The sequence below is a fragment of the Chiloscyllium plagiosum genome, unplaced genomic scaffold, assembly GCF_037043375.1.
Source record: "Chiloscyllium plagiosum isolate Xiang-an unplaced genomic scaffold, Cpla_swu_hap1 HiC_scaffold_10, whole genome shotgun sequence".
Lineage (NCBI taxonomy): Eukaryota > Metazoa > Chordata > Chondrichthyes > Orectolobiformes > Hemiscylliidae > Chiloscyllium > Chiloscyllium plagiosum.
In genome coordinates, this window is record NW_028270148.1 from 45,966,436 (window position 1) to 46,110,614 (window position 144,179).

The 144,179-nt window shown below is 40.4% G+C and overlaps 1 protein-coding gene across 2 annotated transcripts; it reads right to left on the minus strand.

Moving 5' to 3' along the window:
- Positions 1 to 28,240: 28,240 nt before the first annotated feature.
- Positions 28,241 to 91,942, minus strand: lyplal1 (lysophospholipase like 1). 2 transcript variants are annotated; one of them, XM_043695787.2, is made up of 5 exons: positions 91,810 to 91,942; positions 82,713 to 82,812; positions 80,513 to 80,682; positions 62,827 to 62,942; positions 28,241 to 28,567 (listed from the first exon to the last, which is right to left on the minus strand). In XM_043695787.2, exons 1-5 carry the CDS (start codon positions 91,886 to 91,888, stop codon positions 28,385 to 28,387), a joined length of 648 nt encoding a protein of 215 aa, XP_043551722.2. In that variant the 5' UTR covers positions 91,889 to 91,942; the 3' UTR covers positions 28,241 to 28,384. The 2 variants fall into 2 exon arrangements, with proteins under 2 accessions (XP_043551722.2, XP_043551721.2); XM_043695786.2 differs by lacking the exon at positions 28,241 to 28,567 and adding an exon at positions 61,296 to 61,739.
- Between the last annotated feature and the right edge of the window lie 52,237 nt (positions 91,943 to 144,179).

Genomic DNA, 144,179 nt, shown 5'->3' on the forward strand with positions numbered 1-144,179 from the left:
ATGTTTGCGGGAAGTTTTCCAACTGACTCCATGTTAAGCTTTTCTAGTTGACTTGCTGCTTGGTGCTGAAATTATACTATATAGACCCACTAAATGCTTTTATTGCAAGTTGTACTACAACTCATAGTCAGTATGTCAATATATAGTTAAGAGGTACAGTATGTCCACATATCTTTAATATGCACATGATATCGTTACTGAATCATAACCTGTGATCTGATGACATAAAGATTTCAGACTCCATCTTAACTTGGATCACATGTGAATGGAAGCACACTGTTCTTTGTAACCAAATAGTTTAACATGAAACCAGAAACTGATGTGCTATAAATGTACCATTGATGTACATTTTTAGCTGTGATAAATGTCTGTTAGATTGTTCAATACCATTTTATCCTTACCTGGTTTCTTATGTTATTACAACATAAGGAATGTAAAAATATTCTGCTGGAGGCACAACCTGCATCACATTTCACTTGCAAAAGAGCTTACATTCAAATGCAAAAGAAAAATCCCAAAATACTATTTTAAAGTTCTCTAGTCACTTTTCAGTTAAAGTAAGATGCACTAACTTCTGTTCTAGAGTGGGCATATGTCAAGTGAAATATTGGGGAGTTGCTAGACTTGGCCGGGAATATTGATGTCCTCACAAGGAAGACAGATAATTTAGTGGCTTACCCAACAAAAGTTGCAACAGGTGTGGGTCTGGGGTTACGCCCGAAGCGTCAACTTCTGCACCTCCTGATGCTGCGTGGCTTGTTGTGTTCTGCTAGCCTTCTGCCTGTCTAGTGTGGGTCTGCAACAAGTCAAGGCTGAGGAGATGGGAAGCCCTGTGTGAGGAAAGGGGAAGAAGTGCTAGCAGAGGAAGTAGGGAAGACACATCTAAGACTGCTTCACCCTGGGTTCATCTGTGAACATGTGAGTTCATCTTAAAACAGACTGTCGGAGAGGACAGTCTCATGGAGCTCAGTCGAGGAAGAGAAGAGACGTTTGGTTGCTTTTTTGTAAACAAAGCAGCTGATTAGTGAGTAGGATTGGGAGTATTCCTAGTCTTTAAATCAAAATAAGATCTTCAGTTTATGTTTAGGTCTCTCATCATTTTTCTCTCTTTTTCTTAAAAATAGCCTCTTCATTATGAGGTTGACACTGGTACAAAAGGAAAATAAGCACAATGAAGTCTAAAAGGTGGGAATTTTTCAAGTGGACAGAGTAAGGACTCTAGAATGATTAATTCATAACAAATAACATATGCTCAGAGATGGCAGGTTCGGTGATGCATTCCAGCTGCAGCATATGGGAGCAGCTGGACATCAATGTTACCCTGTGTGAATGAATCTGTAGCAACTGTTTGTAGTTCAAGTAATGGTTAAGGAATTGCAGAGCAAGATTTACCTGGATACTTTACTCTAGAAAGAGGTCACATGCCTTAGATTAGCTAATTCAAACATGGTTTGTGAAGAAGGGCGTGAGGGTGTGATATGGGTGAGGCAGGCATGGAGACCCAAGATATTGCTCTCAAGGAGCCTCTTTCAATGCAATTGTCTAACAGTTATGAGATTCTTGCAAACTGTGGATGAGAGTGAGAAATGCCAGGAGGATGTCAGAACCGACTACAAAACTTGGAGGTAGGGGCATTCAAGTAAGGCCGGGTGGAGGAAATAGGAATGTAGTAGTGGTAGAGGACAGTATAATTCAAGGGATAGATACTGATCCCAGCAACCCTGCGCATGAGTCCTGAAAGCTGTGTTGCTCACATGGGGTCAAGTTTAAAGTCATCTAATGAACTAATAGCACAAATAGATTAATGGGTATGATCTTAAGCAATATACAGATATGGTCATGAGGTGATCATGGCAGGGATATGTGATTTTTTTTTAAAGGACAGGCAGAAAATGGAGTTTGGTGGACCAGCTTTGTTATAGATTAGATTAGATTAGATTATTTACAGTGTGGAAACAGGCCCTTCGGCCCAACAAGTCCACACCGACCCGCCGAAGCGCAATCCACCCAGACCCATTCCCCTACATTTACCCCTTCACCTAACACTACGGGCAATTTAGCATGGCCAATTGACCTAACCTGCACATTTTTGGACTGAGAGAGGAAACCGGAGCACCTGGAGGAAATCCACGCAGACATGGGGAGAATGTGTAATAATGTATAATGTATAATAAATGGATCAGATGATTTTGAATTGTGCAATTGGAAGTCAAAAATAACAAGGGAGAAAAGACCCAGGTTAGGACAGAGTTAGTTGGAGTGGACTGAGAAAGGAGTTTAGCCGTAAAGATCATTGAGGGAAAATAGAACATGTTTAAGAAAAGATGTCATGCCTAATACAAAGAAAATGAAGAAGAATGATTCTAGGAAGCAGGTAAACCAACCATGGTTAATGAAGGAGGCTAAGGATAATATCAAACTGAAAGAAAAAAAAATACAATGTGACAAAGATTAGTGGTAAACCAGAGGATTGGACAAGTTATGAGTCAACACATGATAACCAAAGAAAAGATAGAAAATAAACTGTAAGACAGGGTTAACAAACAATATAGATACGGACAATAAGAGCTTCTTTAAACACATAAAAAAAGAAGAACAAGGCCAAAATGAACATCGGTCCCTTCGAGAATGAAGCTAAGCAAATAATAATGGCATACCAGAAAGTGGCAGAAGTTCTGAATAAATACTTTGTGTATCAGTTTTCATGGTAGAAGACACTAATAGCATTCCAAAAATACTTTAAAATTAAAGTTCAAAGTGAGGAATGGTGGAAACAAATACAAGAGGTATCATTAGAGAAAAATGACAAGAGACACGAATGGGGCTACAGGCTGAAGGGTTCCCAAGGAATTGCATCCTAAGGTTTTATAGGAAGTAGCTCCTCAGATAGTGGGCAGTAATCTTGCAAGAAAACTTAGATGCTGGAAAAGTCCCAGAGGAATGGAAAACCGTCAATGTATCACCTTTACGCAAGATGGGAGGGAGACAAAAATGGGTAATAGCAGAACATTTAAAATACAGAATATAGTCAAGCTGAGTCAGCATGCCTAACGAAAGAGAAATCAAGTCTGACAAAATTTAAAGAGATACAAATCAGGTATTAAAGGGAACCAGTAGGTGTAAATGTTCTGCATTTCTAAAAGGTGTTCAGTAAGATACCACCATACATAAGGTCATTTAATAACATCAGTGCCCATGATGTTGGGGTTAGTACATTAACAAACATAGAGAATTGGCTAATTAATAAAAGACAGAGAATTGTGATGGGGGCATTTTTAATTTTGCAGCCTGTAAGTAGCGGAGTGCTGCAGAGCTAGATTCTGGGGCCACAATTATTTACAACATGTGATTTAGATGAAGGAAGTGAATATACTATTGGCAAGTTTACAGAGGACACAAAAAATGTGTAGGAAGTCAATTGATGAGTGCTGACACAAAGAGTCTATTGAGAAATATGGACAGATTAAGTGAATGGACAAAAACATGGCAAATGGAATACTGTATGAAAAAAAATGTAAGTTTATGATCTTTGGCAGGAAGAATAGAAGAGTTGAATATTAGTTAAATGTAGAGAGACTGCAGAAAGCTGCAACACAACTAGAAATGAAAGTGAATTATTCACCTCTGTACATTTCCTCATGATTTCTCTTCCAGGTACCATTGCTTGTCCTAATGCTCCTATCTCAGTGGATGTAGCATGGCTGGTAAAAGGAAGGCAAAAGGAATTCCTGATGAAGAGCTTTTGCATGAAATGTTGATTTTCTTGCTCCTCAGATGCTGCCTGACCTATTGTGCTTTTCCAGCACCACTCTGATCTAAACTCTGGTTTCCAGCATCTGTAGTCCTCACTTTTGCCTGGTAAAAGGATAGTCAAGTCCACCAGAGAGACAACAGATGGCCATGTAGAATGACTTAAACTGTGGGCCATACGGATGTGGCAGTAGTAGGAGGACAAATGCTGCAATCCTGAAAGAGCACAGCAGGTTATGCTGCATGAAATCCCAGCCAGTTTCTGGGGATGTGCCTTAGCAATCTTCACAAGGGGTAAGAGCGTAAAATGTTGGACTGTGACATGAGTCTTCAAATACCTCGCATGAAGCAAGTGTGGCAGCAAGAATCAACGACTTCTGTCTGAAGTTTCTTTTTAGCCGTCAGAGATTGTGGTCCCTTTTGACTGCATGTATCAGCTTCCATTGCAACCCATTGCATTGTAGTTTAATTTAGATACATGCAAGGTATGCATTTTGGTAGTCAAACTAGGGCAGGACTCACACGGTCAATGGTAGGGCCTTGGGGAGTGTTATAGAACAAAGAGAGCTAGGATAGAGGTTCATAGTTCCTTGAAAGTGGAGTCACAGATAGACAGGATGGTGAAGAAGTTTTTCGGCATTCTTTCTTTCATCAGTTCAAGCAATGAGTATCGGACTTGGGACATCTTGTTGCAGCTATATAAGACATTGGTGAGGCCATTTTTGGAGTACTGCACGCAGTTCTGGTCACCCTCCTATAGAAAGGATATTATTAAACTAGAAAGAATGCAGAAAAGATTTACTAGAATGATACCTGGACTGGAAGGTTTGAGTTATATGAAGAGGCTGGATAGAGCCATAGTGTCATACTGCACAGAAACAGACCCTTTAGTCCAAGCAGTCCACGCTGAACATAATCCCAAACTGCCTGACGGGTGACTTTATAGAGGTTTAGAAAACCATGAGAGGCACAAATAACATAGAAAGCCAACAGCATTTCCCATGGTAGGGGAGTCTAAAACCAGAGGGCATTGGTGCAAGGTGAGAGGGGAGAGATACTAAAAGGTCCAGAGGAGCAATTTGTTTGCACAGAGGGCAGTGAATGTCTGGAACCAGTTGCCAGAGGTAGTGGTGGAGGCAAGTACAGTTTTGTCATTGAAGAAACATTTGGACAGGTATGTGGATTGGATAGACATGAATGGATATGGACTAAACATAGGCAAATGGGATGAGTTTAATTGTGAAAACTGGGTAGCATGGATAAGTTGGGCTGAAAGGCCTGTTTCCATGCTGTAAACCTCCATGACTCTATGACTCAGTCAGAATTGCAGTTGGATCAGTAAGTGATCTCACAGAGTTAGCCCAAGAGTCACAGTCCAAAGCATAAGCTCCAAGTCCTGTCTGCTGCCATGTGCCACATAAGACCTGGACACTTGCATGCTTTGTGACAGTGACAAAGGGTTTGTGTGCAGGTCTGCCAGTGCACCAACTATCTCAGTACACATAACCATCAATGATTTTCTCTATATCAATGTTGGCATATGAGTCACTTGTAGCAGAATCATACAAATATGCTGGAATAGACACTATCCTTTTCCATTGAGGTGCCTGCAGCCCACTGGGCTTGGGTCTCACCAAGTGCATATTCCTGATTCTATACTCATCTGGAAAATTCATATAGTACCGTAACTAATTAATGAATGGAAGGAATTGAAACAGAAACAGCTCATAAAGGCCCTTGAGCCTTCTCTGCTGTTCAATAATATCATGGTTGATCCAAACTTGGCTTCAGGTCTACTTGCCTGCTCATTCCTTGTACTCCTCTGTAGTTCAAAAATTTATCTTATCCTTAAATACGTTCAATGACTCAGCTTCCGCATTTCACTGGAATAGAGAATTCCAAAGATTTATGACCTTCTGACAGGAGCAACTCAGGAACTGATTGCTGCCTCCATGGATGATGTCTTATTTTGAAACTCTGCCCTCCAGTTCCTTCCAAAACAGGAAACAACCTCTCAGCATGTAACCTTCAATCCTCTTGTGAGTTTCCCTAAGATTACCTCTCATTTATTTGAAATCCAATCAGTATAGGCACAACCTACTCAACCTTTTTTTATAAGGCAACTCTTTCGATCCAAGAATTAAACTAGTGAACCTTTCCTGGATGCCTCAAATGCAAATATATCTATCCTTATATAAGAAGACAAAAACAATATAAATATTCTAGGCATGGTCTTACCCACATTATATACAGTTGTAACAAGACTTTCCCACTTGTATACTCCATCTACCTTGTAATCAAGGTCAGAATTTTATTTACCTTCCTACTTACTTGCTGCACCTGTATCTTAACTTTTGATGTTTTACAAATGAGGACACCCAGATATCTTTATTTGAATAATAGCCTGCATTTCCATTCTTTTTACTACACTTCACATTGTTCCGATTAATTTCATCTGCCAACCTGTGGAAATTTACAACCCATGCATCCACAACTTTTCTGCTATCCTTTTAAGACTTAGGGATGGAGGCCATCAGGTCCAATAGCTGAGCTGATGTTTACAAGTGTCAGATCAAGTGATGGTGCTTCTGCACTGGAGGAGTGCTACACCTCTCTCTCCCTAACCCCTGTGCTACTATAACCAGTGAAATGGCAGCTCTTAGGTTTCTAAAAGCGTGAATTCAGAAGGGAGGGGTTCATATGAGGGAGGGGTGTAGGATTGGAAAGCAATTGGTTCATGGCCACACCATCAATAGTTTACATATCATGCCAGCTGGCAAGATGAGGATGAGTGGGAGCTTAGAAGGCCAATAAGGAGTAACATATACTGAATGCTCTCCATGACAAAGTCTTTCCCCTGGGGTCGGGGAGTCCAGAACTAGAGGGCATTGGTTTAGGATGAGAGGGGAAAGATATAAAAGAGACCTAAGGGGCAACTTTTTCACACAGAGGGTGGTACGTGTATGGAATGAGCTGCCAGAGGATGTGGTGGAGGCTGGTACAAATGCAATATTTAAGAGGCATTTGGATGGGTATATGAATAGGAAGGGTTTGGAGGGATATGGGCTGGGTGCTGGCAGATGGGACTAGATGGGTTGGGATATCTGGTCGACGTGGACAGGTTGGACCGAAGGATCTGTTTCCATACTGTACATCTCTATGACTCTATGACATTGGGAGCTTTGATACAGCTGGGTCTTATCAGATGCAGCATCAACTCCTCTGTCAAGTCCAGGCGATGAAAGTTGTCCACATTGCACTTTTATTTCTTCTCATGTTTAGTAACTAATAAACACAGTCTTTTTGATAATTTAAGATAGTCTGGTTACTTTGGTAACTTTTAAGCATGAGTTAATTTCAGTCTGGGAGAAAGGTACTCACAAGAGTAACAGTTCATCTATCCTCATCTGGGAACTTCATGGTTTGAGATATTCCACCTGGAACAGTACAAAAGATGAAACATTTCCCAGGTTCTAACAATGGATGACTGGTCAAGAGGAATCCAAGGACAAGATTTGCTTTCAGGCTTCAGCCTTCTTATCACACTTTTTAAAAAATATGTTCAGCTTAAATACCATAATAGATAGCATTCAGGAATATACCACCACTCATCTTACCTTACTGAAAATCTGTACCATAAACTCTACTGCCAAATGCTAGTCAGTCTACTCTATATACTTCTCTGCATGTATTTCTAGCATGCCCACATGGCAAGATTTCAGGCTTCAGCTTAGCTTTCTGTGTGTTTCTCTCTCCCCTTGTAAGATTGCTCATGCTGTGCTATTTATGCTGAAGGAAGAGCAGCTCCACGATATCATTACAAGGTTGCTCCAGGGTCCTAGACAATATGCCCAAGGCTGCCATCTTTGGAAATTATGTGAGGCTGAGGTGAAGCATTTGATAGCCAGACCTGAGTCCTGATTGCTAATGGGTGAATGATGGATGCATTGAACAATCTGAATAACTGGTTGTATGGTGGGTAAGAGATGTCTTTTTAAGGTGCATTCATAAGCTTTGATCACCTACGTAAGATTGAATGATTGAAGTTGGATGAGGGGGATACCATAAGGACTGGGGAGGGAGTTAATGATGCACGTGTGGCAACATGTGGGAAACAAACTCACTGGGCTTGGTGAAGAGAAGCCCTCCGTGAACCACAATGAAATTGACATTTTACCAAAAAATATGTAAGATTCTGCCCTTAGTCTTCTTTCCATTGAATTTCAGTTTCTCTTCCCATCTGACAATAACGTATAACTAACCTAAGTTCTGTGGGCATACTCTTCACCAAAATGGCTCTAACTTGCAGAACCTGGTCAACTCCATAGTGGCACAGTGACTCAGTGGTTAGCACTGCTGCCTCACAGTGGCAGGGACCTGAGTTTGATTCTAGCCACAGTTGAATGTCTGTGTAGAGTTTGCTCATTGTCCTTGTGTCTGTGTGGGTTTGTTCTGATTCCCTCCCACAATTCAAAGATGTGCAAGTTAAGTGGATTGGCCATGTTAAATTGTCCAGGGACTTGCAGGCTAGGTGGATTAGCCATGGAGAATGCACGGTTTTAGGGATGGGATGCTCTTTGGAGGGTCAGTGTGGACTCATTGGCGGAATGGCCTGCTTTCACACTGGAGGGATTCTCTTTATGAGTAGTGGATCGTTTGATATTGCAATTTTGTCATCAAGTTCTGGAAACAGTTGCATCAACTGCATATTTGCCTATTTCCAGTTCTTGGAGCTCACCTTCATCTCTCTTAGTCTGCCTATACTGCATCACTGGGATCATCATCTGATTACTGATACCTCTTAATAACTTTTCATATGGTTTCAAGTTTCAGTCTCTCCAGAAGTTTTGGTTTCCAATCGAAATTTCAGTCTTAATTTCCTTAAAGCCTGGAAGGGCATCAGTTTCTCTTTCCAATTAGTGCTTGTCTCAAAAAAAATACAAGCTTTAAAACCACAGATTTAATCATACACTTTTCTCAGACTTTATGCAGACAAATACACAACTGACTAGTACTTTAACAAGAGAAATTATTTGATTGTAAAAGAGGATTGCTCCTTTTCCACTTTCTGATGACTGATCTTAGGGTTCTGGAAATGACTAGTTCAATATTCTGTCAAAAATATGTGAATTGTGAGGTTTGCTGGAGGATCAATTGCAAATTAATACTTGTTTTTCTCATCTATTAGAATCCAAGGAAACAACAACAGCTCTGGACAATATCATTGTTAAGTGCATGGCCTCAACTCAGCACCTCTCATAGTCACAAGGTTAAGATTGGGAATGTAATAGCCGAAGGAAGTCATGTGTCTCAGCCTTCATAGGACTGCATGATGCTGTTTCAACATATTACCATACAACTGTAATCTTCACTTGTGGGGATGGGGAGGTTGGAGTTACTCAAAGCATTATCAAATACAGATAAATGCTTTTGGCTCTCCCTCTTCCTTTCAACGAACTAGAAAGAGTGGAGAGCTTGCAGGTTAAAAGTCAAAATTTGAGCTCTACACATGTGTAGCAGTGAAAAACAACAGAAAGAAAAGCATTGGGTTGCATTATCCTCTATTTTATCTACTATATTCATACAAGTCAGTTTAAGCTGCTGGGAATCCTCAACATTTTGCATTTCAGCTTAGAAAGAAAACAATTTGAGTCGCCTCCCAGTATTGGAATTTGCTCTCAAATTGACCCAAATTCACAGTCCAAATGTTGGTCAAAACAACTGAGCATTGCATGACTCTGGGTGTGCCATAAAAAAATGTTTTTTTGCTGAAAATGTGAGTAGGCAAGGTCTGGGAAGTTGGCTGAAGTCCAACGTTTGTATTTGATATGGGCTCTGCTTTTCTCCGTGGCATTGATTCCACTGGCAGGCCCTTCCTCTAGCTTTGATGAAGTTACGACTATTTGGTTCACATATTTGGCAGGAAGATTTTGAGAGGTTTGTTCAGTAAGTTGTCCCACTTCATGTCGCACAACGTTCTGTGGTTAACTGACAAATATCACAAACAGGCAAACATTTGGTTAAGAGTTCAGTAATTAAAGCCAAATGCTATGATGTTATAATCAGCTGATAATGATTTAACATAAAGTGCAGCAGCAGTAGGCTGGGTAAATGGTATTGGCAAACCTCACTGCTTAGGCAGCAACTTTCAGATGTTCCTTTTTAAAATCTTTTGTTTGCTTAACTTCATTTGCATTTTTGCATTATTTTGGCATGTTTCTCATGGAGCTCTTGATAACACAAACACTGCTTGTAAAGTGAACATGATGGCTGTGAAACAAGAGAAAAAATCTAAACACGACTTATTTTTAAAATATATACAGATTAGTTAACTAATTCCAACATTCCCAATGAATTATTTCTTGTTTTTCCAATAACTTATGCACTTGGATGTGATACAAACAGTAACAGACTGATGACAAAAAAATTTGTGAGAATAGGAAAAGTGAAATAAATACAGATACATGTTTTCAAAACCAGATGTTTTAGAATGTGTCTTGCATCATTTATTTTAATCTTATTCAATGGAAATGAACTTACCTGGTCAATTCAATTCAGAGCTATATGGTGCTGGATTTGTATCTGTTTTGTTGCTTGCACACTGTTCTATTCCCATGCGTTTTGTATTCCACCCATCCCAGATTGGTCTTGAACAACCCAGGATAAGACATACAAGGCCATGGAATATTAGGGTCAGGGCCAAATTGTAACAGAATAGATAATTTTTTATTAGGGGTGGACAAAGAAAACTGCAGAGCTGGAATCCAAAGTAGATAAACAGGAGGCTGGAAGAATATAGCGAGCCAGGCAGCATCAGGAGATGGAGAAGTCAACATTTCAGATATAACCCCCCTTGAAGAAGGGTTATACCTGAAATGTTGACCTCTCCACCTCCACCTCCACCTCCTGATGTTGCTTGACTTGCTGTGTACTTCCAGGTGGTTGTTTGTGACTGTGCAGACTTCATGAGCAGAAGTGCCTTGCTCTGTGCAGCAGACCTCTATGATTCTATGACCTAAAGTGCCTGGGCCGAAATCCATCAATATAAATAAAATCCAACGAAGCTTCGGTTCTGGATTGCCGGTTTTGAGATGGTGTACCAGAAGATTGTTAATCAGATCAGTTAGCGTCTAAGGAAAATCAAAGCTGCAAGTGCCCTTGTGAAGGGCCAGTCCATAGCTTTAAACTATCTTTTTGTGCTACTTTGCTAGATTACACGCTGGTAAATGACTGAAAAAAGTAATCTACCTCATTGGCAAAGTAAACATATGTTAAACTGCAAAAGAAACTGATGCTCTAATATTGTGTAAATCAATTTTGGAGGAGAAAAAACTCAGAGTCAATTGGATGATGAAGGGTTGAGTGGGGCTTTTCGTAAGGCTTGCAATCACATTGAAATAAAGTTTCCAAAGGCAACCTCCCCCTTGTGAACAGTGGAAAATCGGTGGAAAGTCCAAGAAAACAGCATTAGTAACTATCTATACCATTTGATGCATACCCCACATCCTTCTCCAAGCTGGGCTTGCGGGAAGGGGAAGGATAGCATGTGAGTGAGAGGGAAGCTACAAGGTATGTCCTCCCAACTCCTATACTCAATGCTCTGACCAATAAAGGAAAGCATACTAAACACCTCCTACCTACATGCGATTCTCTTTCAAGGAGCAATGAACCTGCACTCCAAGGTCTCTTGTTCTGCAGCACTCCCTAGGACCTTACCATTAAGTGTACAAGTCCTGCTCTGATTTGCTTTTCCTAAATGCAGCACCTCGCATTTATCTAAATTAAACTCCATCTGCCACTCTTCAGCCCATTGGCCCATCTGATCAAACTCCTGTTGTAATCTGAGGTAACTTTCTTGGCTGTCCACTACACCTCCAATTTTGGTGTCAGCTACTAACTTACTATCTATACCTCCTATGTTCACATCCAAATCATTTATATAAATGATTCACCCTTTGTGTGAAAAACTTGCTTTGCACATCTCTTTTAAACTTCTTCCTTCGCACATTGAACCTGTGTTCCCTAGTAATTGACACTCCACCTGGGAAAAAGCCTCATGCTTTCCACTCTGTCCATGACATTCACAATCTTATAAATTTCCATTATGTGGCACCTCAACCTCCTGCATTCCAGTGAGAACAAACCTAGTCTAGCTAACCTTTCTTCATCGCTAAAACCCATCATACCAGCCAACATCCTGGTAAACCTTTTCTGTACCCTCTCCAAAGCATCTGCATCCTTCAGGTAATGTGGTGATCAGAACTATAAGCAATATTCCAAGTATGGCCTAACTAAAGTTCTATAAAGCTACAGCATAATTTGTCTTTCCTTATACTCAATGCTTTTTCCAATGAACATAGAATGTTATAGTGCAATATAGGTCCTTTGGCCCTCGATTAAGGCAAGCAGGCCATAAATCTGTTTTACTACCTTATCTACCTTCACTGTCACCTTCAGTGGTCTATGGAGCTGCACACCCAGATTCCTCTGAATATCAATACTCCTGAGGGTTCTGCAATTCACTGTATAAATTCCACCCATACTTGACCTTCCAAAATGCGCCATCTCACATTTGTCGGCATTAACTCTATCTGCCATTTTTCTCCCCAGTCCTCCAACTTAACTATATCTTGCTGTATCCTCTGATGATCCTCCTCACTTTCTGCAAATCCAATAATCTTTGTATCATCTGCAAAGTTACTAACTAGACCGGCAATGTTTTCCTCCAAATCATTTATATCGATCACAAACTGATCACTGTGGAGCACCATTAGTCACAATCCTCTACTCCATTAAGCATCCTGCCACTGCTACCCTCTGTCTGCTATGACTAAACCAGTTCTGTAACCATCTTGCCAGCTCATACCTGATACCATGTGACTTCATCTTTTGTACCAGTTTGCTTTGAGGGACTTTGTCAAAGGCTATACTGAAGTCCATGTAGACCATGTCAACCACTTTCCCCTCATCAAAAATCTTTGTCACCTCCACAAAAAATTCAATCAAGTTAGTGAAGGATGACCTCCCCTGCACAAACCATGCTGTTGCATTTCTATCAAGAAAGCAAAGCATTCACAACAATTAAAAAGTAAATCAATGTAACCTGTTGTTAGCAAGTTCTGTTGGATAAAGTAGTCCACGTTACAAAGTTAATTTTTTTATATGCCAAGTGGCACTTCTGAGCGTGGGGCTCCTTCATTCTGTCCGCTATTCTTTTTGTTTCTTTTCTCTCTTACCTTGTTTTTTTCTCTTCTGTTTTATTTTACACATCTTTTGGTGAAGAGCTCAATCACGATGTAGTGAGTGGGCCCAGCAATGTGGACTTGAGTGGGACTAGCAATGTGGGCCCGAGTGGGCCCAGCAATGTGGACTCAAGTGGGCCCAGCAACGTAGACCCAAGTGATCCCAGTAACGTGGATTAGAGTGGGCCCAGCTACATGAACTCGAGTGGGCCCAATAACGTGAACTCAAGTGGACCCAACAATGTGGACTTGAGTGGGCCCAGCAACGTGGGCTCGAGTGGGCCCAGCAATGTGGACTCGAGTAGGCTCAGCAGCGTAGACTCAAGTAGGCCCAGCAACGTCGACTCAAGTAGGCCCAGCAATGTGGACACAAGTGGGCCCAGCAACGTGGACTCGAATAGGCCCAGCAACATTGACTTGAGTGGGCCCAGCAACGTGGACTCGAGTAGGCCCAGCAGTGTGGACCTGTGCACAGGTGTCGGAAGCGAGTTTGAGTTTCCGGTGGCATCTGCTTCCAGCATAGATTCATGGAAGTGAGTTTGGGTCCAGTATGAGACCCGGTGACATCAGCAGCAGCTGCATTGGCGAGGTGGGCCTGAAGGGGAATCATCATGGCAGTGGAGCAGAGTTGGATCGGTTCAGTGGCTGGCAGCATTGGTGGTGTCAGAGAGTGGTGACACTATACAACACTTTTTACTGTATTTTGTAACAAGATCCAAGTGACAGGAAATCAAATCAAGGCTTGGTTTGTACTTTATTCGATGTGAATGTGTAATTATTCAGAAGCAGTAGAATCCTGATGATTTGTTACTGAGAGATAAAATGAGCATTACAAAACACAGCCAGGAGCTTTTGAATTGTAGAGAAGTATAAATTTTGTTTGAAAAGCTCAGAAGAGACAGGTTAATAGTCCAGTGAGAATCGATTGTGTTGATTTAAAACTCAGTTAGAAAGGATTACTTTAGTTCTTGGATTTGCAACTGTCACTATTTTGTCTACTAGATGAATTAGATAATGATATTCTACAGTAACAATATGTAACAATATTACATCACTGCAAGATTATCCACTTTTTGTTCATCGATTCAATTCACTATTTTACATTCCAAATGTGACACAATATAACATTATGCTTTCAAAACAAAACAAGGTGAAATGGAAACTCATCACATGAATGCAACATAAAACATTCTGGAAAGCGCAGATCATTTGCCCCTTTTAAGAATACTCCACCATTCAATAAGAACAGGGCCGGTTTGATTGTTGCTTTCACTCCACTTTCCTGTCTGTCTCCCATAACTCCCTATTGAACAAACGTCTGTAAAACCCAGTCTTGAATATTCAATGATTCAGCCTCCATTGCCTTCCATGACAGCAAATCACAAAATTGAATAACCCTCTAAGAGAACAAATTCCTACTGATCTCCAAATTAAATGGGCTGACCCTTTAATCTGAACTCCCTGGGAGGAGTCATTTACCCTGTCAACTTCCCTCAGAATCTGAAATGTTCCTCTTCCTCTAACTCCAATCACTAGAAGTCCATCCTTCTCAACCTTCCTCATAAAACAACTGTTTCATTCCAGGCATCAATCTAGGGAATACCCTCTGAACTACCTCCAATATAAGTATATCCTTCCTTAAATAAAGGGACCCAAGTTCTGTAAAGAAATCTGGGCCTGGGCTCATCAATGCCCTCTACAGTGTCAGTAAAACTTCCTTACTTCTATACTCTGTGACTAACTGACATATGTTCAGGTAACTGGTCTACATATTCCTGTTGTCTGTTTCCCTTCTTTCTTGAAAGGAAGAGTTATGTTAGCCATTTTCCAATTCACTGGCACCTTTCCAGTATCTAGGGAATTTTGAAAAATTACATTGATTGCATCCACTGTCTCTGCTGCCACTTCTTTTTTAGATCTTAGGATGTAGACCACAAGGTCCAGGGGACATGTTAACCTTTCTCATATACATACTTTCAAAAGTATGCAAGATGGGACTCCCCCAAATTACAACAGACAAAATAATCTAAAATACGATGTTTGAAAACCATCCCACAGCATAGCTTACTCTCTTTCTTTATTGAAGTTTTTGAAAGTGGCCACTTCATGCCTGTGTGTGCGCATGTGCATGTGTGTGTACACCTCATGGTAGAAATCATATGACTACAGCAAGCCATTTGTACGAGGTTGGCATTTCAATCCAAACACTGGTGTCATTGTGAAAGAAGGGTGGTAAGGACAAGCCAGGGTACTATAGACCAGCGAGTCTGACGTCGGTGGTGGGCAAGTTGTTGGAGGGAATCCCGAGGGAGAGGATGTACATGTATTTGGAAAGGCAAGGACTGATTAGGGATAGTCAACATGGCTTTGAGCCTTGGAAATCATGTCTCACAAACTTGATTGAGTTTGTTGAAGAAGTAACAAAGAGGATTGATGAGGGCAGAGTGGTAGATGTGATCTATATGGACTTCAGTAAGGCGTTCGACTAGGTTCCCCATGGGAGACTGGTTAGCAAGGTTAGGTCTCACAGAATAAAGGGAGAACTAGCCATTTGGATACATAACTGGCTTAAAGGTAGAGGCCAGACAGTGGTGATGGAGGGTTGTTTTTCAGACTGGAAGACTCTGACCAGTGGAGTGCCACAAGGATCTGTGCTGGGTCCTCTACTTTTTGTCATTTACATAAATAATTTGGATGCGAGCATAAGAGGTACAGTTAGTAAGTTTGCAGATGACACCAAAATTGGAGGTGTAGTGGACAGGGAAGAGAGTTATCTCAGATTACATCAGGATCTTGACCAGATGGGCCAATGGGCTGAGAAGTGACAGATGGAGGTTAACTCAGATAAATGCGAGGTGCTGCATTTTGGGAAAGCAAATCTTAGCAGGACTTATACACTTAATGGTAAGGTCCTAGGGAGTGTTGCTGAACAAAAAGACCTTGAAGTGCAGGTTCATAGCTTCTTAAAAGTGGAGTTGCAGGATAGTGAAGGTGGCATTTGGTATGTTTTCCTTTATTGGTCAGAGTATTGTGTACAGGAGTTGGGAGGTCATGTTGTGGCTGTACAGGACATTGGTTAGGCCACTGTTGGAATATTGCATGCAATTCTGGTCTCCTTTCTATTGGAAAAATGTTGTGAAACTTGAAAGCGTTCAGAAAAGATTTACAAGGATGTTGCCAGGGTTGGAGGATTTGAGCTATTGGGAGAGGCTGAATAGGCTGGGGCTGTTTTCCCTGGAGTGTCGGAGGCTGAGGGTTGACCTTATAAAAGTTTACAAAATTATGAGGGGAATGAATAGGATAAACAGGCAAAGTCTTTTCCCTAGGGTCAGGGAGTCCACAACTGGAGGGCATAGGTTTAGGGTGAGAGGGGAAAGATATAAAAGTGACCTAACGGGCTAAGTTTTCATGCAGAGGGTGGTATGGGTATGGAGTGAGCTGCCAGAGGAAGTGGTGGAGGCTAGTACAATTGCAACATTTAAAAGGCACCTGGATGGGTATATGAATAGGAAAGGTTTGGAGGGATATGGGCCAGGTGCTGGCAGGTGGGACTAGATTGGGTTGGGATATCTGGTCGGCATGGACGAGTTGGATCGAAGGGTCTGTTTCCGTGCTGTACATCTCTATGACTCTATGTAAACTCTCCCTAAACTCCCACATCTGACAAGAAGAGCATATCACTTTACTAAGAGCCATTTTTGCTTCTTCCAATCTGCAAACCCAGAAAATAGCACTGTCTTATTCCTCTACAAAACACTGCTCCAGGCTAACTTAATACTTATGGCTTATATTTTTAAGCTTAATCAAGAGATATATCTCAATAAGGTATAGAATCAAGAAAGAACCCACTCTACTCACTATTGTAGATTTACAGAAGGCTATACTTAAAACTATTTACTTATCTGTTTCTGTGCTATAACCTCTCCCAAATTGTTCCCTCTCAAAACATTTGTGAATTTCACTGTTTGTTAAGTTTTCCTAGACACACTCTGATGTCCAGCAATACATGAATTCAAACAGCAAAGGCAGTAACTGCGCAGATTCACTGCTGTGTCAGTTAGCAGTGTGGGTTTCTCTCTCTCTCTCTCTCTCCCCCCTCCTCCTCTCCCTCTCCCTCTCTCTCTCTCCTGCACTGACCTGACTATGTGCTGCCTATATTCTGTCTCTTTCCCTTTTAAAAGTGACGTTGTTTTGAATTTTTTTCTCTAAAGTTCCAAAGCAATGCAACAGCATTAAAAAAAAATTCTGCTCTTGGAATTCAAGGAAATCACCTCCAACACCAAAATACCTCAAAAAAGGAGCAGCCTGTTACAGCCAGAAATTTTTCCCATCCTCCATCTTGGATTACCCAGCATCCCTAGTTCACAGAAGTCTTAAGTATTGAAGTCAGATTGTGAAAATTGAATATTTATAGCTTATTTCACAATCAGAATAAGTTACAAGCATGCATTCTGAAGATTTTCCATGCAGCAATCTCACATTAGAAGAAGTGGATATGGGATCCTAGTGTGGAGGGTGTGGCCAAATGATTTGATTTATTTTGGATACTTTTGAGCGTCTTCAGTGTTGTTGCAACAGTGGCCATCCAGGTGAATAGTGGATATTCCACTACACTCTTCATTGAACTTTGAATAAAAACGTTGCATGGGGTAGAAGCTTCTGCTTGTTCTTATTGCCACTTTGTTCACAGCTGGTTCAGTCAAGATTCTGGTCAATGATGGAGAAAACTACTGCAGATAGGAAGGTGTACCGAAAGCAAAAAATCTAGAAACCAAAGTAGGTCTGTCAGCATCTGTGGAGAGAGAACAAGCTAACATTTCGAGTCTCGATGACTCTTCATCAGATTCTGTCTGTTAGCTTGCTATCTATCTGTGGGTGCTGCCTGACCCACTGTGATTGCCAGCAATTTTTGTTTTCAGTTCTGGTCAATGATGACTCTTTCAGACAATGCTTCATAAACAATTTCACAATATGACCCCATATTGAAATTGTAATCCCTTGGTAAACGTTTTGAGCTGAGTGCAGGGGCCTATGCGCTGAGAGAGCAGAGTTATGACCCCTCTTGCAGTCCCATCCCCTACATTGGGAAAGTCTGTCTAAGAATTTAGTAGAGGTTTAAATGTTAGTGGTGGTGTTGCTGGAGGTCAGTGGGAGATGGTTAGACTTTGTCTTGTTCAAGATGACAATTGTGCGAAATTTACATTGTGTGAAAGTTAGCAACAACTCGTCAGCATGAACCTTGATTGTTTTCACATGCACGAGCATGAATTAGCTAATTATCAATCCAATATACATTCTGTCCGTACTAAGACTACTGAGGCCAAAAAGGCAACATTTTTGTCACAGATGTTCCAAGTTAAGAAGTCTCAAAGATATTATTCAGGTAGGGTCTGGTAAGGAACATTACAGAAGTTCCCATGCATTTACTTACATGTAATACACAGGATATATGGTGATGAATTGTGCGGTTGAATTTATAATCCATGAAAGGGTTGATCTGGTCAGAGCAAAATCATGATTGACTCATGACTACACAATTGGCAAGTTATTAATTTTGATGCAGCACAATATTTATTGTAAATTGTGAACTTCATATAATAGATTACACATACCAGATTGTAAACATATACAAACAAAAGCAAAGTTCTGCAGATTAGACTAGATTAGACTAAATTCCCTACAGTGTGGAAACAGGCCCTTTGGCCCAACCCGTCCACACTGACCCTCCAAAGAGTAACCCACCCAGACCCATTTCCCTCTGACTAATGCACCTAAAACTATGGGCAATTTAGCATGGCCAATTCACCTGACGTGCACATCTTTGGACTGTGGAAGGAAACCGGAGCACCCAATGCTAGAGATCAGGAATAAAAATAAAAATAAAATAGAAGGTGTTGGGGAAACTTGGCAGTTCTGGCAGCATTTGTGAAAAAAGAAACAGAATTAACATTTCGTGTCCTATAACACTTCTTACAAAGAGTTTTGTTCTGACTCATTAGAAAAAAAAGTTGCCGTGTAAGGAGGAATACAGTTCTGAATTTTGAGCAGAAACATGTTGATAGGCTGTGGCTTTTCTTTGCATCTAACCATGTTTGACTTCATCTGCTACTGACGCTGAATTTCCCCCAACAAGGTAATATGCCTCCCTCTAGCAAACAATATTCAACCTTTTAATGAATGCAAATACTGTTTAGTGCATCAGATATTTTTCTGCATGGTAATGTTTGTCCAGACTTGTGAGTAATCTTCACAAAACAGGTGCAACATCTAATGCAGTATGCTGGGATGTGTAATATAAAGATTGTCAAAGTATGATCATTCCGGAGTATAAATGTGGGTATATTGTGGTAGAGAGCAAACTATTTCAAAACATACAAGCACAGACAGTGAAGAGAAGTTCTTAGCTAGGAACATGATGAATTGTTAGCTGCTTGTGTTTCCTAGTTGATAAAAGCTTCAAAAATTTTAGTCTCAACACAACTGAGTTTATCATATTACTTGGGTCGAATAAATATAAAACTAAAGATTAAATTAATTTTCTCAGAATGAGGGGATTAAAAACCACCTATCACTAAATAGGGCAGCAGACAGTAATCTTGGTGAACATTTATGATAACCTGCATCAAAACTAAGACGGTATAGTTGAGATAACTCTACAATCACATCATTACCAATTATGATTATGCCATGTAAGCTTAAATATAGACTGCTAAACTAGTTTTGTGTCACTTAACAGCCCTAACTCTTTTCGCAACAGCAATTTTTTATTGAACTACCCTTCAATCACATTGGTTGAAATTTAGTTGAAGGTGAAAATGAAATGTTGGCCCAAAGCAGATGGAAAACTTTCAAACACGAAGGAATAAGAACAGGAAAGGAAAACTGACGCCCTGAAAATACTGCAGCTTATTACTTTTACATATTGAAGACATTTGCATAAGCATTTTTTTTGTGCTCCAGAAAGACATACTATTGGTTGCTGAATTGCTATTTTTGTTGCAGTGACAGAGCTGGACCTAATGAATTGCATTTTTGTCATTTACTTCAAGTAGGAATAAACTACATTAACCTTGATATTCTTTTATGTGGAGAATATATTTTCTGGGGTTGAAATAACATATTTAAATGGTTTGAACATAAATTTGTGTTACTCTGCTAAATTCTGTTTATAACACATTCATTAGGTTCACAGGTACCGGAGTAGGTAATCCAGTCACTGAAGCCTACATGACCACTCAATGAGATCTTGACTGATTGGTATCATATCTCCATTCATTCAACCTGGTTCTGTAATATTTTGTTTAACAAAAATCTATTAATCTCAAACCAACATTTGTCAATTGCTCCAGCCTTAACAGCCTTCTGAGGAAAACATTTCAGCTTTTCTCTGTTAAACATCAGAAGAGGTTCTTCCTGCTGTCACCCCTGGACAGCCTCATCTAAAAATAGTGTTTTGTTGCAAACTGAGTAAAAATGCTTCATCTTTGCTTGAGGATATTTCTATGTGACATCCACACCATGGAACAACTCCCCAGGAATAGTCCCTGACCACATTTTGCCGAAATGGTTTTTGTTCTAAAATTCTGACTTTTTTTTGTCAGAGGAAAGAGTGAATGTTGCTGCTTATCAAAGTAAGGGATGTCACTGTTGTGGAAAATAGCATTTTTATAGTTTTGGCAGGCGTTTTCAGCATCAAACATTGCTGGAGCGAGATATATTGCAGGCTTGCTGTAAAGTAAAGGTCCCTCTATTCTGTGCCAACAATAAACTGTGATTTAACCCCAAACTCAGCACAGCACCTCTGACTGGCTGCAATGTGATGTTTCTATTTCCCAGAGCAGCCACCCCATGGCCTCTTTTTGAGTGACAATTGCCAATTTCATGGAAATCATCAGTAATTATTGGCTGTGACCTGACACCCAGCAAGGACTCGACTGAGAATGCCCAGACTAATTTCCCCTGAGCTCCTTCCCACTAAAGGACACTTTTATCCTAAAGGTCTGAGCTGGAATAAATCCTAATGCTATATGTAAAAAGAATGTTCCCTTATGCTGTGGCACCAATTCCGAATGCAGCCAAGGGTTCAGTCAGAGTTGTCCTGTCTGCTTTTTGTTTCCACAGGTTTTGAGTACTGGTGTGAGAATTGAAACAAAAATCCACATATATTTACTGACAGTCCTATTCAGCTCCTTGAATAGCTGTAAGTTTGGCATCAACCAATAGCCCCAATTAGATCGAATTTCGGGCGACTGTGTTAATATCCTCATTGTGTTTGCACCAAAAGTACAGGCCAATGCTGCCAGTTAGAGTTTAGCAAGATTAGCTTGACAAATAGTGACATTAAATCCTGATTGGTCACGGTAAATTCCAGTCACTGCCACTAAGCAACACTTAGACTCAAAGAGTGTGTCAAACAGCATCATTCTTTTTAAATACTCATGGAGAACCTTTACATAATATAGGAGATTTTTCTTTTACTTTCTGCTTTTGTGGCCTTTATCATGTTGTTTTCAGCAGCACAGTGCCTCAATGGTTGGCACTGCTGCCTCACAGGGCTAGGGACCCAGGTTCAATTCCAGCCTTGGGTGATGCGTGGGTTCTCTCCATGCCTGTGTGGGTTTCAGTCCAAAATCCAAAGATACGCAGGTGAGGGGGATTGGCCACGCTGAAATTGTCTGTAGTGTTCAGGGGTATGTAGGCTAGGTAGATTTGCAATGGTAAATGTGGCGTTATGGAGATGTGGTAAGAGTCTGGGTTGGGATGCTCTTTGTTGTGTTGGTGCAGTCACGATGGACCAAATGGTCTCCTTCTGCACTGTAGGGGTTTTATGATTCTATTAATACAGTAGGTACAACTGTTTAAGAGAATTCTGGAAATGCCAATCTTTTCCTTCCTTCCTTTCTCAGTTGAATTGTTATTCTTTTACTTTAACACCTGTTATTATTCTGTCACTCTCCTTTATTCAGAATTCCTGCTTTTTATCTTGTGATATGCAATGTTCCATTTGTTGAATACCATTCTTTTATTTAAGGGTGATCTCTGGCATTGTTAATGAACGATTTTTCAAGTTTCATGCCGTTTCCAACATGAATCTTTGTTAAAGATGTTAACTGCCATGCCTGATGTACCTGAACAATGCTTTGGATACTATACCACTGCAGTAAGCGCATTGTTAGCCTTATGTTTTCTCAGAGAACAAGCAGTGGCATCCAGACTCCAGAGAAATCTCACACTACACCATGAACACTCACGCTAGTTCCTGATCAACTGGCAATAATTGTAAAGGACAGAGCCATGTATTTCTCCAGTCTAATGGGTCATCACCAGGGAACACTCACAGAGAATGGTGGGAGTAGGATGTCCCCTGCCTGAAAATACATTGCAGAGGTCAGTGTGATTGCACAGAGACCCTCGAGTTAAATCCAACAAAGAACCATGAGCCACAGGAACAGGCCCCTCAGCCCTCCAAGACTGTGTTGATACATAATGCCTTTCTAAATAAAAACCTTTCAACTCCATATAGTCCATATCCCTCCATTCCCTGTCTATTCATATATCTATCAAGATCCCTCTTCAACATTGCTATTGTATTCACCTCCAGTGGGAGCACATTCCAAGCACTTAACACCCTCTATGCAAAAGATTGCCTCTAATATTTCCTTTAAACTTACCCCCTTTTACTTTAAACCTATCTCCGCTAGAGGACATTGACTATCAATTCTATGTGTGCCTCTCATAATTTTGTTAACTTCTATAAGGTCGCATTCTCCCGCACCCCACCCCCCACCCCACCGCAGCCAGATCCTTCAACATACAAGTGAAAACAAACCAAATTTGTCCAATCTCTCCTCACAGCTAATACCCTCTAAACCAGCCACCACCTTGGTATTTCTCTACCCTCTCCAAAGCCTCCACATTCTTCAGGTTGTGTGGGGACCAGAACTGTATACAATATTCCAAATGTGGCCCAAGAAAAGTTCCATACAGATGCAACATGACTTGCCAGTTTTTAACTCTATGCCCTAGCTGATGACGGCAAGCATGACACGCGCTTTCTTGACCACCTTATCCTCTGGTGTTGCCATTTTCAGGGAAAATGTGGACCTCTACATCTAGATGCCTCTGCATGTTGATGCTACTAAGGACTCTGCCAATTACTGCATACTTCCATCCTGCATTAGATCATCCGAAACGCATCACCTCGCATTTGTCTGAATATAAACTCCATCTGCCAAAGTCTCCAACCGATCCATATCTTACTGTATCCTCTGGCAATCCTCCTTTAAATCTGCAGACCTCCCAATCTCTGTGTCATTTTCAAATTTACTAATCAAGCCACCTACACCACTGGTCATAGATCTCCAGTCAGAAAAACACCCTTCCACCTCTACTCTCTGTCTTCTTAGATGATGTGGAGGTGCCAGTGTTGGACTTGGGTGGACAAAGTTAAAAATCCCACAACACCAGGTGATAGTCCAACAGGTTTATTTGGAAGTACAAGCTTCCGAAGCATCGCTCCGTCGTCAGGTAGCTCGTGAAGACTTCTTCGAACTGAGGGTACTGAAATATTTGCATTGTGTTCTCAAAATGGTAGAAGGGTTGAAAACCTTAGAGGTCTCTAAACCAAATGCATCAAACTTTGTTTTAACCAGCACCTTATGAATTGCCTGTCTTGATAAACCAGCCAAAGTTACATACCTGCAATACTAGAAGTTTACTGTATTATTGCAATCTCTGCAATGTCCGAGCAGTTATTAAGGGTGCAAAAGGGAAGGCTATCTGCTGGTAAGTTTATTTGATTTGATTTATTGTTGTCACATATATCTAAGTATTGTTTCGTGTGCAGTGTAGGCAGATCATAACATACAAGGGCATAGGGTGATTCGAACAGAATAAGGCATACAAGGTTGTGGTTGCTCAGGAGGTATACAAAAACAAGATCGACATTAAATTTGACATTAGAGAAGTCCATTCAGCAGTCTAACAACAGCAGGGAAGAAACTGCTCTTGAACCTGTTGGTGCGTGTGTTGAGCTGCCTGACAGGAGAGGTTGGAAGAGATTATAACTGTGATGGAAGGAGTCTTTGATGTGGTTGGCTGTTTATCTGCGGCAACAAGAAGTGTAGATGGAGTCAATGGATGGAAGGTTGACTTGCATGATGGACTGGGCTGTGTTCACAACTTTTCATAGTTTCTTGTGGTCCTGGGCAGAACAGTTGCCATACCAATCCATGATGCACCCAGATAGAATGCTTTCTATGGTGCATCTGTAAACATTGGTGAGGGTCCTTATAGACATACTGAATTTTCTTAGCCTCCTGAGGAAGAAGAGGCATTGTTGTGCCTTCTTGACCATCTCATTGACATGGGAAGTCCAAGATAGATCATTGGTGATCATCACTCCCAGGAATTTGATGCTCTCAACCCTCTCCATCTCAGCTCCATTTTTGCAGATAGCGGTGTGTCCTCCTCCTTTATTCCTAAAGTCAATGATCAGCTCTTTAATTTTGCTGACATTGAAGGAGAGATTGTTATCTTTGCACCATAACACCAAGCATTCTATCCTCTTTTTGTATACTGTCTCATCATTCTTTGATATCCGGCCTACAACGGTGTCATAATCAGTGAACTTGTAGATGCTGTTTGGATGAAATTTGGCCATCAGTCATGAGGATACAGGGAGTACAGTAGGGGGCTGAGTACACTTCCTTGCAGGGCACTGGTGTTGAGGATTATTGTGGAGGATGTGTTGTTTAAAGCAAAGTTGCATTATTATTTAAGAGATTTGTGCTGTAAGTAAAGTATGACAGTGACGTGTATATCCTCACATTATGTTTCGATTACTTGTATGGTTTTACATTGATTATGTGGACCTCTTTATCAACCGGAATATTTGATCAACTCACACGTTAATATAAAGTTTGCTGTACTTTCATCTCAGACAGAGTACCTCAATTTCTGACATCCATAATGTTTTGCGCCATAAAGGACTTGAAAGAGAAATGTTTTAAAACGGAATTTGAGCACTTGTCAAATTCCTATCAGTGGGCAGCACGGTGGCACGGTGGTTAGCACTGCTGACTCACAGTGCCAGAGACCCGGGTTCAATTCCCGCCTCAGGCGACTGACTGTGTGGAGTTTGCACGTTCTCCCCGTGTCTGCGTGGGTTTCCTCCGGGTGCTCCAGTTTCCTCCCACCATCCAAAAAAAATGTGCAGGGTTAGGTGAATTGGCCATACTAAATTGCCCGTAGTGTTAAGTAAGGAGTAAATTGTAGGAGTATGGGTGGGTTTCGCCCCGACCGAGTCGGTGTGGACTTGTTGGGCCGAAGGGCCTGTTTCCACACTGTAATCTAATCTAATCTAATCTAATCTAATCTAATCACTACATGGCAGTGTGGCCCAATGCTCTGTTACTCTTGTTATGTGAACTGCTGGAGAAGTCAAATGTTTCTGATTCAGCTTGAAGAAATAATACAGTTAAACAAAAGAGAGAAATGTTCATGTCCTCCCACTGTCAGATCAGGTAAAGCCCGGAGAAATTATTCATAACTTACATAAAGCTCCCCACTAGAGGGCGGTATCCTTGATGTCATGAAGATCTGACCGCATTGTTCCTCGGGTCCCTTTAGAAGAGAAGGGTCACTCTGTTATTGTGCAGTCAGGTCCCTTGTTGATCCCTTCACTATCCTCAAGATGATCTCAAGGTCCACAATCATGATAGTCATCATTTCTACTCATGATAGTGCTGTCACACAGGTACATAAACAACTATAACCCAGCCCCGAATGATTAGTACGGTACATCTATATTGAAAAACATATAAATATAAAACAGAGTCTGAATGGAGACACACTACTTGCATATAAAATATTATCAGCTTACTTGTTTGATTTTCATTATTGATTAGACAACTGTTAATTTAACATTGAGAACAGTTATTATAACCAAAGAAAAAGACATGCTTAGTTGGAGCTGGAGAATTATTGTGCCCTATATGTAAGCCCTTTATAAAAATGTGTGCTAACTGGACATTTTACAATATCTGTGAGTTTTCAAACTCTAGCATAATTATTCCTCAGTGGTAGAAAACTTGTACTAAAGCAGCATTTTTCAAGACTCCACACTTCCAAAATAGTACCGTTGGTTGTGTTGTTTCATCAAAGAAGCTGTGTTCCCCTTGCAATAATTAATGTGAGATGAGTTGCTCATTCAAAGAATGTCTCTATCTTCTTGTAGTTGTCAAAGTGGCAGCACAGAAACATTTGCATATTTATTTATATTTTCCAAACTTATTTTAGTATTTTGTATTACTATTCTTTCCTCATCTGATGCATCTATCTCACTTTTCCTGCTATGACTTTTCCTAATGTTATTAAAATGATGTTTTATATTTATGATGAGGTAGTTTTTGGTGTTCAATGATACTTCTATAAATTAAAAATATTGCAGTTATGAGGTTTACATGATTACTATGTTTGGGACTGTGAGCAGGATTTTTTAGTCCGAGAGGTGGTGAGAAGAACGGCAAGTGGATCACATTCTCACCCTTGAGTTAAATTTTAATAATTCTGGTCTTCCACCCCCCTCAGCTGGTACATTAACTTGCTCACAAGCTTCATTGTAGATGCATATTAACATCTCACTAGCAGCACAATTCATTGGAATTGACTTCACTTCCTCAACTATTATCTGCCCAATCCCCAATCATTGCATCAGAAACCTGACGATAAACAGTAGGCATATCCACGGTGATTGTCATTTCTTTGTCAACTTTGCAGTAATTTTACAGTACAGTGTTTTTCTGTTAATGATACAGTTGTAAATGATGCTGGCAGTCAAGTATAGGCAATAGGTCTGAGTGGAGCAAAATTGCCTGTCTCTCTGGAGGGGTCATCTCCAAACACAACTGGCACATGGCAAACAGAGGAGGCAGATTCGGTTGGAAGTCAGACTTCCATACACAGCAAAGGGGTGTTGCTGGCTGAAGGGTGTGGAATTGAGAGAGCAGTAAACAGGGAGTGGCAGTGTCTGCCTTGTAAAGAACTAGGGGAGTGGTACTAGAGAGGGTGACTGTGGCTGAAGGGCATGGATCCAGGAAAGTAGTGAAGGGAAGGAGGAATAATTTAGGCAAGGGTGTGCTCCAGTCAGCGCAGGGGGTCTTCGCCTGCAGTTACTCCAGAAGTGGTGAAGGGCAGTATCCAGGCTGAGGCCAATTAATATCTGTGGATCAGTCGGGGTATCTTGTGAAAGGGTGAGAACAGTCATAGGAATGAGGGACATTTGGATGAGGTAGGATTGAAATTGAAGGCTAATGGTCAGGGAGTGTATGGTCTTGTAGTGGGGATTATTGAGGAATGTAAGGGTACAGTTTTCTTAAATCAGCAGAGGGGTGAATCTCAACGGGGGCAGCGGGACCTTGATTGTGAGGGGCACCAACAGAGGATTGTGGACCTTGATTGTTACAATGACGGGCACCATAGAATGGGATGTATGAGGTGCTGGAGAAAGATGCAGTGAGATTCATAAGGCCAACAAGGATCATAAACCAGTGAGAATGGAAGGCAATGTGGAGAGAGGGAGAATGGTGGGTGACAGAGCAGTGTTGATCCAACTCACTGACTGAATCTCACCAAAACAGCCAAATGAAAGATCATTCAATCTGGCTCAAAGTTGCTCAGAGCCTGAAATCCTTCTGTATGAAAAGTACCTTGAACTTCTGTCTGCATCAAGACTGACAGCTGTGCATGAACACACACTAGAATGTTCAGGTTCCGTGATGTGAAGCTTGAAAATGGCTTTCTTGCCCTGCTTAGCCAATAATATGCTCCTCCTAAAGGTTAACCAGGGATTAATTGGAAGTCAGTAGGTTCCTAATTCCTTCTTCACCCCTCCACACCATCCTCACCTTGAAGATTACAGCGCCACCCAGAGGCACCAGGATACTGACAAACCATTTGAAGTACAGTGCTACATTCCAGGCATGGTAACTTTTGTTTCAGTTCCTAATGACCATACAAAACACTGGTCATGGTTTCGAGCAGGAGTCACTGGAGAATAACCAGAATGGAAATCCTGGCTGATTTGTCCCCTTCCTAGGTCATGGAAACCAGGGTCAACTGAAGGCACCCATCTTCAGCTGAGCTAGAAGTGGGAAATGTCAACTAAGGCAAGACTGATTAAGGATGATATCTGTATTTTTTTCTAAGTTACATGGCTTTAAACAATACTGGGTAACATAGAATAGTTTAGAATAGAAATTTATTGTCATGTGTAATTTAACATGAAAAATGCAATGAAAAGTTTTATAAGTCGCCCCATCACGGCTCCTACATCAGTGACAGAAGTCATACATAATAATTAAAAAAAAAATTGAGACAAAGTTCATCACAACTCAGTTAATGGCTCCTGGGCTCGGGGCAAGCCGATTAAGGAAAGATGGAATACGCTGAAGATGTAGCCGGGATAAGACCATCATGCCAGGCTGCTGGAATAGTGGGCCAGAAGCCTCTGCCAAAGAAGATTTCCATTCTGGGCTGAGACCACAACTCCTGGATGAGACCACCATGCTGGGCTGCTGGAATATAGTATTTCACTAAATATCATTTCATTAAATTTGAAAGAATTAGAAGTAAGAAATGGTTCCAGGCTTTTTGTGACTTAGGAATCCTTAGGTTGAACTTGGATTTTAAACTGTAAGTATACACATTCATATTGTTTCAAAAATGATAATTATGGATTATCAAATTTTAACTTCCATCATTTGATTGTTATAACTAAGACCTTTCAAGGATTAAAGTGGTTTTTACAAAGAAATAAATATTGACCTAAAATGGCTGCAGTATACACTTCATAATAGACCGAGGTAGGTCTTGTGAAATCCTTGAGGAATAAACTAAATGACCAGCACTGAAATTCTCATTTTTGTCTTCAGACATCTAAGCCAAGCAACTGAGTCAGCATCAAAAAAATTGCATCTCCAGTTTAATTCACGTGTCTATGATTAAAAACTCACTTGCTAGTTAAACAGTTTGGAAAGAAAATGGAGCCATACTTCAGAGTACATGTTGAGCTATATTGCAACAGCTGCATTTGCACAGTACAGGAGAGAGAAGGAAAAATGAATTGGTAACAAGAGCTGGAACCCTTTCTCTCCCTGGACAATACATTTGCTGAATGAAAATTTGCAGATATACTAGCCCTTTTTATCAATTATCCAATGACAGCTTCAACATTAATGAAGTGGAGTTTGCGCTTATTTAGGCAGTGCTTAACTCCTCACTATTCAAGTATGTCCAAGCTGTAAGTGACTTCATCATCTTCTATGGGTCCTCTAATGAATGATGCAATATTCCCCAGGATGTCCACTGAAGTGGCTGCTCACATTGTCATTGTTGGTGCTTGGGGGAGCTTCTGCAGCAGCATGCTTCCTCTGGGAATTTGGCAGTTAAATAAACCACCATAGCAAACAACAATGAATTTGAGATGGTTGCATAAACAGGGAATGAGAAAATGTCAACCATACAGATTAAGCTCTGCAAGGCAACATAAGGAGATTCAGCAGTTAGCAAAAAATATAAGATTTAATGCAAAAAGTCACACTGCAGGTTTTAGTTCATCTAAATATAACTTGTGAATTATTAGAACTGATGGAAGTGACTAATATGGCAAACAATACAAAAAGCAATTTAGTAGAGATCTGATCTTTATAAATATTTTTAAGTGAAAGTGAAGACTGCAGATGCGGGAGATCAGAGTTGAAAATGTGTTGCTGGAAAAGCGCAGCAGGTCAGGCAGCATCCAAGGAGCAGGAGAGTCGAAGTTTCAGGCATGAGCCCTTCTTCAGGAATGAGAAAAGTGTGCCAAGCAGGCTAAGATAAAAGATAGGGAGGAGGGACTTGGGGGAAGGGCGTTGGAAATGAGATTGGTGGAAGGAGGTTAAGGTGAGGGTGATAAGGTGAGGGTGATAGGCCGGAGTGGGGGTGGGGGCGGAGAGGTCAGGAAGAAGATTGCAGGTTAGGAAGGTGGTGCTGAGTTCGAGGGTTGGGACTGAGACAGGTGGGGGGAGGGGAAATGAGGAAACTGGAGAAGTCTGAGTTCATCCCTTGTGGTTGGAGGGTTCCTAGGCGGAAGATGAGGCGCTCTTCCTCCAGCCGTTGTGTTGCTATGGTCTGGCGATGGAGGAGTCCAAGGACCTGCATGTCCTTCGTGGAGTGGAAGGGGGAGTTGAAGTGTTGAGCCACGGGGTGGTTGAGTTGGTTGGTCCAGGTGTCCCAGAGGTGTTCTCTGAAACGTTCCGCAAGTAGACAGCCTATCTCCCCAATATAGAGGAGGCCACATCAGGTCAGTGGATGCAGTAAATGATGTGTGTGGAGGTGCAGGTGAATTTGTGGTGGATATGGAAGGATCCCTTGGGGCCTTGGAGGGAAGTAAGGGGGAGGTGTGGGCGCAAGTTTTGCATTTCTTGCGGTTGCAGGGGAAGGTGCCGGGAGTGGAGGTTGGGTTGGTGGGGGGTGTGGACCTGATGAGGGAGTCACGAAGGGAGTGGTCTTTTCGGAATGCTGATGGGGAGGGGAGGGAAATATATCCCTGGTGGTGGGGTCCGTTTGGAGGTGGCTGAAATGACGACGGATGATATGATGTATATGGAGGTTGGTGGAGTGGTAGGTGAGGACCAGTGGGGTTCTGTCCTGGTGGCGATTGGAGGGGTGGGGCTCAATGGCGGAGGAGTGGTAAGTGGAGGAGATGCGGTGGAGAGCATCGTCGACCACGTCTGGGGGGAAATTGCGGTCTTTGAAGAAAGAGGCCATCTGGGTTGTTCAGTATTGGAACTGGTCCTCCTGGGAGCAGACAGCCTGATTTAAAAAGACACTTTCAATGCCTGAAGAATATAATTTGCATAAAAAATGACAACACAGTAACGCTTAATTTCATGAATGTAAGATTGCAAATAACACACAGTACTGTACTTGGAGATAAATAAATACATTTGCTCCTGATTAACTTAGTTTGTATGCAAACAGTATCCATTGTAAGCAAATATAAGAAGGAAATATCAGTACATGTAACAATATGCTTCATCATTAAACAATAAGGTTAAATAATAGGTGTCAAAAATGCTTGCAATCTAGTAGTGACACAAGTGCATATTTTATTTATTAATAGTTTGCCAGATATTGCAATGGAACAAAAATCTGACAGTAAGACTGATGAAATTACCTCATATTGCACCATATTGTGATTACTATAACTTATTTGAATGCTGTAAAGTTAAAAATACACTGAGTAGTGGAAATTTGAAGTATTTACTTGTGGAGATGGAGGGGGTTAGAATATGGGGGAAATTGGACCTTTAATTTAACACCCGAGGTCAGGCCTTAAGCATCTGTAGGAATTCTTCCTGGAAACTAATGATCATTGGAAACTGGCAGTCAAAACTAATTTATATTGCTCTTCCAGAGTGAAATTCCTTCCATCTTAGGAGTGCATTTCAAGAGATTATCACTTTGCAGAACCAACATCAGTGTGACACAAAAACAAAGAATATTACTATATTTAAACACGTTAAACAGTGTTTACATATTACATTGTTTAAAACTTCTGTCAACACTTGCTCATAATCAACACATACACAGAGACACAGAGATACATACGTGCATACGCACACATACATGGAGTATTAACAATATTTTGAGTCATCTTTCTGGTACAGTGCCATCCATTATGTGCTGGAGTTTTTACAAGGAAGGTAATACTTTTAAGAGTGGAAACAGAAAACAGTTCAGTTTCCAATTGTGAGCTAATGCCTAGGTCACCATCAAAAGCTGAAAAGGGAGTTGATCCAAAATAAACAATGGCTGCACTTTTTTTTATATAAAAAAAGCTCTCTTTGATGGCTTCCAGTTATGTGCAAAAGAATGTAATGGTATTGACCTAAATGCTTAACAAAGAACTTACTACCCGAACATTACTCCTTCAAATGATGATAATTCCCATATCGCATTCGGCCTTGGTAATTCGTACATTTTACATGAGAGTAGGGAAGCTGTCTGTACAGCAAGTTAACTAAATAGAAAGACACAAAATACATAAAACCTTAGAATTAAACCAAACCTTTTAATCTTTCAATTTAATGTTAACATAATAAAAATGCACATCTCATAATTTTTTCCACTAAAATACTGAGTAGCCTAATGGTTCAAATCAAGCAACAAAAGCAACACAGTTGTGTGGAAATGTATTAAAACCTTTGAATCATCTGAAGATTTAAGAATACAAGCAGTCTAAACGGTAGAGATTATAATTTTATCACTTAATCAGTCATCAGTATTCCTGTGTGATGAACAATTTCTTCTGTCATGTTAAATTATATCAATTCAGACTGAGTTCAATCTCTTTGCACCTTTACACCTAAAGCAGAAATCAGAAATGTAAAGAGAACAGGAGTAGTGTTGTAGATGTACAGAAATACATGCAGTTTACAATCCTGAGTTTACATTGTTATAAGTAAAACTGGATGAATGGACCATTGCTCTCATTCCACTATCCCACAGGTCACAGGATAAAATAAATGTAATGTTTCCAGTTATCATAATGGTCAACTAAACACCTTTTCTATATTAGGTTTTAAATTTTTAAAAAGTCTGACAAAGAGGTTTCTTTATAAACACTAGTATTTGTTCATTATCAAAAGAAAACGTATTCAATTAAGATACAATAATGGATTAACACTCATGGTTAGTAATAAAGAAGCATAAATACTTATCCCTCTAAATATTTCCAAAACACATACACACACACACACTTCAGCAAAGATTGAAAACAATCAGATTCCTCTGCAAAGATTGGCTTTTTGGAAAAAAACTTTGATGATCAGCTATTCTTGAAGGTAAAAGCATAGAATGTTCTTAAATCTGTTGTTCTGGAGTTTTTTGTTCACGTGGCAAAGTTCTGGTTGTATCTGCAGTCTTCATGCACAGCTTGCTACAGGAAATGCAATATTGAAATGTTTTCTCAATCATTCTTTCAGAAGAACACATAGGATCCATCATGAAACGAGAGAGTTACTTTTATGAATAGGAGAGATTGGCTGGGCAGCTCTTCCTTCCAGGCTTTTTGTTTCCCAGCTGAGACCAGATAAATACAAGAAACTCTCCAAGTCAGTCATTGGTCAAATATCCCCAATCGGGGTCTTTAGCAAAGCAAGCAGTGATTTTTCCTTAAACTTGTCTAAAAAAATCTCCAGTGTCCACAGTGACCTTTCAATCACTGCTTTCAAAGAACACACTCCAAATAATTCAACAATACTTAAATGAATCAATTTTACGCATTCATTCAAAAATTAAGTGATACAAAAATATTAGATATGAAGCATGTTTGTAAAACCTCTAAACTTGGAAATGTTAAACATCATTTTTAAATTCAAAACGGTTTTCGACTTATCAAAGGATGCCTCCCGTTCCCTGATCACAGGTTTGATCAGATCTCCCTCAGCAATCCACATTGAGTGAAAACCGGGTTAACCTCTCAACCACCATTTTAGCAGGAATTGTTCTCAAGATCATGGCAGCTGTGAATATAAAGATATAGTGGTGTTTTGCTTTTGGTTAAGGGCCCACTAAATCTACCAATATCGTACTAAATGATCCCTCAAAAAAGAATTAAAGGTGCTTGCATCTTGTGAAGTATCTTTCGAAGGCCTGACCAGTAAATCTGTTGACCGCTATGTTTTAGATTGTCTGAATTCCCACATACCCTGGTATACAGTTTTCATGGGCCATCCTGAATATTTCTTGATGTACAGGTGGCATGGTGGCTCAGTGGTTAGCACTACTGCCTCACGTCAGGGTTCCAGGTTTGATTCCAGCCTTCGGCAACTGTCTGTGTGGAGTTTGCACATTCTCCCTGTACTCCGGTTTCCTCCCACATTCCAAAGATGTGCAGGTGAATTGGCTATGCTAAATTGTCCATAATGTTAGGTGCATTAGTCAGAGGGGGGATGGGTTACTCTTTGGAGGGTCGGTGTGGACTTGTTGGGCTGAAGGGCCTGTTTCCACACTGTAGGAAATCTAGTCTAACCAATTTGGGTGTTACCACCATCCAAAGAAGCGGCTTTCACAGGTCTGTGAGGAGGTCTCCACTTCTGCACTATCTTCCCACATTTCACATTGTAACATTCCCAACTCCCTTGGCTTCAACTTCAGTTTGAGTCAATTGGGCTATTTAACCCTGGGTTGACTTTCTGGGCCTTCTTGAATGCTTCCTTCAGAATATCTAAATCACCAAATAATGTTTTAGATAACCATCTGGCCACGGCACCAGTTTGACATTCAATTATGGACTTTATTTAACCAGTCACTTGGTCACTACACATAAAGGAAATATTCTTGGAAGCTTCTCTACTGCTTGACCTCACTGACTTTTCTGTGATGAGTGGAGAATCTAGTACCTTCTCAACTACCAAATCCTTCCCTTGGAGTAGGTGCACTCTGTCTTTGAGTAAACAATGGACAACCCCTACAGTTACTATTTAAAATATTAGATCACAGTTTAGGTCTATAGATATCAAGGTACAGGTAGATACTACTCACTAACATGGTTTGATAAAATCTTGGCATTGATGTCACTCTCTAGGGGAAAGCTATGGCTTTTCCCAACAAAAGAACTTGAGAGGCTCCTGTATCTTTAAGTATGACAACAGCTTTACTTGCCTCAGTGAAACATTAATGAATTCCTTTTCCTTTTTGACAAGTATTCCCTGTAAATCTCAAATATCTTGTTTACTTCCCCTGTGTTTACAGCACTGTTTAGACTTGATCAGCTGCCATTAGAGTAACAAACCAGTCTGTTGCACTTCAGTCAGGGCTCCTTTCATTACATTGATCCTGTGCAACATGATAGCCCACAACTTCCAGCAATCTGCACGAAGACATCCAACCCTGTGATAATGGAAACGATTAGGCCTGCCAACATTAATTCCACCTTCAGCAAATTCTGAAGGTTGTGGGGCAATCCCAGCTGTTCCTTCTCATCTTAGGCAAGTTGCTTTTCTTTCAACTTCCAACCTTATGACCTAACTGGATTCATGGGTCTGTGAAAAGAAAACATGTGGATTGTGGACTAGCTCATAATTATCAAGCATTTCTAATGCTTGTCTTGCAGTTGCAACGTTTTGGTTTTCTATATGAGTTCTTATTAATGTAGGGAGCGAATTTTTAAATTCTTCCAAGAGAATTGTTACCCTAAGTGCACCACACATAGCTTCTATTTTTAATGTACATAGTATATGTTCCCATTCATCCCTCCATTAAGATCAATGGAGAACTCTTTCCCACCATGGACCATTTCCCCTGCCTGGGAAGCTACCTCTCATCTAAGGCTGACATCATTGTGGAAATTCAAAATCATATCCAGAACTTTTCAGTAATGTGCGAGATCCACTGGGCAGCACTTCCTCATTGACTTCTTGTTCCCCAACTGAAAGACCAGATAAAAGCAATGTCCAGGGCTGTGCTGTTCAAACAGCCTTAACAGATGCACAGCAAAACGAACAGTCATCACCAATAATGTGATTTCTAGGAAGACTTGTTAAAAAAATTTCCAATATCCAAAATGACCTTCCAACTTTCTCTCTTCAAGGAGGTCCTTTACTCCAGGTACTTCTACACATCTTAAAAGAAACTGATTTTGTCACAATCCTTCAAAGTTTAAGGACTCCAAGTAATGTTAAATATAAAGCATCTGTATAAGAGCAACAGAACTGATTTTGAACAAATATCTGAAGAAGGAACCTTATTCTGAAGGATAACATTGCAGTAAATAAAAATTATACCACTTACAAATAAAAATGGAGAGCCATTATTACGTAGGGGTTACAGAATCAAGTAATAATCGTAGGATAATGATAGTCTAGATGGTCAGAGGCATTATCACTTTCATTAAGTTATTCAGCTGAGGGGCAACTTGTGCTCTGAGCAGAACCAAGTGTGATAACTCAACAGCATGGAAACAGACCTTTTGGTCCAACTTGTCCATGCCAACCAGATGTCCCAACTCAATCTAGTCCCACTTGCCAACACCTGGCCCATATCGCTCCAAACCTTTCCTATTCATAAACCCATTCAGATGCTTTTTAAATGTTGCAATTGTACTAGCCTCCACCACTTCCTCTGGCAGCCAATTCCACACATGCACCACCCTCCGCGTGAAAGAATTGTCCCTTAGGTCTCTTTTATCTCTTCCCCTCTGACTCTAAATCTATGTTCTCTAGTTCTGGACTCCCCCACCCCAGGTCAAAGACCTTGTCTACTTACCCTAGCCATGTCCCTCATGATTTTATAAACCTCTATAAGGTCACCCCTCAGCCTCCGATGCTCCAGGTCTTGAGAAATGCCAGGGGCTGCTGTTCCATAGAGGTTCCTTCACATCTTTACAGTAGAGTAAGTTGTTGAAATGGAGGAAATAGAGGTAAAATATAGTGTCCATCTCATTCATGTAAATGGAAAATGTTTGCGGAATTCCCAAGCCACCCTAAGGACTCTGATACTCAATATTACTTCTCCAACACATTGTTTGATGGAACAACCACTTCTACTCATCTGATATCAAATCTCTTATGAAACAAGTAGTTAAAGTCATTATTTTCAGAGCCCTGCATAAAAATAACTGTTCTTCTAATTACTTGAAACCTGTGACATCTTGCTTGGTAAATGCACTATGCAAGTTGTTTTAATTGATTTTTATTTTCTATTTATCTGTTTGTTTTTAATGTGATTTAATTCTCTGTGAAGGGTATGATGTAATTATAAAAACAGCCATTTACTACACTAGCTGGCGAATGTCCCTGATACTCAGCAGAATACTGGAAACTGTTACCTTTACTTTTAAATAAAGTGCGAGTGAGGCAAACAAGTGAAAATTGTAATGCCCAATGTTTCAATTTGAAATTATTTGTTCCATGATAACAAAAAAATTGCAACACCAGGCACGCTGGATTTCTATTGTGATAGTTTTCATAGAATTATTGATTTACAGCTTGCTGTTTTCTTCATTTGCCCTCCGTTTTTCAATACTGTTGTGGTAGAAGCTGCTTTTGTTGAGAATCTCGCACAAACACCTATGCAGAGGTCTTACTGATCATTTAGAGTAGTGCATTACATCATTTTGGCTAGCAGCCTGTCAGTGAGGCATTGCCAGCACTCTGGGCCTGTGCAAAAGGTGTGTGTGTGTGTGTGTGTGTGTGTGTATATACATTATGTAAACCAGTACTAAGAGGAAGCTGTAGCAAATGTAACTTTAGTGAAAACTGCACAGAGCCTGTTAGCCTTATACATGTGCATGTTATAGAAGCATCTTTCTGTCACCAGTGCTTTAAAAATACTTAAGAAGTCAGGTTTATTGTAACAACAGTGTCTATTTATTTCTGTTGGAACTTTGAATGTTTTTGTTTGAACTGTGAGAGCTGAAATACATCATTGGAAATTGACTGAGAGAAGATGTTGAACTCCAATGCATTAGGAACTTGAATCAATAGACAATGCTTAAGTTGCAGAAATGCCAGAAGATAATGATTACGTTGTATCTCCCATAGATTTTAATACATCTATTAAGATCAGTAACTCCACCTAACCAGTTTTAAATGAAGTAATCAGATATCAAAGTCTGCTTTGTTTCTTTTCATAAGTAATAGTGGATCTCCTATGGCTTTGATTACAGGTTGTCTGGCATCTGGAGCACAGATGTGTTGTTTGGCTATTAACCTGATCTGTACCTTTAAGATCATTGCTTAGGCATTTTGTCGGGATGTCTGATAAACGCACCTCAACATCTATCAGAATTTAACCATTGTCTGGAGAGAGAGAGATTACAGGTTGTCAGGTGCTTACAAGTGTCCAACTCAAGGTCAGAATTAATGTATATTTCTTTTTAAAATACACTTTTCAGGTTTTGAAACGTGATGGTTGAAAAGCCATGCTTGGAACATGACAGGCATTCATTCACAAAGAGTATATCTGTTGATCTCTCAGGATGTTGCACGTGGAGAATCAAGATCTAGATAGTGTTGAAACATTTTATATCAATATTCTAAAATAAAATGATGAGAGAACATGATAGAACAAAAGAGTACTGAAACCTGTAACAGCATGGATCTTTTTTATAAATGGAGAGATAAGACAAAAGATGTGTTTTAATTCTTGACACAACATAACTGTAGTAAGAATAATCAGTTAGGTACTTGCTGTGTTTTAGCTAATTGCACACTTGCACTTAAAATAGTAAATCTAAGTCAGATTCTCAGTGGTACTTATAGGATCTGTTTCTCAAAGAGATGTCGCTCTCTCAGGTAGTTGTAAACTATCCCATTTCTATTTCAAAGAAGAATAAGAAGCCCTCATCGTTAGTATGATGCACACAATCATGGAATTGGATGTGTTCAAGTCATGAAAGGTGCTATATGGATGCAAGTCTGTCCTTTCAGCTCTGAAATAACAGCAGAAATGACATGCATCTTAACTCACACAATTAATCACAATAAATATTGAAGTACAATTAAAAAGGGGCCAATGATCAACTCCAGAACTATCTAAGCTCCGGGCCAAGGTGTTCCAGAACAGCTGGAACATCTGCAAATTGGTCAGCTATGTCCTATGCGTACAAAATAGAACATTGCATCAACAAACATTTCACGTCTGACCTTGTGATGGAAGGAAGTTTATTGACGAAGCAGTTAAAGATAGTTTCTCAGGGAACTACCCTGAGAAACTCCTACAGTGACATAGAAGGCTGTCCTCTGACGACCACAATCATCTACATGCTGGATTTGGCTCTAACTTCCAGAGCGCTTTTCCTGATATTTGTTGACTACAATTTTTCTAGGACTCTTTGATGGTACATTTAGTCAAATCTGGCTTTGATACCAAGGACAGTCACTCTCCCTTCACCTCTGGGAGTCAGCTGTTTTGTTCCCTGCTTGGACTAAGGCTGTAAGTGATGACAAGTGAACCTGGCAGAAACCAGGCAGAGTATCAGTGAGAAGATTATTGCTGTGCAAATGCCACTTCATAGCAGTACTGAATGACTCTCTTCATCACTTTACTGATGATGAAATGTAGACTGACAGGACAATAATTGGCCAGGTTGGATTTGTCCTGACGTTTTGTGTACAGGGCTAACGTGAGCAATTTTACATTGTCGGGTTGACGCCAGTGTTGTAGCTGTATAGGAACAGCTTGGCCAGATGCACAGATGGCCCAGAAGCACAGGATTTCAGTAGTATTGCCAGTAGTAGTACTACCTGCATTATTAGGCATTTCAGAACCATTCATAACTCCACAGATACTGAAGCAGTTATGTCCATTCGCAGCAAGTTCGAGGCAACATCCAGGTTTAGCTCAATAATGGCATTTAACACTGATGCCCCACAAATGCCAGGCAATGATCATCTCCGACAAGAATCCAACCATCTCCCTATGATGTTCAATAACATTAGCAGCACTGAAGCCTGACTATTAACGTCCTATGGATCACCATTGACCAGAAACTTACCTGGACCAGCTAAATGCAAAAGCAGGTCAAAAACTGTGAACTCTGCAGTGGGTAACCCACCTCTTGGCTCCCTTAAGCCTGTCAACCAGCCACAAGGCACAAGTCTGGAGTATGTTGGAATACTAGCCTGGATGAGTTTAATCTAACAAAACTCATGATTTGGAAATATATTGTGGTTCCTTCACTGTCATTATGTAAAATAAAACCTGGGACTCCGTTCCCCACAACGGGTGGATCTACAAGAGATTGAACGCAGCAGTTCAAAAAAGAGGCTTTCTATAACCTTTCCAAGAGCAATTACAGTTAGGGAACAATTGTTGACCATTCCGGTGATGCTCACATCCCAGAAAATAATATTTTGAAAAAATAAGCTAATACAATTAATAACAACAAATTCAGAAGTGACATACCTTTTAGATCAATAAATTATTAAGCAGCAGGTGTGATTGAACTAACAGCAGAGGGAACAGCAACAAATCTATCAACTAATAGAGCTACAGGAACAATTGATGAGTACATTCAAAAGCCAGTGGGCATGGCAATATATCAATTGATAATGAATATGATAATAGATAATGTAGCTTGTAGCTCCATTAATAGATAATGATTACCAGTGAATTATTAAACTCAAGAGAGAATAGACAAATACAAATCAATACATTAATGTATAGGGGTACCTGGAACAGTAAACATTGGCAAATTCATAAATCAGCTCAGAATAAGAGATTGGTCAAATAAAATTTCTCCCTTCAAAGCATTGTAAGTCTTTAGAATTTCAACCCCAGGGAAACCCCAATGACTCTCAGTCATTGATGAAATGCACAACAGACACAGATGGATACTGAGAGAATCAAATGAAATGAGGACAAGATAGGAAAGTGAAATTGAGATAGATTCGTCACATTTGCATTGAATGGCAGAGTAATTTTGAAGGGTTGAAGGGCTGAACGACTTACATCAGACTCGGATGCATTTGTAATGCATTTTAATTCACTTTGAAAAGCAATGCAATGATTAAAACTTTAAAAAAATATATTTTATTGCACCTTTTGTTGAGGATTACTATTGATTTCTTTCCTTTAATTTGCAGTCAAAGAAAATCTCCAGGAGTTTTTCCCCTTTTCAGCTTTGACTTATTCTGAATATCAGTCCATACTCACAGGCTGTTTAATGAAAAATACATTTACCATTGACTCAACTTCAGATGCAAGTCTGGCTATATCACTCAATTTCAAAGGAGCTAAAAGCTACATAAGACCCAAAGCTGACATGGTCTCTTAGCTGCTTCATTCAACGATTCTCATCTATAGGCTATGTGCTAACTAAGTCACAGAGTTAAATGCAACAATAAATAATCTCATCAGACTCCACTCATTTCTCTGGCACTGTGACGCTCGTGGCTTGTTCCCAGGTAGAAAAACAAATTAACTATCTTTTTATTTCTAAAGCTTTCTTTAATTTTGGAGAACTACACAAATAATTTATCATATACTAGAATAACTGCAAATTTCATATCTTCTATTCTTTAGCGAAGTAAGCTCACCTGCTGTTTCATGATCTTACTTTTCAAGCTGGTAAACTCTCAAGTCAACACAAACCCAAATGTTTAAGTGTACAAAACTCCAACCTTGTCTGAATTACATTTCCTTCCACATTTCTTGATAGGATTTTCCATTAATATTACATTGGATACTTTAACATCCAAACTAAAAGTTCTATGCCTAAATAGCACAGTTAAATTCTGATACACATGAATCAATGAAATTGATATTAGTAAAAATATTGTGTCATATTTCAGGTTCTTTTCATTGTTTTTCCACAATAAGGTGTAATGAACTTATTTTTTACTTTTGTGACTTTAATAAACTGTGGACTGTAAAGCGAAATAACTTTTTTCCCCCAGAAAACAGGGATTTACTATGATGGCTACATAACTTCACAGCAAGGAATTTGATACCTAATGTGAACTTTTCTTTGTAGCTATGGGCTGCTGCAATTTGCAACAATCAGGAGCTGAGAAGTTGTTTACAGGTGAAGCTGATTGGTTCTCACCTAACTGAGCAATTTGGAACTGGAAACAAGTTATAAAGGCACAGACACATAACAGCGAATAGGACACAGAAGAATGTGCTGTTGTTTAGAATGTGACCTTGTATTCTAAAGGCATAGAGTACAAATGTCAGTCATCGAACAAAAGTCTACTTTTTGCAAGAATGTCAGTTGAGGTAAATCGGTCCCAAGAGAAAAGGCCTCAAAAGTCATGGTGCCACAAAATTGATCAGCTTGTGTGAGGAGAGATGATCCACAGATAGTTAGCACCTTTATTACTTTTCTGTTTATAAAAGAGGGTTACAATACATTTCTCCCAAGGTGTTCACAGGAAGAGTGGGGACAGGGGAAGGCCCAAAATAACCAAAGATTTCCAAAGTGTTTGGTTAATCATATGATTAAAAACATTAACAGGGTTTTTTTTAACATTAATAATCCCATTTTGTGAATCAAAATTACTTAATTTCTGTAATTTTATGATTATTTGTCATTAAATTCTCAACTAATGAAGAAAGAAATGAATAATAGAACCATTTTAAAGATAAACTTGTATCATGTGATTGTTCCATTTATAATAGTTGGTACATGGAAATATTTTGTAAAATGACATTGGTGAGGCCACTTTTGGAGTACTGTGTACAGTTCTGGTCACCCTGCTACAGTAAGAATAGTATTAAATTGGAGAGGCTCAGATTAGATTTATCAGGATGTTGCCGGGACTGGAGGGTTTGAGTTATAAGGAGAGGCTGGATAGGCTGGGACTTCTTTCACTGGATCATAGGATGTTGATGTAAACCTTTTAGGGGTTTACAAAATCATGAGAGGCATAAATAAGGCAAATAACAAAGGTCTTTTCCCTAAGGTGGAGGAATTCAAACTGGGGGCATATTTTTAAGGTCAGAGGAGAAAGATTTATAAGGGACCTGAGGGACAACTTTTCCACATAGCGTGTGGTTCGTATGTGTAATGAACTGGCCGAAGAACTGATAGATATCAGTACAGCTACAAAATTTAAAATACATTTGAATAGGTATGTGAATAGGAAATGTTTAGAGGGATATGGTCCCAACCAAGGCAAGCTGACGAGTTTAGTTTGGAAAACTTGGTTGGCATGGACTGAGTTGTCCCATGGGTCTGTTTACTCTATGCTGTATTACTCTATGATTTACTTGCTTAATTTCTTTTCATGTTTGTTAATTCAATTGTGTCCATTTTAAATTATTAACATGATAATTATCCTTTTGGAATAAAAGATTTGGGAAAATCTACACTGTCTTTAAAGACGTAAAGTATGATTCAGAGAATTGTCAACAGAATGAAGAGCTTTCATATACTAAGTTGTAGTGGTGTGTGGTGACTGCCTGACCATTTCTGTCACCTGTCTTTGTCTACCTTTACGCATTCTGTCTTCATGAACTCAAAAGCTAAATCTGTTTGTTCATCTCTCATTCTTACTTTAAGTTTAATCTTTAAACCTATCTCTTCAATGAAGCTTTTAATCACCTGACTTAATATTTCTTGATTTCTGAGGAAGGATCACTTGACCCAAAACATTAACTCTGATTTCATTCCACAGATGTTGCCAGACCTGCTGAGCTTTTCCAGCAATTTCTATTTTTGTCTTTAATATCTCCTTCTTTGGCTTAGAATCAATTTTGTCAGTGATCCCCGTGAATCATCTTTAACCTCCTCTCTTAAATATTGTTAGGATCCTCTACCATGGACTTTGGTCTTCCATGTAGGTTTCCCATCTGAAATAACTTCTACTTCTATAATGCTCATAAACAGTGAGATGTTTTACAGGGCTGTGGTAAAGAGTGTGTATCACATAGAAAGGATTAAGGGAAAATGCTTGTGGTGGAAATATTTGAGGCATTGAGTAAAAACATAATCAAGGAGAAGATTCCTTGGGAGGTTTTTGAAAGCAGGTGATGGAGAAAATTACAATGAGTAGGGTCTTAGTGGCTGAAGCAACAACTGGTAAAAAGTAAACTAATCTTAGAAGAATGAAGAATGAACACATATGGCTGAATAAGATCATCAGAGTAATGGAGTGATTTAAAGGTGCAGGGAAAAAAATCTTTAAGTCAAGACTCTGAGGCTCAGGGAGCCACTGGATTTTGCATGAAATTTGGCTGGGGATAAAGGTAGATACAATTCTTCCAGCATAGAAACAATTTATTCTGAAAATGCTTGCGGGGCAAAATTTGCAAAATAAATATTATAATTATGACATGTTGGTTTTATCATTGTGTACTTCTTAAATGAATATGATGAAATGTTTTAAAATGTATATCATCATATTAATGCAGCTTCATTAAATTGAAACACAATTTTTCATATGTTTTTCTTAGTTGGTAGAGCATACCCTAAAAACTTAAACTTGCTAACCGACCTCCACAGTACAGTAGTTATCAGCTTTCATCATGCTCAATTGACTGTTACAGCAAGTTTTGAAAAGATTTCAGGTTTTCTTTTTTTTTATTTTCAAGTGTTTAGTCTTACACATCAGTGCTGGTGAAAATACTTATTGAATTTCAGAAGCCAATTATTTCACAGACTTTCTGGTGTGTTTTGAAGTGTCCTCAAGTAAAAATGCACTGTGGTGCACCACATTCATTCTCTGCAAGCAGTAGCTACAGCAATAAAAAAAAGCTTACACAATAGCAGCACTGTTAAAATACATCTGGGTCACTTGTAATGGCAGGGTGCATAAAAACTAAAATACATCAAGATAACAGGAATATTGATCAGTAATCATAATAATGTTGGAAGGTCTCATTCTAAAGGCCTTTACATCATCTTTGCACAGCATGTTAGAATCTACAGCAATATTTTACTGTAATGTTTTATACAGGTTTTCTACTAGCAAAACAATTATTAAAAACAATTGCATTATGTAATAGTTCACAATGTTCCAGAAAGCCATTTCAAGATTGTGGGTTTTGATTGACTTCTACTAAGGTCTAATTTTCATAGGATCCCTACTGTTTGGAAGCAGGCCATTTGGTCCGTCAAGTCTCAAATCATAGAATCTGAAGAGTAACCCACCCAGACCCATTTTCCTACCCTATTATCCTACTGAAGTAGTTGGCCACAGGGTGGTGGGGTTGTTTGTCCGTTTGAGGGAACATCTTTGGGACATAAGCACCAAACAGCCCCACTGCCCTGTGGCTGAGCACTTCAATTCCTCCTCCCACTCCATCAAGGACATGCAAGTCCTGGGCCTCCTCTACCACCAAATCCAAGTCACCCAACACCTGGAGGATGAATGCCTCATCTTCTGCCATGGGACCCTCCAACCACATGGCCTCAACTTCACTGGTTTCCAAATCTCCCCTCCCACCACCTCATCCCAGATCCAACCCTCCAAATCCACTTGAACTGTCCCACCCATCCGCTCCATCCTCCCTTCTGACCTATCACCATCTGCATTTACCTATCGCCTTCCCAGTTACCTTCCCTGCAGCCCACCTCCCCCGCCTAGTTAACTTGCAGCCCCCTTCCCCACCCCCACATTCCTGATGAAGGGCTTATGCCTGAAATTTCGACTCTCCTGCTTCTCAGATGCTGCCTGACCTGCTGTGCTTTTCCAGTGCCACACTTTTCAACTCTGATCTCCAACATCTGCAGTCCTCACTTTCTCCCAGGAGAAGAATTGTTGCTTATGTGCTTCCTGTTCCACTATATAATACTGTCTGTACCTCCTAGTGAGATGTTGGGAGAGTGGATGTTAAATGCTGCCTGCAACATTCGAAAGACATCATAGAACAAAACACTGTTCATATTATCACTTGCATCTCTAAAAATATTTTCATAAGCTGTTGTAAAAATTAACACATCTGCATAAAATACTACTCAAAAAAAACTTATGCTATAGCATGTTTCACATCAGCAAATGTTAAAGTGTGAACTTTTCAGATAAGTAATTTCAAAAAATAATTACAAAGTGGATCTCAAATTTAATCAAAGTGGTAGATTTTAATAACGGCCAAAGAGAAGAGAGTGATTTTGGTGGAGAATTGAAGAGCTTAGCACTTGAACAAATAAACATATGCAGGAGAAAAGGACTGGAAAAGATTCATTTGACTGAATCGTAGGATAAACGGGCTATCTTATAAGGAATGGTTGGGCCTACAGCCAATGGTGTTTAGAAGAACGAGAGGTGATCTTTTTCATCTTTACGGTAATGGTCTAATGATCAATTGCTCATCAAATATTGATTAAGTCCATGGGTTAGCTCATTTAATACAGTAAACCATACTACGAGTTGGTAAACATGTAACATCCTCTTCCTTTCCGAGACAAAGTTTAATTATTTACAATAACAAGCGGCCCATGAGTCTCTATAATACTGAGGGAAATTGTTGATACTCCCATGTCCAGTGGTAGTGATACTGTCTGACATTCTTGTTTGTGTTTGGGATTTTTTACACAACAGTCTAGGAGGCAGTTTAAAAACTGGAACAGACCTGATTTGTGCTCAGTTTTGTCTCACAGTTGGCCGTCTTGTGGATGAACAATCTAAACTCTCGGTTCTGATGGTATTCTAGCCACTTCAACTGGTTGCCATGTTGCTTCTGTGAGATCCTGGATGCAGACTTGTTATCCCACTTGTAACTCTGGAAGGTTTTAACATGCATGTTGATCTTCTCTTGCAGAATTACAAACTGTTGTCGAGTTTAATAATTAATCTTTTGGTTATGAATCAAAATGTTCATGATTCATGGTGATTGAATAACTGCAGAGTGACTCTTGGTGGTGGACATTGAAAGCCTCCACCTACAGTACAAACTGTGTCCTTGCCACCCTTAGTGCTCCCTCCAAGTATTGTTCAATAAGGAGTAGAACTGATACTGGGGTTGGAGTTGGGGGCAAGTTTTGCGGTAATCAGCAGAAGGCTTCCTTGCCTGTCTTTGACCTGGTACCATGAGACTTCATGGCGTCCAAATTTAATATCGACGTGTCCAGAGCAACTCCCTCCTAAAAAGGGAGCAACTCCCTCCTATTTTTGCTGTTGTTGGTTCTGTTTCCTAGGTCAATACCAAATGTTCTGTTGGGTTTCATTTATGTTTTGAGAATGTCTGAAGATTGTTACAAGTAAGTGGTTTGCCAAACCATTTCAGAGAGCAGTTAAGAATCAATCACATTGCTATGGGTTTGAAGTCACATGCACCAAATAAGGATGACAATTGCTTTCCCGAAAGGACACTAGTGAACCAGGTGGGTTTTTTTGGTTTCATCGTCATCATTACACTCGTAATTCCAGATTTTGTGAAATTGAATTCAGATTCCATAATCCGCCAAGGTGGATTCACCTTCCACATGTCTTGCAACGTATGCGTGTTCTAGTGGTTGCATTAACCATTAGGATTGTACTGATGACCTGTAAGCTTCATCAACCTGTGAGAATCACTTCAATCTTAAATGTATGGAAAAACCTACAGGCCCTAGATATCTAAAATAAAAACAGGAAGTGCTAGAGACTGCCATGTTGGCCCAGATAATGCATTGAAGGTGTGAGGTGCCCTGTGTGAGGTTGTCTGTCTGTGCCACAATGTTCAGACTGATTCTAATCTAAAAAAGGGATTTCGTTAAAGTTCACTTGAGAATGTAACTTTAAGAAAGTTCTGAGATTTACATATGAAAGAATTGAAATCAACATGCCCATTCTAAAAGATGAGGGACTTAACAAATAATCTGGGTCTTTTTCAATATATAATTTCAGTTACATCTCATTGTAAATTTTTGTTATAATCCTATGATCTTGTACTCGACAACCACATTATGAAGGAGCAGTGCTCTGAAAGTCAGTGCTTTCAAATAAACCTGTTGGACTATAACCTGGTGTTGTGTGATTTTTAACTTTGTACACAACACATGGGGTATTTAAAAGTAAATTACCTTGAAGACAAGGTACACTTATCGAAACATATAAGATTCAAGAAGGTACTTAGTGTTCAAAAATGCATCTCCAATTTAAGACTGAGATAAGGAGATTTTATTTTCATTAAGAAGGTCATCAGTGTGTGGCATTCTCACCTCTAACAAGCAGCAGAGGTTGGATCTTCAAATGTATATTAAAGGCTGAGATTAATGGATATTTGATTAAATAAGGGATTCAAAAATTATGATGTTTGTGGGGGGGGTGGGGGGGGAGGAGGGAAATGTTGGTGGTGTGTGGCACAGAAAAGTGGAATTAAGGCTGCAATAAAATCAAATTGTATGTTGGAGCAGGCTCAAGGGGCTAAATGGCTTACTGCTGCTTCACAGTCTTGTATTCTAATGGGGAGGAGATGCAGAAGACACTTGTGTTGGAAGAACACAGATTTCCCATTGTGCTATTGGATTGGTGGAGGATTTAGAAATAGGAGAGGATGAGGCTGTGGAAGGATTTCACAAAAGGACATGAATCTTAAAATGGAGGCACCATAGGATCTGGACTCAATGTAGATCAGAAATCATAGGGATGAAAAGGTGAATGAAAATTGGTAAAGCTTATGTATAACTAGATGAGGACAATTCAAACCTCTGATATCCTGAGTTCTCCTACAACTTGTTGCTACTCTTCTTCTAGAGCTTACATTTGAATTTACTTCCACTATTTTCTCAAGCTGTGCATAACAACTTATTCAGAATTGGCAGTTCAACTAATTTGCTTCTGCCTTTTTTGTCAATTATTTCGAACGTTTTTCTTCTGGTTAGTGGCCTTCCCGACAGTAGAAAAAGTGGATGAGATTTCAAAAGCAAGCCAGGTTGGGATTGGAGATGAGCAAGCTATAATTTCGTGTGGCTGGCAATTGTGTAGGTTTGGAACCACACAGTTGACCCTGAGCCATGTTTGGAGAGCACAGGTTTGGGTAGGAACAGGCACGCCCCTCAACCAATAGTTAGCTAATTACGGGAAATTAGAGTCAATGTAGGCAAGAAACCTCCATAGTAAGGCCAAACAACAATGTTGAAATCACATCAAGAAAGTGTTGTTCTTCACTATGCAAACAACATCCTGAAACCACACTAATCACAACCACGTTGAGGTGGCCTGTCTTTCTCTACATCACAAATCAATAACTTCCACCTTGGCGAGTAGAGTTGTTGATGTGCAAGTGCTGAAGGACTTCCAATTGTCTCTCCAGTTTCTGGAGCTGTCCTCATTGGGACCACAAGCAGAGCTCTGTTATTAATTGGCCTGACCTTTCAAAAACCCAGGTAGGTGTGTCCACTATACATCAAAGCCCGAAACAGGTAATAACTCTGGGTTCCTGACCCCAGATTAAAAATGCAGCCTAACTTCTCTGTAAAAACTCTACCAAAACTGCTCATGGTTTTGCATACCTTCACTGAATTTTCTTTTAACTTTCTTCGTTCTGTGGAAAACAATTCCAGTTTCTCTAATGTGGATACAATCAAAATAATCACAACTTTTCCGATTGAATATTATGAACCAGGATGTAAAAAAAGAGAAAGGGTGTACATATTCAAACCATGAACTGATCTGGATTATTTAACTATTTTGCTAAAATTCCCTAGAGTACATGAATCATGGACTTTTAAAAGACCAAAGACAATGAATGATTTCATGTTGTGTCTAGTTATTTGGAGCCACCTGGCACTCGGCTGCATTCTGATTTGTACATTTGTATAAAAGAGAAGTTTACAAAAGAGTTATTTCCTTTCCAGTTCTCGTTTAACACAGAATAATGAGGTACATACAGGTTCTCAAACCTAAAATAGTGAAGAATAATTTTGCAGATGTAAGATGAATGTTCTGTAATTTCCTGAAGCAATGCCTTACAAACTTTTTTCCATGTCACACAAGAATGTATGCAGAGGCTGTTTAACCACATAATAGTGGATCAAGTTAATATATTTTCAAACGGATGCATGCAATTTAAGGCTTATGCTACTGTATCATGTTTAGCTTTGTGACATGTACAGTAATTTAGTGGTCTGGTAACAAAAGAAGCAAGGATTATGGAGCATTTTGATCAGTTAATAGTGGTTAGTAGTAATTTATGAAACCAAAGTGTTAAATACACATTGATGTGTTGTAAAAAAAATGCCTGAATGCGGTATAATTTTAGTGACATATTCTTGTTTTTATGTCTGAACCTGAAAATTAGTTTCTGTGGTTAATTTAACAGGCATGGTAGTAGACTATTTTGATTTTAAAATACATAAATGCTGCAATTATTTGTCAAGTAATTATGCAAACCTTACCTGTAACATTGCCTCTGAGGGATGTTGTTATAAAATGTTAATAATGAAAATACCTGTACTGGATTACAGTCATAATTGTCATGTATATTTATTTAATATCACACATGAAAGAATAATCAGAAAAGAGAGTGTATTTAAACAGAACAGTATATTTATATAACACGTGGAAAGTTAAATTACTATCATGATTATTATGGATGTTAATAATTGGGCAGGAACGTGGAATATCAAAACAATTTTTCCCACATTTGTTTTTGTGCATTTGCAGATTTCCACATCAGCGCAGACATTGTTTAATTACTCACAGACTAGAAACTGAGCAGCTACATTTTCCAACTATCTTCGAAGTATAATTCCTTATGAAGTACATTTGCTTCTGAATCTGGAATGTATTTAAATCCAAATATGGATTTTAACAACACTTATGGCTTACTTTATGACCAGCAGAACTAATTCCATATTTCTTCAAGGCTGCAGCATTGATATAAGACATTTCAATCTTTAGAATTTGATTCCTGCACCATCCCCATTACAGACTGTTGGAATGTAAGTAATACTTATCATGTTCCAAAGAATACTTCAAACCCAAAAAAGTGAACTTACGTCATTAGCTGCACAGAATATCACAAAAAAATCTTAAAATGTTTGGGTCCTACCTATTTTGTAGCACATAAAAACAGCGTTAAAAACTTGCATTCTGGGTTGTTCTGGGAATGGGGTGGAACTCAGATGTGACAGTTGCCATGAGGTATAATGGGTAATTAATGAGGTGAGCTTGGTTAGAGAGGTCAAGAGAAACCATTAAACTCGTGTCAACAAACCCTCCAAAGAAACTGGATACAACTCAGACTTTGCCACAAAAAGTAAGATTTGGCCCATTGTCTTTGGTCTCTAGCACAAACTTCATTTCATCTCATGGTTTCTATCCCTGCCAACTCTCTTAAGCTGAGCAAGTTGCACCTTGATGTTGCGTTTTACCATGAGTCACAAATTTGCTCTTTCACCAAGACAGCCTACGGCCTTCTCCACAACTGTAATGATGAGATAAGGAGGAGACACGTCTCACCTTGAATTTTTAACATCATCTTTGCCAAATGCAATAAATTTCTTCTTAATATTTTTCAGTACATAGGTATTACACTTAAAATAAACCTAGTTAACTAGAACAAAAATGGGCAATCAATTCCAAAGTTTTTTGAGTTTAAAAAGTCCCATTTTAATACCTACCACTACCAAAAGTAATATAATGTGACAGCAAATGGACATACACACAAAAAATAGCTAACAAAGAGAAGGGGGTGAGGTGGCCAGCAAGGTAAGGCATGTGCAATTACAAATCTTAAGAGACTCTTAGATTGGATAATGAAAAAAATAAATCCCACTCTTGAGTTATTATTCTATTGTCTTAGCAATGGCACGTTTCGCAGAACATGAGTTCTCATTGAACAATGGTTTTTCCAAGTTGATTTTCAAAGATGCAGGTTTCTCCAAATGAGACTGAGACTGGCAGAAAGAGAGGAGCTTCTAGTATTCTTTCTGTTTTCAGTCCATGTTGCCTTTCATACCCTTTTCAATCAAAGACTGCTGTTGATATATGGTTAATTTGCAGATTCTGTTGTCTGTGTCATTATTTCATTTCATGCCGCACAGTTGCAGGCAACCTTTCATTTTTCAATATGTGCATTTATTATGCAAGTGTGAGTAAAACAAAATACGTGAATTTCTTAACCCCCCACTGAGTTTCATTGATTCTTGATTAAAATTGCAGTTTGGAGCTCATATTGATCTAACATTGCAGTGCTGCTACCTGGCTGTTTTGTGCATACAGACAGGCACCTATCTCATGAATCAGAATTGCATGCATCACAAGGGGGTCTTACTTTGTTCTCTTAACACTCACGCACTTTGCACCCTTTGTGAATGCTCACAGCAATTCTGCCTTGCCTCCTCATTAACAACTTACAGACTTACAGCACTTCTATGTTGTCAAGCTTTCTGGTGCAGACATAGAGCCAAGCAGCCAGTCACATGTGCCAGTGATGAAAAGTCAAGTAGATGGACATATTGCTACATGGCACCATGCAATGTTAACGTCACACCTATATCATGTACCAGCAAACAGACTGAATGTGCTTCAATAAAGTCATCTTATTTCACAGTCTAAGGGAAGTAATCCTCAATCCTGCAATAGGGAAGTGGAGAAGTCAGTTTTGAGAATTGGAGGTGATATTTTAAAATGCAGAGGCGACAATAATTGGGAATGCAGCAATTCAATGTATAAGGCTGAGAGACAACATAGCATTAGTTACTGTGGATGGGATGGGGTCATCGATGGTCACAACCACTATGGTCTTGACACAGATAGCATTAACTGTGACTTCTTCGTGTGGATGCTCTTCAGCAGCTGTTGGAGGTTGATGCAGATCCAGGGTGTGCTGGCACATTTGTTCCTCTTCAGTTTTGCTGAGGGGAAGGTGCTGTTTCTCCAGCTCAATGTCCTCACCTTCCTCCTCGGAAGACTGCTGCTGCTCTGTCAGCTGTTTGGCATCCATCACATCCTTTCCTTTCCTGCAAATCACAACATCCTAAGATAATAAACACATTCTGTGTGGAGCGTCCTGTCAGGTCACTTCAGACTGATGCAAGAATCTTGAGATAATCTACTGTCTGCACCATCATGGCCCTGGTAGAAGAAAGGGCAGGATCGTACCTATGCTCAGCTTCAGTCAGTGAGTTAATCAGCCCCTATTGTAGAGGGTAGCCTTTTGTCTACTAGCAACCCTCCTTATCAGGATTTCACCCCTTGAAATGAAGCAGATATATGAGAGCTATCTAGACATCTTGGCAGTTTCCAGGGCAGCTTATACAGATTTCCAAGATATGAGACCAAGGATCACACTTACATTGAACACTGACCCTTTTCTGTTGATCAAATATCTATCGCTATGATATGCTCTTAATGTTATCTGTGCAGTCAGAAGTCCCCTGCAGCACAAATATGTTGGCAGAGCCTACCGTCCAGATTGCAGCATTGATCTTGTCACAGGGAAATGAGATGAAGCAGCACAAATTATGTTGGGAACAATGTTGAAATATTTGTGGGTTGAAAATTCAGAGATACCACACAGGCCCCCAGTAGCTTGGATGGAGCTGTTACATAAAGTTTGAAGCAGTGTAACCTCTCAAAGCACAAATATGCATTAAAAAAATCTTTTAATCTTAAAACTGGCAACCTATAAAACTGGTTTCAGTTGGCTTCAGTCTGCCCCTAGTTTTCTTCTCTTTAGTTTGGTATTTGGGTATTTGTTATTAAATCTGATCTTTCCAATTATTTATTGTCCAGCTTCGCCTAGGCTGGTTGGCATTTCGTCAATAGTGTGCCACAGTTGCTTTCTCCCTTCTTGGCCTTTTCCATGTGATTACGATTAAAATTTGAAGTAACAGTGACTTTCAATTAAGAGGCTTTTCATTGGTAAGACCTGCCATAACCTGAAAATCTGTATCTACAGATGGCCTGTGAAGAGTCTCCTTGTCAAATAGGGAGACTGTACAACATGGCTGCCACTTCCCTGCCCAATTTAATTTCCATTAACAGCAGACAACATAACTTGTAGCACCATTGTGGCATGGATGTTTCTCACACTGGAATTTCACTTGTTAATGTTTCAAACTATATTGGTTTGACTTTATTCATGAGTGCATCATCATTATTTCTTGACACTAGCTCAGTCAGAGAGCCAACTGTACCAGTATAACTCATGGTTGGCTTGCACTGATGGTTGCAGGGGAATTAGGGCTTTTCCTTTATTGTGGAAGAAATGTGTTATATTTTGGCATTCATTTTTTACTGAATGTTTATATTATTGTTCAATGTTGTTCTCGTCACTCTGTTGGACTTGGCCGAACTACCAGGTTCAGCTGGTCCTCCTTTGCATTCACTATAAATGACATTGCCCAAATTTACTCTCAGCAGGGGTAGTTCATATGCTGTGGATGAACTCAAAGCCCCGTATACAGTGCCAGCCATCACTCCGAGATGGTCACACTTTTATATATAAATTATACCTTAAGCCCCTATTTTCTGACTGTTACTGCCAAACATGACTGCTGTAATACACCTAGGACACAAGACCCTCCCTTTTACCTCCAAGGTCATCCTCTGTCCTCTCCATGCCTCTTTATCGATTGTTCATGTTCCTGATCGTACTCTCCATTGATTCTAACGTGCCAATTCCATGCAAGAGTCCATTCTCCTGCTCCACCCTCCCATTTTGTCACAGGGTTTAACAAGATAATCCCTGGGCTTTACACACAACTGCATAAAGCCCCAGGTGCATGCTACCTTTAAACATCTGCAAACTGGGTGCCATGAGATTCTTGCACAGCACTCACTTTATCCTGAGGATAGGATTGTATTGAAAACTGTTTCAAGATGAGTAGTCATAGCTTGAAAATATATTACAAGTATGAACCCACCACAGGCTAGCACAATTGCAAACATGATTGATGCATTCCGTCTACTACCCGGAAATTAAAAGATTGCAGTCCAGCTAATGAAGTGATCCCAAGATTATATTACCCAATCTTGTTGGCTCCATAAAATACCCCTCACAGAATATTACTTACTTGAGAAGTTCCTGTTATTTTATAGACACACATTAGACTACTGTAGATTAAACTTTCTACAATATTTCCCTTTTTATATTTGTTTGTCTCTGGGGATACCTTACAGGTATTCTTTATAACTTTAATTGTCTAGCCATTAGGCAGTTAAACCATGTCTTCGTCACATCTAATGTTGATGGATCTATTAGACTTCTTTCATGGTGGTTGCTCAGTTAGACTTCTGGTTGTTTACTTATTATAATTTTGAGCCTCGGAAGGATCTCTCAGTCCTCGCTTCTCCCCCTCTCCACGCTCTTGCCCCTCTTGTTTTCCAAATCTTTCCCCAATTAATTTCCACTCTTACCATCTGCACAGCCTCCTCTGTTACAGTAAGATTTTCCCCCTTACTCTCTTGACATTTCCCCCATCCCTTCTTACTCCTGTGGGCAAAGCCATTCAAGGATAGATTCGATAAGGAGAGTATGAGAGTTTAAGGTAGGAACTGAGGTAGGTCTTTCCTTCCTAACCTTAGCATATCCGTTTCTCACATTGTTATAACAAGTTTGTTCTTAATTGCTTTTTTAATGATGTAATGATATATTGAAGTACAAGCTTGGGGAAAATAATGTTAAATAATACTCCTTTTACTTATGTGGAACATTTTTATAACTTCTGAATTTCGGTATCTCCAATTTGATTAGATTTTATCTGAACTGAAATGTGTCTCTTTTGGCAATTCTGAGAAGGGGACTAAAATCATATTTCAAAAAGAAATCTACTGTTCAACATGGTACCAGAAAGTTATTCACTCTGTACTTAAAAACCCCTCAAGGATGAAACATTAGGTGGAAGCTCAAAAATGTAGTAGGCAATTAAGATAATACCTGTCTGAGCTCTTGTCATTGATGTACTTAATTTCCCCCAAGATACTAATTTTAAGGCATCATTTAACATATCACTTCTTTCTATCCCACCTGTATTTAATTTATGTCACAATAATTTCACTCATCTGGAGAGGTGTCTGGAATTGTTAAAATAAGGAACATTTGATATTTAAAACTCAAACTAATGGACTCACTGGTGAGCTGAAGACCTTATAAAAATCACTGCATTCTTCAAAGAGAACCTTGGAAAATCATTTGCTGCACAGATCTGATGACAAAGTAGGTGATCATATGCAACACAGAAGTCTAAGAATACATAGTGCTATAGTGGGTACCAAAAAATTGTTCCAGAGGATGAAAGCTGGTATGCATAAATACATGTAGGAACAAACCACAGTTTAAGATGAAGCATTAGCTCAATCACAAAAAATATTTCAAATGCAGATCAGATATCTTAAAAATTAAACTTTGTGAAAACTATAGCAATTACTCATTTATGTGATAATCTTGAGGCCAGCCTGAAATTTCGTGGTAAATGAGGGGCAATAGGTTGCTGCTTTGATGAAAGTGAATGCAATGACAAATTGGCATTAGGAATTTTTAAGTAATGATGAAAAATGATAGAGCGATATAAAAAAAATCGTAATCTAATTTGACCCGAAAGCAAATGCTAAAATCTTGTAATAGCATGACATAGAAGCAATGTAATGTGCTTCAAACACTGAAATCATTATTGGCACTACTGTTCTGGCTCCTTGACAAAAACTATGAAGGAAACCTATTTTTTAAATGTTCACTTTTACTAAATGTTGTTCTAAATATAAAGTATAAAAAGTCATGATCACGATAAACAATCACAATCCAATAATGCAAAGTACATTTGGGCATTGTTTTAAAAGAAAGCTCAGAAAAGATTTTAATCAGTGTTTTAGAAAGGTTCAAAAAGGCCCAAAATGCAGGTCACGAATAGGGGGTCTTGTGACACTATGGCAGTTCCCTACTTCAGAGCTAGTTAATCCGATTTCAAATCCACCTGCCTGGAGGTGTGTTATGTCTGAACAGGTTGATTAAAATGATTACATTTCATGAACACAGGCAAAACAATGTTACAAGAATTGTGGGTTCTTGCTTTCAATACCCCAATGACTCAAATTAACAACCAATTGTGGGACTTCAAATGTGTGGTCAATTAAATCCTAGTAAGCTAATTCTACATTGATAGTATGATCAAGTAATAATATTGCCTCCTATTAGCACATCAGGCTATTTATACAGATATGCATTCTTTTCTGTAATCAATAGTTTAAAGATTATAAAACTGATGAAGTTAACGAGACAGTCTAGGCCTGCACACGGGCTGCTGGATTATAGGCTGGAAATTCCCCATCTGAGCCATCAGGTAATTAAACCCAAAATAAGGTGGCATATGATCTTCTGATGGAGAATTTTCCTCAAGTCTTATTAAAATAAACCAGAGTGTAAAATGGGCACTGATAAATTGAAGTCAAAGGAAACTGCTGATGTCCTACCATTGCCTACATCTTTGAAGTAGGCAGCAGGAGAGAAGATTCCATCACCTAGGGGAAAATGCTCACATAAATGTCAGTCATGGGGGCTGAGGTACAGCTGCATGCTGCAGTCAGGCCAGCCAATTCAGGAATTTGTGCTGAAGTGAGGTCTTTGAAAGGTCTACTTTAGTGCTGAGGGACTTAGCTCCAGTTAGCCCTTTAACCCTCATTCCACACATTTTCTATCCCCCAAAAATGTCACTCTATCCACTACCCCAATGGTTCCTTATACCCTCCATTCCATGCTATGATCTTTCACTCACTCCGCTGGTCCCTCAGATTTTCCATGTCAGTCTATACCACTCCACCCATTGCCGCAGTTCCTTAAAACTGCATGCCATGTATAGCCCTCCACCCACCTCTTCACGTCGACATCATGCCCTCCATGGATCATAAGCTCACTTTGAACTAAACTTGGCTGAGAGTTCTGACATTCACTGGAGGGTTGAAGTAGTTGAACTCCAGACAAAACATTGCTTAATGATTAGGTCTTTTTTACTCATTCACAGGAGGTGGGTTTTGCTGGAGGTATAGAAAACTCAAAGAGGCTGCAGAAGGACAAGTAGGATTTGCACAAGAACATAACAGATAGAATATAACATGAAATGTGAAGTTATCAACTTTATAATTAAAATTTTAATAATGTTATTTGAATCGTGTGTGATTGGGCTATCTAGATATACACAGAAAGACAAGTGATACATTAGGTTTGTTACAAAAGCATTGCTTATAACAGTAAGGAAATCTTACTACAATTGCAACAGGGCATTGGTAATTCCACTGTTATGCAGGCACTTCGTACTTGTTAACTTTTCTGAATGTGAACTTGAAGGATTGTGGAGGTGCCAGACTACTTTCTCAATGAAAAGGCACACTGAACTTCTTTATTTTAAGGCATTTTTTTGGAAACCACTTTTCCAGATAACTGTTGATCTGGGTTGCTTATTACACTAGACTGGTTTCTGGAATAAGAGAACTGTCCTATGATGAGAGATTAAATAGACTAGAGTAAAATCCCCAGAGTTTAGAAGAATGAAAAGTGATTTGATTGAAATATATGAATTTCTTAAAGTCTGCACAGGGTATATGCTGAAGAAAAAAAATTCTCCTACCTTGAGAATACAGAAGGTTCAAAAGAAGTGTTTGCCAACTGACAAGTGAGAAGAAATTCCTTTGAAGAGAGCTGTGGTTGCGAAAGGTGGATATATTTAAGAAAGAGATGGATGTTTGAGTACAAAAGGAATTAAAGGAAAAGGGCAAAGTGTGGGAAGGCAGTATTGGGTGGAAGGTCAACCAGGATCTTGCTGAATTGCAAAAGAGGTTAAAAAGGCCAAAAGGCCTACCCTGGATCCTATTTCTAATGTTAAGCAATGTTATCTTTCTGATGTCTGTAGATAAACCTATTGTTCAAAGATGAGCAGGGAACTTGCATTGTATGCTCACCAACACAACAACCAACTCACCATATAAAAAAACGAACTAATTGTTGACTTCTCTGCCATTTCTGGGAACTACGCTTTATGACTATCAACAGCAAAGCCAAGTCTGTAGATCAAATAGTTCAGGACACCTGAATGAAACAAAGCATAACAGCATTCAAATTTCTTTGAATCCTCCCACTTCCTGCCACCTGCACGGGCCCCATCTCTGCCTGTCTCTTTGTTGGCTATGTGGAATAGTCCATCTTCCACAGTTACACTGGCACCATTCCCCACCTTGTCCTCCGCTACATCGATGACTGCATCAGCACCACCTCATGCTCCACGAGGAGGTTGAGCAGTTCATCAACTTCATCAACACATTCCACCCTGACCTTAAATTCACCTGAACCATCTCAGACACCTCCCTCCCTTTCCTGGACCTCTCCATCTCCATCAACGGTGACTAACTCAACACAGACATCTTCTACAGACTCCCACAGCTACCTGGACTACACCCCTTCCCACCCTGCCTCCTGTAAAACTGCTATCCCTTATTGCCAATTCCTCTGCCTCTGCCATATCTGCTCCCAGGAGGATAAGTTCCAACACAGAACACACCAAATGGCCTCCTTCTTTAAAGACCGCAATTTCCCCTCCCATGTGGTTGATGATGCCTTCCAGCGCATCTCATCCACTACCCGCACCTCCGCCCTCAAACCCCACGCCTCCAACCGCAACAAAGACAGAACACCCCTGATCCTCACCTTCCACCCCACCAATCTCTGTATACATCACATCATCCTCCGCAATTTCCGCCATCCACAAACAGACCCTACAACCAGAGATATATTTCCCTCCCCACTCCTATCCACCTTCCGTAAAGACTGTTCCCTCCGCAACTCCCTCATCAGGTCCACACCTCCACCAACCCATCCTCCCCTCCCGGCACCTTCCCCGCCACTGCCGGAATTGCAAATCCTGTGCCAACACCTCCCCCCTCACCTCTGTCCAAGGCCCCAAAGGAGCATTCCACATCCATCAAAGTTTCACTTGCACTTCAACACATGTCCTTTACCGTATCCGTTGCTCCAGATGCGGTCTTCTCTACATTGGGGAGACAGGACGCCTACTCACAGAGCGCTTCAGAGAACATTTCTGGGGCACCCGCACGAACCAACCCCATCGCGCCATGGCTGAACACTTCAACTCCCCCTCCCACTTGGCCAAGGACATGCAGATCCTGGGCCTTCTACACCACCACTCCTTATCACCTGATGCCTGGAGGAAGAACGCGTCATCTTTCGCCTCAGGACCCTCCAACCCCATGGTATCAATGTGAATTTTACCAGTTTCCTCATTTCCCCTCCCCCAACCTTATCCCAGATCCAACCTCCCAATTTGGCACCTCCTCATGACCTGTCTAACCTGTCCATCCTCTTTCCCACCTATCCACTCCATCCTTCCCTCTGACCCATCACCATTACCCCCACCTCCATCCACCTATCACACTCTCAGCTTCCTTCCCCCCAGCCCCACCCCCTCAGCTCACATCCTCATTCCTGATGAAGGGCTTTTGCCCGAAATGTTGATGCTCTGCTCCTTGGATGCTGTCTGGCCTGTTGTGCTTTTCCAAAACCACACTAACGACTCTAAAACTGAAAGGACATCACTTCCACAAGGTTATCTTGTTGTGAAAGTCAATATTTACAAACTAAAAGACTGGTAACAAGCTCGAACACTATAGAAATCTCCCAAGCTGAAAAACACAACCAACTAATTCAAATTGGTGCTTAATTATCAACAGGAATAATTGTGATTTTGACAGATAATTCTGTGTTGGAACTGTTTCACCTATTTCGGAAAATAGCTTGTATTTGACTCGGGTAAAGTACAGGTATACAAAATTGACTCCTCCAGCAAAATCTTGAATTAACTTGAGAGTAACCTGAGAGAAAATAATGAGACACATCATAATTTAGACAATTAAAAGATAATTAAGCTGATCAGTGGCAAACTGTTTCATACAGGGTGAGAGAAATGGGGCTGGCACAAACTTATAAAATTGGGATCAACTGATTTGAGTTTAATGTGCAAGACTGAGTTCCAACTTGCTGGGTTACAGGGACACTGAAGATTCAGGATGTATCTTGAGCAGATTTGATTAACTTACTACTGGGGACACTACATGGATTGGACTCAAAGATTGCGAGGTATCTGAATGGTCAGTGATTCATTAAAATATTTTACCAGAATAAAGGGTATGCAATAATTCCAAAAAATATTTTTAGAATACAATTTTATACTTTCACAAACTACAGAAAACTTACAGCGCTGTTTGGTTCATTAAATATATGCTGAAATAATATGAATATTCTTGAAAAAAAATGTATATTTAGATAATAGGAGGAGGGATTCCTTTTTCTGATTCAGTAAAAGGTACTATCTCAGGTTCACATCCAAAGATTTATCAAAGCACCATCTATTGTTATACCATGTATTTCAGGTAATCAAGAACACTCCTGGAAAAGCTATACAGGAGCTCATTGAGGTAATTCTTTCTCAATTTTCTTCAACCAAGAATGGAGGCAGCCAACATTTTTTCAAAGTATACAGATGCCAGACACCAAACTTGAGCACATTCAAATACGGGCAGCTCTACAGAATCACGGTTGCATTTATTCCAACTTCACTGAACGAGGGAGATGACCAGAATGGTCAACTTTAGAATCTGGTGAATTGTTTTGAGAGACCACAGGAAATAACGTGAACTAGACTTGATTATCTTCTAAAAAGAGGGATTCCACATTTGCCTTTCTTTGCAACAGATGCTACTTAAAGTCACTGGTAAAGAAATAGTCTGGAGTTAACATGCTGAGTGTAAACAAAGATTGACAATAGCAATTTTTTTTTGAAGTAAGAGATTGCAAATCTAAACAAACAATGTATAAGAGGAATCTAGAGCATGCAAATGATTGCCATCTGTCAGTCAGCAAATAATTTTAAGAACACAGTGATTATGGTGAACTATTTAATATAACAAAATACAAATCCATAGAACATAAGTCAACAGTGCTTCATTGGAAAAACAATACACATAAACAATTTATTAATGTGATTTTAATTTATTTTCCCCTATTTTCACCCATGATATATTGTCATTCTTGACAATATTAGCTAATATATTACAATATGTATATAAACTATGACTACTTCATTCAGAATGAATAGCATTACTGTTCAATATTAGGTAGTTTATGTAAAATCCATGACTTCAGTTGTTCTAACTCTGATTTGCAAAGTTCATGATAGAGATTAGGAAATGTCTTAAAAGTGGCTTTCACTCCTAGTGACTGTAAATGCAAACAGCTCTCTTTACCCCACTCATATAAAATGAGTTGGTCATTCTTTCCATGACACTGGAACAATTCAGGCATTGAGGTTTTAGAATTCTGAATTGCCTAGAAAGAAGACATAGATTTATAGACATAGATTTGGTGCATACCATTTGCAATTTATTTCTACTTGTTCATGTACTGAACAAAATTGGAAAAAAAAAACAAGGTGCATTTATTTTCAAATTACCACTCTGTAACTTTGGCATCTAGATGTAAACAAACATTTAAAAACTTGTGAACGGGTATAAATGATCATCCATTAACATTGTTGAACTGCTTTAAAAAAGGTAGTAGACACTTAAATTTTGAAGCAGTGCTAAGGTCAAATCTACTGGCCTATTCGTTAAACTAAACATTCATATTTAACAGAGCTAGTCCGTGGCTCCAAGCAAACATGTGTTGCAAATAAATGATTACAGATTAATCTATTTTTAACTTCTTAATATGTTAAACCAGGCAAGTTATAAAGAAAGTGGGTTCCTGAAGAAGTGAAAGAAACGCTTAAACTTAAAGGTCAATACTAAATAAATTATAATAATAATGCATCAAGGTTTGAAATTATGCCATGTGATTTTATGAATGCATCCATATCTCTTCTTGCTTAGCAATGGTATTAAATGCACGGATTAATACCTTAGTACTTAAAATTTCTCAGGAATGTACTGATGCATTATTGAAAAGATTTCAGTATTTCCAAGTTGAAGAATATTGTCCAGTAACCCCTGATTGAAATCAAAATTAAGCTAGATACTACCTAAATAAAATGCTTATTTGACAGCATTTTTAAAAATGAGATGATGGTGAGTTTAAGTCCCACTTCAGAATTTTGTCTAATTTAGACAGACACTTCCATACATTATGGAATTGCTGCATTGTTAGAGAGGCTGACTTTCAAATGAAACTATAACCGGTGCTTCCGTCTGCCTGCTAAGCTGCCTATGTAAGATCCCATTGCACTTTTATCAAACAGCACAATTATTCAAGTGCAGTAAACATTGTTTCCTCAACTAGTACTATCATAGCTTGTTCATATTCACTGCTAAATTTAAGCCCGGGGATTAGTTACACCTCAAAAGACATTCATTGGCAATGCAGTTACTGGGATCTACTGAGGTCACAATGCAAGTAAAAATTCCATCCTTCTGCTTACCTGGTAGACAATAGAATCCTTATTCAAGAAACTGGATAAAACAAACACTCCTGCTACTTGTTGCTGAAATCTATAGGCTACGTGCATAGCCATTGTCCCTCCCATTGAAAATCCCCCTGCAAAGTCAAATACAGATCCAAATCAACAGTTTTATAAACTACAATACAAATTGAATGCAGACTGATGTAGTCAAACTAGCTTTGAGAGTTTTATTATACAGAAAAATAAGCTTGTACCATTAGGGACAATTTAATTATTTTTATTTTAATAATTGGAACTCAAAATATTATTTCCTCCAAGCCACTCCCTCGAGTTTTTAAATCAAAGATTTTACACCTTGAGTCTCTGGTTATGGACTCACTCACCAAAGAAAGTAGTTTTACCTTATCAAAACCTCTCAAACTTGAATCCCCCTCGGAGGTCTCCTCTCAACCTTCTCTATGCTAAGTAGAATCGTTCTAACCTTTTAAACCTCTTCAGTTATTAAAGCCACTTGTTCTGGTAACATCCAAATAAATCTCTTCTGCAACCTTTGAGGCTTTATATATTTTAGTTTGGTGTCCAAAATTTCACACAGTTTTCCTGCTAAGGCCTAATCAACAATTTTGAAAGTTTGAGGGACATTTAGTTGGTTTCATATTCTATGACTATCCATAAACCTAAGTAAACCATTATATTTTGAATGAGCATATCAACTTTAAGGAGTTATGGATATGAATCCAAAAGCTCTCTCTGATTAGCTATACTTTCCAAAACTGTGCCTTCATTTGTAATATACTGTCTTTCTACATTCCATATTATCCATTCTTTTGAGCTCCATCTGACATGTTTCGGTTAGATTCACAACCTCGCCTGTGCCATCCTGAAGGCTGTAACCATCCTTACTGCTATATACTACATTGTGAAGTTTCATACCATCAATAAACTTTATAAAGCCACTAAAAGTCCAGATGATTTATCAAAACTGCAAGTTAACATATACAAAATATATATCAGCATCTCATTTTCTGCTTGGGGACCCTGCAACCCTCCTGACTCAACAGAGTTCAATAATTTTATGTCCTGAACTCTGCCACGTTTTAGATGCCAATTCCACACACTAGGTCTTGTTATCACATAATCTGTGTATTGTAAGCCACTAACAGTTTGCATTTACAGTTATTCACTCTCCTAGCTAGATCATTATCCACTCCTTTGTCTGTCCAACTGTTCTTCATTCTCTTTGGGCTCTAAGCGCATCTACTGTTTATTCCTTCCCTCTCACCCCACCCTATCTTCTGCATATAAATCAACATTTTCCGAGCTACATAAACTCTGATAAAGGGTCACTGAACCCAAAACGTTACCTCTGATTTCTCTTCACAGATGCTGCCCGACCTGCTGAGTTTTGCCAACAACTTCTGTTTTTGTATACAAAACTGATTCTTGGGGAACTCTAGTACGAAACACAGCCTAGCCTGGACACCAACACCATTCAGCTAACTTTGTGGCGAATTCCAACTTTCCCTTTAATTTAAAAAAAATTCCATCTTCTTAATAGGCCTCCTGCATGGCACTTTCTTGAACATCTTCGAGAAGTTCATGTGAACAATGTATTATATACTAACCTGATCATCATTTTGTTACCTTGTCAACAAATTAGTTCAAGTTAGGCAAAATAATTTGCCTTCATTAAGAACATTGGTGAGGCTACTTTTAGAATACTGTGTACAATTCTTGTCAGCCTTCTATGGGAAGGATGTTGTGAAACTTGAGATTTTGCAGAAAAGATTTACAAGGATGTTGCCAGGATGACAGGGTTTGAGCTATAGGGAGAGACTGAATAGGCTGGGGCGTTTTCCCCTGGAGTGTCGGAGGCCGAGGAGTGAGCTTATAGACATTTATAAAATCATGAGGGGACATGGATATGGTGAATAGCCAAAGTGTTTTTCCAAGGGTGGGAGAGTCAAAAACTAGAGGGCATAGCTTTAAGGTGAGAGGGAAAAGTTTAAAAAGGACCCAATAGGTAACCTTTTCACACAGACAGTGGTGTATGAATAGAATGAGATGCCAGAGGAAGTGGAGGAGTTCGGTACAACTACAATATTTAAAAGGCATCTGGATGGGTTTATGAATAGGAAGAATTTAGAGGGATATGCACCAAATGCTGACAAATGGGATTAGGTCAGATTGGGATGTCTGGATTGTGCAGATGGGTTGAACCGAAGGGTCTGTTTCCATGCCGTATGACTCTTAATTCTGTGCTGGCTCATGTTGATTAGTCTGTCTCTTCAAATGAAAATTTATTTTTGCCTGATAATACTTATCAATAATTCTCCTATTAATGATAGGTTGATTGGCCTGTAGTTTACTGGCTTATCCATATTCTTTTTCTTGAATAGAAGTTTAACATAAGCAAACCTAATCCTTTAACTGAAGAATGTTTTTAAAAATTGTAACCAATATCTCTGCTTTTCCACCTTTGCCACTTTTAGTAATCTAGGATACATTCCATTGACTTAGTAACTTGCAGGCAAGTTCAGTTAATCCTATTAGTACATTTATTCCACTTCTCACCATCTTGTCCATAACCTCCTCTATACATTGGTGTAATCTATATATCATCTGGATTATTTTGAGGAGATAGATGCACAGTACTCCTTTCATACTTTCACCATATCCTACGCTTTCAGCATATAACAAAAGGAAATAGCAGAGAGACATGGATGATCATTTGGAAGAGGGATATCAAATGCAAAAAGAGTTATTATAAAAACAGATGTGTTAGCTTTCTAAACCTAGTATCTTCTTAACCTTACAGCCCTACCAAGGTTAAGCCGCTTTCATTGTCAGGAGGTACTGGAGAAAACGGAAGCTCTCTTCACAGCTAAGTTACCCAATATTATGATGATGTTTGATAAGGTAAACAGCAAAAAATATCTCAGCTGATATTTGAGTCAGTAACTTGAGGGCATAAATTTGAGATCGCCACCAAAACAATGGAGGGAGGAGTAGGCTGAATACCCACCAGAAATAGCAGCCTAAGTGACCAGTGCTTTTGTCTTCCCAGAACTACAACGGCTGTATGGAATTTAAAATTATTCAGACAGAAAAATGCCACTTTTTTTTAATGAAAGAGTCATATCTACTTAGGCTTAGTATCAATATGTTCTAGGCAAAGGTGGCATACAATTATAATACAGCAAAAAATAATTGTTCCCAACTTCCAGTATATGAAGAGACAGAAAATACTGGAAATAGACAGCAGTTAAGCCTATAAGTCATTGGAGTGGAAATAAGGCCATTTGGCAATTGAGTCAACTCCATCATTCAATCATGGTTGATGAGCATTTCAATGCCACTTACCTGCGCTCTCCCATATCTCTTAATTCCTTGCGAGATTAAGAATTTACCAGTCCCTACCTTGAAGACATTTAACGTCCCAGCCTCCACTGTGCTCCATGGCAATGAATGCCACAGGCCCACGACTCTCTGGCTGAAGAAATGTCTCCTCGTTCCAGTTTTAATTTGACCCCCTCTAATTCTAAGGCTGTGCCCACGGGTCCTAGTATACATCTGCCTGACGGAAACAAATTCCCAGTGTCCACCCTTCCTAAGCCAAGCATTATCTTGTATAAGTATCATACAGTTTGAACAGTTGGTCAGAGTGGCAAACAGAACTGCCAAAAGACCAACATATGTGTGCTGCTAGTAAGATCGCTCTGAGAGGTACCTGTCTGGAGGAGGAATTTGCACAAAACAAATAATCGATACCGACCTGGAGAGCAAATCTACAGAGGAAGATACAAAGAGAAGATTCGACAACTGGCTGGCTTTGAAATTAGAATTTTTCTGTAAATTGTAATTGGGGGTTTTATGGGACCAGTATTGTAGAGGGGAAGGTTAAAAAAAATAGGTTTAGATAAATGGATTGTAAGTAATTCCTCAGCTAATATTCTCTGTTAGACTTAAAGAAATAAAGTTGTTTATTTTTACTTTAAATAGTGCCTTTTAGAATAGTTCTTTGCCTCTCGAATTTTCACAGATTACAGCATGGGGTAAATCTTCACAACTTTTGAGAGAACAGTTTTTCAGACACATAGCCATCATTGGAAGTTGTGAAGAACTGAAAGATAAGGAAGCATTTTAATGGAGTCAGAATAAAGTGAAAAGCTCGTCAAAAGAGTGAAATAGGAAAATTGGATAGGTGATGAAGATGATCTTAAGGCTACACAATGAAAAAAGTTGGGAAATAAAGAGTACATGAATATCCAAGGGAATGAGAGGAAGATAATTGAAGGTCAAATGAAAATCAAGAGAAACTGGCAAAGTAAGTGGTTGGGAGGGGGTCCAATCATTGGAAGACTTCAGAAACAGACAGCTACATCAACTACAAATCTGACAGAGGGTCTCCACCCTAAATATAAACATACATGTTTAATATCATTAGTGAGACATTTAATGAAAAAGGTGGGATGTCAAGCCAGAAAAAAAGCTGCAGTGATTTAAAAGCCTACTGGAATGAGAATGGTAAAAAAAGACCATGTCTTTAAAAAGATTGGGAACCTTCAAAATTACGATAGGAACTAAAAGAAATTCCAAACAGGGAAGGAACTGATTCAGGGAATTCTGATTTTCTGGCTTCAGGCATAATCATTTCCAGCCTCAGGCATAATCATTTCCAGCCAAGGACAAAGGAGATATTAATGGACGTTGGCTTTTTAATACATTTCTGGTGTCACAATTGAGAGTGTGCACATGGACAACTCAGCACTCGTCTTCAATTTTCTGCAAACATCAAATTTGTTGACTTGGTATTACAGTATATTGCTAATTTCTTAATTCATTCACCAGATGTCGGAGTCATTGGCTGGGCCAGCATTTATTCTCCATCTCTAGCTACCTCTGAGAAGGTGGCAGTGAACGGCTTTCTTGAAACAGTGCAGCCCATTTGCTGTAGGTGAACACACAATGTGGTTGGGGGTTCCAGGATGTTGATACTGAAAATTTGGTGACATATTTCCAAGTCTAAGCAGCAAGTAGCTTGGAAGGGAATTTGCAGTTGGTGGTGTTTTCATGAATCTGCTACCCTGGGCCTTCTAAATCATTGTGTTTGTGACTTTAGAAGGTGATGCCTGAGTATGCTTGATGAATTTCTGCACTGCATCTTTTAAGAGAGACACTGCTGTAACAGACTATCAGTGGCGAAAGACGGATTAAATGTTTGTGGATGTGGTGCCAATCAAATTGGTGGCATTGACCTGGATGGTGTCAAGCTCTCTGACCTTTGTTGGAGCTGCATTCATCTGTATTCCATCACACTTATGACTTATGCCTTGTAGATGGAGGAGAGGTCTTGGGGAGTGAGGAGTTGAGTTACTCATTGCAAGATCCCTAGCTTTTGACCTTCTCTTGTAGTCACAGTATTTATGTGGCTAATACAGTTCAGTTTCTGGTCAATTGTAAACTCCAGGATGATAATTGTGAGTTATTCAGTGATGGTGAATTCACTGAGTGTTCAAGGGCAATGGCAAGATTCTCTTTTGTTGGAGATGGTCATTGCCTGGCATTTAGGTGGATTAATATTTGCCTATTTTCCTTCCATCCTATTTGGTTCCAATATCACATTTTTATAATTAGTTAGTTATAGCACAAATGAAATCAAACACAAAGTTTCCTCAATGCAATTTTGGTGTTGAACTTTTCTCAAAACAGGAAACCTTAAATAGGACAAGACGGGGTATACTTTGTCTACATTCGAATGTGTTTCTCGGTTAAAATTAACGCATTTAGTTTACAGAATGCTATCTTCTACTATGGAGCTGTGAATGAAGAAATTAAGAATAAATGTAATCTTCAGATAAAGTAGAATAGCAGGATATAGGAATAATTAACCAGACATGCCAAATAGGTAGTCTGGAGGCCTGAAGAAATAACCAAATGTAGGGTTACATTTAAGAGAATAGGAGAAAAAGTGAAAAACCTGATTGCAAGGACAATGCAGACAGTGATTTGATGGATTAGCACAAAACCTTCTGGGTTTATTCTTATTATAAAGGGCCATAAGAAATAAAATTGCCAGAAGTATTTTATTACGTATGTAAACATTTATCATGAATCTCTTGTGACTTTGTTCATAGTTCGTTGGAGTACTTGTTATCATGTCCTAGTTGCTATAACATATTGAAGAAGGTTAAAGTTTACAGATTTTTAGCATTATGTCTTCTTATTAAAGTAATAGCACTATCAATAATGAATAGAATGATTTTAGCCATAAGAGCATTTTTTGTTAACCTCAATGGACTAGATGTATAATATAACAACACATAATGCAAGAATTTTAATTTACCAAGCATCACAATTTTGATAATATCAACAGAAATGAAAGATTTTATTCATCTCTTCACACCCTAACTAGACTCACAACAAGATAGTTAATAAGTTAAAAACTAATTCAACGGTTCATTTTTTCTGCGGTATTTCTTCCTGAAACAGAAAAATATCTGTTGAAATTCTGAAGTCTCCAAGAAACACCAGTTATAATTCTCCTGAAATAGTAACCTCCAACATAAGAATATTACAAAACTGTGCCAAAGCACAATAAACTTCATTTATAATTGCTTTTAAAACACAATGCAATTAAAGAAATCAAAGAAAAGTTCTCATGCACAGCAATTCAATGCTAGTAACAGTATTTTAAGCAACTTGTTATAAGGTAAATTACTGCACCTATTTAGTCACATGCTGGCAAAGCCGCCGGCAGTTAGTCATGATGGCGCCTTTTATGTATATAAGTACCATGAGATTGGAAAAACTATGCAATTACACATTTTATGTGGTTGACCAATTGATTTTCCTTTTGAAATGACTATTCACAAAGGCTTGGTCAGTAATTTACTTTTGTATGGAAAAATCCTGCAATTTGTCTGTCAATACCAAAATCCCTTCTGGTGAGTATTGTAACCATAATACCCTTGTTGACTTCAGCCAATATGTTTGATGACAAACATCCTTATCTGAGGATCTGGATAATGTTTCAGTGGAGCCCAATTTTAACACATTATTTTAATTCATTCTGTGACTGGTACAGTTTTACATAAGTCAGTCTCAAACTTCATACAGTTTGTCATCAGTTCCTTCAAACATAAAACAACACAAAAAAAACTTTCAGCTTTGTGAAACTATGTGAGTTTGTTTAGCTTGTTCAACATCAGTTAGTATCCAGCAAAGGCATTTCCTCAATACTGACAATCAGCAAACTTTATCGAAGATCCAGATAACTGCACATCATTTGTTTCCTTGCGAGGGTTCCTTTCTGACTTCATTCAGTAATACACTGCTTATACATATATAAAAAAACTACCTCAAATTGTATGGGCTCTTAAAGGGAAACATCTTTTTATGTACAAGTATAGTCAATGATTTGTTACACATTCCAAAATATAACACAGATTTAATTGTGTAACTGACTCATTATCATCATGCTTTATGCTTGGAAACATGAGAATAGTTTATTTTAGTGGAAAACCATTAATTTAAACTTCAGAGAATGTGAGCGCTACCCAACCATGGATATTCCTGGGAATACATCCAGAAAAGTTATTTGGTGGAACTGAGAACTAAGAAAGGGATGATCACCTTATTGGCATTGTACTATAAACTCCCTGAGTAGTCAGTAGGAAATTGAGAAATACATTTGTAAGGAGGACTCAGTTATCTGTAAGAATAATAGGGTGGTTATGGTAGGGGTTTTAACTTTCCAAACCTAGATTAGGAGTGCCATAGTATTAAGAGTTTGGATGGAGAGGAATTTGTTAAGTGTGTACAAGAAAAGTTTCTGATTCAGTATGTGGACGTACCTACTAGAGAAGGTGCAAAACTTGACCTACTCTTGGGAAATAAGGCAGGGCATGTGACTGAGGTGTCAGTGGGGGAGAACTTTGGGGTCAGCAACCATAATTCTATTTGTTTTAAAATAGTGATGGAAAGGATAGACTGGATCTAAAAGTTAAAGTTCTAAATTGGGGGAAGGCCAATTTTGACAGTATTAGGCAAGAACTTTCAAAAGTTGATTGGGGACGGATGTTTGCTGGTAAAGGGACAGCTGGAAAATGGAAGCTTTCAAAAATGAGATAACGAGTGTCCAGAGACAGTATGTCCCTGTTTGGGTGAAAAGCAAAACTGGAAAGTGTAGGGAATGCTGGAGGTCGAGAGACATTGAGGCTTTGGCTAGGAAAATGTAGGAAGCATATGTCAGGTGTGAACAGCAAAGCTCGAGTGAATCCTTGGACGAGTATAACGGTAGTACCAGGGAGATCAGAAGGGCAAAAAGGGGACATGAGATAGCTTTGGCAAACAGGGTTAAGGAGAATCCAAAGGGTCTTTATAAATACCTTAAGGACAAAAGGCTAACTCGGGAGAGTTTAGGACCCCTCAAAGAGCAGAAGGCAGCCTACGTATGGAACCACAGGAGATGGGGGAAGATACTAAACGAGTATTTTGCATCAGTATTTACTGTGGAGAAGAACACGGGAAGATATAGAATGTGGGGAAATAGATGGTGACATCTTATTAAAGAGAAGGTGGTGCTGAATGTCTTGAAATGCATAAAGGTGGATAAATCTCCAGGATTTGATCGAGTGTACCCTAGAACTCTGTGGGAAGCTTAAGGAAGTGATTGCTGGGCCCCTTGCTGAGACATTTGGACCATCGATAGTCACAGGTGAAGTGCTGGAAGACTGGAGGTTGGCTAACGTGGTGCCTATTTAGGAAAGGTGGTCAGGAAAAGCCAGGGAACTATACACCAATGAGCCTGACATTAGTTGGAGGGAAAGGATTTACATGCATTTGGATAGGCAAGCACTGATTATGGATAATCAATATGGCTTTGTGCTTGGGGAATCATACCTCACTAACTTGATTGATTTTTTGAAGAAGTAATAAAGAGGAGCAATGAGGGCAGAGCGGTGGACATAGTCTACATGGAATTCAGTAAGGCATTCGACAAGGTTCCGCATGGTAGAGTGATTAGCAAGGTTAGATCACATGGAATACAGGGAGAACTAGCCACTGGATACAGAACCTGCTCGAAGGTACAAGAGGGTGGTGTTGGAGGGGTGCTTTTAGACTGGAGGCCTGTGACCAGTGGTGTCCCACAGAGGTCAGTGCAGGGTCCAATGCTTTTAGTCATTTATATAAATGATTTGGATGTGAACATTGGAGATATAGTTAGTAAGTTTGCAGTTGACACCGAAGTTCGAGGCATAGTGGACAGCAAAGAAGGTTACCTTAGAGTGCAACAGGACCTTCATCAGATGGGCCAATGGGCCAACGAGTGGCAGATGGAGTTTAATTTAGATAAATGTGAGGCACTGCATTTTGAAAAGGCAAATCAGGACAGGACTTATACACTTAGAGTCATAGAGATGTACAGCATGAAAACAGACCTTTCGGTCCAACCCGTCCATGCCGACCAGATACCCCAACCCAATCTAGTCCCACCTGCCAGCACCCGACCCATATCCCTCAAAACCCCTCCTATTCATATACCCATCCAAATGCCTTTTAAATGTTGCAATTGTACCAGCCTCCACCACTTCCTCTGGCAGTTCATTCCATACACGTACCACCCTCTGTGTGAAAACTTTGCCCCTTAGGTCTCTTTTATATCTTTCCCCTCTCACCCTAAACCTATGTCCTCTAGTTCTGGGCTCCCCGAACCCAGGGAAAAGACTTTGTCTATTTATCCTATCCATACCCATCATGATTTTGTAAACCTCTATGAGGTCACCCTCAACCTCCAACGCTCCAGGGAAAACAGCCCCAGCCTGTTCAGCTTCTCCCTATAGCTCAAATCCTCCAACCCTGGCAAAATCCTTATAAATCTTTTCTGAACCCTTTCAAGTTTCACAACATCTTTCCAATAGGACGGAGACCAGAATTGCACACAATATTCCAACAGAGGCCTAACCAATTAATGGTAAGGTCCTGGGGACTGTTGCTGAACAAAGAGACCATGGAGTGCAGGTTCATAGTTTTTGAAAGTAGAGTCGCAGATAGATAGAATAGTGAAGGTGGCATTTGGTATGCTTTCTTCTTTAGTCAGAGTGTTGAGTATAGGAGTTGCGAGGTCATAGTGCAGCTGTACAGGACATTGGTTCGGCCACTTTTGGAATATTGTGTTCAATTCTGGACTCCCTCCGAGAGGAACAATGTAGTGAAACTTGAAAGAGTTCAGTAAAGATTTACAAGTATGTTGCTAGGGCTGGAGAGTCTAAGCTAATAGGGAGAGGGTGAATTGTCTAGGGCTGATTTCCCTGGAGCATCGGCGGCTGAGGAGTGACTTAACAGAGGTTTATAAAATTGTGAGAGACATGGACAAGGTAAGTAGACAAGGTCTTTTCTCTTGGGTGGGGAGTCCAGAACTAGAGGGCGTAGATTTATGGAGAAACAGGGAAGATTTAAAAGGGATCTAAGGGGCAAGTTCGTCATGCAAAGGGTGGTGCATGTATGGAATGAGCTGCCAGAGGAAATGGTGGAGACTAGTACAATTACAACATTTAAAAGGCATTTGGATGGGTATGAATAGGAAGGGTTTAGAGGGATATGGACCAAGTGCTGGCAAATGGGACTTGATTAGGTTAAGATATCTGGTCGGCATGGACGAGTTGGACTGAAGGATCTGTTTCTGTGCTGTACATCGCTATGACTATGTGGAGGTGTCGGTGTTAGGCTGGGTTGGACAAAGTCAAAAATCACAGAACACCAGGTTATAGTTCAACAGGTTTATCTGAAAACACAAACTTTTGAAGCCCTGCTCCTTCTTTAGGTGCTACTGAAAGAGAAGACATCGGACACAAGCGGTTAATGTAAAAGTCACTCACAGTTTCAGATATTCAGAATTTAATGTTTTAAGAATTTCTGCATTGATCGGTTCACGTGTCTGAAAATTGATTGGTTTGAATCTATAGACTGAGAATGAAGTGTGGATATGATCAAGAACACGATGACAGAAGTCTACATGGCTATTAAAGACTCAATACACGAATGTATTGAATAAACCTAAGTTGGCTATTAAATCTTCAATCAATTAGAATGGAGATGCAGGTTTTGATTGATTAATATGCAAATCCAATAATTTCTTTCAAGTCACTGCCCCAAGATAACTTAATCTTTTATTAGTATAAAAGAGGTGACATATCAGCCCAGACAATGCATTTTAGGTGTGAGGCTTTGTTTAAGATTTGTCTGTGTCTTAACTTGGAGTCAGTCAGGTTCTATTTCCAAAGTAGGAATTTATAAAATGTCACATTAATTGACTGTCTACAAATCGGATGCTTTTTGTACAAAATAGAATCTGTCTGCAAATAGACACAGACAGATCCTAACAAGCCTCATACCTAAAATACATTGTCTGACCAGAGTTGTCACCTCTTTTATTCTGATAAAAGGTTGTTATCTCAGGGCAGTGATTTGAAAGAAATTCTGAGATTTGCACATTAATCAATTGAAACTTCCATCTCCGTTCTAACCGACTGAATATTTAAGTCACCTTAGGTTTGTTCAATACATTTGCATCAGTTGTATTAATTTTTGAATTTTTACTTATAAATTCTGTGTTGGATGTCTTCGTTCTCACTAACACCAGAAGGTGGAACAGGGCTCTGAAAACTTATTTTTTCAAACAAAGCTATTGGATTATAAACTGGTATTGTGAGTTTTGACCTATAGAATCTATGAAATAGAACACTGATGATGCATCACAGAAGTTACACAACATTTCCACGTGCAAAAGGCCACTAATATGTACTGAAACATAAAATTCAACAACAAGGACCAACTAAAAGCACAAGTCTACAGACATCTTGCATTATTTATACTTTTCACCAACTCAAATGTGTTTTATTAATTATTAAGACATAATACTTAAAATATACAGCAATTATCTATATACTGTTGAACACGTACAACTCATTTCCTAAACTACTTCTCAATATATTCTTTTTATATTATGCTCATATAATACACCTTAAATAGCCATGCAGACTTCTGTCACACCGGTATTTTCATAATTTGATCTGCTCCGTCAGTGATTGTGTTCTTGATCATATCCACACTTCATTCTCTGCCTAGATTCAAACCAATCAATTTTCAGATGTATTTGAACTGATCAATGCAGAAAGTCTTAAAACATTAAATTCTGAATATCCGAAACTATGAGTGACTTTTACATTAAGTGCTTGTCTGCTGTAGCCACAACCCTCCTGAGTATCCCTAGCACGTGTTTTCATTTCAGATACACAACATTTACGGTATTTTACTTTTCTATTGCATGAAGCTGCACCATCCAAGTAATATATATGAGGGTTGGCCCGAGTGTCAGCAAGTTAGAAAAGAACCCTTCTGTTTTGTTGTCAAAGCCATCTGACTCCTACTGTCAAGGAGGACTTCAGGCTCAGATGGAGTCCTCACTGACAAATTTTCAAAACTGAGGAATCCCAGCTCGGCAGCAAATTCTCAGAATTAAATTAATGAACATGGGATCAACAAGCCATTCTTCAGGAGTTTAAGGATGCCACAATTGTTCAGATGTACAATGTAAAGGACAAAACTATATGTGACAACCATGGAAGAATTCCACTGTTTATGATATCTGATAATATTCTTGGAAGAATCCAACTTAACAGACTTGTTAAATCTCTTGGCAGAATGCATACTGCCAGAAAGTCAAAGTGAGTTCAGGAAAGGCAAAGATGCTTGTGACATGATCTTCAACCTCTGGTGAATATAACAGAAATGTAATGAACAATGGATGGAACTTTAATGTGCATTTGCTGACCTAATGTAGGCCTTTGGCATGAAAACAGAGGCGCTTGTGGAAATTCTTAGCCACATTTGGATATTCTGATAAAGCTGTAAAACAGATACTGCAGTTTTACAATGGAATGATAGCCAGAGTCACTGTCTGTGGCAAATACACAGACTGGTTGATGTAACAAGTGATGGGTCATAATCCCTGCTATTCTGCATTTTCTTTTATGGTATGTTATTTGCTGAAGTTGTAGGGATGGGAATGGCCAAAGTCAAAAATTCTGAAAATTTCTTAGACAAGCAGTCAAGAAATTATTGCAATTTTTATGATCTGTAGGGAATGCAAATATTTCTAGCCCATTTCAAAAACATTAGGTTTGATGTTAAAAGTAAAATACTGTGGAAGTTAGGAATATGAAATAAAGACAAGGTGCTGGAGAAACCCACTGGGTCTGGCAGTGTCTATTATGACTGATTTCCTCAAATTCCTTGAATAAAAACTGTGAAAAGAAATATTAATTCAACACACATAAGGAATGAGAAGCAAGTGCAAAGCAAAAACAAAAATCAAATAAGATATACACGCCAGTCTCTCAGTAACTCAGGAAGATTAGAAGAAAGAATATTGTGACCACCATGGTGGGGGTTGTTATTAGTAACGTTGATGCTGATATTTGAACAGTTAATGTTTAGATGGGAAGGTGATGGCCTAGTGGTATTATCACTAGACTATTAATCCAGAAATTCAGCTCATGTTCTGGGTTTGAATCCGACCATGGCGGATGGTGGAATTTGAATTCAGTAGTAAAAAAATCTGGATTTGAGAATCTACTGCTGACTATGAAATCATTGTCAATTGTTGGAAAAACCCATCTGGTTCATTAATGCCCTTCAGGGCTACATGTGACTTCAGAGACACAGCAATGTGGTTGACTCTCAATTGTCCTCTGAAATGACAAAGGGCTTTTGCCTGAAATGTCGATTTTCCTGCTCCTCGGATGCTGCCTGACCAGCTGTGTTTTCCCAGCACCACACTTGACTCTAATCTCCAGCATCTGCAGTATTCACTTCCGCCTGCCCTCTGAAATGGTGTAGCAAGCTATTCAGTTGTACCAATCGCTATAAAGTCTCAAAGAAATGAAACTGGATGGATCAGCTGGCATTTACCTAGGCACCAGAAAAGATCTTGGCAGAAACAACCCTGTTGACGCTGCAAAGAACTCTTTACTAACATCTAGGGACTAGTTAGGAGAGCTGTCTCACAGATTTGTCAAGCAACAACCTGACATGGTCATACTTACAGAATCACACCTAACAATGTCTCAGACACCTCCATTACCATCCCTGGATATGTCCTTTCCCAACTGCAGGACAGACCCAGAAGTGGCAGCACAGTTGGGAGGGAGTTGCCTTGGGAGTCCTCAACATTGACTCCAGATTCCATGAAGTGTTGTGCCTTCAGATTCAACATGGGCAAAGAAACCTTTCACTGATTACCATGTACCATCCTCCCTCAGGTGGTGAATCGGTTCTCGTCTACATTGAACAACACTTGTAGAAAGTGCTGAGGATGACAAGGGTACAAAATGTAATCTGGTGGGAGATTTCAACATCCACCACCAAGAGTGGCTCAGCAGCAGTACTACTGATGGATCTGGTCTGGTCCTAAAGGACATACCTGTTAGACTGGATCTGTAGCAGGGTTGAGGAAACCAACAAGAGGGATAAACATACTTGACTTTAACCTTACCAACCTACCAATGGCAGATGCATCTGTCCATGACAGAATCAGTAAGAGCCACCACGAGATAGACTTTGTGGAGACAAAGTCCCGCCTTCACATTGAGAATAACCTCCATCGTGTTGTGTGGCACTATCACTGTGCTAAATGGGACAGACCTTGAACAGATGTAGCAGTTCAAGACTGGGCATCCATGAGGCGCTATGTATCATCAACAGCAGCAGGATTATACTCCAGCACAATCTGTAACTTCATGGCTCGGCATATTCCCCCATTCAACCATTACCATCATGCCAGGGGACTAATCCTGGTTTAATGGATAGTATGGGAAGGCATGCCAGCAGCAGCACCAGGCATACCTGAGGATGAGATGTCACCTGGTGAAGCCATCAAACAAGACTACTTGCATGCCAAACAGCATAAGCAGTAAGTGATAGACAGAGCTAAATGATCCCACAACCAACGGACCAGATCTAAGCTCTGCAGTCCTGCCACATCCAATCATGAATGGTGGCAGTTGGCTAAACAATGCACTGAAGGAGGCGGCTCCACAAAAATCCCCATCCTCAATGATGGAAGAGCCAGGCACATCAGAGCAAAAGATAAGGCTGAAGCTTTTGCAGCAATCTTAAACCAGAAGTGCCGAGTGGAAGATCCATCTCAGCCTCCTCCAATGGTCCCCAGCAATACAGATACCAGTCTTCAGGCAATTTGATTCACTCAAGAAATGGTTGGAGACACTGGATACTGCAAAGGCTAAGGGCCCTGACAACTTTCCGGCAATAGTACTGAAGACTTGTGCTTGTCGTTCCCCTAGCTAAGCTGTTCCAGTTCAGTTGCAACATGGGCATCTACCTGACAATGTAGAAAATTGTCTGAGTATGTCCTGTACATAAAAGGCAGGAAAAGTCCAACCTGACTAAGTAGTGTCCCTTCAGAGTACTGTTGATCATCAATAAAGTGATGGAAGGAGTCATCAAAATTGCTATCAAACAGCACCTGCTCAGCAATAAATGCAAAATTTGGGTTTCACCAGAGCCATTGAGCTCCTGACCACATTGCAGCCTTGGTTCAAACATGGACAAAAGAGCTGAATTCCAGAGGTGAGGGAGAATGACACCCCGTCACATCAAGGCTGCATTTGACCGAGTGTGGCATCAATGAGCCCTAGCAAAACTGGAATCAATGGCTGTCAGAGGCAAACTGTCAGGTGTCTGGAGTCATACCTAACACATAGTGAGATTGTTGTGGTTGGTGGAGGGTCAATCATCTCAGCTCCAGGACATCTCTGCAGGAGTTCCTCAGATTTGTGTGTTAGACCCAACAATTTCCAGCTGCTTCATCAATGACCTTTCCCCAACATAAGATCAAAAGTGGGGATGATTGCACAATGTTCAGCATCCTTCGAGACTTATCAAATACTGAGCAATCCACATTCAAATGAAACAAGATCCGGACAACTTGGGCTGACAAATGGAAAGTAACATTTGCGCCACACAAATGACCAGGCAATGACCATCAGAGACAACCTAACTACTACCTCATGACCTTCAATGGTGTTACCATTATCAACATCCTGGGGCTATCATTGACTAGAAATTCAACTGGAGTCACCATATAAACACATACAAAAGCATGTCAGAGGCTAGAAATACTGTGCTGAGTAATTCATCTCCTGACTCCCCAAAGCTTGCCCACCAACTACAAGGCATCTGCAGTGGTTCAAGAAGGCAGCTCACCATCACCTTCTCAACGGCAAAGATGGATGGGCAATAAGTGCTGGCTAGCCAGTGACACCCATACCACACACAAGAGAATTTAAAAAAAAGATTTTGGGCTTCTATATTAGTCCTGTTTTAAAAAATACACGCTGGACCTTACAAATTCAATATGTCTAAAACTGATCCAGGGATATAATGATTATCCTGGTAACAGTACGTCACCTAGTTTGACATTTCAGTGAACATCTAAGCTTCACTACTTAGCATTTGTGCAGAATATTTGAATCAGAGAAAACATAACTACTGGGACATGTTTTGACTTCCTACACAATGATTACATTTTTCCAACATCCATGATACTGTAGTTTCTCCAAATGTGTATATAAATAGTACAGTTTTAATTGCAGCACAAATATACAGCTGAGAACTAATGAATCTCAGACCTGATTACAGATGGCCATTCTGAATTTACACTGACTCAAGTTTAGCATGATGTAGGAGCGCACTGTGCTGAATGAGAACAAAGAAAGCTATGCTGAAAGGTTGGTAAATGCTTCAACTTCCAGACACTTATAAATTGGCTAACCCTGATGTCGATGATGCTGCTTGCACTGCTAAAGATTTATGCTATCTTATAAAAGTTGTTGCTGCTGCAGAATAATGTTACTATCTACAACAACTAATAGAGAATTAAGCTATTGACCTCCTTATTTGTGTTTCTTCTTAGCCAATTTACTAATGGTTTCATTCCAAATATCAGCTGTAACTTTTCAACAGTTTTGGATGGCAAGTACAACACATCATTTAATTAATACCAGATATATTTGTCAGTATAGATAATAAACAAGAATATATGTTTGCCAAAATAACATCTGGCATATGTTGGTCATGTTAAAAGTTATGTAAAGCTGATGGTTAATTTTTGACACCAAACTAAAAGACAAAATCAAAAGAATATTACCCTTAGTTTAATTTATTACTTGTGTATGTTAAAAACCACTAGATCCATTTGAGTGAAGTTATAGCAATACCAAATTTACCAATCCGCTGAAATTGTGTATTTCCTCTCACCAGAGTTGACATGATGGTGTAAGGTTTCCTCAGTATCAAGAAAAGAAATCACATTAGGAGGAGAACGTTAGACAAGTGCACATATTTTCTAAAGTAAAACAATCCTCTTTGCCTAGAAGATATAAAAAAAATTGACTTCAAAACCTAAATGATATGACCAAGGTTCTAAATGCAAAGGGAGATGATCAACTATATGCATCTTTATTTTTAGACGGTGAACCCGTGATACAATCCAGCGACTGTGCCAGCATAAATATGTTTGATAGAAGGATAGCAGACAGGAAACAGGAATAGAAAAGAAAGGTAGATTCTCAGATTACTGCACATTTTTTCAAATGTTAGGAAAACTGATAACATATCTTACCTAAGATTATTCTGTCCTTTGCAACTCCAGCATTGACCTCTTCCTCTACAAAGCTACTCAATGTTTGGCACATTGAATCTATTGATTCAAGATGTTCTGGGCAGTTTATGGCAATTTTGTGCCTGTCAAACCACACATTTGACATAGATTGATTCATTGGTGTATATGGCCTGAAAAATTGAAAATAAAAATGTTAAAAGCACAAAGCAAATGTAGGACAGTAAAGGAGCAAGAATCACTACCTGAATTGAAGACTTCAAAAATAATGCAAAGCATGAAAAAGTTAAACTGGCTATGTTTTACATATCAGTATGAATACATAAATATAATTCTTTAAAAAGGTGACTTTTGTGCTTACTTGAGCAGTATTATAAACATATTAACCTTGAAACCAACTAATTATCTTGGTTGTGTTGAATCTATGAATGTAAATTAGCCTGTTGTTGAGAACCAACTGTCTCCTGTTCCCTGTCTCCTGTTGCAAGGAAGAGAGTCTGAAAAAGAGCTCAGAGCCAAAATGCGAGGCAAGCAACTGCGATAATGTAGGAGGGTGGCAACTGAAGTGGTGGTTAGGTTGACCATAGGAAAGTGAGTGGGGAACGACATGGGTGTGAGTGGATGAGCAACTGGATGGTGAGCGGGCTAAGGGGGCAGGAGGTGGAGCAGAAGAGCAATAGGAAGGAGTGTCAGTGAGCACCAGGAGGCATGTGGGTGAGTGAGTGAGTGACGTGATAGCAGGCGAGCAAGCATCAGTGGGGGTAAATGAGAGTTGCAATAAGCGATGTGGCACTGGTAAATGACTGGGACTGAATGCACAACAGCAGTTAGGCTGAAAACATTCTGGGCAGTGTCCCCTCTATGCTGAGTGCCTGTTGGAAAGCACTGCACACATTAACTGGCACGTCAATGGTTGGGAGGTTGCCACTCATTTACCTTGGAGGTCTCTGGACAGGAAAAATTACAGGGAGCAGTGGGGGAATGAAGGAGGCAAGAGACAATGGAGGAATAAGTGATGGGGCAAACAACGGAAGGGCAAGCAATGGGTGGAGAACGAGAGATAGAGATGAGTGATTTGAGGCAAATGAGCAAAGGACTCAGAGTGATGGCTAACAAGCAGATGGGTGGGATTGCAACTGAGGTGCTAAAGTTGGGGAGGGACCAGGGGTTGAGAAAACGAATCTTAGGGAGGGCAAATGTGAGGAAAGAGGAGTAGACACAGCACGAGATGAATAGATGTGAGGTAAAGTAGTGGTGAGTGCTGAGGGTGGGGTGGGAACGAAAGAATCATGAGGGAATTGAATTAGAGAGTATGGAAAATGGGAGTGTTACAGATGGTAATAGTGAAGTAGGCTTCCTCCTCTTTATCATTCCAATTTCTCCATAATCAAATTTGTAAAGCATACAAAGTCGCTGAAGGAAAAGGGTAGAAATGGAAGGATTCTGGGAGGTAAACCAACTTCCATCTAAAAAGACCGAGTCCATGTATTTGAAGAAACAAAAAATGAAAGAGAGACCAAGCCAGATTAGAACTGAAGAGAATCAGACGTATAGAGTATATAACCCACAACTCACTGGGAGAAATGCATGGGAATCCAACAGTATTTTTAAATAAGCATTTCTATATCATTTCGATATCAGAAAACACCAACAAGTTGAATATTTATACTCAAAATAACTGTTGAAGGAAGGGATCAAGAAACAGTCTGATAATCTTGTGAATTTATTGTGATTCAGATAAGACAAAACAGCATTTATAACTCAATCTCCGAGTGGTATTATCATTGGACTGTTAATCCAGAGACCCAGGAAATGTTCTGGGGACTGAGTTTGAATCCTGCCAAGGCAGATGGTGGAATTTGAGTTCAACAAATATCTGGAATTAAGAGTTTAACGATGTCCCTGAATCCATTGTTGATTGTCGGGGAAAAAAACAATCTGGTTCATTAATGTCCTTTAGGGAAGGAAACTGCCATCCTTACTTGGTCTGGTCTACATGTGGTTGACTCTTAATTGCCCAATTAGGGATGGACAATAAATGCTGGCCTAGCCAGTGACACCCTCATCCCGTGAATGAATAAATTAAAAAAAAAACAAAATGTTATTTCTTTCATTTTCAATTCTAGCTGAGAGAGTATGAGTCATTCTAATTGGATGTTAAGCAAACTTGCAATGCATATCTATTCTCATGTATTTTAAATACCTTAAAGGTGCTGTTGGATAAATTATACGTATGTGCTGAAAATTCAGATCTTGTTTTAATACATCTTTTATCCATGCTCTTATACCTTGTCCAGTATCACCTAAAAGACACAAAAAGGTACAGTACAGAATAATATGCAATTTTCAAGCTACTAACAGTTGAAAAAGTTGAACTCAGCAATAGCATGTCTACAGCAATATCTGAAATACAGGCATCTCCGCCTGAACTAAATTAAGAGTATAGTCATTATTTTCCACTTCAGCAACTCATTGGCTAACAGCAAATTCCAGGACTTTTCTTGCAGCAAATCGATCAGAAATGAATGTATCCAGGTAGCTTGCAGTCAACCTGAATTGCAACCTCAAGAACCGCAAACACCTGTAAAAGGGTTTCAGAAAAAGACCAAAACACAAAGAATAAATATTATCCAGAAACTAGCACTTTTAGTGCTGTTAGCATTCTTCTCATGTACAGTTCAGCAGAACACTGCTCCCCAGTGTGGGTTGAAAGCAGCTACACAGAATACTTGGACACTGTCCTCCACACATCAATGTGGATTATTAATGATATGCTCAGATCAACACCTATGCAATGCATACAGTTCAGTATCGGTGATGTAAGGACTTCAGAAGGGATTTAGTGATTGACTTTTGCACTAAATGAGAAAGACTTCCTTCAGTGTAGTTAGGGTTTTGCTTTCATTGGGTAGAGTTTTACAAGTGAACAAACATATGTGCATCAGGTTTCAGATAGGACTACCGACAGGTGGATTTTGTTTTGACTTCAGGGAAACACCCATAGCTTGAAAGCCATTTTGGTTTCAGGGTTGCACAATCTTGGCTGAAGCTAGACACGTAAAACACTTACTCTTAATGAAGGAAAATAGTTTCGAGCTGTTATGAAATAGATTATCTTCTGCAATGCTCCCCTTAAAAATACCAGCAAGAGGGTCAGGAGTTCCATATCACTATATTTGGGGGACTGGGCCACAGTCAGTCCTGTAGGTCTAGTGCAACTAGTATGAGGATTCAAGGGAATTCAGTCAGGGAACTGCACAGATATCAGTCAAAGGTCCAGTAACTCATCAGGCAGAGCTGTCCTTCCAGGTTGTTCCAAAGAGTGGACCATAATCAAACATGGGGGTCTGATCACCGAAAGTGAAAGGGGATTATCATCAAGGGCCACTACAGTGATAAAGAATTGTGGGAATTAGAAGCAGTATTCAAGGATGCAGACAGGAAAAATTATGAAGAGAGGGAACTTAACATATTTTTGGGGTGGCGGTGGGTCAAGAGAGACGATAGTGTATGGATAGTGTAGGCAGGGAAGGGAGGGAAGAGGGATGGGGGTACCATACTCTGACCTTGCCGTGGGAATCAAGAGAGATAGCACAGTGTGTTGATCTAGCGTGGATAAGCTGTTTGGCTCAGAGCTCAGGGGGTAATGTTGGAAGATGTAAATGAAAGTGTGTTGGGAACATGTGGAGGCTCACATGTGATTGGGTTAACAGAATGCAAAGAAGAACGAAACATTAACATTTATGGGAATCTAGATTACAAGGATGAGCCTTTGACTTAGTCTTAGAGATCTACAGCACTGAAAAAGATTCTGTGGCCCAGTGCGTCTGTACCTGATTAAAACCGACCATCTAACTTGTTCTATGAAATGTGACCTATGTTGCCTTTTATCTTTATCTGAAAGACAAATGTGAAGTTGAAATGGAAAATGGCTGTAGCCACATCCAGAGTGGGTGAATAGTGTTTTGTCTACCTGATCATGTAGGATCTACTTGTCAGTGATGAGATGCCCTTCGAGGGGGCAACTATATCAACTAGACACTTTCACAGTACAGGCTGCAGACATCTGCAATCATAGTACCTTGAGTGTGAAATGCATGCAGGACCCAAATATTTGCATACAAATCCTGCTCTCAAGCAGGATCTCACTTGTCAATACAAATTGGTCATAGTCATCGCTGTGAAGCAGCATCAATCACAAGTGAACTTAAAAAAAGGGTGACCTGAAGGCCACAATTCACAAAGACAATCCAAGGTTTCAAAGTTTTCACAAGGGCATGGAACTGATTTCCTCTAGCCTTGAATTTGAAGTTATCTCAAACATGCTTGGAGGCAATGCTGCTTTTCTTGGGTGAGGTGGGGATGGGGGTGAGGTTGATGAGGTGGGGTTGAGGGGTGAGGTTTGTGAGAAGTGAGTTGAGGCTTTTTAGTGGGAGGCCGGAGTAAAGTGTCAGTAGTCCTACTGTACTTACAATTAGCTATGGTCTGTGCAGCATGCATCAAATAAGGTCCACTACGTCAAAAGTGCATGAAGAGATCATCCTTGGCAGAGTCCTCCAAGACCCACTGTATGGATGACTGCGTGAAGCCCTCTTTTGTGTGTGAAGCAAATGCTGTCAATGTTATTAAGAACATATTTTGATTCCAATATTCCCCACACAGGTTCATTGAAGCATGACCAACACAGGATCCAGCCACAGCAGTGATAATTGCAGCGATGGTCATGGTGCAACAAAGGTATAGAGAAATCAAGGAGGATCAGATGCGCCAACAAGTCCAGGATCAGCAGCAACTTGCAGCGGCTGACAAACTGACTGCACATCATGAGGTCACAGCTTCAGATCCCCTTCGGATGTGGAGGGAGTATAGAAGACTGAGTGTTTATTATCCTCAATGCCTTTTCCTCCAGATAAACTAGGCACATTGCCACCTCAGTCTGAAAATCTCCCGGGACACCATCTGAAAACTGTGCCATTTGTTGAATCAGGACTAGCAACTTGAAGGGGTTAGTGGCCATCAAGGTTATGGCTGCGTTAAATTTTAATGCAACAGGTTGCTTCCAAGGATTCACTGGGGACCTATGTAGGATCTCTCAATCCTCAAATATATCAAGGCTCCTATTGATTCAATTTGTGACAATTCACACCACTTTATAATGTTTCACCATGACACGATCGGTGCTGCAACCTGGGCTTTAAGCTTTGACGACATAGCTGGCTTCCCTTATATGTTGAGGAGAAAGTGAGGTCTGCAGATACTGGAGATCAGAGCTGGAAATGTGTTGCTGGAAAAGCGCAGCAGGTCAGGCAGCATCCAGGGAACAGGAGAATCGACGTTTCGGGCATAAGCCCTTCTTCAGGATTCCTGAAGAAGGGCTTATGCCCGAAACGTCGATTCTCCTGTTCCCTGGATGCTGCCTGACCTGCTGCGCTTTTCCAGCAACACATTTCCAGCTCCTTCCCTTATATGTTGCCTTGACAGTGTCATATCATATCATAGCTGACTACATCAGCAGTTGAAAGTGTGTTGCTGGGAAAGCACAGGAGGTCAGGCAGCATCAGAGTGGGCGGCACGGTGGCCCAGTGGTTAGCACTGCTGCCTCACAGCGCCAGAGTCTGGGGTTCAATTCCCGCCTCAGGCGACTGACTGTGTGGAGTTTGCATGTTCTCCCCGTGTCTGCGTGGGTTTCCTCTGGGTGCTCCGGTTTCCTCCCACAGTCCAAAGATGTGCAGGTCAGGTGAATTGGCCATACTAAATTACCTGTAGTGTTAGGTTAGGGGTATGAGTGGGTTGCGCTTTGGCGGGTCGGTGTGGACTTGTTGGGCCGAAGGGCCTGTTTCCACACTGTAATGTAATCTAATCTAAAAGTAGCCGGAGAATCGACGTTTTGGGTGTAAGCCCTTGATCAGGATTCCGAAATGTCGATTCTCCTGCTCCTCGGATGCTGCCTGACCTGTTGTGCTTTCCCAGCAATGCACTCCAGACTCTAATCTCCAGCATCTGCATTCCTCACTTTCTCCGACCTGACTACATTAGGAGAAAATGCTTCCATTCCACCAACACAGAAGTTAGAGAAATATAAAAACTAGGATTAGGAGTAGATCATTTAACATTATCACAGCTTTTCCTCTAACTCAGAGCTTTATTCAATGTTTTCTCTCCATAATTCTTGATGCCTTTAATCATCAGAGATGTGTGCCAGTCACATTGGAAGCAATTATGATATCTATATCCTTGATAATGCTTCGGTTTTTGCTTTGTTTCATTGACTGCATGCCTATCAAGGGTGGCTGGAGATCAGGGTTACCCTCTTCAATCTGGATAGTGACTCCATTAAATATTCCCGAGGCCTAGCATAGGTATAATGGCATCCATTCTTCCACCAAGGCTATCAAGAAGTAGATGACAGACATCTTGAAGATGAGGTTCTGGCACTTGGATCAGTTCTTGGGAGCTTTGCAGTACACTCCAGACAGAGTGTACCACACATAATCCTTGCACTTTGTGCCCTGAAATGGTCAAAGAGAGGATGCGATGGATACTGAAAAGCTGGGAGAGAAGCAATAGTCTTCTGAGAAGGACATTGTTCTTTCTGCACATCACGTTCAGCATTAAGTGCAACAGCTAGGCAGGACTTAAGTGACACTCAATTCTAACAGATACAAGTTGGGTGAAGTGATTATTTATTTCCTGTAAATTTGTTGTTGTTTGAAGGGCAAGCAGCACACGTTTGTTTCAAGAAACAAATCCATTTTTTTATCTGTCTTTTTTCCTTTGTTTTTGCTGTTTGTTCAATAAAAGTTAACATTTTCAATAAGACTTTCCAACATATGCTGCTCCATGAATGAATAAAAACAAGATGCTAGGTTATGTTGGGCATTAGGAAAACAGTTGCACTCCTTTAGACTACTAACATGTTCTAACATGGTGTGGTGTTAACGACAGGTATATAACTTGATACTTGTAGTGGTGTTACAACGATAGTCGTTCAGACAAGTGCCAACATTAAATATAAATATGGGCAGCCCCTAGTTTGCAAACAGGTTCCGTTCTTGAGTCCGTTCACACGTTGTTTTCCAACTTGCATACAAATCAATGTAGGACAATTTAAGAAGCTGTTTATAAGTGCAGAAAATGCTTGTATATCAGACCGCTAAAATGAAACACCTGCATATTGCGTTTGTAGGTATGACAGTTTGTAAATCAGGGACCTCCTGTATATTTGCAATCGTGAGCATCTATTTGTTACGAACTATCAACTCTACCATCTACGTGACTTAGAAGCTGATCTTTTTTTTGTTTCCTTCCTACTACATGTACTGTGAGAACTATTCCTGGCTGACGTTTGATGACTGGCACAGAAAGGTTCAGTTGAATGTTCTGTTTGCATGCTGTAAAAACTCTGACTCTGTATGGCTGGCAGTATTTTAACTGGTGCACAGCTGGACTTAAACTGAAACCATTAACACACTCTTGACTCTGACCTCCAGCATCTGCAGTCCTCGTTTTCTCCACCTTGAAAATAACCTGACTATTCTTGCTGTACCAGTCCTCAACCACACTAATATATTACTCCCAATTTTGTTAATATTAATTTTGCACAACAACCTTCAGTGTAGCAACTTATCAATGTCTCCTGAAACCCAAATACATTTGTCAAAGTTGTCGAATTTCCAAGTGCTCTGATACTGTATTATTTATGATAAGATTCTGCCATTTCTCTACTGGTATGAAAGCTCATGTAATCTGATTCCCTTGATAGTCTTGATTTGTCACACTTTATGGTTTGTTCCTTGTAGCCTTCACTGTGAAGGCAAACACAAAATATTTGTTTAACACCTCTTCCATTTCCTTTTCACATTATTCCTCCTGTGTCTAAGGGACCCAAGGTTTACTTTAATTGCTCTGTTATAGCAGACCTGTTAAAAGCCCTTACAATGTGTACTGTTTGTGTCTGCTCACATTCTATTTACACCCTCTATCAACATTTTGTTGATTTTTTAAAATCCTCCTGATCCTCATATTTGCTCTTTTTTTGGCAACAATGCAAGTTTCTCTTTTAATCAAGTTAATCTTAGCATACGACTTTTACAGTTTTTTTAAAAAAAATCATTCATGGTATGTGGATATTACTAGCAAGGTGAAATTTCATTAGCCATCTCTAATGGTGCTGGGGAAAGCGAATATTGCCTTGTTGAACACAGCTGCCATTCACATAGTGAAGGGATTCTCAACAACTCTAGTGTTCAAGAAGTTTGACCAAATGACAATGGTGGAATTGTGACATGTTTCCAAGTTGGGGCAGTTTGCATTTCCCTGAGAAGAACATGGAGGGAATGGTGTTCCCAAGTGCCCACAGGACTTGTCTTAGGGGTTAGAAGTTGCTGCCGAAGAAGCCATTTAATTTGTTGCAGTCTATACTTTAGATGCAGACATAATTCACCAATGGTTGAAACAGTGAATGTTGAAGGTGGTTACTGTGTACCTTTGAAGAGGGATGCTTTGTCTTAGATGGGGGTTGAGCTTCTTGTCTATTTTTGGAGTTGTACTCATCTAAGCAAGTGGAAAGCATCCTGTCACACTCCTGACTTGTGCTTTGTCGAGAGTGAAAAAGCTTTGGGGAAATCAGGAACTCTTTATAAAATGAACAGCCTCTGATCTGGCTACGCAATGACAGGATTAACATGATTGGGCTAGCTAAGTTTATAGTCAATGGTGACACCTGAAAATGTGGGTAGTTAGGGTTGCAGTAATGTCAAAGAGAGATAGTAAGATTGTCTTAGAGATGGTCATTACCTCGCACTTCTGTGGTATGAATACGACACTATTTATTAGACTAAGCCTAAATTTGGGGATAATCATGAGTGAGTTTGTTGTTAATACCTCACCCATGTTTCATTTTAATATTTTGGAGGCAATATTCAGTTCTGTGAAGGTTATTTTTGTAAAGATAGGATAATTAAAATTCTGGGCTTTAGTGATTACCAGGACACCTAAAGAAATTGCAGTTCAGAAAGTCTCACAACACAAATGATATGCCCTCAGTGTGAAGATGGGACTTTGTCTTGTCAGCTACTGTCGTGATTGAGAGTGTCTCTATGCCATGAGAATGCAATCAGGTGGGTTTTTCCTTCATTTTAGTTTTCTCACTACTTTTCACAAGTATAGTCTGAAAACTATGTTTGGGACTCAGCCAGCTGGGCAGTAGTGATGATGCCCAGTTACTCTTGTTGAGGACACTGAAGTTCCCAACCCTAAATGCATTCTGTCTCTTTGCTGTCCTCAGAATTTTGTCCAGGTAATTTGGTAAGTACAGATTCCTCACCCATGTGAAGATTGTAAATAATGGTAAAGCAGGAAATTCCTTCAACCACTTGCTACCATGAGATATTAAGGGATCGGAATCAACACTGAGGAGCATCAGGCTATCTTGGGTGCGCTATACATCACGGTACTGCCATTCCCGTTAAAAATGTACTTTTTACTTTCGTGTATTTTTGATTGCAAATTGAAATGGGAAATGGACAAGATTAAAGAGGGAATTGCTGCTATTTTAAAAGCAAGTTACTGAAACTGGAAGCTGTGCATACATTGCCGCTTTGTCCAAACAGCAGGGCAGGATGTCTGTAAATGGGCCGGAACCAGGGGCGTGCACAAAATGAGATTCGGCTAGCAACAGGTTATTGATTGGTTTATTGTGTTGTGACCAGTTGTAAATGACATAGGCCATCAACCTGACAAGAATTTTCTGAATGGTAGTTGAAAATTTTGTGCATACAAATGAGAATGGTAGAAGCTTTTGGACTGCTGCAAGGGCAGATTGTATGTCTTACTCTCTAGTAAAATACCTAAAGACTGAAGAAAGCCAGTTTATTTTCCCTCAACTGTTGCTATAAACTGTGGTTCTGAACCAGGTAATTATTTTCAGTTATTGTGCCAATCTCCTGTGCCTCCTGACTTAAACATAGTCAATGATTGGGTTTCCACAGCCTCTGCAGCTGTGATTCCCACAGATCCACCACTTTCTGGCAGAAGAAATTCCTCATCTCAGTTCTAAAGAGTTGCCCCCTCAATCTGTGGCTGTGCCCTCAGGTAGTAGTTTCTCCTACCAGTGAAAACATCATCTTGATGTCTAGTTCCTCTTGCCAGCATTTGGCCCAGATCCCTCGAAACCCTTCCTATTCATGTACCCATCCAGGTCCCTTTTAAATGTTGTAATTGTACCAGCCTCTGCCACTTCTCTGACCGTTTGTTGCATACATGCACTACCCTCTGCCTCTATTCTTCCTACCAAAGTGCATAACCTCACACTTTCCCATACTTGTATTCCATCTACCACTTTTTTGCCCACTCTCCTAGGCTACCCTAGTCTTTCTGCAGCCTCCATGCTTCCTCAACAGTACCTGCCTCTCCACTCATTTAATGTCATTTGCAAACTTGGCAACAACGCCCTCGAATCCTTCGTGCAGACTGTTAATATATAACACAAATAGTTGCCGTCCCAACACTGACCACTGCACCCACTGGCTCTCTTCCTGAAAAAGACCCCTTGACTCCTACTTTCTACCTTCTGCAGATCCTTGACAGTTTGTCAACTATTTAGAAGCACCTTGTATTTCACTACCAGATGTGTGCTGATGTATGACTCTAGGTTGCCACTATTAGTAATATCCAAATGATCAAAAAGAATTGTTCATTAAATGCCACCAAAGAATTAATAAGAAAAATATTTGAACCAATCAGATTTTGCTGCTTCTTCATGCTTGATGGTTGAAACATTTTCCAAGATGACGTCTTTAGAAGACGTGACATTTCCATTTGGAAACAGAATAACTTTTATAAAACAATCTTAATAAACCACTGATACCATCAATAATTCTCAGTGCTGGATGATTAGCACACTTTATTAGAAGTATGGTGAGCACGGGAAAGAGGAATCGGAACTGGATTAAGAAGTGAATGTTTAACAATCCACCTTAAAGCGTTGAGCATATCTACTACCAAAGGAAGCAAAACCCTAACCACAGAAGCATTATAATGGTAAAAGTGAAGAACAGGTGGAAGGGGGACACGAACATATTGGCAATTGTGTGCGAAAAATGGCAAAATACAAGAGTCGCTGTTTAAATGCTCCGGCAGGATTCAGCGGTCAGACACTTTCTGACATGACACGGTGATGGGTGACAGGAAGACCCGCAGTGGGCGGCCGGAGCCAGACGAGGTTGGTGGGGGGTGGTTTCACTTCCTACACCAGGTCCTCAGGCCTTCTACAGTCAGGAGATAAATCAGCGAGGTCTAACCTGAGCCGTGCAGGAAGATCACGGACGCAGTGGGCTTCTTAGCCTGAGCGACAACGGTCCTCTGTAAAAGGGCCGCCATCTTCGCATCGGCCCCCTCCTCTTCGGGGTAGGCTGAAAGGGGTCAGGTGACCAGCCACGCGCTGCTTGACGTCACCTGGAAACGTCACCGTGCTGACGACACGACGTGCTCTCGCTGGCGGTTTGGTCGGCAGTAGTTGCGCGCATGCGCACCAGCGCTAATTTTTCACCAATTATTTTTATAAAATTTCAAGAGCGTTATTTTCTTTGTCAAGGGCAAGATTTCTTTCTCTTCATTTGTTACATTACGTGAGCGTGAAAATCCAGGCTATTGTGAGAAACAGAACTCACAAATCAATCAGCCTGAGACAAAGCCTTGGAAACAAGAACAGTTTATTACAGCCTTGCAAGGACCGGACGCTTCTGCAATAAAGCAGAAATGCGCGCCAAAACAGAGCCTGTTAGCTTTCTTAGTCAGTTTACAAGTTGCGGAATCACGCCTCCCTTTTCCCATTCTATCATAAGCCAATTACCTCACTTGTTAGTTATTTTCTTACCTGGCCATCCTGCTGTACTTGTCTGCATTCTTTGTTCCTTGTTTGTTACAGCTTGTTCTTTTATCCAGTTTCTCTTATCATACTATAAGCTTTATTGTGAAATGCCCTTGCTGCTTCTTTTTGTGTTCAGCTACAACCCTTCATAGTTATTTCCTAGCTTAAAACTATTTTCTTCAAAAGACCCTCTATATTCATTAAAGTCTTAACTTTAAGTATGCTACATGCTACAAGAATTCTGCGACCGTTTGTATAATGTTCCCCTTCCCTTCCCCCCACTACACCCCCTCCCCCACCTGCAAAAACAACATTTCTAATCTCCCACACTATCACTACGAGGGTGCTGGACTGTCTCTTTTTGGATGAAAAATTATATCAATTACATCTGCATTAGATATTTTTAAATCACTCTTTTCACAGAGATTATTACACACTTCTGGAGCATGTGGGACTTGAACCAGGAACGATGCAGTAGGGATACTACAACTTGCACCACTTGAGTCCTCTCTCCTGGCTGTTCTCAGCTTGTCAACTCTCCAGGATAGGTCTGGACTCTCTGGAATAGAATATCCTCATATTGAATACACCTGACAATAAAAGAACACTGAAAAGTGTGCATCGTCGCTCGTACATCAACACTATTCTCATTAATTTGGAAAAAAAATTTTAAAGATAAAGAGAGTCCAACATTTTCTTCTCCACTACTACAACATGCCACTAACAGAGTCCTACTCCGGGCTTCCCAGCCCAATCCATGCCGACGCCATGCTGCCAAATGTGTCTGAAAAGTTTCAGAAAGGAGCTGATATGAAATTGATGAATTTAGAGGGTAACAGAGATAGGACTGGAGAATGGGACTAGTCTGGACAACTTTTTCGGTGCGATAATTGAGTGGTGCCCTTCTGTACTGTAAAATGTAATTATTGCAAATTATATAATGAATCATCCTGGAGTACATTTAATCGCGACATAGTAAGCTTAATTTATCCTCTCAGATAGACTTGAAATATCTCATTATACCACTTTGAAAATAGAGTGTGACCCCTATTTTGGTTGTATTCAGTATTTATCTCACAATCATAATCCTCCAAGCAGGTTACCTTGTTAATATCACATTCGTGATTATGAGAGCCTGCTGCATGCAAATTGGTTGTGCTTTGACAACAGTCTCTCCTATTGTGTATATATCAATATCTTGTATTCATGAAAGGCACTATAAACATGCAAGTGCTTTTTATGTATAAAGGCATCCTCTAATTCTAGTTTCACATGTATCCATTGGCTGATATGGCCCTAAGCACCGGAGTTCTCTTGGTACATCTTTGCCTCTCTATCTCACTCTCCTCCTTTAAGCCGATCTGAAATTTACTTTGACAGTTTGTCTTAATAGCTCCTTATGTGGCTTGGTATCATATTTCATCTTAATGCTCGAGGAAAGTGCATTGGAACATTGCTTTATTATGTTAAGGGATTTATGCAATGTAGGATTGTATAGCTATTTGGATTTCATGTGATGTGGAGGTGCCAGTGTTGGACGAGAGTGGACAAGGTCAGAGTTGAGGTGTGGTGCTGTAAAAGCACAGCAGGTCAGGCATCATCCGAGGTGCAGGAGAATCAATGTTTCGGGCAAGAGCCCTTCATCAGGAATGAGGCTTGTGAGCCGAGGGGATGAAGAGATAAATGGGGAGGGGTTGGGGCTGGGGGGAGGAGGTAGCTGAGAGTGTGATACATGAATGGAGGTGGGGGGTAATGGTGGTAAGTCGGAGAGGAGGATGAAGCAGCTAGGTGGGAAAGAAGATGGATAGGTAGGACAGGTCATGACGGTGGTGCCGAGTTGGAAGTTTGGGTCTGAGATAAGGTGGGGGGAGGGGAAATGAGGAAACTGGTGAAGTCCACATAGATGCCATGTGGTTGGAGGGTCCCACAATGGAAGATGTGGTGTTCTTGATCCAGATATCGGGTGGTTATGGTATGGCAATGGAGGAGGCCCAGGACCTGCATGTCCTTAGCGGAGTGGGTGGAGAGTTGAAGTGTTCAGCCAGGGGCGATGGGATTGGTTGGTGTGGGGTCCCGGAGATGTTCTCCGAAGCGTGATGCAAGTAGGCGTCCTGTCTCCCCAATGGAGAGGAGACAGCGTCAGGAGCAACGGATACAGTAAATGACATGTGGAAGTACAGGTAAAACTGATGGATGTGGAAGGCACCTTTGGGCCCTTGGACAGAGGTGTGGGGGGAGGTGTAGGTTTTGCAATTCCTGCGGTGCAGCAGGTCAGGCAGCATCCAGGGAACAGGAGATTCGACGTTTCGGGCACAGGCCCCTGCCCCCTGTAAAAACGCCATCCCATTCTCCCAATTCCTTCGTCTCCGCCGCATCTGCTCCCAGGAGGACCAGTTCAAAATACGTACAACACAGATGGCCTCCTTCTTCAAAGACTGCAATTTCCCCCCCGACGTGGTCGACGGTGCCCTCCACCGCATCTCCTCCACTTCCTGCTCCTCCGCCCTTGAGCCCCGCCCCTCCAACCGCCACCAGGACAGAACCCCACTGGTCCTCACCTACCACCCCACCAATCTCCATGTACAGCGCATCATCCGCCGTCACTTCCGCCACCTCCAAACAGACCCCAGCACCAAGGATATATTTCCCTCCCCTCCCCTATCAGCTTTCCATAGAGACCACTCCCTCCGCGACTCCCTTGTCAGATCCACACCCCCCACCAACCCAACCTCCACTCCCGGCACCTTCCCTTGCAACCGCAGGAGGTGCAACACTTGCGCCCACACCTCCCCCCTCACTTCTCTCCAAGGCCCCAAAGGAAACTTCCATATCCGCCACAGATTCACCTGCACCTCCACCCACGTCATCTACTGCATCCGCTGCAGCCGGTGTGGCCTCCTCTATATTGGGGAGACAGGCCGCCTACTTGCGGAGCGATTCAGAGAGCACCTCTGGGCCACCCGGATGAACCAACCCAACCAACCTGTAGCACAGCATTTCAACTCCCCCTCCCACTCCACCGAGGATATGCAGGTCATTGGACTCATCCACCGCCAAACCACAACAACCCGACGGTCGGAGGAGGAGCGTCTTATCTTCCGACTGGGAACCCTCCAACCGCAGGGGATGAACTTGGACTTCACCAGTTTCTTCATCCCCCCTCCCCCCACCTTGTCTCAGCCGGATCCCTCCAGCCCGGCACCGCCTTCCTGACCTGCAGTCTTCTTCTTGACCTCTCCGCCTCCATCCTACTCCGACCTATCACCCTCACCTTGACCTCTTTCCACCTATCACATTTCCAACGCCCCTCCTCCAAGTCCCTCCTCCCTACCTTTTATCTTCTCCTGCTGAACACTCTCTGCTCATTCCTGAAGAAGGGCCTGTGCCCGAAACGTCGAATCTCCTGTTCCCTGGATGCTGCCTGACCTGCTGTGCTGTTCCAGCAATAAAGTTTCAACTTTGATCTCCAGCATCTGCAGACCTCACTTTCTCCTCAATTCCTGCGGTGACAAGGCAAGGTGCTAGGAGGGAATGGTGGGTTGGTGGAGGGCATGGACCTGACAAGAGAGTTACAGACGAAATGGTCTTTATGGAAAGCGGATAGGAGTGGTGAGGGAAATATATCTGGTAGTGGGGTCTGTTTGTAGGTAGCGGAAATGGCGGAGGATGATGCGATGTATACGGAGGTTGGTGGGGTGGAAGGCAAGGACCAGGAGGGTTCTGTCCTTGTTGCGGTTGGAGGGGTGGGGTTCAAGGGTGGAGGTGGAGGAAGAGGATGAGATCCACTTGAAGGCATCATCAACCATAAGGGAGGGGAAATTGCGGTCTTTAAAGGAGGCCACCCAGTATATTCTGTGGTGGAAATGGTCCTCCAGGGAGCAGATGCGGTGGTGGCAGTGGAAGTGGGAATAAGGGATAGCGTTTTAACAGGAGGCTGTTTGGGAGGAAGTATAGTTCAGGTAGCTGTGGGAGTCGCTGGGTTTGTAGAAGATGTCCATGATGAGTCAGTCACCGTTGATGAAGATGGAAAGGTCCAGGAGGGGAGGGAGGTGTCTGAGATGGTCCAGGTGAACTTAACGTCGGGGTGGAATGTGTTGGTGAAGTTGATGAACTGTTCAACCTCATGGGAGCACGAGGTGGCGCCGATACAATCATCAATGTAGCGGAGGAAAAGGTGGGGAATAGTGCCAGTGTAACTACAGAAGATAGACTATTCCATGTAGCCAACAAAGAGACAAGCATAGCTGGGGCTCATGCAGGTGCCCATGGCTACCCCTTTTGTCTGGGGGAAGTGGGAAGATTCAAAGGAGAAATTATTGAGGGTGAGGACCAGTTCAGCCAAACGAATGAGAGTGTCAGTGGAGGGGTACTGGTGGTGACACTGGGAGATGAAGAAACGGAGGGCTTGGAGGCCCTTGTCAAGGCAGATAGAGGTGTATAGGGACTGGATGTCCATGGTGAAGATGACACTTTGGAGGCCAGGGAAATGAAATTCTTGGAGGAGGTGGAGGGCGTGGGTGGTATTTTTGGGAGTTCCTGGACCGAGGGGATAGGACAATATCAAAGTATATGGAGGGGCATTCGGTGGGGCAAGAGCAGGCCGAGACGATGGGTCAGCTGGGGCAGTCAGGCTTGTGAATCTTCGGTAGGTGGTAAAACCGGGCAGTGTGGGGTTCCTGGGCTATGAGGTTGGAAAATGTGGGTGGGAGATTCCCTGAGGTGATGAGGTTGTGTATGGTCTGGGTGATGATGATTTGGTGATGGGGGTATGGTGAGATCATGGTCAAGGGGACAGTAGGAGGAGGTGTCTGGACAAGTTCAGAAGTCAGACAATACCAGGTTATAGTCCAACGTTAAATTAAAATCACAGGCTTTCAGAGCGTTGCCACTTTACCTGACAAAGAGGCAGAAATCTGAAAGCTTGTAATTTCAAATAAACCTGTTGGACTATAACTGGCGTGTCTGACTTCTGGATTTCATGTGTAATTGCCCAATGGAGTCAAGACAAATTGTAACCCCCAGTTATTGTGATCTCCATGGAGAGTTAAACGTTTTAAAGTAAAACTGAAATTTCCACTTAACAGTTGAGAGAATACTGCATCAAAGTTTCATATTTTAAAACTTGACCAAAAATACTATTGACTAAAATGTTCTTTTGTTGGCAACAAGTAGTTTACATATAGAAATAACTTTATTGATAACTCCTCACAAACATGGGTGTCGTTCTGAAGCCAAGCTTCCACCTGCACTCTGCGTCGTGCACAATTCAATCCGTACTTTCTGCTTAAGAGGTTCTACCTCTTCTTGCATTGCACCTACTTTTTACAACACCTGGATTTAAAGCCTGTAAGCTATTTCAAAGTGTCACCTTCTTCTCTCTGTTCCAATGCAAAATTAGCTTTATGTCGAAGTAAACTTGTTGATATGTAATCCTTGATCTCAACTTCCTTTCATGTCAGGTGAAAAGAGATAATTTTTAACACAACTGTTTACACATTAATATCTATATTATGTTTTTGTCACTGTAGGAGACGTAATATTATTAGAAATTGGTGATATTGCACCCAACCATAAATATCTTGAACCTCCCTGTCAATAAAATAATCAACTTCTTTCTCAGATCTCTGTCAATTAAACAGCCAGTCTGTTAAAAAGACACCCAAACAGGTCACATGACTCCTTATAATTTAGCATACATTTAAAAATGCAGTCCAAAAGTATAGTAATTTTATAAACCAAAAGATACAATCTTAAACATAATATAGAGTAATCTTATAATCCTCACACTTCGGATTGGAGTATTGAATATAGAATTTGAGAGGTCAAGTTATGGCTGTAAAGGGCATTGGCTAGGCCACTTTTGGAATACTGCATTCAATTCTGGTCTCCATGCTATACGAACAATGTTGTAAAACCTGAAAGGGTTCAGAAAAGATTTACAAGGATGTGGCCAGGTTTGGAAGGTTTGAACATGGGGAGAGATTGAATAGTCTGGGGCTATTTTCCTTTCAACATTGAACGCTGAGGGATCACCTTATAGACGATTATAAAGACATGAGGGGCATGGATAGGGTGAATAGCTAAGGTCTTTTCCTTGGGGTGGGAGAGCTCAGAACTAGAGGGCATAAGTTTAAGGTGAGAGGAGGGGAAAGATTTAAAAAGGGACCTAAGGGACAACATTTTCGCACAGAGAGTGGTGCGTATATGGATTGAGCTGCTAGAGGAAGTAGTGGAGGCTGATACAATTATTTAAATGCATTTAAAAGACATTTGGCTGAGTACTGTATATGAGTAAGAAGGGCTTAGAGGGATGTGTGCCAAATGCTGGCAAATGGGACTAGATTAATTTAGGATATCTGGTTGGAATGACCGAAGGATCTGCTTCTATGCGAAACAGCTAGACTCTATGACTCTAATTGTAACACAAGTGGTCGTGAACTATTAGTGAAAAAACATGTCGCACCATACAACAGAAGTATTCATAGGGATACTCAGAGACATGTCAAAACCATCATCTCAAAAATTGAGGCAAACTCTTAAAAAAAAGCAAGAAATTTGATATAAAACTCCTGAGTTACTGTTTTTTCCCAACATAAGCAAATGTAGATTGATGCTTACTTGCCATGTTTTATTCATTCATGGGATGTGGGTGTCTCTGGCTAATCTAGCATTTATTACCCATCCCAAATTGCTCAGAGGGCAGTTAAGTGTCAACCATATTGCTATGGGTCTGGAGTCATGTGTAGATTAGAGTGGTGCTGGAAAAGCACAGCTGGTCAGGCAGCATCCGAGGAGTCACGTGTAGGCTAGTCCAGTTAAGAACAGCAGATTCCTTCCCTGAAGGACATTAATGAACCAAACGTTTTTTTATGACAATCGTTGACCAATGATTTTATGGTCATCATTAGACTCTTAATTCCTGATATTTATTGAATTCAAATTCCACCATCTACCATGGCAGGATTTGAACCAGTCCCCAGAACATTACCAGGGTCTCTGCATGAATAGTCTAGCAATAACACCATCAGGCCATTACCTCCCTCATTTATTATTATTTATTAAATTTCTAACATGTCAGACCCCTTTAAAGTAATTAAACTACTGCAGCTGAAAATACTTTACAAAAGAAAATTTAAAAATGTTAGCTGCTATCCCAAACATGCAAAAAAAAAATCAACTTACCACCACAATTGAATGATGCAGCTATTCAGCCCTTTGTGCCTGTGTTGGCTCTTTGTTAGAGCTATCCAATTACACTTGCACTTCCCAGTCCTTTCTCTTTCACCCTGCTAATATTTCTCATTCAGGCATTTTTCCAATTTCCTTTTTGAAGCTTTTACTGAATCTGCTTTCCGCAGCATCTCAGGAAGTTTCTTCTAAGTCACAACAAATTACCGTATATAATAAAATTGTGATAAGTCGATTCAAAGGGAGCCCATTCACAAATTCATGTTGAAGAAGCTTTAAAATGGCCAATTAAGGAAGACCTTGTATACCCCAATTTGCCTACGAAGACATTGTATTAAAAAATTGTAAATGACACAGTGACACAGTAAGTCTAGGGGAAATGTTTGTTTCTCAATTTGTTCAGACCTTACAATAGCTTGGACAGAAAGAGTCTGGAAAAACTCAGAAATCTTTTCTCATTCAGCATACTGTCTTTGGAGGAGGCCATCATGTTTGGCTGCAATAACAACATGTTTTCTGTGTTTTTGCATTACAGTACGAAACCCCAAAGCATTTTTGTGTCCTTTACAACTTCAGCTAAGGAAACATACAGGTGAGCAGTGGACATTCATCAGCCCTTCAGGCTCATCAGGATGATAACAGTGTTTTCTTCCTGTTGATTTATTTTATCCATTTTCCTGATCCATGCCACAAAAATGCTGCAGGTTGTTCAGGTGGGTTTTGTTAGCCTCATTCAATGTGAATAGTACAATGACATTGCAAAGCAATGGATCTTCTATGATTTTCTTATCGCAAGAGGAAGCAATTTTTCAGTGCGATCCAAATTGACACAATATTATAGTGACAAGTTCCTTTCTTCACTTTCTATCTTTATACATTAAAAAGCAATCTGGTGAAAGACAATAAAACAGTCAATTTTATCAGTTAAAAAACATCTTGGTGTATATTCATTCAGGACATTGGCAAGACAGTGTTGCACTCTAGCATGATGTAACTCCATTCCGATTGGTTTATGTCACCGTATGACAAGCATGCATGAGTTTAGTGAATCTGGAATTACTCTAGAGTCATAGAGAGGAACTGTATGGAAACAAATGCTTCAGTCCAACTCATTCCTGCTGACCAGGTATCCTAAATTAATCTAGTCCCATTTGGCCCATATCTCTCTAAACCCATCCTATTCATGTACCCATCCAGATGCCTTTTAAATATTGTAATTGTACCAACATCCACTATTTTCTCTGGTAGCTCATTCTATGTATGAACCACCCTCTGCATGAAACATTTGTCTCTTAGATCCCTTTTAAATCTTTCCCCTCTTACCCTAAACATATACCCTCTAGTTCTGGACTCCCCCAACTGAGGGAAAAGACCATGTCTATTTACCTTATCCATGTCCCTCATGAATTTATAAACCTCTATAAGATTACCCCTCAGACTCTGACGCTCCAGGGAAAACAGCCCAGTCTAATCAGCCTCTCCCTATAGCTCAGACCCTCCAACTCCAGCAACTTCCTTGTAAATCTTTTCTGAACCCTTTCAAGTTTCACAACATCCTTCCCACAGGAGGGAGACCAGACTTGCACAAACCATTTCATAAGTGCCCTAATCAATGTCATTCACAGCTGCAACGTGATCTCGCAACTCCTATATTCAGTGCTCTGACCAATAAAGTAAAAGCATGCTAAACACCTTCTTCACTATCCTATCTACCTGAGACTCAACTTGTTTTATTATGGGCTTCCTTCTGCCAGCAGGAATGGCTGACATCTTCGCCAAAGCAAAGTTCTGGGTTATCTCCATTTGACTTATCACGATTTGATTGTAATTATTTTCCCCTCATGTTGTCTCTAGTTTTTCTCCAGTTGCTTAAATCTGTATTCTTTGGTTACTTATATTTCTAGCACTGGAAACAGTTTCTGTTTTTGACTGTCTTGAATTTAAAAATGTTGTCAATTAATGTTAAAATGCAAACAACTAATTAAATCAAAGACTAAAACACAAATGGATTTAAACTCATTCCCTATGTCTGACAGTTTTGGACCCTGTACAGGGTGATAGGATTACTTTAAACTGGCATCGTGATTAGGGCAGACATGGTGGTCCGGGAGCCTGTTCCTATGCTGTATGTTCCAAGTTTTACCTTTGTTTTATTTTCATCATAGTTCAGCTGCTAGAGAGGTGTAAGAACATGGCAAAAACTTATACCTTACTTTCCTAAGTTTCACTAAGGCATATGACACCATTAGAATAGCAGGACTCCATAAGAACACCAGATGAGATGAGGTTAGTGACCACAGTGAACACAATAGCCTGGTTTCCATGGGGTCCACAGGAAGATAGGAGGAGGTATCTGAGAGCCGGTGCGCAGCCTCTGCAATGTAGAGGTCAGTATGCCAGACAACAGCAGCACCAGCCTTGTCAACAGGCTTAATTATAAAGTCAGGGTTGGATCTGAGAGTCAGTTCAGAGGGAGATAGGTTCAGATGGGTTAGTGAGGGCAGAGCTATTGAGGCGACAAATGTCACATTGACTGTTCTCGATGAACAGGCTGAGTGCATGTGTGTAGGTGGGTGAAGGTGTTTGTGGAACAGGGAGAGACTCTTGTTCAAAGAAATGGGTACGGAGGTGAAGGCAACGAAGTTCAATGTCAAGATTTATGAAAAAAATTAATCATTCACCGGAACTCCTCAGTCTCATCTATTCCTTCCATGACAACATGCCATGCACTGACTAATTTGGTAGTTCCACCTGCAGTAATTTCAGAGTGAAGAATGGAGTGAAACAGAGCTGTGTCCAAGCCCCAATTCTTTTAGAATCTTCTCCCTGTTCTGAACCTACACCTTCCTTGCAGACATGGATAAGGAGTCTAATTAACCACTGGGCAAGACAACAAGCTCTACAATTCTTTAAGACAGAAAATGAAGCCAAAGACAGATCACATTCTAATCAGAGAACTTTTCCAATTCATGATGCTGCTGTAGTCACCCATACAGCAACTTAGATACAAAGACTCTTACATTGTCTCTCCATGCCTGTAATTTGTTCTCCCTGGCCACAGGCATCAAGAAAACTATAGCCAAGGGACGCGGTGTTGCATCTCTGCACTTGATCACACTTAAAAAAACCTGCTGGAATGTTCTACTACCTTGGGTTCACATGGACAGATAATCTCCTTTGATGCAAAATTTGATAAATTGGTCAAGTAGCTACATCTTTGGCCAACTCAAAAAAATACATTATGACAACAGCAAGGTGATCCTTATGACAAAGTTAATGGTTTTTAAGACCTGTTGTCTCGGTGCTTTGTTTAATGTCTTTAAAAGATAGGCAACATATAGCTAACAGGAAAAGAAGCTCAATAATTTCTATCTTTGCTCTATGTGGCAGATTAGCATATATCTGGCAATCATAAATGCAGCAGCCCTCTCAAAGACAGAGTTCCCAAGTGTGTTGCACAGACACAACAAGGCAGTTTTGATAGATTGGGCACAGTGTGAATTTGCAACCAACAATGTGTTTGAGCCTTGATGCAGCAATGCTGTATTACTTTCAGTAATATAAGAATCTGGGTGTGGATATTGTGGTGTTGAAGAATCCAAGAGACATTCATTACAGTTAGATGTAAACATAATGTGTCTGGGCTAACATTAACTTTAGATTGCAATAGAGGCACATGCTTCAAGTGATCCCAGAGTAAGGTGGAGTATGAGTACTTATACCCACAAGGCATATGCCAAGATACAGCGATGATGTCAGAGTATATCTCTTGCAGGTACACTGACTGTGAGATATAAGCTTAAAAATGTGTTGCTGGAAAAGCACAGCACGTCAGGCAGCATCAAAGGAACAGGAGAATCGACATTTCGGGCATAAGCCCTTCTTCAGGAATGAGGAGGGTGTGCCAAGCAGGCTAAGATAAAAGGTAGGGCAGAGGGACTTGGGGGAGGGGCATTGGGAATACAATAGGTGGAAGGAGGTTAAGGTGAGGGTGATAGGCCAGAGAGGGGGGTGGGGGCCGAGAGGTCGGGAAGAAGATTGCAGGTCAAGAAGGCGGTGCTGAATCTGAGGGTTGGGATTGAGAAAAGGTAGGGGAAGGGGAAATGAGAAAGCTGGAGAAATCTGCATTCATCCCTTGTGGTTGGAGGGTTTCTAGGCGGAAGATGAGGCGCTCTTCCTCCAGGCGTCGTGTTGCCATGGTCTGGCGATGGAGAAGGCCAAGGACCTGCATGTCCTTGGCAGAGTGGGAGGGGGAGTTATAACTGTGAGATATAACTCAACAGGACATTCCTGCAGAATGGAAAATGGTCACATGCACAAGAACCTTCTGTATGTTTAAGTTACCAGAGCCAGACCACCAGTGGAAAATATTTGAACTGGTGTCAAGCAAGGCTATGATGTAACTCTCATTCTATTTACAATTTACCTGAAGGTACTTATTCATCTAATTAACAATCTACTGCCCTCTGGTGTCAGTATTAAATACTGTCTTGATGGTCTAGATGGAAAACTTTTTAACCTCAATTGCCTCCATGCCAAAACTAAACTGACCACCTTTGATGTACCTGATAGGTTGTGGGTAACACACTTACATTTGTCATACAAAAACCTCAGTCTGTCCCTGAATTTTGCTGAAACAAACCTCATCTATCAACACATACTTTGTCAGCCCAATAGAGTGTCTTGCATATGTGTTGAAGGAGAATCGCTGGAATATGTTGAGCACTTCCCATACATTGGCAGCCATCACTCTCAAACGCCATCATTGATGACACAATTCAGTATCAGATTGTGCTACATCAGTCTATCCTTCTGCAACTCTGGTAGCGAGAGTTTGACAACAAAGACCTCCACAAATCAGTAGAGGTCCTGGTCTACAGAGTAATGTTGTCACCATGCTCCTATACTGCAGTAAGACCTAGCCTGTATCATGACACATAACAGTGCTAGAGAAATGTTATCAGTAAAGTCTTTGCGATATCCCTCAGATTCAACAGGAGGGCTGAGAGTGTTGAACAAAAACTTCTGGAAGCCAACTCCACAAGCAATCAGGGAATACCCCTGAAAAATCACTTTTGATGGACTGACCATGGTGCCTGGATGACCAAAACACATCTCCCCTTCCAGGTCCTATTTTTCTAACTCTGAAATGGTCACTGTTCCAGGGAAGAACAAAGAAAATGCTTCAAAGCCAGTTTGAAGTTCTCCCTGAAAGGCAGCAATATTGACCCTAATGATCGGAAAATGATGTTACCAATTATTAAGAATGGTAATGGTTTGTCCATCAAGCTGCATTATACTTTGAGTTACAATGTCTCAATGATATATGCATGGAGACATGGACAACAAACAAAAAGACTGACGATAAAAGCTACAAACATTCAAAATGTGGATATTTAGGAGGATATTTCACATATTCAACATAAACAGAAAGGCTTATGGCAAGATGCTAGAAGTGGCTGGAGGAAAGAGTAAATTAGAGCATAACAAAAAGGAACAAGTAGAATATTTTGGTCACATCACTAGAATAAATGATAGACAGAGACTGTTACTGGAATGAAAGATTGATGGAAAACACAGAAGAAGAAAGCAGTGGAGGAAATGGATGATAAAAAAAGGATTGGTGCAGTTGACCTATGTGGTGTGTAAAAGAGCAGCCGAGGACAGTCAGGTGGAGATCCATGCCAGGTAGGCTCTTGGGGAGAAGGGGTAAATGATGAAGCAGAGTGGTCGCAATGAAGGACACAAAAAAGAAGCAAATGCTGTATTCTGGAACGCACTACCTTGGGTCATTCTGCCCCATGTGTCCAAATATTGGTGGGACAAGTATGGCCTGCTCAGTCCCTCTGATACTTTGGAGAAGACTCAAATGTCTTTGAAGGGTGACCTGAAGCAGCTCAGTGTCTAGCAAGCTCATTACTGGAACACACCATCTCAGCCTGTTTGGCAGTAGCCTGGTGTGACAGGCTGACTGGTAATGACAAGGGCACTGCCTGAGAAAACACGGGTGGGAGGGCAAATGCTATCTTCCAAAGAACGCAAAGCAGGTTTGTAGAGCCATAGAGTCTCGGAATTATATTGCATGATAGAAGACCCTTTGTCCAACTTATCCATGCTGACCAGGTTTCCCAATCTACTCCAATTTGCCTGCATTTGGCCCATAACCGTCTAAATCTTACCTATTCATGTACCTGTCCAAATGTCTTTTAAATGCTGTAACTGTACCTGCATCCATCACTTCCTTTAGAAGTTCATTCCATAAATGCGCCACTTTCTGTGTGAAAACGTTGCCCCACAGATCACTTCTAAATCTTTCCCCCGCCACCTTAAAAAATATGCCCTCTAGTTTTAAACTGCCCCATCCTAAGAAAACGACCTTAGCTATTCACATTATCTATGGCTATCATGATTTTATAAACATCTATAAGGTCACCCCTCAACCTCCTATGCTCCTGTGAAAAAAGTCCCGGCCTATCCAGCCTATTTTCATATCTCAAACCCTCCGTTTTCAGCATCATCTTGGTAAATTTGTTTCTGAACCTTCTCCAATTTAATAATATCCTTCCTAGAGTAGGAAGAACTGTACACAGTACTCCAAAACTGCCCTCACCAACATCTTATACCACCTTAACATAACATCCCCACAGCTAAACTGAGCAATGAAGGTTTGCATGCTAAACACCTTCTTAACCACCCTGTCTACCTGTGACACAATGTTCAAAGAACTATGCACCTGAACCCCTAGGTTTCTGTGTTTGACAATACTAGCATGGCCCCTATCATTAACTATATAAATCCTGCCCTTGTCTGTTTTACCAAAATCCTTCCATTTATCCAAATTAAACTTATCTACTCCTCCTCAGCTCACTGGCCTGATTGATCAAAATTCCTCATTATCAGCTCTACCATCAATTTGGTGTAATCCACAAGCCTACTAACTATTCCTCTTAAATTCTCATCCAAATCGTTTATATAAATGACAAACAACAGTGAACCCAGCACCTATCCATGTGGAACTCTACCTTTCACAGGCCTTCAGTCCAAAAAATAACTCCACCATCACCTTCTATCTCCTACTGTCAAGTCAATTTTGTATCCAATTGATAAGCTCTCTCTGAATCCTGTATGACCTAACTTTACTAATCAGTCTACCTTTTGGAATCTTGTCAAAGGCTTTACTGAAGTCCGTATAGACAATATCTATTACCGAGTTAAATGGAACAATTGTCACTCTCCCTCTGCGATGTCTCAGCAATTTCAGTAATCTATGGAAAGTAGATTTCTGGCCTGCTGTTACACTGTCCAAACTCTTTTGTACACTGCTACTCAAGAGTTTCTATAAACAGGAAATGACTTTAAACCTGCCTAATTATCTGAAACAGAACAACCGGGCATTTAATATTTAACATGATCCTTAACTGCTCTGTTGCATAAATCAAACACTAAGCAGAGCATGCCTCACCTTTTAATCTGTTAAAATATGAGGGACAGGGAACTCCCAAATTCTACTATTTAAAGAAAATAATATCAATTTATGTTTTAACTCCAAAAGTGAACATTAAATGATAACTGTTCACAACTCTCTGCCCCCCTTTCTCATTACATTTTTACATTACATTCATTACATTACAGTGTGGAAACAGGCCCTTTAGCCCAACAAGTCCACACCGACCCGCCGAAGCGCAACCCACCCATACCCCTACATTTACCCCTTACCTAACACTATGGACAATTTAACATGGCCAATTCACCTGGCCTGCACATCTTTGGACTGTGGGAGAAAACCGGAGCACCCGGAGGAAACCTACGCAGACATGGGGAGAATGTGCAAACTCCACACAGTCAGTCGCCTGAGGCGGGAATTGAACCCGGGTCTCTGGCGCTGTGAGGCAGCAGTGCTAACCACTGTGCCACCGTGCCGCCTACCAGTTCTCTTAACTGCCTACTATCTACCTCCAACTCTATAACAAATGCTGTACCAATAAGACACTTATTAAAATTACATCCGTAGTTTCAAAACCACACAGCTTCTATCTTCTTCCGTATCTTCACTCTTCCGGATGAGGATCTCCCTGGGTCTTCTTCTTTCTTTTTACTATGAGTATATTTCACATGAAAAGGTACCTTTGATAGAGAGTGTTTTTCTAATTTCTTTGAGTGCAAGATGTTAGCTCTCCATTAGTTTCTCTCTTTATGGCAGTTGCTGTCTGATCAATTTTCAAAATGACCACATTTTATAACCCCCCCCCCCCCCCCCCAACATCGGCACCTCATTGAATTTATTGTTTTGCTAACAGCGAACCAAACTCAATTGGGTTTTAGTATCCTGGGGCATAATTTAAACTGATTGGTTAAATTTGAATTGTTGTCAAAACAGCAACCAAAATTCACATATCCATTTCATAGCCACGTTACATATTTTCAATTTTCCAGTACCCTCTAGGACTGCCATTCAGTCATATACACAGGTGCTTGTAAGCTTTAAGTTCAGAACAACATTCTCTCTCTCTCTCTTAAAGGTACAGGTCATGCCTTCAACTTCACAAAACACTTCCATGGATTTCTTTATCTTACCCTCTTTATTCTTTCTCACTCCTAACCCATTTCACAGGCTCTAAACTGTGGCTGCAACAGCCACTCAACTGACTGTTTATCCTTCACATTGATATGTAACCCTTGTTCCTCTATTTCATTTCAGGTGTTGAAAATATAGAGACCTCAGTGTCGATATAAAAAGAATTCAGAATAGCTGGAGGACCAAACAAACTAAAATTAAAACACTTCACATATTTTCACAGATGCTTGCTGTGTATCTATCAATGATGGAAAGTTTGAATTCCTTCCCTTAGAACTCAATTTATTTTCTCTTCTCACTTTCCAATCTGGCATTAATACATGTTGTCTTTCCACTTGTTGGTTTTTGGTTTAAATGTTGAAGGATTGATTTGCACCATTTTAATTCCAGTGCTCTAGCTTTTTGTATGTTTGAGATATATTATCATTGTTGATGGGTTTGTCCAAAGCAATCATAACCTGATTGAACTGGGCCTATTAGAAGTATTTCAATTGCTGTTATTTGCAGGAATTAAAAAGGGTAAATTTATCAATAGTTTGTTGGGCTTTTTAGGGTATTTTTCTACCGCCTAGCTAATCCATATGGACTAAGAGCATCACTTGTGTTCATGACTACTGAAATTAGTGTATTTAGGAAAATATATCCCATATGGGTAAAAAGAATAATCAAAACTTCTGCTGCAAACATTTTGCTTGCATATTTGTTTTGCTTATATTTTGAGTTTGTGCTTTAGAATTGCCATTTTGTAAAATCTTTTACGAGATGTGCTTACTTACACAAGATATTTGTTGTATTTTGTTTGTAATTTTGGATTAGTGGTCTCAAGAACCACAAAGGTGTCAGCTCTAGCAACATAGCATCTGCCAAATAATGTTTGTGAGGAAATGGCTCTTCTGGGTGATAATTTAGACAAAAGAATGGAACAAATTGATTTGTGCATCTGTGCCTGTTTCTGAGAGTTTACTGTATTGTTCCTTTCAGATGCACTTTTTTATACAATGACATTGATAAGACACATACTCTGCATCAATTCAATTAATTTCAAAGGTATTTAAGCGGAATATAAAAGACACTGAAGTGTATTTGTCATAGAATAGTTGACCGCCAGGATGAAATTGCTTATTTAATAATTTAAGTTTTTTTTTAGAAAACAACACTAGAGCCAAGTTATTTAATCATGGCTCAGAATAACTGAAAGTTGCCAAATATCTTGGGTGTGAACATGTTACTGGACAAACTCTCTGGCATTGGCTTCTGAAGTAACTCCTGAGAATCTAGTTGGCTTTGTGGTGGGTCTTGGATGAACACATTTTTGTTTGAAAAGGTCAAGTTGAAACATTATATTTTGGTTTCTGCAAGATGCCAATATGCAAAAATGCCAACAACAAATAAAAAAATATATTCGCTAACAGCACTAATCCATGTTCTTGATAGAAGAAGCACATTCTATACAGTATATACAGTGCAACCTTTTCCTCCATTCTGATGTACTTTAAAATAAGTTTCATTAAGGAGTTGCAGAGAGTTTTATTGTTGTGGTAACTTTAATGTAGGGCCATAAGCATGTTGTCATTTTCTGGTGTCCAAATATTTCCTCAACCTTGAGGGACTAAGCAAACAAAAATGTTCTGGTTTTTCTCTGTGTTGAAAGCCATAAAGTAAGCAGAACCACATAAATTGATAATTAACAACTATTGAAATGTGATAAAATGATCTAATAGACGATGTCATCTTGGTTTGACCTGGCAGGGATCCATGATGTGATAAGTACTGACTTTTTGACTCAATCAAAGGCTAATAAAACGTTATGATTATTCACAACTCAGATTATTTGGTTTAGCCAGCCCATATTAGCATTCATCCTCTTTTAAATTTAAAATGTTCTTATACTTCTTCAATTCCTTTTTCTTCATCGATCTATTCTACGTAATGTTAATGTACTTCCGACCTTAGCCATGAGCCCTGGAACTAAAACCCACAGTTGCATTTTTGTGTAAGTAAGTTCCCCTATCCTAGATCACCTGTTGCTAAGGTTTGTTGATGGTCTCTCAAAACAAATTGCATGGTACACATAGACAGTTGCTTGCAGATTCACCATTTTTGTGTTTCTGCTCTTGCTTCTCTTGAACTAGCTGCATTTCCTGACAAATAAAAGTGGTTAGCCTTGGGCTTTCTATTCTTTCTTTTAGAACATTGAAGAATCAGATTCTATCTGTAGGGGTACAAATTTGGATAACATCATACCTAATCAGCTTTAACGGATCTCCACTGGAGAAATTTGTGAAAAACCTGCAGCATGGTAAAGGCAATTTCTGTGCAACCACAGCTTAATCCCTCAGCTTCTGTAAATTGTCTAATTTTAACTACCCGTCCTTCATCACAACTTTCATCATGACACTCTGTAATATGCTCTTTTCTAACAATAACTAAATAAATGCTTTACAAAAAGCTCTTTAGTATTTTTCTTCCTCATACCAGGCAGCAGTTGCGTGAATCTACATTGTTTTCATTCTAAAGCATCATCGTACTTCCCAGTACTGCACAGAATATTGCAATTGAGCTCTTATTAAAGTATTACTTGGACTCATAATGAGCTTTTGGCTTTTACATTCCATAACTCACAAGATAAAGCTAGAATTCTGTTAGTATTTTTGACACATTTGTTAACTTGTGAGGCTGTCTTTACATAAACTACATAGAACTACATGACTATGATTTGACCCAACTGTTCAATGTTGGCAGCAGAAGTAGTTGAGGTGGGTACATTAACAACATTTAAAAGGCATTTAGACAAAAAACATGGATGAGAAAGGATTAGAAGGATATGGGCCAAGTGCAGGGAAATAGCGTTGGCGTGGACAGACATTTTGGTTGGCATGGACCAGTTTGAGTCTCCATGTTATATAACTATGACTCTATGATATTCTGTTTCCAAGTCTGGATTATGAGGAGCTTGCAAGTAATAGTGTTCCTGTGTATCAGCTGCCCTTGTCCTTCTAGATGGTGAGGTTGTGGGTTTTGAAGGAATGTCTAAGGACCCTTTGTGAACCTCTAAAATGTAGATGTTAGACACTGCTGCTCCTAAGTGTCAGTGGTCGATGGAGTGGATGTTTATGGATGTGATGCCAGCCAAGTAGGTTGTTTTGTCAAGGATGGTGCCAAGCTTCGTGAGTATTGTTGGAGTTGCACCCATCTAGACAAGTGGGGTCTATTCCATCATACTCCTGACTAGTGCTCTGTAGATGATGGACAGGATTTGGAGAGTCAGGAGATGAGTTAATGACCTCAGAATTCCTAATATATGACCTGCTCTTGTAGCCATAATATTTATGAGCTGGTTCAGTTCAGTTTCTGGTCAATATTAACCTCCAGGTCTTTGAGAGTTAGGGACTCGATGATGGTAATGCTATTCAATGCCAAGGGAATATGGTTGGATTCTCTCTCATTGGAGGTGGTCATTGCCTGGCACATGTATGAGTCTAAACCTGGATATTGCTCAGACGTTGCTCCAATTGGGTCTTGAGTGTCTCCCACAGGCCCAATGCAGTGGGATGCTCCCAGTTCACTTGGGCCAAATCATATCTTAGTAAAACCTGCATGTCTCCAGTTTCGAACTCAAATTCCTGGTCTATCTTATACCTGTCCATAACTGTCCTAAAATCTAATTGAGTTATTGTTTCTATCTCCAAAATGCTTTCTGACTGATATGCCTTCCACGTGCCTGAGTCATTTCTGAATAATAGGTCTAGAATTGCCCAATGCCTTGATGTACTTTCTATTACTGACTAAACAAGTTCTTCTGGATGTAATTCAAGATATTTGCTCCCTTCTTACCTTGCATACTGAAGCTAACCTTGGTAAACTCTCCTAATGTTACTGCCTTAAATTCACTTCACTCACATTTGATTACACATTTGATTCTTTACCTTTTGCTGACTACTTGGGACTCAATAATACATATGCAATAGGGTGTTTGCACCCTTTGTGTTTTTTCACTTCTACTCATATGGCCTCATTTGACAAAGGAAAAATACTGTTAATGCTGGAAACCTGAAGCACACACAGATGATACCAGAGAAACTCAACAGATTGTGCCGCATCTGTTGAGAGAGAAACACAGTTAATGTTTTGAGGCCAGCATAACTCTTCTTCACAACCTCGATCACAAAATCAAGTAGCCACTAGTTTATTGGTGTCTGTATGAGGGAAAACATTGGGAACACTGCAAGTGGCAGCTGGGAGAATTACTGTGTGGCAGATGAACATATATGCATTGGAGTTTGGCGCACCAAGTCCAATAGATATTTTTGAACAAAAAGGATGAAAAATGGTCAACTTTCTTTGAAATTTTTACCAGTTGCATGAGATTCACAGATGCTTAGGTACCAGATAAAGTTATAAGAATCATAGAGTCATACAGCATGGAAACAGACCCTTCAGTCCAACTAGTCCCTGTGGACCAAGTTCCCAAACTAAACTAATTCCACATACTTGTGTTTGGCCCATATCCCTCTAAATTATTCCTATTCGTGTACTTATCCAAATGTCTTTTAAATGTTGTAACTGTACCTGCATCCACCACTTCCTGATGAAGGGCTTATGCCCAAAATGTCAACTTTCCTGCTCCTTGGATGCTGCCTGGCCAGCACCACACTTTTTGACTCTGATCTCCAGCATCTGCAGTCCTCACTTTCTCTTTAAAAATATGTCCTCTAGTTTTGAAATCCCCTGCCCGTGAGAATGGACTCTTATCTATGCACCTCTTAATTTTATAAATCTCTATAAGGTCACCCTTCAATCTCCTACACTTCAGTGAAAAGAAATCCCAGCCTGTCCAGCCTATTTTATAACTTGAACCCTCCATTCCTGACAACACCTTGGTAAATCTTTTCTGAATCTTTGCCAATTTAATAATACCCTTCCTAAAGCAGGATGACCAATGCCCTCTACAACCTTAATATGATGCACCCAAGTCCTGTACTCAAAGGTCTGAACAATGAAGGCAAGTGTGCTAAATGCCTTCTTAATCACCCTGTCTACCTGTGACATACATTTAAAAGAATCATTTACCTGAACCACAAAGGCTTTCTGTTCTACAACACTACCCAGGGCCCTTCCATTAATTGTATTAGTCCTGCCCTTGTTTGTTTTACCAAATTGCAATACCTCATATTTGTCCAAATTAAACTCCATCTGCCACTCCTCAGCCCATTGATCCAATTGATCAAGACCTCGTTGTTATCTTAGATAACCTTCTTCACTGTCCATTATACCACTAATCTTGGTGCCATCTGCAAACCTACTAAATGTGTCATTTATATCAAAAATTTGGATGCCAAACAAAAGTGGATCCAGTACTTGTTTCTGTGGAACACCACTGGCAATTGGGCTCCTGTCCAAAAAACAACGCTCCACCACCACCCTCTGTATCCTACTGTCACATCAATTTTGTATTCAGTTGGCAAGCTCACCCTGAATCCCATGTGATCTAACTTTACTAATTAGTCTACTATGTGGAACCTTGTCAAAGGCTTTATTAAAGTCTAGGTAAACAATGCCTACTGCTCTGCCCTCAACAGTCTTTTTGGTTAAATTCCTCAAAAAACTCAATCAAGTTTTGAGACGCAATTTCTCCCTCACAAAAGCCTGCTGACTCTCCCTCATCAGTCCTCATTTCTCCAAATGCATATAAACTCTATTTTCCATAATGGGGAGACTACTGTAATTCAATGCAATGCCACATCAGATTTCAAAGTACATCTGAGAATTTTAGTCGAAATTACACAAACTCTGTTATTGCAAGATTTTAATATCCATCAGGGATGGGAAACTTAGAGCCTATCAGACTGGACTAGATTCAAATCTACAGTCAGATCTAAAATAATAGTGCAATTCTCTCCCTTCCATTGGTTTTAATCTGCTTCTAGGTGTTGAGTATAGCTGAGTATCAATCATTCAAAACCCCAGTAGTATTTAGTGAGTGAGAGATTAGAATTGTTTGTGCCAATCTTTGAGAACTACACTTGCCCCTAAACCACAAATGGCATCTGTGGCATGAGGGCATACTTGTGAGGAAAATTGCAGAGGATGCTGCATTTGTGAGAGTGTTAGTGAATGTGCAGTGAATGAACACTGAATGTTTGTAGAGCAGGCAGATCATAACATTAATCAATGTGCAATACTTTATTTTCCTCTGTTATCTCATGGATGTCACTGGCTGACCAGCATTTATTGCCTGTCCCTCGTTGATTTTGAGAAAGTGTTGGTGACATCTTGAACCACAGCAAACCATGTGCCTTTGTTAGACCTACAATGCCATTTTGGAGGAAATTCTAGGATTTTGACCTTGCGGCAGTGAAAAAACGGTGAAATATTTCCAAGTCAAAATGGTGAGTAGCTTGGATGGGAATTTCCAGTGATGGTGTTCCCATGTGTCTGCTCCCCTTGTCCTTCTAGATGGAAGTTATCTTGGGTTTGGAAGGTGCTGGATCAGGACCTTGGGTGAATTTCTGCAGTGCATCTTATAGATAGTACACACTGCTGCTACTGAGCATTGTGGTGGAGGAAGTGGACTTTGTGGATATCATGCCAATCAATTGGGCTGCTTTGTCCTGGATGCTGTCAAGTTTCTTGAGTGTTGTTGGAGCTGCACCCATTCAGGCAAGTGGGGAGTATTCCAGCACACTCCTGATTTATGCCTTATAGATGGTGGACAGGGTTGGGGAATCGGGAGCCAAGTTATTTGCAGCATTAGTGCTAGGGTCTGACCTGTTCCTGTGGCCACTGTATTTATCTGGCTAGTCCAGTTGAGTTTCTGGTCAATGATTACCCCTGGATCCTGGTAGTGGAGGAATTCAGTGATGGTAACACCATTGAATATCAAGGGGCGGTGGTTAGTCCGTCTCTTATTGGAGATGGTCATTGTCTCGAATTTGTGTGGCAGGAATGTTACTTGCCACTTATCAGCCCAAGACTGAATATTGTCCAGCTCTTATCACATTTGAACATGAGCTACTTCCATATCTGAAGAGTTGGGAATGGTGCGAGACATTGTGTAATCATCAGCAAACATCCTCACTTTTGATGTTATTAGGGAGGGACGATCATTGATGAAGCAGCAGAAGTTGGTTGGGCCTAGGACACTACCCTTCAGAACTTGTGGAGAGATGTCCTGGAGCTGAGCTGACTAACAATCACAACTATCTTTCTATGTGCCAGGTATGACTCTAACCAAGGAGAGCTTTCCCCTGATACCCATTGATCCCCAGTTTTGCTGGGGCTCCTTGATGCCACATTTGGTTGAATGCAGCTTCGATATCAAAGGCTGTCACTCTCACCTCACCTCTGGAATTTACCTCTTTTGTCCATGTTTGAACAAGGCAGTAATGGGGTCAGAAGCTGGGTGGCTCTGACACAACCTAAACTGGGTGTCACAGAGCAGGTTATTGCTAAGCTGATGTTCCTTGATGACATTGTTGATGATATATTCTATCACTTTACTGATGATTGAGAGTAGACTGATGGGACTATAATTGGCCAGGTTGAATTCATCCTGCTTATTGTGTACAAGACCTGGGTTATTTTTCATGTTGTCAGGCAAATGCCAGTGTTGTAATTGTACTGGAAGAGGTTGGTTAGGGGAGTGTGGCAACATCTTGAGCAAAAGTCTTCATTAGTATTGCTGGAATGTTGTCAGGGCCCATGCCTTTTCAGTATTCGGTGCCTCCAACTGTTTCTTGATATGATGTGGAGTAAATTGAATTGACTGAAGACTGGTTTCTGTAATGCTGGTGACCACTGGAAGAGGTCGAGATGGATGATCTACCTGGCACTTCTGGCTGAATATTGCTGTGACTACTTCAGACTTACCTTTTCCACTAATGTGTTGGGCTTTTCTATTATTGATGATGAGAATATTTGTGTCGTCTCCTCCATTGAGTTGTTTAATTGTCCAGTACCATTCACAACTGGATGTGACAGGACTGCAGAACTTAGATCTGATTGTTTGGTTGTGGAATTGCTTAGCTCTGTCAATCAGTTGCTGCTTATGCTGCTTGGCATTCAAGTAGTCCTGTTTAGTAATTTTATCAGTTGACACCTTATTTTCAGGTCTGCCTGGTGCTGCTCCTGGCATGCCCTCCTGCTCTTTAATTGAACCAGGATTGATCTCCTAGCTCGATGGTAATGGTTGAGTGGGGGAATATGCCGGGCCATGAGGTTACAGATTGTGCTGGAATACAATTCTGCTGCTTTTAATGGATCCCTAACGTGTGGAAAGAGGCCATTTGGCCCAACAAATCCATACCAACCCTCTCAAAAGCATCTTACCCAGACCCATCCCCCTACCCTATCCCTATAACCCTGCCTATCCTACACATCCCTGGACATTATGGGTAATTTAGCATGGCCAATCCACCTAACTTGCACATTTTTGGACTGTGGGAGGAAACTGGAGCACCCGATAGAAATCCACACAGACACGGGGAGAACATGCGAATTCTACATAGACTGTCGCCCGAGGGTAGAATCCAACCTGGGTCCCTGGTGCAGTGAGACAGCAGTACTAACCACTGAGTCACCATGCAAGATGTTTTTGGACCATGAACAAGGTAGAAAAAAAACAAGTGAAAATATCGAGAGAAGGAAGATCGAGAAGCAATGTCAGTGACTGGCACAAGAATCATCGTGGCATGGGATTGCTGAACTGCTATCCAGATCTTCCCTCTGCCTCTAACATCCACTTTTTATCCTATCTATGTCTTACTGTATGTATGTGTAGAAGGGGAGTGTAGAAAGGAAGTAGAAGGTTCATAATTGTTTAGCTGTAGCTAAAGTCTGTTTATGCTTCATGAATAGTCATTCTTGATAAGTCAGAAACTGGTCTGTACTTTTTGTCAACCTGGACCTAAAAGACAGGTACATTGGAGACTTCCATGTACTTTTTAAAATCTTTAACTTATGTGATGACTCCAGGAAAAGATGGATTTGATTTCCAATGAGCTATCCCATTGAGGCATGACACAAATGGTGTTATATTAGACTTTAACAGATCCCTAATGCCCTGATTCAACTTTTTGCTAGTGATATTGCTGGGATTCTACAAGTGTTTGATATTTTTGAAGGGATTTTCAAGTTCCAAAAGTCTATGGGAAATATGGTCATGGATTGAAGGATTTTTTTCAATGACTTTTCAGATTGTGCACATGCATGGATTGCTGGATATTCTATTTGCAATACAGTATTACCTAGAGAATGAACAAAGATCATGCAAAGTAGGACAAACTGCTAAAGGAGGGAAAAGCAGGCAAAGTGCTTTCAGCAAGAAGCCAATTCTATCAAGAGTGTTCATAAAGCAATTCCCTGAACTCCAGTGAGAAACTGCTAGTGAGACATTTGTGATACAGGAAGGGGGATACCTGCCAATTATTGCAATCTGAGAGCAGGACAAGATTGCACTGCCCTCAGATAAGATGCTGATTGGGGTGATGAAAATTTATACACCTGGTACCTCATAGGCTGGAGCTGGGAAAATTTGAACATCTCTCAGTTTGCCATTTACCTTTTCAAAAGGGAAATCACTGGGGACTTAAATTAAAGCTAACCAGATTTATTTGGTATTGCCAGGAATAGTCAGGTGTGCAAGCACATGGCTTCACTTGTGTTGCAGGCCTCGCCATTGCTATTGGCAGCACACATCATTTTTAGGCCCGGAAAGCCTGCTCTGCACCATAGTAGAGCTAGAAAGGATTCCATGGCTGGTAGGAGCAAATCGTGTCAGGCAATGCCTGGCATCTTGGCAGCAATCTATGTCAGTCACTGTGCCAACTGCATTTCATCCAGCACAGTACAGTGAAGCATGGCACAGGTGCTATGTGCTGCTAACTCCACTGTGTAATCCAGGTACAAATCCCTGACAATGCTCCCTCGAATTTTCTTCCAGACAGTGCTACCATCTGAGGTCTGTTCATGGCAGCAATATCCGGAACAGGAAATCAATTCCACGATTGACATGCTGAAGCTGACCACCAGGCACGGACCCTTGGAGCAGCCGTACTTGCACACAGCTGAGAGGGAACGTTGACCCTTGCATCTTTAGTTCCCAGACTTGACCTCTTTGTAACTATGTCTCCATAATGGCTGTAAGATCATACTCATTAACCCATATTTGTCCGTAAGTTCATCTATTTTGTTCTGAATGTTGCATGCTTTTACATAAAGAGACATTAATCTTGCTTGTTTCCATTTTATTCCCCTTTGATTCTATTTACTGCTTTATTTTAATGCTTGCACATGCTGTCCCTTCCTGTCCCCCTCTGGGTATATTATAAAAGTAGTTGCCCTGCAATGGGCCATATCCTTTAGCTTTGTAAGTTTGTATGCACCCCCCTGCTGATCCTTTAGTCCCCTCCAATTTGTTCAAAGCACTCTCTACAACTCCTAGTTTGTGAGGACACTGGTCCCAGCACTGTTCAGGTGAAGCCTATCTCACCGGAACAGCTCACTGCTATCACCCTTCTATTGGTGCCTGTGTCCTATGAACTGAAACATTCTTCCACACTGCTCTTTGAACCTTACATCTAGTTTCTTGACTTTATTTACCCTGTGCCAGTTTACCTAAGATTATTACCTGGGTGGTTCTGCTTTTTAGTTTAGCTTCTAACTGTTCACAATCTTTCAGCAGAACCTCCTTTCCAGTCATAACACTATTGTCAGCACCAATGTGGATGATGGCAACTGCATCCCCCCTGTTTCTCTCCAAATTCCTGTCTAGCTCCGATGAGATATCTTTAGCTCTGGCGCCAGGCAGGCATCAAGGCCTTCAACTCATCATCATGACTGCTGATAACAGTATCTACCCTTCAAATTATATGGTTCACTATCTCTATTTTGTTCCTATTTTCTCCCAGTGCCTGAATGACTCCATGTACAATAGTCATGGTCAATTTGCTCATCATCCTTGCTGTTCCATGTGTGTCTACACAGCTTGTAAGAACCTAATTGTTGGACAATTGTAGGGTTTAAGAATCCTCGAGAGCTGCCTCTTGGGTCTCTCCATACCAGCCCCACATGCAATCACACATTCAACTTGATCTAAACCTTTGGTACCTATACTATCCATGCCCTGCCACTGCAGAAATTGCAAAACTTGCACCCACACCTCCTCCCTCACCTACATCCAAGGTCCCAAAGGAGTCTTCAAAATTAATCAAAGTTTCACCTGCACATCCACCAATGTAATTTATTGTATCCGTTGCTCCCGATGCGGTTTCCTCTACATTGAGGAGACTGGACACCTCCTCGCAGAGCGCTTTAGGGAACATCTCCGGGACACCTGAACCAATCAGCACCTCTGCCCCGTGGCCCAACATTTCAACTCCCCCTCCCATTCTGCCGAGGACATGCAGGTCCTGGGCCTCCTCCATCGCCGCTCCCTCACCACCTGACGCCTGGAGGAAGAGCACCTCATCTTCCGCCTCAGAGCACTTCAACCCCAGGGCATCAATGTGGACTTCACCAGTTTCTTCATTTCCCCTCCCCCACTTTACCCCAGTTACAACCTTCCAGCTCAGCACTGTCCTTATGACCTGTCCTACCTGTCAATCTCCCTTCCCATTTATCCGCTCCACCCTCCCCTCTGACCTATCACCTCCATCCCCGCCCCCATTCACCTATTGTACTCTTTGCTGCCTTCTCCCCACCCCAATGCCCCATTTATCTCTCCACCCTGGAGGCTCCCTGCCTCCATTCCTGATGAAAGGCTTTTTCCCGAAACATCGATTTTCCTGCTCCTCGGATGCTGCCTGACCTGCTGTGCTTTTCCAGCACCACTCTAATCTCGACTCTGCCACTCACTCAAGCCTGGCATCTCATCACTTCATGCAGCTTAGCTGTCCTGAAAATCACAGTGTTGGTACCTGAGTTGCTGTGAACGTGAAATTGAATGCCAGTGCATCTTCATCATCAAGTTAGATTGTTCAAACTGCTGCTGCAACACCCTCCTCAGGGACATCACTGTCATGGCCAGCACCATCTTATTGGTTTGGATGAACTCATGATTCAGGCTGCAGCAGCCTCTGAATACTTGAAAATATGAGAATGAATTTAGTCACAGACAGGAGGCAAGCTGTTAATTCCACTACTGTGACCTTAACTCTGCTGCTGCCTATTTTCTAGAGACAAAAATACTGCAGATGCTGGAATCAAAGTAGACAGGCAGAAGGCTGGAAGAACACAGCAAGCCAGGCAGTATCAGGAGGTGGAGAAGTCGACGTTTCAGGTGTAACCCTTCTTCAGCATGGAGTAAAGGGGTTACACCCGAAACTTCGACTTCTCCACCTCCTGATGCTGCCTGGCTTGCTGTGCTCTTCCAGCCTCCTGGCTGCCTATTTTCTGTCAGATGAGGGGAATTAATATCAAGACTTAACAGTAATAGTAAGAAAGAAATGCAGCAATATTTCGTATTATGCATCTTGTTTTGGTTGTTTTTATTCCATGCTGAAGAAGAATGCACACATTGTTTAATTGTACTCTGTCTGATAGGCAGGTGTCCAATGTTAGTAAGTGAAAGAGCACGGATAGTTTCTTATGGTGACTGATTCAATGGAATGTCTGGGTCTCTGCCTAAGTGCCAGTAGTGTTTTTTTTACTTTATTGGAGATATCATCCAGGATCAGTCTTAATGGTAAGCAATGCATTCTAAAAATTTTATTAGTGTTTGATGAAAAGCAGTTGAGCTTTCTCAGACAAATGGAATTAGAATAAAAAGGTTCCACACAGTACATTCTGATAACTGCAGCAAGAGACAAGCCTGGAAAATAAATGGGAAACACGGCAGTGCCAGGATTAATATGACACTACACCCACTTAGGTCATGCTCTTAAATATTAAAAAGTAAGTTCAATCCTTTTTTGGAATAGTACTCCCCTTTTTCCTTTCTGCCTCCGATTTCAAAGTAACCAATTGTGTACTATAAGTATGGTGTTCATAAATTCCTTTGCTTCCTCCACTGCTTGAACTGCATTGCTGATATTACCATCAGATTTCTGGCCATAATCATTCATTAGTGGGAGAAGAATGGCTTAAAGAGAAATTAATGTTATCACACAATCAATGATCTGACAACTATTGGAAAACATTTGATGGCCAGGGTGTTACAGTCCTGACCTGAGTAGATCATTCTCCCACTTCAAAAGTCAGCATCTGCTGTGCAGCTGAAGAGAAATTTCCAAGGTCTGGAGGTGGTGTTTGTTGGAAAACATTAACTGGGAATGCAGACATAGTATTTTGCTTTTTAGGGATGGAGCAGTAGAAGTAACTTCTGTAGATATTCAAACCTTTTCCACTGATCATTATTATTTCTGCATAATCTGACTATAGCATCCACTTAGCAAGTCTCCTGTCAAACCCCCAGTATTTTATATTTTTCATTAAGATCACCTCCCATTCTTTTAAAGTACAATGATCATCGTGAGTTTTGAGAAGACTTGTAGCTCAGGTTGAGGTTCTGGATGTAGGTTTGCTCGCTGAGCTGGAAGGTTCATTTCCAGATTTTTCATCACCCTACTAGGTAACATCTTCAGTGAGTCTCCAGGCGAAGCACTGCTTCTGATTCCTGCTTTTTATTTATATGTTTGGGTTTCTTTGGGTTGGTGATGTCATTTCCTGTGGTGATATCATTTCTTGTTCTTTTTCTCAGGGGGGGTGGAAGATGGGGTCTAATTCGATGTGTTTGTTGATAGAGTTCTGGTTGGATCATTGGTCCAATTTGGAGAAAGTGAGGGCTGCAGATGCTGGAGAGTCAGATCGTAAAGTGTGGCACTGGAAAAAGCACAGCAGGTCAGGCAGCATCCAAAGATCAGGAGAGTCAATGTTTCGTGCATAAGTCCTTCATCAGGAATAGGTCTAATTTACCTAAAATATTGTAATAAAACAATTCTTTCGTCAAATGAAATAAACATTGTTAACATTCTTTGAACTGCCTCCAAGGCAAATACATCTCTCTTGAATAAGGGGATCAAAATTGTATGTAGTACTCTAGATACAGTCTCACAATCATGCCCTGCAGTGTTAAGAAGACTTGCTTACTTTTATGCTGCATCCCCCTTAAAACAAGATCAGCATTCTATTTACCTTTCTAAATACTTGCTGTACCTAGGTGCTGTTTGGTATGAGGCCACCCAGATTTCTCTGCTTTACTTTTCTATTCTTTCTACCAAATTGGATCATTTGTAAAATTCTACTATTTTTCCATATTATATTCTAGTTGCCAATTTTTGTCCACTCTCAATATCCCTTTATAGAATGTTTTAGGCTACCTCATGATTTTCTTCACTACCAATTTTTGGATCATCAGAAATTTAGCTGTAATACAATCTGTTCCTTCACCCAGTGATCATTATAGATCATAAATATTCAATGTAGAATTGATTTCTAAGCTCCTTCCCCAAATACAATTTGCCAACCTGGAAATAACTCATTTATTCTGATTTTTGGATTCCTGTTGGTTAACAAACCCTCCTCCCATGTAAATATATTACACCCAACACCATTGTTCTTACCTTCAACCCTATTACATAAACCTTAAGCAACCTATGGCATCTTATTATAGGATTTGTTACTGATTATTTTTATTATTATTTTATGGAAATGCAAATACACTGCAATTGCTGACACCTTCCACACACACTACTTGTTCTAGCCTGAAATGAATCTAATAAATTTGTCAAAGATGATTTCCCTTTCACTAAACAATGTTGACTTTGTCAGATTGTACTTTTTTTCTCAATGTCTTACTACTACATTCTTTAATAATGATTCCAACATTTCCCCAATGATAAATATTAGGTTAAATTGTTTAGACATTGCTGCTTTCTGTCTGCTTTCATGAATAGCAGAGTTATGTTTGTCGTTTTCCATACCACTGGAAGCTTCACAGTATTTAAGGAAGTTTGGAAGATTACAACCAATGTATCCCCTATCTCTGTAATAACTTCCTTTAATCCCTAGGATGCAGGCCATTAGGTCCAGGAAACTTTGCAACTTTTGATTCCCTTAGAATTTCCAGTATTTTGCCTGGTGTCATTGGGGTTATTTTACATTCTCCTTCCTTTTATCACTTCTAGAATTGGAATACCTTTGGTCTCTTCCAATATTAGATAGATGGAAAATATGTGTTCAACGTCTCTGCCATTCTCTTCTGTTACAACTGCTAAGTTTATAAGATTGATATGTTTTAAACCAAGTCTTCATTTAAAGGGAAAATGCATATGATAAAGTAAAACATCATGTGGTCAGTTATGAGTTAACATGGTTACCATGGGGACAGTGGAGCCCTGCTAAAGACTGTTCGAGAAACTTACTGAAATGTTCACACATGAACAAAGACAAGAAGACTGAGGTTAATTGTAGATAGAACTTGTGTCTCAGAATTGTTTTGAACAGAAAAAGAAAGGAGGAGACTTCTGTCAGGTAGAAAAAAAGCAACAGCTTGTGGGGTCAGCAAAGAGGGAAATGTGGCAGCAGAATATGGGAGAGAAGGCAGCCTTCGATCAAAGCAGTGGAATCTAAAGAATTGGAAAGGTTTGTCCTGGTGTGGGGCAGGGGGAGGGTGAGCAGTAGAGGAATTGCTGAAGTAGCCTTGCTAGTGATATTTGATTTGGAACTTCTCCAAAAATTAAAAATATCACCTTCTGATGGTCACTCAAAATTATAGCTTGAAACAAGGAGAAGCAAAACAATTGGGAAATGGAATGACATTGGACTGGTTCTTGTGAAAACTGTTATTTCCCAGAGAAAGTGATATAATGTATGATTGTGGCATCAGTTTTCATTTATGTTAAAAGGTAACTTTTTTTTAATGTAGTGTATTATTTGCTTACAAGTATTGTTTAATTAGTGTTGCTTTTAGTTTTTTTTTGTTAGAGCGAAAGTTCTTAAAGCTTGAAATCTTGTGAAATTCCTTTAAAGTTGGTCACTAGAAATTCAAATATAATTTTTCAACTTATCTATCTCTGCAAAGAATTGTTTCCAATTATTAATTCCTAGTCTTATCATATGTGGAACCATTATTTATTTAAACTACTCTCTTTGTATATGCTTGTCGAAGCTCTAACGCTGGTGTTTTATCTAGTTTACATTCAGACTTTGGCCAGAGTCTGCCATAGATCAGACATATATTGGAATACTTTTCAATTGCATGATTAGGTGCATCTCCAACAGAATTCAAGAAACTTGATAGCATCCAGGACAAAAAAGCATACTTGATTAGCACCTCATCCAACACCATCAACATTCACTCCTGATCACCACTGATGCACAGTGGCAGCTATGTTGACCATTTACATAAAAACAGAAAATAGGAACATGAATAGGCCATTCAGCCCAATGAGCCCACTCTTCCATTCAGTATGATTGTGGCTGATCCTCAACATCGTACTCCCATTATCTCTGCATAGCCGTCAATGCTTTTAGCCTCTAGAAATGTTATCTGTTTCTTTCTTAAATATATTTAATGATTTGCCCTTCATAACCTCTGTGGTAGAAAATTCCATAGGTGCATCACCCTCTGAGTGAAGATATTTATCATCTGTCTTAAATGCACACCCTTACACCATCATATCTTGTAATCCCCTCCTCTCCTCCAAAGCTCATGTAATTGCTATCTCTGTATCAAGTATGTCCAAACCTGTCAGAATCTTATGTGTTTCAATGAGATCCCTGCTTAGTCTTCTAAGCTCCAGTGATTATAGGCTCAGTTGAGCCAATGTCTGCTCGTGTGTCAAGCTTGCCATTCCAGGAGTCAGTCTGTTGAACCATCGTTGCAATTCATCAAAGGCTTTTCTGAAACAAGGAAACCAAGATTGTACACCATTCTCCAGGTGTGGTGTCACTAAGGCCCTTTATAACAGCAGTAAGTATGCAAACCCTATTACCATGAAGGAAAACAAACCACTTGCCTTTCTAACTACTTGCTGCTTTCAGTGATTGCTGTGCAACGTTACCCAGGGTCCTTTTTACATCAACATTTCCCAAACTATTAGCAGTTAATTAAGATTTTGCCATTCTCTTTGTCCTACTAAAGTGGACGACTTCACATTTATTGACCTTATCTCCATCTGCTATGCTTTTGTTCAGTCACTCCACTAACTCACATTGAAGTCTTTTTACATGCTCAGCAAGACTCACAATCTCAGCTAGTTTAATGTGATCAGCAAACTTGGAAATAGCACATTTGATTCCACCAAAAAAACGTTTGTGAACTTGTGAATAGCTGAGACCCAAGTACTGATCCCTGTAGTATCCCACTTGTCGATACCTAGCATGCTGGAAGAACAGCCATTTGTTCCTCCCCTATTTTCTTGTCTGCTAACCAATTCTCAGTTTGTATCAGTAGATTATCACCAATCCTATGTGCTGTGATTTTGTACATTAATTTCTTATCTGGAACTTAATCAAAAATTCTCTGAAAATCTAATTCAGCACATCCACTGGTTCTCTCTTATCTATTCTATGAGTTGCATTCTCAAAAAAAACTTTAGTAGTTTCCCTTTCATATCTCCATGTTGACTGCATAACCCTGTTAGCATTTTCTAAGTGTCCTGTTATCACGTCTGTTTTCATTTGATGCCAGCACTTTCCTATGACTGATGTTAGGCTAACTGTCATGTAATTCCTGATTTACTCCCTCCCTCCTTTTAAATTCTGATGCTATGTTTGCTGCCCTACATTCTGCTGGATCTATTCCAAACCTATAGAATTTTAAAAGGTGACAACCAATGCATCCATTATTTCCATAGCCATTCCATTTAGTACTGGGGTGTAGATTTTCAGTCTCTGGGATTATATGAGCTTTCCATCGCTCTAATTTTTCTAGCATTTTCTTTATGAATACTAGTCTCTTCCAATTCCTCCTTCCCAATAGACCTTGGCTTCCCTTGCATTTCTGGGAGGCTATTTGTGTACTATGTGAAGATAGAACTAAATTAGTCATTTAATTTCTCTGCCATTTCTTTGTTCTCACTATCAGTTCTCCCATTTCAGAATTTGAGGGATGTAAACTTATCTTTATTAATCTTTTCTTCTTGCATAATTATAGAAACTCTTAACACTTCACTTATTTGTGCCTTGCAAATTCACAATCATATGCCACTTTTCCCACCTAATCAACCTTTTGGTCTTCCAGAGAATTGTGGAGACTAGATCATTGAAAGTATTTAAGGGAATTAGATAGATTTTTGAAATATCAGGGTGTTGAGGGCTTTTAGGAGTTGGCATGGAGGAGCAGTTGATGTCTGGAGCAGATCAGTCATGGTCTTATTGAATGGTGGAGCTGGCTTGAGGGGCCAAGTGACTTAATCCTGTTTCTACTTCTTGTGTTTTTATATTCTTTGCTGAACTCTATACTGTTTCCAATCCTCAGGCTTCCTGCTTATTTAAGCAATCATATATGACACCTCTTTGGATCTAACACTGTCCTTAATTTATTTTGCCTATGGTTGGTCCACTTCCTGTTGTCTTCTTTTACTTGGAAGGAATGCATGACTGTTGAAATGCCAGTGGAAGTGTTGGAAGCAGGCACGTTAGCAACGTTTAAGGTATATATTGATAAGACACATGAAGGGGAGACGAACAGATGGATGGAAGCTGTGTGTGGGTAATAAATAAGGAGTAGGAATTGGTGCAGGTTTGGTGGGCAAAAGGGCCTGTTCCTGTGTTGTATTATAATGTATTGAAATACATGTGTTTACTCCTTAAATATTAACTCTTGCCTTTCCAATGTAGTGCATTTTAATGAAGTCATGCTGTTGTGCAACCAATTCATCCCTCCTACTTCTGACATATCCTTTATTAGATTTACTTGATGCAGAGATTAACCAACAGTCCTTTGTCATCACCTGCCAAACCTACAACTTCATTCATTCAGAAGAACAACGGTATTAGTTGCATGGGAATGCCATCACTTGCAAGTTCCCCTCTAAGTCACACACCATCCTGACTTGAAACTTCATCACTATTCATTCACTGTCACTGAGTTTCTTCCTAATGCAACGCGGATATACTAGCCACCTTAGAAAAGTGCAATAAATTCTGGCTGAGCCAGCAATACCTACATCCTAGAATGAATAAAAAAAAATTAAGCCATCTTTTGCTAATTTCTACACTTTTTCCTATCTTCACAATAATCTTCACAACATTGAATGTCTTTTATTCAATTTAATACAATCAGTAATTTCCTTAATTCCTTAGATAGCCACAGGTAGTCACATTTCTCAGAGTTTTTTCTTCTGAATTGAATATATTGTTGTAGAGTTATCAAAGGTCTCCTGAAATGTCTGCATTGCTTATCCACGGTTTTATTTATACATTGTTATCCCCATGTATGTTAGCCAGTTCTGTTTCTATGGACATTAATTATGGGCACGCATTTCTCACCCTCAAACTGAATGTGAAATTCTATTTTGTTATAGTCACTCGTCCTGATAAAGATCCTTTACTAAGCAATAGTCAAGTATTCCTGTCTCATTACTCAATGTCAAGTCTAAAATCGTCTGGTCCCTGGTCAGTTTCACAATATATTATTCTAAGGAAGTATCCATGAACTCATCCTCAAAAGTTACTTCTATCAAAGTGATTTGTCCTAACTATATGAAGATTATAATTACTTACCAATATTGCGGTACCTTTCATACAAGCCTCTATTATTGCTTGGCTTATACTCTGACCTACAGAATTACTGGAGCAGGAGAATCAACGTTTCAGACATAGGCCCTTCATCAGGAATCATGCTTCTGCTCCTCAGATGCTGCCTGACTTGCTGCGCTTCTCCAGCACCACACTCTCGACTCTGATCTTCAGCATCTGCAGTCCTCACTTTCTCCTACAGAATTATTGTCAGGGGCTTTTGCCACTCTCACCAATGATTTCTTTCCCTTGTTATTTATTATCTTCACTCAAATTGATTCAACATCTTGATCTTCTGAGCCAAGGTAATTTCTTACTACTGTAGGATTTCATTTTTTATTAACAAGAAATTTATTTTCCTTTCTTCCTATTCTTTCAAAACACAAAAGATCTGATGACAGTATTTTGAAGAAGAATTCATCTGGGTTTGCTGGCCAGAATTTGTACCTCAGTTAACAGTACCGAAAACCTGAGATTATATGGCCATTATCACCTTCTTGTTTATTTGAATCTGAGTATGTGAATTGTTTGCCCCATTTTCTTTAGTGTCAACACTTCAAAAGTACTTCATTGTCTTGCAAGGACCAGATGGGCCAATGGGCTGAGAAGTGGCAGATGGAGTTTAATTTAGATAAATGCGAGGTGCTGCATTTTGGGAAAGCAAATCTTAGCAAGACTTATACAATTCATGGTAAGGTCCTAGGGAGTGTTGCTGAACAAAGAGACCTTGGAGTGCAGGTTCATGGCTCCTTGAAAGTGGAGTCGCAGGTAGATAGGATAGTGAAGAAGGCGTTTGGTATGCTTTCTTTTATTGGTCAGAGTATTGAGTACAGGAGTTGGGAGGTCACGTTGCAGCTGTACAGGACATTGGTTAGGCTGCTGTTGGAATATTGCATGCAATTCTGGTCTCCTTCCTATTGGAAAGATGTTGTGAAACTTGAAAGGGTTCAGAAAAGATTTACAAGGATGTTGCCAGGGTTGGAGGATTTGAGCTATAGGGAAAGGCTGAACAGGCTGGGGCTGTTTTCCCTGGAGCATCGGAGGCTGAGGGGTGACCTCATAGAGGTTTATAAAATTATGAGGGGCATGGATAGGATAAATAGACAAAGTCTTTTCCCTGGGATCGGGGAGTCCAGAACTACAGGGCTTAGGTTTAGGGTGAGAGGGGAAAGATATAAAAGGGACTTAAGGGGCAACTCTTTCACGCAGAGGGTGGTACATGTATGGAATGAGCTGCCAGAGGATGTGGTGGAGGCTAGTACAATTGCAACATTAAAGAGGCATTTGGATGGATATATGAATAGAAAGGGTTTGGAGAGATATGGGCCAGGTGCTGGCAGGTGTGACTAGTTTGGGTTGGGATATCTGTTCGGCATGGACTGGTTGGACCGAAGGGTCTGTTTCCATGCTGTACATCTCTATGACTCTATGACTTTAAGCCCTTTGAGATGACTAGTGGTCTTGAAAAGTGCTAAATAAATGCAGATCTTTATTTTTAATGCATCTAACTTTATGATTTCTGGTTCTTACACTGAACAGGCTGATGTTAGTTCAAAATAATGTGTGTATATTTTCCCAAAACATCCTCAGGGACGCATTATTTGAACAGAGAAAAAGGGATTGTATTTGCATTCATGCGTTACACTATTTGTAAATGACATAAGTGTTGTGTGTATTGGAATGGCTTCCTCTGAGAAGGAATGTTAGTCATAATTTGCGAAAGTGAAAAGGTATGCTGACAGAATTCCAGTGCTCTTTAGAGAACAAGATTATAGATAATGTCAAACATGGTTCTGTTTAAAATCTACAAAATTTGGTTTATGGCCTGTGGTTAACCACCCACAATATACACCGCATGCAGCATAAAATGTTTTTTGACAATATTAAAGGGGTCGTGTTGTCATCCAAGAAAATCTTGCAAGACATCTTTCTTTTCCTTAAAAAATGTATTTCACGACATTGCATAATTATGTAATCATTCACTAAGAATACCTGATTACACTGCACCAGAAAGTCTAATTTTGTGCTCAATTTTCAGTTCTAAATTATTCCTGGCTGCTTTAAATTAATGAGAGTAATTTTTAACCCTAGTCTTAACATGGGTTGCCAACTCTGATTGAAGATATGCCTGCAGATTTATCCACATAACTTCCTCCGCCCACCTTGTGTCCCAAAACACCCACCACCGATTATCGAGTCTGTCTGTATTTGTATACCACATTCTTATATCAATGGAAAGGTGATTGGATTGTTCTTGACTGTCAGTAAAACAGCATTCATCCATTCTAACTGGGATGGATAAACAAAGTTGTTCAAAGCAAGTGGAAGAAGAAAACGCCCATTTTGTTGTGAGAGATTTGTTCTGAAGGAGTTAATGTTGGAGGCTACATTAAGCTGCTCCCAATCTGAAGTCATACCTCCTTGGGTTGGATAATCAGAAAAATTGCTCAGCATTGCAAAAGGGACAGTTGTGTCATTTATGTCTCCTGTATCTTAGTAACAATATCTAACTAGCAACTTGTACCTAATTGCCATCATGCAATAAATTACATCTTGTTAAGACAAGAGAATCATTAGCTTAAGACCCGCTAGTAATTGTTCCTCTACCCTTTTAAACCAAACCCATAGATTCTGGCTTGCAAAAATATCCTGGAGATTAACCTTTGTTCAATGGAGACTTCATGCCAATTCTACAGGAATGGCAACCCTACTGCTGTGTTTTTGTAGGAATCTAACCAGAATAAGTGGTTGATATCCTGAATGCTATTGCATTCAGGAAGAAGTGATGTTCAGCTGCATGATTTGTGTAGTACCAGGCATGTTGTAGCTTGCAATCAAACCACTTTACCTTGATTTCACTCATGTTTGACTATTCAGAACCACTATTTCATTGCTGGCTGTGAGGATGTTAGCACTGAGGTCATCACAAATCCACTGTAAACTCCAGGAGTTCAAAACGAATAACAGACAACAAGAGAGAGATAGAGCAATACAAGAGAGGGAGAGAGAAACAGATACAAAATTAAAAGGAGGGAGCGAGAAACACAGGTGTAATTTAAGACTTCCACAGAAAGGTTTGGAGGTATGAAGGTATTTAGTGAGAAGGGAGAATGTCTGCCCCAATTAGATCTGGTGTGGGAAGACTCATGGATAACCTTTCTAACTTGCTGCCATCTGAGGCCGTTAGGTGGTAATCAATGCCAAATTATGGGCATCATGCTAATGCCACTGGTATTCAACCAGCTGCAAACTGGGAACTGTTCATGGAGGGAGCCAAATTGCAAAGCCCTGTCAGATTTACATGTGGGCTTCCAGTGGAGGTTCCTAATTCAAAGGCACTCAGTATCTAGTCCGACATGTTGCCCTTGCTGCCAATCCTTCTTCTTCCATCTTTCCATTCCAACCTCCTCGATTTCTCACTGCCATGTAGCTGGGATCCCTTGCTGATCCTGGACCTCTGGAATGTCCATTGCTGGCAGCAACCATTCAATCCCACTGCCTGCAATGAACAGCTTCCCATGTCTTCAGAATCCTTAAGGGGGAGGGTGTGCAGCCAGCAGTCGTGGTGCACATTGGCATCAACGACATAGGTAGGAAGAGGGGTGGGGAGGTCATTCAGGAGCTCAGGGAGTTAGGCTGGAAGCTAAAAGTTAGGACGGATAGAGTCGTCATCTCTGGGTTGTTGCCGGTGCCACGTGACAGTGAGGCAAGGAATAAGGAGAGAGTGCAGTTGAACACGTGGCTGTAAGGATGATGTAGGAGGGAGGGCTTCAGGTATTTGGACAATTGGACTGCATTCTGTGGAAGGTGGGACCTGTACAAGCAGGACGGGTTGCACCTGAACCAGAAGGGCACCAATATCCTGGGAGGTAGGTTTGCTAGCACTCTTCAGGGGGGTTTAAGCTAATTTGGCAGGGGGATGGAATCCAGACTTGTAGTCCAGCAAGTAGGTTAGCTGTTTTTCAGGATGTCCAAGAAGGTAGGGAGGCTGTGGAGAAGGTAGCACTGACAGGGAATATTTGCGGACACAGAGATGGGTTCAAGTGTATATACTTCAATGCAAGGAGTATCAGAAATAAGGTGGGTGAACTTAAGGTATGGATTGGTACTTGGGACTACGATGTTGTGGCCATCACGGAAACATGGATAGAAGAGGGACAGGAATGGTTGTTGGAGGTTCCTGGTTACAGATGTTTCAGCAAGATTAGGGATGGTGGTAAAAAAGGAGGGGGTGTGGTGTTGCTAATTAGAAATGGTATAATGGCTGCAGAAAGTCAGTTCGAGGGGGATCTGCCTTTGGAGGTAGTATGAGCTGAAGTCAGAAATAGGAAAGGAGCAGTCATCTTATTGGGTGTTTAATATAGGCCCCACAATAGCAGCAGAGATGTGGAGAAACAGATTGGGAAACAGATTTTGGAAAGGTGCAGAAGCCACAGGGTAGTAGTCATGGGCGATTTCAACTTCCCAAATATTGATTGGAAGCTCTTTAGATCAAGAGATTGGACGGGGCGGTGCTTGTGCAGTGTGTCCAGGAAGCTTTTCTAACTCAGTATGTAGATTGTCCGACCAGAGGGGAGGCCATATTGGATTTGGCACTTGGTAACGAACCAGGACAAGTGATGGGCTTGTTAGTGGGTGAGCATTTTGGTGATGGTGACCACAATCCTGTGACTTTCACCTTGGTTATGGAGAGAGATAGGTGCATGCAACAGGGTAGGTTTTACAATTGGGGGAAGGGTAAATACGATGCTGCAAGACAGGATCTGAGGAGCATAAGTTGGGAGCATAGGCTGTCAGGGAAGGATGTCATTGAAATGTGGAACTTTTTCAAGGAACAGATATGAGGTGTCCTGTCAGGCAGGAAAGAGATGGTCGTGTGAGGGAACCTTGGTTGACGAGGGAGGTTGAATATATAGTAAAGAGGAAGAAGGAGGCTTACATAAGGCTGAGGAAACAAGGTTCAGACGGAGCGTTGGAGGGATACAGGATAGCCAGGAGGGAGCTGAAGAAATGGATTAGGAGAGCTAAGAGAGGGCATGAAAAATCTTTGGCGGGTAGGGTCAAGGATAACCCCAAGGCCTTTTATGCATATGTGAGAAACGTGAGAATGACGAGAACGAGGGTAGTAGTGGGAGACTGTGTATTGAGTCGGAAGAGATAGGAGAGGTCTTGAATGAGTACTTTTCTTCAGTATTTACAAATGAGAGGGACCGTATTGTTGAAGAGGAGAGTATGAAACGGACTGGTAAGCTAGAAGAGATACTTGTTAGGAAGGAAGATGTGTTGGGCATTTTGAAAAACTTGAGGATAGACAAGTCCCCCGGGCCTGACGGGATATATCCTAGGATTATGTGGGAAGCAAGAGAGGAAATTGCAGAGCCGTTGGCAATGATCTTTTCGTCTTCACTGTCAACAGGGGTGGTACTAAGGGACAGGAGAGTGGTAAATGTTGTGCCCCTGTTCAAAAAAGGGAATAGGGATAACCCCGGGAATTACAGGCCAGTTAGTCTTACTTCGGTGGTAGGCAAAGTAATGGAAAGGGTACTGAGGGATAGGATTTATGAGTATCTGGAAAGACACTGCTTGATTAGGGACAGCCAGCACGGATTTGAGAGGGGTAGGTCTTGCCTTACAAGTCTTATTGAATTCTTTGAGGAGGTGACCAAGCATGTGGATGAGGGTAGAGCAGTGGATGTAGTGTACATGGATTTTATTAAGGCATTTGATAAAGTTCCCCATGGTAGGCTTATGTGGAAAGTCAGGAGGCATGGGATCGTGGAAAATTTGGCCAGTTGGATAGAGAACTGGCTAACCGGTCGAAGTCAGAGAGTGGTGGTAGATGGTAAATATTCAGCCTGGAGCCCAGTTACAAGTGGAGTTCCACAGGGATCAGTTCTGGGGCCTCTGCTGTTTGTAATTTTTATTAATGACTTGGAAGAGGGAGTCGAAGGGTGGATCTGCAGACGATACGAAGATTGGTGGAGTTGTGGATAGTGAGGAGAGCTGTTGTCGGCTGCAAAGGGACTTAGATATGATGCAGAGCTGGGCTGAGGAGTGGCAGATGGAGTTCAACCCTGTCAAGTGTGAGGTTGTCCATTTTGGAAGGACAAATAAGAATGTGGAATACAGGGTTAACAGTAGGGTTCTTAGTAAGATGGAGGAGCAGAGGGATCTTGGGGTCTATGTTCATAGCTCTTTGAAAGTTGCCACTCAGGTGGATAGAGCTTGTAAGAAGGCCTATGGTGTATTAGCATTCATTAGCAGAGGGATTGAATTCAAGAGTCATGAGGTGATGTTGCAGCTGTACAGGACCTTGGTAAGGCCACATTTGGAGTACTGTGTGCAGTTCTGGTCGCCTCACTTTAGGAAAGATGTGGAAGCTTTGGAGAGGGTGCAGAGGAGATTTACCAGGATGTTGCCTGGAATGGAGAATAGGTCGTATGAGGATAGGTTGAGAGTGCTAGGCCTTTTCTCATTGGAACGGCGAAGGGTGAGGGGTGACTTGATAGAGGTTTATAAGATGATCAGGGGAATAGATAGAGTAGACAGTCAGAGAATTTTTCTCCGGGTACAACAGAGTGTTACAAGGGGACATAAATTTAAGGTGAAGGGTGGAAGGTATAGGGGGGATGTCAGGGGTAGGTTCTTTACCCAGAAAGTGGTGGGGGCATGGAATGTGCTGCCTGTGGGAGTGGCAGAGTCAGAGTCATTGGTGACCTTTAAGCGGCAATTGGATAGGTACATGGATGGGTGCTTAAGCTAGGACAAATGTTCGGCAAAATATCGTGGACCGAAGGGCCTGTACTGTGCTGTATTGTTCTATGTTGAGCGGCACGGTGGCACAGTGGTTAGCACTGCTGCCTCACAGCGCCAGAGACCCGGGTTCAATTCCTGACTCAGGCGACTGACTGTGTGGAGTTTGCACATTCTCCCCGTGTCTGCGTGGGTTTCCTCCCACAGTCCAAAGATGTGCAGGTCAGGTGAATTGACCATGCTAAATTGCCCGTAGTGTTAGATAAAGGGGTAAATGTAGGGGAATGGGTGGGTTGCGCTTCGGCAGGTCGGTGTGGACTTGTTGGGCCGAAGGGCCTGTTTCCACACTGTAAGTAACCTAATCTAATGTTCTATGTCTGATAGCCCAGCAGCTCTAAGGCTGAGGAGGGTGGAATTTCTAAACCTCCAGGATTATTGTGCAGTTTTCCTCCTGAGGAAAGCTAGAGAAGCTGTTTAAGTGCCTGATTGCAGGGCATTTCTAAGGTGCTGTAATGGATGCACTTGGCATCTCTTTACCCAGGTCAAACCACCATCACTTGGATTAAATATCGTCCAAGTGTAGCCAAAAATGAATTATATACGTGCACATTCTTACAAAATTTAAGTTTCAAATGATAGTTTTAATGAGGAAGGAAAGATTGTGAGGGAGTAGAAGTTACAAAGTTTAAAACTGCTAAGAAAGAGGTAATCAATCTAGAGGCTATGTAATTTTAAAAAGACCCAAGGTTTGAATATATTAATTTCATTTACAGAGAACAGGCCCCTGTGCACAAATGCACACTTCTTCTCGCAGGTGTAAATGTATCACATTAAGAGCATGCGTGATTATCTTCAATTGTTTGTTTGTGCAGCAGTTAGCACAGTCAGAATTGTTCAGCAAAAGCCATCCAATCATGGAATTACACTTAACAGTAGCTATTTGTTCACCTTGAATCTCTACACTCGCCTGAGGTGTGATGACCCTCAAATTATACCCCCATGAGTTGCCTCCCTCTAACGAGAGAGCAGAACTATGATGATCTGGGATTATTGGACAATTGCTGAGGCTGGTATTCCAGTACTCCTGTAATAAGTTTAAAAGGGAGAGTGCTGCAGGTTGCAAAAATAAAGGCTACAGAATTAACAAGTCCTTGAGTTGTTATAACCAAAATCTACAGTTGTTTAATTGTGAACTGATGTGCTCAATTATGGCAAAATGTATAGATATTGTAGGTTCCTGATATAGATTCCTGATGAAGGACTTTTGCCCAAAACATTGATTTTCTGCTCCTCTGATGCTGACTGACCTGCAGTGCTTTTCCAGCACCATTCTAATCTTGACTGTAATCTGCAGCATCTCCAGACCCCACTTCTGTATAGGTACCCTTGAGTTCCTGATGAAAGTTTGACTCCACAGTTTTCCTCTTCACTGTGTACTTTTTTCTGAGGTGGTGGGAGAAACAGGCATGGAGAGTGAAAGAGACTTCCAGTTCTTAGTTACACATTCATTTTTTAAAATCTCTCCTCTGGTGTTCAAAAGCAGCGATTGAAATCTAGTTCAGAGGACATTCTGGAATCTAGCTCCATTGTCTTTCCAAGCTGGCTAAATGGCAGGAGAAGTTTTCATCTTCCAGTATGTGGTATTATCACACAGGTTTGAATTATGAAATTCTTGACAGTCAATCAATTGTCTGGTTTCCATGACTTTAGATAGTGTTAAGTTTAACATTACCTTCACCAAAAAAGCTGTTGCGCTCAAACACAGTGTGGGAAAAGAGAGAAGTCATCCTAAACCTCATCACCTGGTCTTAATACTAACAAGGTGCTGGTGTCTGAGAATTTCCTTTTGCATGATGACTCCTGTCAAATAATGTAAAGCTGCACAGCATTTAGTTTTTACTTTACGTGAAGTCCTCAGAGACGTTCCAGAATAAATGATCTTGCAATTTTGACGAAGCCTTGACAAAGCATTTTGGAAAGCCTCTGTAAGTGTTTCAACAGTCCTCTTTATAGCTCCAGCAGCAAGTGAACAGTAAAACATGATATAAAGTGAAGTAGTGCTCAAAATTCTCTGTACTGCTGATACTTCAATGGTAAAGTCATAATTCAGGTTAAGGGTGAAGATGTTCCAGATGAGAATACTGGAAATGCCATTTAGTATTAGAATAATAACAAAAAGTGCCAGAATTGCTCTTCGTTCAGCAGGCAATTGGAAAAATAGAAGGTCACAAGCTTTACCATTATAGACTTGTAATTCAGAGGTTTGGGCTAATGGTTAGCAGATATAATTTCATATCCCAATGCGGCAGCTGGAAACTTTAAATTCAGTTAATGAAATAAATCTGGAATTAAAAAGCAATTATCATTATTAGTGACCATGAAACTACCAGATTAATGTAAAAATATGTCTGATTCACTAATGTCCTTTGAGAACAAAATATAATCTGTGTGTAATGCCAGAACCATAGCAAGGCAGTTAAATCTTCAATGTACTCCGAAATAGGATGGCAAGCCTCTCTGCTGTGCCAAACTACAGATGAAAGAACAGAACAATAAAAGCAAGTGGATCACTTAACTGTACTGGGACATTGGATTCAGATGGACCAAGGAATAATTCAGTTGACCCTGCAAACCACCCCTACAACTAACATCTGGGGTGTGTGCCAAAATTGTGAAAATTATCCCATTGACTTCCCAAACAACAGTCTGACATTGTCATATGAAATCATACATTTCAGCCGGTGTTTCAAACTCATGAATCCTCCATCATGAGCCCCATATGTTGGTTCATCTTGTTAGGCCCCCTTACTGATTTTTCATTATTTTGTTTTATTCTATTTATAACCTTTGGTTTGGAGTTGTGAACTGTGAGATAAATAGTGGACGTAACGTGCTTCAGACAACAGTAAACAATCATATGACAGATAGGTATTCCTGCCACAGCCAGTCATGATGTTGGAAAAAAAGAAAAACAAGTGGAAAGCGGAGGATACTTCAACATTCCCATCCTCAGTGATATTGGCACACAACAGGAGTACAAAAGACTACTGTGGGGTTTAGCCAAATGTATAACTCAGCCTCCTCTTGATGTTCCTACCATATAAAAGCCAATCTGAATCAATCTGTATTTTCTTAAAATAGCTGAGTATATTAAAGACATTAGGCCACAATACCATTCTGGCTGCATTGCTGAAGATTTCCATTGGTCAATATCAGCTTCACCTCTACCAAGCTCTTTCAGTTATAGTTACAATGCTGGTACATTAGGAGAAAGTGAGGACTGCAGATGCTGGAGACCAGAGTTGAAAACTGTGGTGCTGGAAAAGCGCAGCAGGCCAGGCAGCATCCGAGGAGCAGGAGAATCGACGTTTTGGGCATAAGCCCTTCTTCAGGAATTCCTGAAGAAGGGCTTATGCCCGAAACGTCGATTCTCCTGCTCCTCGGATGCTGCCTGGCCTGCTGCACTTTTCCAGCACCACACTTTTCAATGCTGGTATGTACCTATTATGATCCCAACTGTTGGTGATACTGCATAAGTCTGATCTGAGCAGGAAACCTGGCTTGATCGATCATATTTTGATTTTGCAGTTGGCTAATATAGTGGTCAGGCAATGAAATATATTCATGTGGGGCTGCAGATACTCATTATCAATAGAACACAAGTTTATTATATAAAAAAACAAATAAACTAATTGCGTGTATGTATGTGCGTCAGCTAGAAAGATCTTAACACAAAAATCAAAACAAATTGTTAGAAACCAAAAGAATGCAGATGCTGTAAATCAGAGACACAACTGCTTTAGGTCAGAATTGGAACCACTGAGGAAGTTACTCGACCTGAAATGTTTACCCACACCTGCTGAGCTTTTCCAGCAAACAACTTGTTAACCTTTTCCCCAACACTACCTGGTACAAAGTCTCAATGTTAGGGAAGTGTTCTTCCTCTCACTGTTTTTTCTTAACATTTGTACTCAGCTGACTTTTCCCACTTGTTTTTTTCTTGAACCATGAAGACAATGTTATGTTTCCTTTTTGGGTCTGTTTGCATGATGTTTCACAATTCTGATAGACTGCTGTTTCTCAGTTTTAACAACTTGAAGATTTCCATCCAAACTTTCCTGACTTGGAAGCTCCACAGACCAGAAACCACTTCTGAGATGACAGGTCCCCCTAACCTCCCTTGATTCCCTGGCTAGGAATAACTGTTTTACCTTCTGAACTCAACACCGGGTTCTTCTGAATGCAAACTTAGAATCGTCTGTTCTGAAGTCAGAGGTGGCTTAATGTATTACTCTGTCTGTTATAACTGCAACAGTATAATTGTTTACCCATTGACATGTCAGGGGTTTAGCAGGGTGGAATCACATGCAATCACATCATTCTTGGAACTGATACATTTAGGTCATTTTCCAAATGATTTTCTGATCTGTTGAAAAATCATCCTTTACAGAATTGACCAATATCAATCTGCCTCTACTTTGAAATCCTAATCTCAAAATATAACGTATATATTATACGCTTTTCATCACATACAGCACATAATAGAAAATTTCCCAGTTTTGTCCTCACCTCAAAAAGCAGGGCAAATCCAAGCTAGCCAAAGCCTCTTGCAATTATCAGCATGGAAGAGATTGTGAACAGTACTATCAAGTGATGCTTAATCATCAATAACTTACTCATTGATATAACAACAGAAAGTACTAGAAATACATAACAAGTATGACAGAATCTGTAGAGAGAGAAACAGGTGAACTTTTCAAGTCACGACCTTTCATCAGACCTGAGAAAAAATTAAAATTTCGCCTTTTAAGTAGGTGAAATGAAGGAGAGTGAAAAAGATGAAATAATGTCCCTTGATTTGCATTGAGATTCATTGGAACATTGCAGTCGGTCAAGGACAGAGATGTCAAAGTGCAGCATACTCACTTATGCTCAGTTTGGGTTCTGCCAGCACCACTAAGCTTCAAATCTCTTTGGTTTGGTTCAAACACCAACATAAGAATTGAGTTGCAGAGGTGCAGTGAGAGTAACTGCTCTTGGATTCAAGGCAATATTTGATGAAACAGACATAGAAGAATTAAAGTCAATGCAATAGATGCTATCTATATGTACTTTAAGCAAGTGTTTGAGAACGTACCACAGGAAGACTGGTTAGGAAAATCAAGGACCATTGAATAGGAATTACAGTGGGAACTTCATTAAAACATATTGAATAAACAGAAGCAGATTGTGGTAAATGGTTGGTTTCCCGATCGGAGGATGGGAGACAGTGGTGTTCCCAAAGGGTCAGTACTAAAACCACTGTTTTCAATATAACTTGGATATTGAAATAAAAATTGATATTTCAAATTTTTCCAATGACACCAAAATTGGAGATATCACAATCTGTGGGATTGATTCCAAACAACTGCAAAAAAATATAGATTGGGTGCTGAAGTGGAAAATGGACTTTCGTATAAAGAGGTATGAAATATTAACAATAAAACAAACAACTGCAGATTCTGGAAATCTGAAACAAAACCAGAAATTGCAGGAGAAACTCAACAGCTCTGGACCAAAATGCTAACACTGCTTTCTCTCCACAGATGCTGCCAGACCTGCTTATTTTCTCCAGCAATTTCTGTTTTTGAAGTATGAGATGATACACTGGCAGAAGAGATGGGATGGCCAATATGGATCTAATAGCCTAAAGAGAATGGGAAGGGACAGCAAAACCTGGAGGTTCATGCATCTAGATTTTTGAAGGTGGTCAGACATGTTGAGAGAGTAGTAAGAAAAGCATATGTCATCTTTGGCTTCATAAATACCGTACGAGCTATTCCGTGCGAAAACATGGAGGCTATTGTTGATCTTTTTAAAACACTGATTCAGCCACAAGTGGAACACTGTATTCCGTTCTGGTCACCACTCTTTAAGAAGGATATGAAGATCTATCAGATGATGCAGATGACCAAAATAGTCCCAGTTATGAGGGATATTATCTAAACGATTAGACTGAAGAAACTGGAGTTTCTCTCCTTAAAACAAAGAAGATTGAGAGGAGGTCTGATAGCAGTGTACAAGATTAAAGCAAGCTTAAGATTGTGAGAGAAAAGAAATGCTTGTATTAGCCGATGGTACAGGACACAAAATTAAAATTTGGGCAAGAGATGTGGTGGTGATGTGAGGATGAGCCTTTTTACACAGTAAATGTAACAGTTGAGAATTCCATGGAGCAATTTGAAAATAAGGCTGAAAACTTTAAAGTCAATATGCTCCTTGAGTGGAAGCTAGTGTGGTGAACAGAGAAGTAGTGGGTGAATAGACTTGGTGAAAATTATGGCATAAACATCATCGATTCAATGAACTCAGCTTTACAGACCACAGAATTTGGGAGACCAGCCAGGAGTGCATTAGAATTTTCATGTTATGAGATAATAATGAAAGCTGAACATGAACAAGGCATTCAAGACAGTTATCCCTCTCATAAAAGGATTAAAAATGAGAGGCACAGATTTAAAGTCATTTGCAAAGTAAGCCGATGCAATGTGAGAAAATCTTCTTCACACAGCGAGTAAATAGGGTCTAGAATGCAGTGCTTAGAAGTGTGGTGGGGTCAAGTTCAATGAGGCATTCAAGAGGGCACTAGATGATTACTTGAATAGAAACAATTTCCAAGGTAATGGGGAAAAAGCAGCATAATGAAATTAAGTCATAATTCTGTATAGACACAATGTACCAAATGATCTCCTTCTGCACATAACAATTCTGTGTTTCAGTTCCATTTACAACTCCTCAAATAATGAGGCAGTCTATGTTTGCATGCAGCAACAGCTGGAAAAAAGGCTAATACTGAATTAGCAGCAAGTAACCTTGGGGCAACACAAGTGCCAAAAACAATGACTATCTCCATCAAAAGAATCTAACCACCTCCCTTTGGCATTCAGCAGCATCGCTACCACCTACCATCAATATTCGAATCTTCATTGATCAGGAACATAACTGAATTGTCCACATAAGTATAATAGCTACAAGATTGTGTCAGAGACTGAGAATTCTCTAATGACTAATCCATCTCCTGACTGCTCAAGACCTTCCAACATCAACAAAATACAAGCTTGAAACACACTCTCGGATAGATACTTTTATGCCCCAGAAACTTGTATATTTCAATAAGACCATTTCTCATTCTTCTAAACTCCAATGTTGTGGATCCAACCTGCTCACCCTTTCCTCATGAGACAACTTTTTCATCCCTGGAGTCTGCCTAGTGAACCTTCTCCAAACTACTTCCAGTACAAGAATATTCTCTTTACATAAAGCAACTAGAACTACACACAATGCTTGATGTGGCCTCACCAATGCCCTGTACAGGTATAGCAAGACATCCTTAGTCTTATGCTCAATCACCCTTACAATAAAGGACAACACTCCATTTATCTTCCTCATTACTTTTTGTACCTGTGTCATAAACTGCCATTCATGTATGAGGACATCCAGATGCTATTGTATCAAAGCAATTCTATTTTACTTTTCTATTCTTCCTGTCAAAATTGACAACATACTTTAATCTGACAAATATTTATCATTCACCAAATCTAACTTTATCACTTTGCAGACTGTTATCCTCTTTACTAAACTTTAACTAATTGGAGTGTATGGGGTGGGTGGGGAGTGAGGAGAAGGATCAGGAAGCTAAGTTGATAAATATATTCAAAGCTGAGATAGATTTTTATTCAGTAAGGGGATAACAGGTTATGGGGTTAAGGTAGCTAAGTGGATTAGCCATGATCTCATTAGATGGCAGAGCTGACTCAGTGGGCTGAATGGCCTAATTCTGATCCTACATCTTATGCGCCTGTATATTTGTACATGAGAAAATTTAGTTTCAGTACGGTTGGTCCCCTCTTCCAAGCCCTTAATATAAATGAGCTCAATCGTTAAGCCCCCAGTACTGATCCCCTATGGTACACTGCTAATTCAAGTTTGCAAAGTTGAAAATGGCCCTAACTCTGAATCCTAACTCTGTTTCCTGTTGATTCACCAATATTCTAGATAGCTTAATATCTCATCTACAATACAGAGAGCTGTTAACGTGTGTTACAGCATTTGACATTATACCTCATTAAATGTAAATGCATTACACCTTCTGGTTCCCCTTTTATCATCCTCTTCTTACATCTTCAAAGAATGCAAACAAATTTGTTGGACACAATTTCCCTTTCATAAAACTATGTGCTGTCTGCTTAATACAAGAATAAAAACATGATGCTGAACATGTATAAGGTACATGTTTGAACTCAACTCGAGTATTGTGTACAATTCTGGGCACAACACCATAAGAAGGATGTGAATGCATTGGAGAAAGTGTTGAAGAGATTTAGAGCAGTGGTTTCATGAATGACAAACCTCGGTCATGTAGATGGTTTGGAGAGGTTGTGACCATTCTCTTTGGTGAGATGAAGGCTAAGTGGAAATCTGCTAGACATGTTGCATAGAGTAGATGAGAGAAACTGTTTTCAATTATAACAGGATGAAGAGCAAAAGAGTAAAATTTAAAGTGATTTATGAAAGAAGCAAATGTGGTGCGAGATAAAAACATTTTCACACAATGACTGGTTCAGGTCTGGTTTCACAGCTCATCTCCTCCAAGATGATGGCGAAGTAACAGGGCTGAGCCCAGGTCTCATCAGCTCTTGTTCTTTTTTGTATCTCTTCTTCTTTTTACTTTAGTTCTTTTCCTTTTTTTCTTCTTTTTTATCTTCGGTTTTCTTTTCTCCAAAGTGGTGGGTGAAGGAGGAGTACACTGGCAGTAGCAACAACAATGCCGGGACGAGCAAGCCACAGCTCCATCCCAGCCTGAGGTCGCCTGGCAAGCAAGGAACAGGTCCCGGGTTGGCTTGCCCAGCCTGGACCCGCAGGCTGAGCCGAGGCACCAGGCCTGGGCACCTGAAAGAGTGGAAGCAGTGGCAGCAGCATCTAGAGGAGTGTCGAATGGAAAACAGGTCGTATGTAACCCATGCATCCCCAGGCCCATGGTTCTAGCTTGGTGGTCGTGGGAATGATGGCAATGGAAGCCTGCAACCAAGACCCTTGAGCTCATTACAAAAGCTCAGAAAACCATAATACCATCATAGGATCACCAAAATCTAAAAACTGAAAGGATTACAGATGCTATAAATAAAAAAAAAAGAACTTGCTGGCAAAGCTCAGCAAGTCTGGCAGCATCTGTAAAAAGAAATCAGAGTTAACCCTTCTTCAAAACTCTGCTTTCTCTTCACAGATGCTGCCAGATCTGCTGAGCTTTTCCAACAACTTGTGTTTTTATTTTTGATTTACAGCATCTGCAATTCTTTCATTTTTTATGAAAACCCAGGAGCCAGTTTCAGAGATTCCAGCCAATGTCAAGCAACAACTGGAAAGCAGTGGAGTTTGAACAAAAAGAGAGAAAGATGAACTCCATTACAGAAAAACCTTACATTATATTTAGGTTTCAAGATGACGTTGGAGCATGGTGACTCTTTGCATATAACGTGCAAGAAAACACTTTTCACTATATTTTTATATACATGTGACAATAAATCTAAATCTGGAAGTGGAGGCAGGTTCAACTGAGGCATTCAAAA

Excerpts from the sequence above, each read along its gene's own strand:
- lyplal1 (XM_043695786.2), bottom strand. The coding sequence starts at position 91,888 with ATGGCGGCCCTTTTACAGAGGACCGTTGTCGCTCAGGCTAAGAAGCCC. Across the intron at positions 80,683-82,712 it reads TATCCAACAGCACCTTTAAG|GCCATATACACCAATGAATC; the intron begins GTATTTAAAATA and ends TCAATTTTTCAG. Across the intron at positions 62,943-80,512 it reads AAAGGACAGAATAATCTTAG|GGGGATTTTCAATGGGAGGG; the intron begins GTAAGATATGTT and ends TTGACTTTGCAG.